The sequence below is a fragment of the Melopsittacus undulatus genome, chromosome 1, assembly GCF_012275295.1.
Source record: "Melopsittacus undulatus isolate bMelUnd1 chromosome 1, bMelUnd1.mat.Z, whole genome shotgun sequence".
NCBI lineage: Eukaryota > Metazoa > Chordata > Aves > Psittaciformes > Psittaculidae > Melopsittacus > Melopsittacus undulatus.
In genome coordinates, this window is record NC_047527.1 from 44,743,313 (window position 1) to 44,873,865 (window position 130,553).

The window sequence follows — 130,553 nt, forward strand, 5'->3', positions numbered from 1 at the left end:
GTTACATGCTTGAATTTTTAAAATGGCTCTTCACCCCTGCCCTCCGTTTGGACATTTTGGACATAATTTTCTTTAGTGCCTTTGCACCATTTGAAAAAAATAATGGTTTATATCTGTCTCTGGGACTTTTTCTAGAGCAAACATATTGAAAAACACTTACTAATATTCTTGAGAAACTCTTAACAGCACGTTAATGCTTGTGCTGCATTTTCTATTTTACAGCCCACTCAGACAGCAAACAGCTGCAGCACTTTCAGAAGTCCAACTGTGTCATCCGAGGTTCTTGTAGAAAAAAAAAAAACAAACGTATTGTTGAAGCAACTTTCTTTTAAAGTACATAGAATTGGCTGGATGGCTGCATGCAAAGAGTTGTGATCAATGGCTCAGTGTCCAGTAACAAGTGGTGTCCCCCAGGGGTCGGTGTTGGGACCGGACTTGTTCAACATCTTTGTCGGTGACATGGACAGTGGGATTGAGTGCACCCTCAGCAAGTTTGCTGATGACAGCAAGCTGTGTGGTTTGGTTGATACGCTGGGGGGAAGGAATTCCATCCAGAGGGACCTTGACACGCTTGTGAGGTGGGCTGATGCCAACCTCATGAAGTTTAACCATGACAAGTGCAAGGTCCTACACCTGGGTCAGAGCAATCCCAAGCACAGCTGCAGGTTGGGCAGAGTAGAAATTCAGAGCAACCCTGCAGAGAAGGACTTGGGGGTGTTGATCAATGAGAAAATGAACATGAGCCAGCTTCAGTGTGAGCTCACAGCCCAGAAAGCCAACCGTATCCTGGGCTGCATCAAAAGGAACGTGACCAGCAGGTCGAAGGAGGTGATCCTGCCCCTCTACTCTGCTCTTGTGAGACCTCACTTGGACTACTGTGTGCAGTTCTGGTGTCCTCAACATATAAAGGACATGGAACTGTTGGAACAAGTCCAGAGGAGGGCCACGAGGATGATCAGGGGACTGGAGCACCTCCTGTAAGAAGATAGGCTGAGAAAGTTGGTGCTGTTCAGCCTGGAGAAGAGAAGGCTGTGTGGAGACCTCATAGCAGCCTTCCAGTATCTGAAGGGGGCCTATAAGGATGCTGGTGAGGGACTATTCATTAGGGACTGTATTGATAGGACAAGGGGTAACGGGTTGAAACTTAAACAGGGGAAGTTTAGACTGGATATAAGGAAGAAATTCTTTACTGTTAGGGTGGTGAGGCTCCAAGTTAGTGGTGAAAACTAACCTGCAATGTAAAAGGGAAGAGAGCAGGTTTCCTCCATCCCACCCACTGCAGGCAATGGGGGCATTAGTTGATCTGTCTACAAGTCCTTCAGTCTGTAACCTCTCTAAAACACCTCTTCTGCAAGATGCTAGACTTAATGATAATGATAAGGGAAGTAAACTTCATTTGTCAAGATGTGAGTCTACATTCTGCGGACCTCAGTCCTGCAAACAGTGTCACAGTAAGACCTCATAGCCTCCGTGTACCTTCAGAATGAAACTGTTTAATGTTAAGTGATCTTAACTTAAAAAAGAAAGAAAACCAAAACCAAAACAACAAAAAAGAGACCAAAACATAGAAATTAAAAACCCCACTATGACTGACTGCTATATAAGGTCACATAAACAGTTCCTAAATTATAACCTCAAAATCCAGGTGACAATACACAGCAAATGCTGCACACATATATGAGTTATGGCGATAGAAATAGCACATTCAGGACTTAGAAGCAGGCAAGCCACTGAACCTAATAATGCTTGTTTTCTTGGCTTAACGTAGCTTTGTTGTATCCATCATCAGATTTCTACATCGTTTTCAGTACTCCTACCAGCACTCACAGTGATAGAAGTGCTAGTATTTTAAATATCACATGCATATGCCCGTGTTTATGAGAGATGGGGAGAGGGAATGAATATAGGTAAGTTTCTCCTCCACTGTCAAAACCAGTTAAACAATTAATATGCTTTCTCTTTGTCTATTATCTCATAGGAGTAATGCTTGCTAGAATTAATCAGTTTAACATGTGAATTCACTAAAATATGTACTTACTTACACTACCACTGCTCTCCCTTCCCATCTGTGGTAATTGAGACAGTGGACGATCAGCTCATCCTCATCTACTTCACACTGGCAATAAGGATAGGACTATCTGGGGAAAAGAGGTCCTATATTGTTAGTGGATGAATATATAGCTGATACATTTTTAGTAGTACAAGCAATAATAAATTCTGGCCAGATATCGTTAGGATCTTCTTTTGCCATAGATTAAATGTGGCATGGGTGTATGGCCATGTGGCTGGGTGTGATGTGTGCTATGCTGGTGAAAGGTCAGCTCTGCTAATGGACACTGTGAACACTGTATAGAACTGTGCCGGCATGTCAGAATATTGATCCAGAAAAGCATCTTAACAAAACCATGACCTTGGAGAAGAACAGATGAAAATTCTGGACACTACAACTATAAACATTTGATAAAAGCATCATTTAATTGTTATGAATGCATGACCAAACTAGCAATCTCAGGAGCTCTTATTGAAACCCTCTCATCAAGAATTCCTAGTATTCAGTACAGGGTATGGGCATGTTGCATGGTGGAGACACTGTTTTCAGGTTAGTGCAGTTTTCAAATGTGTGTGGATAAATGTTCAAATTTTTCTGAGCATCAGAAGAACAATAACTGTTAAGGAGATATGTCTCCTGAGCATGCAACCTGAATAATGTGTCATTTAGAAGTTCAAGTAGCAAAGGGTATAGGGACTTTAAATTGCATAAATAAAAAAGCATTTAAATAATGATATCAAAATTGCTTCTTATCATTACTGGACAAAACTAAAGGTCATTGAACTTCAAGTCCTCAGTCATTCTATAATTGCTATGTATCTCATCAGTTGCTCTAACAGGTCCTGTCCTGAAAGAGAGTGAAAGGGACAAAGAATACTCTCCATATACTGTAAGTATATAAATAAGAAAAGCTGTCAGTGTTCTTAATTCAAAACTATTTCTGAAAAACAAATTAGTAGAAAAGAGACAGTTACAGTTAGTTTATTATTTGTCTTATTTGTTCTGGAAATAACCAACATTTTCCAAGGAGTTTTATTAGAAAGTAAACATAATTCTGCCCCAAGAAAAACAGCAAAAGCTGCTGGCTTGTCAAAATACATTTTTTTTTCTACAAAACGCATCACATGGAGCTAAATTCTATCCAAATCATACTAACCGCATGTAAAATACTACTAGCAGTATAGTCAGACACACGCACAAAACAGTGTTCTTTTTAAGTTCTATTTGAGTATTATTATTTTAAAATATTAGGAAGGATTCATGTTGAATTCTGTGAAGCAGAAACAAGTTCAGATAACCCCTCCGTCCTCAAAAAAAAAACCAAAAAAACCCACCCCTGAACCAGACAATTCTTCTGCCAGTTTGACTTTACTATGTTGGGATAACAAACTCAAAAGTGCTTTTATAATGTCATTAGCCTTAAGGTCTACCTTGTTACAGCATCTCCAAGCTCCTGTACAAGTCCATATTTTTCTATATATTTTTCACAAGTTTTTAAATGAGCTCTCATTTCACTCAGACATACTTAAGCAAAGAGAAGCAGCAGCTTGTTATGTTTTATACCATGACACACTCACTCTAATACATTGCTCTGAATATTTTCTAGTTCAAAGCCTTATTACAACATCTTCTGTTTTGCCAGTTCTGCCTGGAGATTTAAATGCAGTAGCTTCTAGAAGAGAGGTACCTGAAACCTTAAATCACTGTGGTCAAACCAGCTAGTACTGGTGGTCATGCTGTGCAATTTAGGATGTTGCCACTCACCCTCCTGTGCTACCCCTGTTGAAGGTTACCCATCTTTCCTTCTGACCCCTTTCCAGCCCAGCAGAAAGTATCATGTCCTTATTGCTCAGATATTTCTACTCAGTTTGGCAGTTTAGTGAAAATCCACCTGCTTTCCCTGTTGCTAAAGTGCTAACCTTTATACCAGAGCTGCTAAGTCATGTATCCACATTGTCCCTGCCAGGTCTGCTACAGAGATAGCAGCTACAGCAGACGAGTGGGGTCAGAAGCCAAGGCAAAACCTTCTTAAGCCACTGTAAAATAACTTGCTAAGCTTGCCAGTGCACTCTATGATGGCATTTCTAGCATACTTAACAGCCTGTGATCTATAGCAGGATTTCAGATGTAATCTCTTCTTTGGAAGCCTTCTTCATATATAGCTTCACAGAGCCATGTAAAATATAATCAAAGCCTAAATCAGACAGAAGGTGGTATTTTGCTGTTACTTCACAGAAGTATAAATGATTACACAAAGTGCAAAGAGAGTACAGTCAAGACCCAACATGCTCCCTGTCCAAGGATAAACTCTGAATTGTTACACACTGTTTGCCCTCAGGCAGGTTTTAACTTAGATTATTCCTGTACTTTGGACAGGGTTGAAAATGTTTCTTTTTCCCCTGAGGAACTGGTGAGTCTTCTATAAATAACCCTGTCCAAGGTTCATGCATGGTGTCTGAGAGCTTTCCCCTCTCAGTGTCACAAAATATAAAACCAGATTACCCTTGGCCAGTGTGTTTACCCTCCCCCTTAAACTGTCAGTAGCCAGAAAAGGAGTTAATAGAAAGGATACAAGGATTGATGGAGAACAATTATACTCATGCATTACACACAAATAGTCTTTTGCTATTAGTCAAAGATTTGTTCAGTTGAATATAAAAACAATTTGCAAGAATTTCAGGTTCGACAACAATAAACCCTCCACCCTTACCCCAGTGTATCACTCTGCTTTATTTTATCACTCTGCACCTAAACAGGTAAAACAAATTAACAAATACAACTCAAAACTCTGCAGGTAAATGAAATAAAACCTAAGCATCTCAGGATATTGACCCTGAATGTTGCTAAAGTCCATTTTTTTCCCCTTCCACTTACTCTCCTATTTCCATCAGCACTGGAGATGGCATTTTCTCAGATGTGGACAGCAATGGCCCACACTGATTGTGCCAGCATGACGGACTGTCAACTACAATGGTCCAAGAAAATAGGGAAGGATGTGATGGCTAAGAATTATAAGCCACATACTCTGATGATAACTGGGATGGGGGTGTCTGAGGCAGATGACAGTACAGGGCAGTAGAAGGCAGGAGGCATGTCTTTTTGTTGGCAATGGGCACACATGGAGGCTGATGTTAGTGGAAGTTGAGGTGCCAAGGACTGCTGAGTTACGGAAACAAAGCTGTGTTTTTTCTCTATGTGTTCTCTCATGTCATGCATCCCCATGTATAGAGCTTCTCTGCCAGCAGTAGAAATGACTACTGAGTCCAAGGGAGAATCCTGGAAGGAGTGGAACATATACAGACATCACACACTGGCCTCAATGCAGCTGTCACAGCAACCTAACAAAACAGCTGTTGCATTATTTTTGCCTGTGATTTAATAAAAGGAGATTCCTTCTGGGTGTCCCCAAGTATGTGAGCACCCAAAGAACAAGAGTAGAATTCACACTTATTTCTACGAATACTGGAAAATTTATGATACATTTAGGAATGCACATAATTAATTGGGATCTGCCTAGGCTTTTCTCACTTAGCTGAAAGTTGTATATGCTCTGTTAGGTACAGTTGGAATAGGTTTCAATATCTTTTGGGCACTCTATTTTTTATTATGATAGATTATTGCTTTTTTCTTTAATATTGAGGAAATTTTAATAGAGAATCAGAATATCTAATATCTGAGCATGTCTGAATATATGTCTGTATTTTCCAGTATCCAGTGTATTTTCTGTAACTTAGTATTTTTAGAAAAGTGAAGTCAAGTATGACCCACTTTTGAGGAAGAAATAAAAAAGGAAATGAAATAGATTTGGTAGCTCCAAGATGAAAGCACCAGCAAGTTCAGTATCCTTCAGTTTGCATCTGGCCTGCAGTAAAACTAGTAATCTGCTGTCAAAGTGATTTTCTTGGAAATTTCTATATGGATTTGGTTTAGGAAAATATATGACCATTTTCTGGGCCCAAACTCAGCAATGACGATTATCTCAGATAAATAGAATACAGTCATGTTATTAACTTGCCAAATCAAATATGTAATGATAACAGGACAGCAATATTTCCTGTGCTCGCTATTTATTCATGTCATACCCCACTGATAAAAGCAGATCTAAGAAGAATTGGATCTCATCTTAAGTATAACCCACAAAAATTGGGACAGCAGCATGCATTGTTATGGAAACTATAACCAAGTATGTTCCAGCACATGTGAAATCTTGTCAGTCAAAATCAAGTCAACAGATTTCCTCTGTCAGTTACTGGTATTCTTTAGTATCAAATAAATCACAAAGCAAGCAGCAAAGTAGCAATACCATGCCACTGGCTGAGCAATAATTTTATCTATTAATGTGTTATGTTTGGTGTCACTTGGTTTAAGAATTAGGTTTCAGTTATACCCAAATTTAATTTCTTTGTATATCATTGCATTAATAATCTAATGTGATACAAGGACATTACCCACTGTAAGATAATTAAATGCAAAGGTTATAAAAGAAAAACAATCAGATGTCTACATCTGCCTAATCAGTTTCCTAGAAAAAAACATTAGTTAAGAAATAAGAAAATGTGAGACTGTATTAGGGGAAAAACTTACTGATATGAATGAAAATCAGGGTGTGAATCAGAAGAGTTTGTTACAGGTAAGTGTTCCACAATATTACAAATATTATAATGAACAATTTTATTAAAACCCCTTTCTGGAAAAGGATGGCAAGACAATAGTTAGAAGTAGATAGCAATCATAAATATGTCAATAAAAATTACCAAATGAAGCCTAAGAAAATTCAAGCCTAGTAAATCTAGGGGCAATACAAGCATAGAAAGATGGGGATAATTGAAGAGGATGAGACACAAGGGATCTGGGGTACATTTCCCTGTGTGTAACCTGAGTGTGCATATAATGAACACTGCTGCTGACCAACAGAGCATTTCCCCACCCAAGCATAAGCCATGGTTTTACAATTGAAATGTTCAAGCACAACAGCAGATGTTTGTTGTTGACTGGAAGAAAAAGAGCACACCGAGCTGCCTTTCCTCCTTGTTTCCTTGTCCTAATTAAAAATGCTAAGACCATAGAGCATTTCCTCATATGAGTTTCCTGTCATTCGTAAGAGTTGAAAAGAGGCAAGTATTTCCCGCTCCCAAAGGGAGACGCTAGAGCATATATGTAACAGCAAATGCTGTTGCCTTGAACTGTGAATTTCAGTTTCAGTAACCTTCCTTACATGATGACCCTTCATCTATTTACCTGATTTTAATGAAACTATTATATGAGAAAGTCATATCTGACAATGACATTATTCGGTATAGCTTTCTAAAATCTGAATGTTTTACTCTTTGTTAGAGTAAGTCATACAATTAAGTAACTGGGTAAGGTCAGTTGAAATAGGCACACTCTGCCTGGTGACAGCATGTGTTGCCACGAAGCTGGTTTTGTAAGATCATGGTCTGATCTCCAACTTCTGCTTGTACCTTGAGGAACTATTAAGTTCCCCCAGGGAAAACCCTTCTGAATTCAGCTGAAATGATAAGCCATGTAAGCACAGATATCTTTACTAGTTAGCATTTTAAGAGAAGGTTTAAATCCTTTGGTTAACTTATGATATTACTTAGTTTCCATGTTTCTTTCATGGAAGAGCAGCAAAGAGAAAAAACAGTGTCTGAAATTTATTTTTTTGTTACCAACATTAATGAAAATAATCTATTTAAAGACAAATAAGTTTAAAAACTTCCTATTTTGACTTCCCAAATCCTCATATTTGCCTCCAGCTCTGATCCCATCTATAGCTGTGTCTTCCACACAGATTCATTAGCCATCCCGTCATAGCCACAAGGGCCTTTCCTCCTGCCAGTTCTTCACTTGCCCTTAGACCATTGCTCTGTTCTCTTCTAATCTAATGGAGATTTGGGTCCAATGCTTTTTCCTCACAGTATTGCCCTTCTAGGTCCAGCTTTGAACACAGGTGTGGTTTTTTCCCCCCCAGTGTTTCTTTGCAAGCTAGTAGCTTCCTAGATTTTCCCATTGCTTTTTCACGTAGTATTGCCTGACCAGTAGCACTCACTGCTTTTCTGATCAATTTTAAGTTGAAATTACTTGTAACGAGTAAAATGCTTTCCTTTTTTTGTACCTACAGTGTACTTTCCCCTGAAGGAACTAACCCTCCTGGAGACTAGCAGGCCTGAGTTGGTGGCTAGCTGAGGGATCTAGGCAGCTTGCTCCACCAGAATGGGCTTTTGGAAAGTGAACCAGAGCAAAACAAGGCCCCAGGGCTAGCATGAGCAGGAGGGAAAGTGGCAGTGAGCTATTGCAAAACCTTTAAATTGCTCAAAAAGGGGATAGCTACACAGACCATACTCAGTGTAGAGGCACTACACCTCTTTGCCAGTCTCAGCTGAGGCGTATATGATGACTTTGATGATGTATGAAGATACTTTGATGTTTGGTGAAGATACTTTTGCACATTAAATTCAGTGACTCTTGGTATTACCAATATCAGAATTAATTCTTTTATGCTTCAAATGATAATGGCAGCAGTTGAGAAGGTGAATAATATTGCAGAATAAAAGTAGTATTTCTTACATGCAGCAGGAGGACTTAATGCAGAATAATATATCTCAATAAACAAAATTACATGCTTTTTGTTTCCCTGTTGTCAGCCCTTTGCCTTGCCATTACTGAGGAAGTAGCTCTGCTGCTTTCAGTGCAGATAGTAGCAGATGATTGAAGTTACCCGCAAAATGGAGCTGAGAGAATGCAATACATGACTATGTTTCCATTAACAAGTAGTGCATCCTAACAGGAGTAGATTTTGTAGACTGGAACAGCTGATGCTTTTTGACTTGTGGACTGGATTCCCATTACCAGTTGGACTGCAGTAGCTGTGTCCAAGGAAAAGCATTTTCTAGTTAAGTTACATCTAAAAACGTTCCTTCATATGATTCCGAAGTACAGTGTGCAAGTACGTTTCTCATGCAAACTAAAGCTGCCAGTTATATCCTGTGTATTGCCTCTGCAGGTCCAGTTCATGCTGTCTAAGGAACATTTCATATCCTCTAGGGTGGTTTTGCAGATGGCCAATATGACTTACAGCTCAGGCTTCCTGTGACAGGGCCAGTCCCATCTTCTGCCCAAAGCCACAGGTCCTTTCTCCTTTTTGTGCAGCTTTGGTCAAGTGGTAAGCTGCAACACTTCTTAAAAATATGGTTAATTTTCAGATGTATTAGTTCATTGCTCCAGATGACTATGTGTCCACTGGCTGAGAAAGACTTAATGGAGGTACAAAGTGGTTGCATGCAGTGGAGAGCAACTGAGAAGGGTGGAACTGCTTTTCTTTCTGTCAGTAATTGAGGCTTAAGTTCATTTCCATTACTTGTGAAACTATTCCCTTAAGTAGACATCCACATGATGTCTCCTAAGATAAATAGAAACGCCCAGCTCAATAGTTATTTTTGTTGCTGATTTTATTCAGCAAACACTGGAGTTGAAAGAATTATTAAACTGAGTAAACCCCATAGATTTTATGTGCTATTTGGGCTGTTTCATCTTTCCCTAAACTCTGCAGACACAGAGAATGAACGTATTTCTCTTTTGCTTTATTCCTGCTCTTCATCTTTATTTACTTTTTTTGCCATCCCTGACAATTTATGGTCACAGAGAATTTGAACAGGAGAGTTTCTAGCAATACTGTAAATTCTATTAATTGGAACCCAAATAACATAATTGGTTTGGAAAAATCCTTTCTCATGCCTTTTTGCATGGAATAAATGTCTTTCTATTCAATCAGCCTGTGGTGTGGTAGATGAATTGCATTTACTTGATTACTGCGACTGTTAAATTCTAGAAAGTTTGAGATGGCCCTTCTATTTGTTTATAGTGCATTGGAATACGCTTTGCAAAGAAAATCTGCACTGTTGATTCAAGGACTGAATTTCTTTAAAAGATCAGGAAAAATTTATTTAGTCTTTTTGCTTCACTCTCCTAAATGCGGTAAAAGAAATCTGTTTGTGGAAAGACAGAGGTGATTCTAATCATAGTAAGACAGGAAATCTCAAATTAATTGTATCCCCTGGAGTAATATCTGGTGAACAATGGAAAACCATGATGTTATCATCCCAAGGCATTTTATTATTATTATTGCATGACTTTGCACTATGTAGTACTTTATTTATATGACTAAAAACCTAGGAAAAACACTTCTTGTGAGCCAGGAAAATGTTGATTGCTAAGTGAGAATATTCTGTTTGGCTCATTTTCATCTTATCCTTCTGTTTCCAAGAGTAATTACTTAAATATGTGGAAAAGCAGAAGAGAAAATCCAATTGAATATAACAATATATTATGTGCCACGATTCTCTTTTAAGAAAAAAATGGGAAAAATGTGCTATAAAGATCTCCTTGCAAGTTCCTCTGCCGTAAGCATCACATTTCCATTTGACTCAAAATACTTAAATGTAACTGAATAGCAACAATTTGTAAATTCAGTATCTCAGATCTTTTAACAAAACAGTTTTCACAGGTAACATGAAAATTTGTAGCTTCTTTGTGGACATGAGTAACGAAAATCCATATGGATGAAATGTTTCATCTGGTCTTAAACCACAATCAAAACAGACTAAATTAAAAATAACACAAGGACGTAATAGCTTCTCAATCCCACCCATGTCCATGCCAGTGGTAGCTTGGAGTGGTGTGGGGGATCTGTCCTCTCTGTAACTGTCCACTGCTTTCATGGGCAACAGGCCCACCTTGGCATGAAGCCCACCTCCCACCCCAGCATTGTGCTGCTGGTGCAGTGTGCTCATAAATAGCCTTGCATTGATTTATCAGGTCAGTTCTCATACACAGCATGGTATAGTCTAACTTACTGTCAACTTTTTGCAAATAAAACTAAAAAGGTAGTTTCAGGTCAGGATTTATTTAGTGTTTTGCTATACAGCATGGTATGAAAAAAAGAGCTTTATATTACACAGAGCTTTATGTTACTGTTTATTTTAATGGCGTAGCAGAGAAAAGCTTTCCTCCCTCTTTCCCCTCCCCACCTTTAATTTAGAGGCTTTTCATGTGAATTCACCTCATGTGAACAGATGTAGTACGTTCATCATTACATAATGAAAAGTTCTGAAATCACAAATCCACTTGACAATAGAATTTCACATCCCCAGCTTTCTCTACATTTAAATTCTTCAATTACTGCCCCAGTGATTTTTTTTTTCTTTAGATTGCCTAAATTTAACATTACTGTGACAGCTAAGCTCAGTGAAATCACAGTGGAATCTAAGGAGCTGTTCTAAATTAGCTGGTTTAAATTCATACTTCCAGTTATTCATCTACACTTCTGTGTATGAATACAATAACTAGGACTTGCCTTGTATCCATGTGATATGTACCCACTTGCTTTTGATAACCTGTAAATTGAAGCTGTATACTACCCATATACTAATCCACATGCTCCAGTACGCATGCTGATATGCACAGGGCTTTTGCACGTGACTAAGACTGCAAGAATGCAACTGGTTTGAGGAAATGGTTTCAAATGGTGCCTACATATTAAGAATCAGTCAGTCCTTTGTTAATTTAGTGACTTAGTTTCATTAAGTGGGGGCAACATTCCCAGGAATTCCTTTGACAAAGGCCCCCCCAGAATCTGGAAGATTATCCAACTACAGTTTAAAGAAATATACAACAACAGTGACTGATTTAAGGTAAAAGTCCCTTGAGGTCATGAGGAAAAGAGAAGGAAAGCATGAGAGAGGGTGTGTGTGAAGAGAGAGTGAGCTTTTCTTACAAGGCAAGTGAGAATTATACCAGACCCTAAGTTTTGTAATGAGTGGAACCAAGGCCTCTGGTAGGGAGTTTGGACCTGCTTGCTTTCCTTCCTTTCTTTTTCTACTTCCTTCTCTATTTTGTTACCTGGAGGCCCTATATTTATAAAAAAAAACTTATACTGACTCTTATGGAATCTCTTTAGATTTACATCTGTTAATAAAAAGGGGCTCCTAAGTGCCTTGAGGCAATACCAGTAAAGAATAAAAGGTTGCTGTTAATCCTGGTCTGAGCCAGGGGAGTAGCAGATGGCTGCTTTTATGGGGAGCAAAAGAGGTGTTATAGAGAACTATTGCTTAGAATTCCCACCCAGAGCAGAATCAAGAACTACCAGGTCTTCCTAGGTTTTTCTAGGTACCAGGAGCTGTTCTCACAAGGAGCTGTATTATCATGCCTGGAAGGAGACCTGCATGACCAAGCATTCCCATGTCTATCAAAGACATTGGGATCCTGAGTTTGCAGGGAGAGTGTCCCATTGATTCAGAAGAGCTGGATATTGCTTATCTGCTGCCATCTACTCCTCTTTATGACCCACCTGCAGGCATGGTTGGGTAAACCTTGCCATTTAGCCCTTGCATTTTCAGATCTGTCCTTCTGCTCTAGCCAGTGATATGGTGGCTGAAGAGATTCATGGGATCACCTGGCTGTGTTCCAGCCACCATGGCCTTGGTATATATGGACTTGGTACATATTTGAGGCTGCTGGCACAGTTCTTCTTACACAGTTCTTACTACCTTGCTGTGTAAAATCTTCCTTCAGAATTGTTATTTCCCTTTTCTTGGGGGGGAAATGTGTGTTGATTCAGCACTGGATGTTCTTTCTTCTGTCTCTGTGTGCTGTTTTTTGTTCCTTCTACAAGCTGAAGAAGGGCATTTCATGAACTTTTTCTGATCTATGGAAGGCAGTGAAACCCAGGGCTACCCATGCATTCCAGAATGCAGGGACCACAGCCTTGCTCTGGCAGCAATTCATCTGCCATACCAGTGATGCTTGTGCAGAAAAGCTAACAGAAGATCACATTGTAAGGAGGCTTATGAGAGCCATTAGCAAATCCCACAGCTGAGACATCAGTGTCATGGATTAACCTGGAGAAGTTACCACATGACAGCTAATTAATTGCCTGTCAATTTATACTGGTGCCTAACTTGAAATGATTTGTTCGTGTATCACTGTTGTTTATTAAAAAACTCTCAAACAAACAGCTTTGCCTCCCCTCCACATGTAGCTTCTTGCATGTTTGTAGCTAAATCTTAAAATCTCACTTCAAGTTATACTGGAGTGAGCTGCTGTACAAAACATTGCTTCTGTAACTCTGCAGAAGCTTGAACTGAGCAAAACTTCGTATGTGCCCTTGAAGTTTGCAGGGAGGTGGGAGTCCACGATGTAAACTTTCAAGGATTAATTTAACCTGTATCTATACGGAGAAACAGACATGTTCCATATTTGAATAATTGCAAGTGAAAGCATGCATTTCAGATTGCAGCATATGCAATTCTATATTCTTTTTAATCTTACGGCTACACAATAATACAACTATTATTTTATTAATAGGTGGGAGAAAAAAAAAGGCAAAATGAAAAAAACTTTCAGATAAACTTCTTCAGCAGTAGCTCAGTTCAGCAGAAAGCTCCTTCTCTCTGGCTCAGTGATCTGCAGAAAGGAATCACAGAACTTGTAAGATCAGGAAGCTTCCAGCCTGAGGGAGTGAAAAGGCATGCTTGGCAGCAGCAAAGGGCTAATGGCTAAGCACTTTTACATCCAAATTTTGCAGCCATGGTTTTAATTGGAACGGTAGATATATTTTTCTGTCTCAGTGAGTTTGTGTACTTGTCTACTGAAGACACTTTCTCACTATTTGCTCTCTTTTTCTATGCACTCTGACTAGGCCTCCCCTGTCTCACCCACACTACAATTTCAGTTCTGTTCACCTGCTGTTTCCTTTGATCGATCTCTTTCTCTGTAAAACACAGTATTTTCAGTTAAATAATTCACATGGTTAAAGTATGGATTCATGACTCCTGTACACTCTCTGTCCTATCTATTTGTACACTGTCAGACTTTGAAAGCAAAACTTTGTGCACACATTGACAGGCTTGGGAATGATACAAGTAATTCCCAATGATATATTCCTTCTAATGTGACTTCTGCCTTGTAAATGACGATACTTGAATCCTCTTTGACTACACCATTTTTAGCAACAGACCTGGGATACAATACCCTGAGCTACAGTGTTGTTTATCCCTCCTTAGTAGGGCAGGCAAGTCAGAGGCTGCATCAAAGATTCCCAGCCATGGGAAACACTGCCTTGTCACGGGACAGCACAGCCCACGAGCCAGCAGAGCTACAGGAAAGCAGTGTGACAGAACCAGGCCTTTGAACAGTGTCATACTGGGAGAGAACATATGAGAGACGAAAATTCCTAGTACTGGGTAAAAAGAAAATGTGTACAACATGTTTTCATACACAGAAAATAAAGTTTAAGCAAAGTGATGTAAGTTTAGAATGCAAAGCGGCTCTAATTTAAGAACCCAATGTACTTACAATACAAATGAACAATTTCTCACTCTGTAGTGGCTACCAAAGATTGCTAATAGCCACATGAAATTTTAATCTCTGCCAGAAATTTGAATTAAAAAATTGAATCTCTGCCAGAAATGCATAATGATGGTCAGAATTTTAAAGTAATTTTTAATGTCAAGTCATGAATGAACAGGATCCAGACTTCTGGTCCACTTCAACCTACCAGATGTAGGGTACTGTTCAGAAATAAGAGATTAAGAGGAATGGGGCAGAAGCACTATTGCTCCAAAGTGCCCATGTGGAGATCATACTTTACAGAATTTGAGAGAACATTTTGGAATAGCTCTGGGGAACTTCCAAATGTGGATAAACCATAAATGCAGAATGTTGGCCTTCACCTTGTTCTAAAAATCTATCAAAGCCAACATATTTTTTTCCTGCAATATTTACCAGCTTTTGGATTACATCCACAGAACTCAGTCCTGAAAAACTGCAACTTATATGGCCTATTGGGTTTTTCTTCTTACATGGAAGTAATAACTAATCATTTTCATTCAGAGACGAAGCTGCTGGCCCAATTAATATAGATGAATAAGTTACCACTAATCTCCAAATTACAGAATTTGTTAGGGAAGACAACTAGATATTATTTTTCCAAGTTTTATTTAGTTTTCAATTAGGATTAATTAATGTTAATTCTGTAATATCAACTATAAAAAAACTTTTTTTTTTTAAGGTTCTTACACATGAAGATTTACCATGGAAATTAGTTGCACTAATTGAACTGTACTTCTGATAATGGAAGAAATAATGAGGCTTAGCTCCTTATGCCTTTGTAAATCATGCCTCTGAAAAATAATGTGTGATCTCCCATTGAATGTAGAGCAATAATAACATCTCTGCTCCTGACATTTGCATTTAGGAAGGAGTGATCTCAACTTGTTTATTAGAATAAGCTCTCTCCTGTACCCACCTGCCTCACTTCACTAATTTGTAAAAACTTCCTGCTGCTGATAGTCCTGTCTAATACTCAGAAATTGGGTAATGATTTTCAAACTCTACTGCTGAAATCATGCTCTATTACAGACTTCTGAAGCCCTGATTTCCAAAGACATAAGGGCTTTTTTGTGATGTTTTCAAGTCCTGCCCTAAGGACTTGACACAGTGTTAAAACCCAGCCCTACTACAGCACTCTGTATTTGTAAAGAAATTACTCATTCTTAATTATCATTGATCATCATTGTAGTCTCCCTTCCATGTCAGTTCCTTACTCAGGTTACAAATACTTTAGTAGGGGAATCTTCAAAATGAAGCTGTTTTGCATTAATTTCCTGCATACAGTAAGACTCAGACTGATTTTGGATTGGAAGGGACCTTAAAACTCACCCAGTTCCAACCCCTTGCCATGGGCAGGGACACCTTCCACTAGACCAGGTTGCTCCAAGCCCCATCCAACCTGCCCTTGAATGGTGCCAGGGATGGGGCAGCCACAGCATCTCTGGGCACCTTGTGCCAGTGCCTCAATAACCTTATAATTAAGAACTTCTTTGTAATATCTAATTTAAATCTACACTCTGTCAGCTTAAAGCCATTCCCCCTTGGCCTGTCACTCTATGCCCTTGTGAAACGTCCCTCTCCACATTTCCTATAGGCTCTCTCTAGGTACTGGAAGTCTGATTTACCCCAAGTGAGCAGTGACAGGTCTGCTCGATGAACCCCCAAACAACTCTTTCCTTTTGCCGACCCCGGCGCCCAGCCCCAAGGGGGTTTGCTGGGCAGCGCAGCGGCCGGTAGCGGAGGCTAAATACCAGCCCTCGGCCTGCCGCAAAACCACTCCCCGGCCTCAGCAGCATCCGCCGGCGCAGCAGCCACCGCCCACCTCAGGCCGGTGGCGGACACTGGAGGCGGCTCCCTGCATCCAACCCCTCGGAACGCACCAACAGCCTCCGAGGGGGGGGGGGGAGGGCAGAGGAGAACACACACCCACAACCACACACCCACAACCGCACCCCCACCCGGCCACCGTCGCCTCCCCCTTCTCGGCCGCTTCCGCCCCTGCGCGCCCCGGCGCGGCTCCGCCTCTTCGGCCAATCACATGAGTGAGCGCGGGGACCGCCGGGAGTGGGCGCTACCCGAGGGGCTTGGTTAAGGCGCAACATGGCGACGTTGCCCGGCTGCTGAGCGGTCGGTGGTCGGAGCAGGCGGCGGGCGCCGCGGACAGGCACCGGTGGGCGGACAGGCAGGGGCAGAGAGGGTGAGCCGGGTGGAGAAGAGCGGAGGAAGGTGGCGGGGCTCGCTCGGCGCCCCGGCTGGCGGCGGCGGAGATGGCCCAGTGCGTGCAGTCGGTGCAGGAGTTCATCCAGGACTCGTTCGTGCCCTTGGTGGCCGCGCTGTGCAGCGAGGAGGCGGAGAAGCTCACCCGCAAGAACAACCTGAGCTTCGCCGAGCTGGTGAAGCCGTTCTGCCGCCTCACCTCGGAAGGTCGGTGCCGGGAGCGAAGCGGGGCTTGTTTACACGGGGAGGGGAAGGCGGAGCCGTGCCGCTCCCTTCCGCCCGGCGGACTGCCGAGGGGTCCCAGCCCGCCCGCTGGCGCGGTCAAGCCTCCTGCCCTGCGGCGCTGGGAGCCTGAGCCTAGCGGAGGCGGAAGGCGAGACCCCTTCCCTGGGCCACTCGGTCGGGTGTTAGGCGGAGCTGTGGCAGGCTTTGCGGAGACGCGTTTGCTAAAGACCCCTGCTAGCTGTTAAGTCCTTTTAATTTTATTCGACTTGTACTTCTCTGTGAAGCCTTGGAAGTTAGGCTTCTCCTGGAGACATCAAGGAGCATATGGCTGAAGAGAAGGGGTCTGTACATCTGGCTTTTCCAAACGGATATTTTCTTGCTTTAAAATCACTTTACTGTTATCTGGGTAATACTTCTACCTGGCTCTTGTCGTAGATCCTTGGTTTGACACTTGTAGTAAGGCTGTTAGTGAAGTGCCCAGGCATCAAAAGTGTGGTCTGTCTTCCAGAAACGTTAATTGTAATTTTAGTTACGTCTGTGCTTTCTCTCACTTGTACTTTCACTGTATATACTTTTGTTGATGTTTCTATGAGTAACACCTGTGCAAAGCGAAGATAGGAGCAGAGCTGGTTATGTGGCACAGGTGAAATGACTATGTAAAGCAGCAGCAACACTGGAAATTAAACACTTGAGAGGAGCAATAGGCTTCATTCACTGTGATGCTTTACATTATTATCTGGATATATATTTTTTGTTTAGTATAAAACATGCTTTTTAAGTCACTGCTCATCAGAGTAGTATGCAGGACAGCGCTGGAATAGAGCTACTTGTCAGAATGGTGGTGCAGTGACACTTGTCAGACTTGGTTCCTGATAGAGACTTAGCTCAGACTTGAGTCTCTTCATGTCATGTGTTGAGGAGACAGTGCAAGCAGATGGAGCTTGTACTGTCACTTGAGTGAGATCTTTGAATTGCTGTTTAAAAAAATGGCATTGACTTAAAAACTAGTATGCATTAAAATCAGCCTTAATGCTCTGTCAGGTCTTAATAACTTACTAACCATAACTTGTTTATAAATGTTTGTCTTTAGCAACACTCATGAGCAATGTGAGAATGCAGCAGAGATATAAATGCTAAGTGCAGAAGCTCACATCCTTGGAGTTTCTTAGATATCTCTTTAGGTTCTTTGGTGAAAGGGTTTCAAAATTTATCTAGCAAACAAAACCAGACAGACTGTTCAAAATGCAGCATTTACTTTGAAGAATGTTTTATTCTGTTGTTGCCTATTTTTGTTCCAACTATTGTGTCAGTTAAGGAACTTGTGAACCTGAATCATCCCTAGTGTTCCTTGTGAAAATGCAGACCTTGGTAGTATGATTATAAACCAAAGTAGTCATCATCCTCTTTTAGTAGAGGAGTTAGTTGTGGCTAAAGATTAAACTCCCTCCATTGATAAAACACAGGAATTTCAGCTTATTACTTGAGAGACTGACAGGACTTGATTTCTGTGTTATTCCGAAAACTCACGGAGTGGAGGAAAGCTTCACACTTTGATTTTCATCATTTTGTAGTAGTTTTTCATGTTTCTGTAATTGGTCGTTTGCAAGCTCTGTCATGGAGTAGTGTAAGTGAACATCATCATGAAGTGCATCTAAGTCCCCAAGATACAGTTTTAATTTCTTAATTTTGCAGCTGTGACTATTGTAATGAATTTTTGAGAAGGAGCATCCTTGCTGCTGTGTGTAGGCTGCCTGACTTTGACAGTCTGAACCATCCTGTTCAAAACCTGACCTGAGGGTCAGAGAACCAAGAAGCTGAAGCTGGTTCAGTGGCGTTTTTCACTGCTCTTTCTTTAGTTTGATTCAACAGGCTGCAATCCTGACTGCAGTTCTTCATTCAAAGTGTGACTCCCTCTTCCAGCTTCATGGAGAAAATGTTACTTTGTGCTAGATGTAACTTCTTGTGGTGAAAGCCAGCATATGTGAGTGTAGGGAAAGCATTACTAGGCATTTGCTTTGGGCAGAAGAGCAGTTCAGTGCAGTGCAAGTTTCTCATGAGCTTGTGTAATGGTAAGCAGTTCCTCTGCCTCCAGAATTTGTGGAGCTCTATGGCAGGGGAGCTACTTGTTGGAGTCTTCACATACTATTGCATAGTGACACTGCTAACTGTATTCTCTGCACAAGATGTGGAAATGTAGGATAAATTTTCAAATGACTCCACGTTAATAGGTTTGGCCAGACTTTGAAGTAAAATTTTTCTGTGGTGTTTTTCATATCCAGTTAAGAGGAGGAGGGGCATGATTAATGATCAGCATGGTACAGCAGAATGTGTACATGCATGTCTCCACAACTGTGTGTTTCAGTGCTTATGATTGTTTTGATGGTTTCAATTGGAACAGTTCTGTGTGAACTAGTTAACACTAATCTCCAAATTACGGAATTTGTTAGGGAAGACAACTAGATATTATTTTTCTGAGTTTTATTTAGTTTTCAATTACAATTAATTAGTGTTAATTCTGTAATATCAACTATAAAAATAACTTTTTTTTTAAGGGTCTTATACATGAAGATTTACCATGGAAATTAATTGCACTAATTGAACTGTACTTCTGATGATGGAAGAAATAATGAGGCTTAGCTCCTTATGCCTTTGTAAATCATGCCTCTGAAAAATAATGTGTGAAACAGTTCTGATACACAGAAACTAGGTTTTATACTGTGCATGTGTTGATCGTCCATCACAGGTTAACAAAGATGTGAAGGCCCATTCTACTGCATGATTCTTCAGGTAGTGTTAAACCAGATTGCTTCTTGTGGTTCCTCAGTCCAAGGAGACCAGATTATATTCAATTTCAAGATTTCAAGTCAAACCCCATAAATACACATAATGTAGATAAGAGGTGAGGCGGGCCCTGCACTAATCATTGTTAACCTACTCATCAACTTTTGCCTATCAGCAACTTGTTAATATTGGTGTAGCCAAAGATACCCTTACAATATAGCAGAATGTGATGGTAGGAAATCCTGAACGCAGTGTCTAAGTGCTCCATACTGTGATTTTTAGCTTCTTCACTTTCATAAGAAAGTTACTTTTTGTTATTGAAGGAGAAAAAGTTAAAAAATTGAGAGAACAACCTTAATGTCCTCCTGAGTCTTGACTTTAGAGGAAAACAAACCCCTTTCCAAAACTCAATCCTTCTTTAATAAAGGAAACCAAAAGTATATTGTGGATTTTATACCTTAACATTTATTTTCAAGGTGGAAGTCCTTCTTAAGTATTGCATTTGTTAGTAACAATTGATGCCTAATTTAACCTGCCTTTACAATATATACATTTATTTTCTTTAAAATAACATCCAGGGATTTAAGAATCTTTAAAAATACTATATGAACTAATACTGATTATTTTCAGCTTCTGATGAGAAAGGTCTTCTAAGGTATGTTACTACTTCTGCTTTTGTGAAAACTCTGTCTAAACACTTGGTGGAGATGTATAACAGTTGAAATTTTGTATTAGGGTTCCAGGTAAGAATTTTGTGGGTTCCAGGTGAAAGCTTTGTGTGGGGTTTCAGGTATGTCCTTTATGTCCTTAGCATTGCACATATGCCGGAAATACCATCTGTGTCCTGTACAGAAATGTTTGCTCTTCATTCTTATGGCTATTATATTTTTAGGAGAGACACCTAGGATGAGTTTTACTATTAGAGCTGCACTGGTAAAGGCAAATTGGCTTCTTAGTTTTTTTGTCTGTCCCTCTTCCTCTACATTTGATCTTTTCAGTAATCATGTGATAGTAGGTTGGTAATGTACCTATATGATGGGATGGAAAAACAGTTCCTCCCTTTCAGCTTTCCGATAGAAAGGTTGAAGTGGATGAATTAAGTTTAGCGAGCACAATTGCCTTTGACTGCATTGATGAACTATTTGAATCTGAAACTTACAGCTGATAAAAACACGTGTTTTCGGGTCATTTTGGGCAGGATCATTTCTCTAAACTGCTTCACTATGTTTTTCCATGGGCTTCAGTGCTGGCTAAAGGTCGGGAGTGAATGTATGAGTGGTGAGGGCAGAAATACATCAGTCCAGACTTGAACTGTGACAGGCACCTGATTTAACAGCTAAGGTAGACTGTAAACACATATAGTGTTATCTGTCTGGCTTGCATAGTTTTTACTTCTGAAAAGGCTTGTGTAAAAGTTGTGGAGTGCTCTCCAGGCTACTCAGTCCAAGACCTGTACAGTATAAATTTTGTGGTTAGTTACAAGGTAAGGAGAAAAAGAATTTTCCTTTGTGCTGCTCTTTATATGCTAAACAGGGATGTATGAAAATAAAATGCAAAAGAGTCAAGGGCTGTACACCTGATATCGCCAGGTGTCTTAGGTAGCTATACTCTGTGTGTCCTGCCTGCATTTGCAGTCTGGATGGCTTGGTGATGCTTGTGGTTTGAAATAGGGAAAACGTTACTTTTTGCTCTCTACAATTGCCTGAAAGGAGGACAGAGAAAAGAGGTGGCTGGTCTCTTCTCTGGCCCGAAGTACCAAGTTGATAGGACAAGAAGTAACAGCCTCAAGCTGTGCCATGGGATGTTTAGATTGGATATTGGGAAACATTTCTTCACCAAAAAGGTCATCAGGCATTGGAACAGGCTTCCCAGTGAAGTGGTGGAATCACTGTCCCTGAAAGTATTCAAATAATATGTAGATGAGGGCCTTAGTGTTACAGCTTAGTGATGGACTTGGCAGACCCGGAGTAAAGGTTGGACTTGATGGTCTTAAAGGTCTTTTCCAACCTAGTTGATTCTATGACGTGAAAAGTCAGAGCAGACCCAAAGTTATAATATCTGCTGAAAATGTCATGCATGCTTTTTTTTTTGTTTTAAAACGTGTTTTGAGGCAGCAAGTTTCACAATGATTCTGCAAAGGAAGCTCTGCATTTACAAGTCATGTGAAGCTCCAATTATTGCTTATGGTAAAGTGTAACTTTGTTGTAAGATAACTTTGACTGGGCTTCCATCTCTTCTTATAGTGAAAAGATTGCAGAGCTAGGTGGGCCAGTACACAAAAGTGTAAAAAAAAAAAAAAGGCAAAACAAAAACCCAGGGCCTTAGTTTTCTTCTGATTAATACTATCTTGCTCTTCAGGAGACAGAGACTATATTTATGGAAAACAACAAAAGCACCAAAACAAAAGTGGGGACTTGAGGAACAAAAGCAATCTCATATTATTAAAGAAAGAAGTGAACTTTGCTAGTGGTATTTTCCAAACATAGAAAATGAAGCCCCCCTTCTCGTATCTGTCTCAGTTATGTGGAAATTCAGCTTTACCTTTCAGTTAAATGCTGTTGTTCATTAATCATCTTCCCAGATTTGCTGCTGCTTTATCCTTTAGGCTTGGTATTGACCCCTTTGCATGGGCTTGAGACTCTTTTTGGTAATGTTTTCTGTCTGATGGCTTTCTTCAGGAAGCTGGTCTTAATGGAAGAAAAGTATTTTAATTTTTTTTTTTTTGTTATAAGTAACACAAAGCCAAAGCAGTGTAAATTACTGTATTCTAATAACATAAGGTTGGTATCATCCTTTTCAAGGCTCAATTTAATCAGGACTGTTTTCTTTTTTTGAGTAGTATCTTGATGGGTAACAGTCCACTTCTAAAAAAGCAGCATCTTCAGAGCAGCAACTTAAATGCTTGCCAACTGTTTGTAGTTCTGTTATAAACACTAAGTCCATGGACACTTTCATTGCATTGTCAGGGTTGTTTTTGAGGCTGCTTGCAACAGTCCAGTATTCTTAAGCAGAACTCTCATGCCTAATTCTGAAATAGGTATTTAATACTCGTAAGGCTTTTTCTGATTTTTTAACAAGTATTTAGGAGTGAATAAATTTAGGAGTGTTCCCAACCTTGACTTTCATAAATTTTAAATCAAAAGTTTGTCACTCAAGAAATGTAACTTCAACTACATTGTTTGAAGATAAAACAGTTTTGTGATGCTGTTTGGAGAAGAGTGGTGATCTAAAATCATTTCTTATAACAAAAAAAAAAAATTGAAACAAACATCAGATAATCACATAGTAGTATTAAAACTGGTCATGTTCATTTTGGATTAACTAATCCTATGTTATCCCTGTCAAATTTCTTGAATGCTGTTGGGTACTGAGGTTTTTCTTGGAAACTGGTGACTCCTTGGAAGATGAGATGTTATGTGATATCCATATGTGGTTACTATAGGCTTTCTGCGTATGTTCCACAGTGAAGGGGGTGCAGCAGTATAGGGCATGCATTTTTGAGTACATTGTTATTCTGAGTGAATATTCTTACAAGCTAAGATCCTATACTGTGTCTTCATCAGTCAGCCTAGATGAGCTTGATGTTGAACATGAGGAATTTTTTTGTTCTTGCCTTCTCCCCCTCTCGGTTTATAATCAAGTATTATAGACTATGATCTAAAATTGATGATAGAAGGGTTTAGTAAAGAAAGTAACCTTTAAAGAAGAAATCTTGTTGGAAAAATCCTAATGTATGGTAACTATTTTAACTCTTATATTCCTCAACAAATGCTTCTTTTTTTTTTCCAGCTCACATGAGAGATCCTAATAATCAGCTTCACATAATTAAAAATTTGAAGATTGCTGTCAACAACATTATTACTCACCCACCTCAGCCTGGTGCCATTCGAAAGCTTTTGAATGATGTTGTGTCTGTCAGTCAGCCTGCTGAAGGACTGGTAGCTAATGTGATCACAGCTGGAGATTATGATCTCAACATAAGTGGTAAGTAATAATACTGTATTTTTCATAACATAATCTGGAATTTACTGAAAGGTTTCTAACCTTGATTTCGACTTCATGGCATGTATTAAAATTTCTCTGAGAGTTGATCAGTTTTGAGTTATTGTTTTTACTGAAACTTCAGGGTTACCAAATAGTTTTGGTTTTGTACCATGCCAGAAGAGTGGTTAAACTTAATAATTCTTAATTTAATGTGTCATAATGTAATTTTCCAAACTTGTGTTAAGTCATAGTACTTTAATGTAGAAAATACTCATGCTGTGGTTGTGTTAATAGCACATCAGATGAGAAGTTTTCTTGTTACAAAACTGATAATACAGACTTGTTACACTTGGTTGAATAAATATCAGAGCTTATTTATAATGTTGGTACCAAAGTACAGATTTATGTTGAAGCCAGTCCTGCTGACTTCTCCTGATTTTATTTTTACTTTGTGCTTAATGCGTAGAGTTCATGAAGTTGTTAACAAGTGTAAGGAAAAAAACCCACCATTTTAGAGGAAAGGTGTGTGATTGTCTTGTTTTTTGGTTTGTTTTTTTTTTTTTCCACGAAACTCAGTGCTTCATATTTCACTGTTAAAATGGCTAGAATATACTAAACATGTTGGTTTTATATCTCCAAAGGATGACGCATTGTGAATAATACTAAATGAGGACCTGATCTTGAGAGCTGAGAAGATTAAACTCCTCCCAACTAAGACCCTAATCCATTAAAGCCTTTGAGTACATACTTAATTCAAAGCATGTATGCATTGCCCTGTTTAAACATGAGTAATTTATTGTACTGAAAGTTCAGCATGGAGTAAGGAATTTGGCTCTGCTATAGCAAAAGACTGATGAAACTTCATGAGAATTAATAAATGATGATGTTAGTTTGTATTTTATGTTGATGAAAAACTGCACAGTTCTGCATATTTGATACCTAATTCATAAGGCACATCCTCATCTTGGTGTGAAATATTGATAGGAACGGAAAAGGCTTGAGCCTGGAAATCCTGACTTTTAAGGGCTATTTGAAACTGCACCTTTTTCCAGTTTCCATGCCCTTGTTTATCTGTGACATTGGTGAATTGCCTTTTTTCTTTTTTTTTCTTTGTGAATTTTTTTTGAGGGGAAGTCTTCTTCAGTTCTAGAGGTTGGAAGACCCTAACAAAGCAGAATGGTTTCAGTGAAGAGTCTTTTGCATAATATTTCTAATGATTTCAATTTAAAAGTGCGGTATTTGAAGAAGGGAAGGAAAAGAGTGGCTATATCAATCTGTGCCTTGTAGCTGTAGAAGCAAATAACTCCTTTTGTTTTCCTTGTTAGCTGCTGGAACTTCAGATGTGCAAATTGTCATACTTGACTATGTTGTGTCTCTCAATAATTAGGTTTTTATTTCTATATGGACTGGCTATATGCTTATTTAATAAAAGCTGAGATGTGGAAGATCATGGAGAATGACAAAATTGTGTAACAACTTTCTAGTTTTGTGGTACCTGTTTTAGGACTTCAGCACAAAACACTGGTACAGTGTTATTGATGATGAAACTTAATTCCATTACATTGTAGGAGGGCATGAGGGAAGTCCCTAGGTTTTTGGGTAGAAATTTTTTTTTCTGTTTAAAAAACTGAGTGTTTACTAAGGAACTTGTTTTTCTCAACTTTGTTAGAGCATTTTGTTGAAAAGCAATGGAAGCATTCATTCCTGGCAGAAAAACATAATCTTTTGACATAGAAATGTGCAATACTCTAATCAATTTTTTTAATTTGCTCTTTTGGTGAATTAGTTTGCTAGGGTAGCAGTATTAAAACATATTTCCTTAATCTTTAATGATGATCAAGTGCAGTCTAATTTGAAGGTTTTGAAGGAGGACATAGTCTTTAAGAAGCTCACATCTGTTTCTAGCACTGGGAACATGAGCCTGCTCTCTTTTAGAAAAGTTTTAGAACTACTGTAATGAATTGGTTTAATTGTTAGTAATCCTTCTTTATTACTTGTTTAATAATCTCATAATTCCATATCCTTGTACTGAGAGACCTGGCTGGTTGCTGAAGGGGTGCTGATGTTCAGCTGTGCCTGCTTTTCCCATCTGCTAGTGGATGCAGAGAGTGAGGAAAAGTGATTCCACTAAAGACTGAAGTTTATTCTCTTGAATAGAATTTCAGCTAGATCACTTCCCTAACTATGTTCAGGGCTGCATGATGCTAATGCTGGCATGTAGGAATATGATGTAGATAAGGGAGAATGTTGGGACAACCACTTTTGGCAGCTAACATCTTCAGTTATTACCCTTCAGCCTGTGGCACTACAGGCTGAGAAATCTTAGGAACAAGTGTTTTATTTATGGTATCATCCAACTAGAGAAATAAAATAGCATCTAAGTATAAACTTAATTATTTACTATTTTATAGATTTCCATTTTTATTCAAGCCCAGGGTTCTGGCTGAACCAGAAATTAATATTGAATTCTGTTAAAGTACACTGTCACATGTTGAGGATCCTGAAATGTTCACGATTAAGGTTAGCTGGAATCAAATATCTTCAGTCCCTGGTAGGCCTGCATGGTATAGATTTTCTGCTTCATGCTGCCAGAGCGTAAAAGCCAACAGTGTGTTTTTAGTTTAATAATACCATGTTTTTTCTGTCAGATCGCTCAGTAAAAGCTAGTCTTCCTTGGTACAATAATTGGAAAGAGACACTGATGGAACTGAACACATCCACGTTTTATTCAGGTATTTTTTGTGGTTGGTGCCAACTTGCCAAATTGCCCTTTATGCCTTTTCCATGTGCCCCATCTACCTTTCCTTACCATCTGCTACAACTGCTTAGCACTCTTCTTGGCGTAGATGTGTGTTCCTTCATTTTTTCCCCCTAAATGAAAAATTGTTGGTGATGGTCATTTAATTTTTCTTTTAGTCACATTTCTACTCCTGTTAATCTAAATCATTTGATCTTTCCATACAATCAGTAAATCCAGAGTGGTGGTGGGAAATGGCCTGATGCTGTAAAAGCACTGTTTTGTTTGGTCTTATGAAACTGTAATTGTCACTGTTACATATTTAAAATGTAAATACTTCCCGCTTCTCTATAGAACTTCCCTCCCAGGGTATAGTAGTGCTTTTCAAATTGGAATTTAAGTGCTGACTGCACTTAGAGCACCTGTGCCTCTATTATATTGACATTCTTTCTGGAGAATGGCTCTTCCTAACAAACAAAAAAAATCTTTCTAATACATTTTCACTTGGTTTATAAGACTTACTGCTACCAAAATGCATTGTTTTTTGAGCTCTCAGAGTGAAGCTCTGTTATGGTCTATAAGCCAGATTTTTATGATTTTCAGTTTTAGATATTAAAGTTTATGCCTTTGGTTAGTAATAACTATCCTTTCAATAATATCTGTTCAGATGCTGCTAAATGCCTTCCTTTTTGAATGTGCTAGAGTACTGTTAATCTGTGAAATTCATCTTGGTCAGTCAGATAGCTGAAAAGTACGCAACTTCATGAAGTAGACTTTGCATTCTAAAGCTGTTATAAAGGAAGAAATTCTTTCCTGTTAGGGTGGTGAGGTACTGGAATGGGTTGCCCAGGGAGGTTGTGAATGCTCCATCCCTGGCAGTGTTCAAGACCAGGTTGGATGGAGTCTTGGGTGATATGGTTTAGTGTGAGGTGTCCCTGCCCATGGCAGGGGGGTTGGAACTACATGATCTTCAGGTCCTTTCCAATCCTAACTGTTCTATGATTCTATGAATGTTACTTAGGAGATTTTTTTTCTTAACAATTTCTGACCATACTAACAAGTTTCTTATTATACTTCAGGTATGCTTGTTTAGTATAATGGAAATATACTACTGGAAAAAAGCAAAACATAAGGTCTCTGTGCCTAAATGACACAGTGTTGCTGTGCACTGCAATAATATGTTATGAAATGTGAATTTTTAAAATAGTATTTTGAATATGGTACATGTTTATTATTTTAAGTATCTATGATAAATGATTACAACCCTATAAATGCTCTTGAGTGAATACTGTTATGTGTGTTGTGGTTGTGTAGAAGGGATTCAGTTGCCTTTGTAGCCACTTCCAAGCTTCTTAATAGGCTGAAAGAGAATTGAGAGGGGGGTAACTCCATCCCACAAAAAAAAAAGTAATGGTTCTCTGTTTATAACTGTGTTAGATTTTTAAAAGCTTTTTTTGTGTGGTTCATCTGTAAAACAAACAGAAAACTGAAAACAGATTGAGACTAAAATGTGGCTGGAATTTTGGCCTTAAGCAGTTTATCATTGTTTGGTTTGAATCTGAGTTACTACAAGGCTTGGTTATACTTGTGAAAAATGTGTATCAGAGTCACTTTCTCATGGCTTGTTTTTAATAATGAGCTGTTTTCCTTGATTTAAATAGCTGTCATATTTACATGTAGGACTTGGTAAAGCCAAGGGCTTTTTATACCCTAGATGAATGCTGAGAGCAGTTGCAAGAGAGGCTATAATCAAAAGCTAGAAGTTTGCCATGTATAGATATCTTTTTTTAATGTGAGATGTCCTAACTTGCCAGGCTGAGTTCAGTTATGAAGTGTGACTCTATCTGACTTCTGTGTGGATGAAGCTGATGTAAGAAGTCCTGAACGTGTAGGATTAAACAAAATGTGTTAGCTTAATGCATTGTAAAATTCAATGTAAAAATGGAACTCAATTTACTGAAGTCAGTTAAGAAATTGAGATAGTATATTGGGGGGGGCATTGGAGTGGGGGCTTACAAGGCATTAGAAATTCTGACATAAATTAAATCAAGAAATGTGTTTTCTTGGGGCCATATAAAGAAAATGTCTTCATGATTTCTCAATGCAGTTTTTTTTCTGTTAAAAAATTGTTGTTTTCTAGTTTGCAGGTGAGTTTGCACTGGATTCTGGTTAACTCAGTGTCAAATCAGGTTGATTTTGCTCTGGGGTCTTTTTTTCCACTCATGGGAAGGAATTGCAGTATTGAGATGTCATAAAACAGGCTTGAAAGAAAAAGTAATACTTCATTACTTGAATGAAAGTTGGAGTGCAGAGAAACAGACAAGATTTTTAAGTTCATAGTACTTTGAATGTCCCAGGCATACTTGGTTCCTCTTGATTGTTACACTTAGAAAGACAAAATCCATATTGGAGAAAGGCATTTGAACATGGCAGGTTAACATTATAAGGCATTGCATGGTACAGCTTAGATGGGAGCTTTCAGCTTTTTTGATCACTGCTTTGCCAGCTGCACGGTTTATTTTAGCAGGGCAAAGGAACTATTGTCAAGTCACAACACTTGTAGAAAGCTTTAGATAGACTGGCAGGTTAGGGTTTTAATAATCCTTAATTCCTCTGTATACTCTAAAATTAAGTTTGCTTTTCAGTCAATTTTTATATCCCTAGTGAGGCAAATTCAATGAATGTTTGAAGAAGTTTTAGTTTTTTTTCTCTTTCCCAAGTGTGTGTGTGTTTAAAGAGGTGGTAAAGTTAGTTACTCTAGCAAGGACAGAATACACGTGGGCTTATATTGTGGAAGTTGGTACTTAAGATACAATTCAGTTTCACAGGATTTGATTCAAGTGTTACTGTTTCTCTCACTTGTGTATATTTGAGGTGCTTTCTCCTTAGACTGTTTCCCCTTCTTTGCCCTGCCATGCAAACCTTGTCAGAGTTTACAAGCTTCACTTTTAGCTGTAGTCTTTCATATTTCCTTTTCATAAAAGAGTCCATAGAAGTGTTGCCAAATATTCTAATTTGCCCTATCTTATTGTGTATTCCAGCTACTACTCCTTGGTTTGAGAACTACAGAGAGTGTTTTCTTCAGTCCATGCCTGCATCAGATCATGAATTCTTAAACCACTATGTTGCATGTATCCTTTGGGTGTTAGGGCTCTGTAGTGAAGGCTGAAACAGTTGGCTGTAGAAATGGAGGCTTTGAAATTTTGCAATAACTCTTTTTGACAATAAGATATGAAATATATCTCCCCCCATTATGTCTGTACAGGCTAATTTAATAAGGGGAGTCAGGGTTTTCCTTTTTGGTAATTTTCTTCTTTAAAACCAAAACGTTTTTGGTTGTGGGCTGTGGTTTTTGTTTGTTTGTTTATTTGTTTCTGGGGGGGATTTGTTTGGTTGGGTGTTTTGTGTATTTTTGTTGTTTTTGGTTTTGTTTTTTTTTTTTGTCCCAAAGTTAACTAACCTAAGACCTGTAAACTAAACTTCCTCATCCTAAAATGCTTTCTGTTGTAGATCTTAAGGTATCTGTTGACTTTACCTTATGTACAACAGAAGCTTATCTGTTTGGGGTGCACCTGCTGCTTTTTATAGCTTTTCCTAGCAGATGGAGAGGAGGGAAGATTGGGGAGGGTGTTTTGGAAAGTCAGTGGACTTTGAGCTATTCTGGACGAAAAGGAGCCTGGAAGGATGCCTAAATGCTGTAACTTCCTCTTCCTACCCCTCCGCCCCCCATGAAAACTTGTGCCTTATTTACTTGTCTACAGGGAAAATAAAAATATGTACTGTTTCATGATGTTTAGCTTTAGAAAAATTATAACACTGCAGGATTCATAATGCCTGCTCTGTTCTTAACCCTTTACTGTGCTTTATCATTTCAGTATGGTGGAACAGGTGTATTAGTAGCCATGAGAGAGAACCATTTGCACAGAATTAACTTGGTAAAATATTGATTCTGGTCTTTGTCTAAATTTTCATGACATTTAAAGTACAACTTGCTTTCTGTGTTCTCTGAATTAATGTCTTTGATTTGATGAGCAGAATGTTCCTTATTAGTAATTGTGTAGTTGCAGGGAGGTAAAAATCTGAACACTTGTTTTTTTTACTCAGATGATGTTACCGTGTTTATAAAAACCAGCTGTTATTGTTGCTCAAGTGATACCTTAAAGTCCAAACTCTCCTTGAAAGTTGAAAACTGGAAATGAATTTCAGTTACTGTTTCATATGTGAACAGTTGGTCTGTATCTAAAATCTTAGATGGACTATTAGCTATTATGTATCAGTTGAAGCTTATAATTCAGTGCAGACTCCTGTTTCATCTCATGTTCAAATGCTAGTTAAAGGAGTGCTTTAGTGCTTTATAGTGACTAACACCAAATTCTAGGTACACAGACTTTCATGAAAGCGTGTTTCACAGGCTTAAACTTTGTACTCATCAATCTCATTTTATGCCCTTCCTATTTTATTATATGATCAGAGGTTGTTCCCGGATTCTTTTGGTAAATGTCCTTAACGATGAATTTAGGTATGCTTGTAGTTTCTTCTAGTGAGCCAGAGCCAGTGGAGCAATTTCTGAAGCTGTCTCAAGAACAACATCAAATTCAACATAGTAGTGAATACTTATATCCCAAGTGGTTTATACCAAACACGCTCAAATACTATGTGTTATTGCATGATGTAAGCACAGGAGAAGAGCAAAGGTGGGTCTTCTACCTTTACTAAACTTATAGATGAAAGTTTTCACTGAAATGTTTGTGTTATAAATTCTGTTGAGATTAGACATACGATAGGATCCAGTAACTAGTATACTGGCTATTACCAAGACAGGTGTCATTATTTTTGGATCTACTGTTTGTGTTCATATAAAATGCAAAGAGTTAGTCCTAGCTTCTTGAGGTAGATGCTTTCTTTGCTAGCTCATTCATTCTCGAAGATTCTCAATTTCACTCTTGCCTAAAGGACTGCTTCAGAGATAGGATTGTTTTCCTTTTAATCCCTGTGGATAATAGTCTAAAATAGCTTGTTGCAATATGTAGTTAGAATAGAATTGTTTTGATATCAAGGTAGGGTAAATGTTTTATTTTTTCAGAGCTGTATCCATTTATGAAGTGATGAAGCAAAACTGATTCTCCAAGATTATCAGTTTTACCCTTTCATAAAGGAGTGTTTTAAAAACAGGAGAGTTTTCCTTTTAATCTCCCTGGATGATAGTCTGAAATAGCTTGTTGCAGTACACACTTAGAATAGAATTGTTTGATATCAAGACAGGATAAATATTGTGGGGTTTTTTTTGTTGTTTTTTTTTTCAGGGCTGACTCCATTTATGAAGAGATGAAGCAGAGGTATGGAACTCAGGGTTGCTATTTGCTGAAAATAAATTCTCGGGTGTCTAATAGAGGAACAGATGAACAGATACCAGATCCTTGGAGTCAGTACCTTCAGAAAAACACTATCCAGAACCAGGTATTACAGTATTCTAAAAGCAATTTGTAAGGTGCCTGTGAAAGCCTTAATTGTGTTAAACTTTGCAATAGTATTATGTGTGTGTTTCTACAGAATGGGCTAATAGGCAGTCACAATACTTCTAACATAGCTGTTAATTTTTCTGAGGGCATGAGTCCTCTCTAAGAACTGTCTTCCATGCTACTTAAATTGACAGTAAGGAGTGCTGACCTGCTAGTCAGTCTGAAATAGACTGACAGGAGCCCTGAAATAAAAGACTTGTATTTTATGCCCTGACAAAAGTGAGTAACTTCAGAAGTGTACTATTCATAGTAACTTTTTACCTTCTTTTTGATTAATTTTCTTCATTCTTAAATCTCTCCCTCCTTCCCCCAAATCTTCTGTACTTCACTAAACAGTGAAGTTTGAGGGTGTGGTTTTTTTATGGAGGTATATATGTGTTTTCTGGTAACTTGCTGCAGTCCAGTCTGTTCTGTCATCTGCTAAGATGGCAAATGTGTGTGTGTGTGTTAGACCAAACTCTTGAGTTCAGTTTTGCATAAATGTCTGTCTTTGGCTTCAGGACCAGTAATATTCCTCCTTGAGTTTACTTTTGACTGACCTGCAGTTTTAACTGCCTCTGATTAAAAGGTTGGTTTGTGGAATTATAGTTCTTTACCAAATCTTGCTGGCACTGGGAAGTCAAAACATCTCATCTTCTGTAAGCTAAGAGGATCACTAAGTAATTTTCCACCATAAACTGTTTTTCTTGTCTCATGTCAACTGTCCAATATAGGTGTTTTTTATTTTTATTGGGTTTTTTGTATGTGCTTTTTCAGGTATTGCTTTAGGGAGCATATTTTCACTGCTGTAGGCATTGCTATGTAAGAGCTGCTTGCTTTAGTTGGTAATAAAGCTATTTGAGCAAGCCAGAAGGTACTTGTTTCATTTGGTGAATATAACTTTGATCTTCACAGTAGTACAGCTTTTTAAAGCCTTAAAAACCACTTATGAACAAACCTGCTTTTGTAATAATTCAGTTAACTGTTCTGAAAGTTAACAATGACTGTTGACCAACTCTTGTGTGTGCGCTAGTGTTCTTAAAACTGTAACTTTTTTTCTTTTCCCCCTGGCAGGATTGTTATGAAGATTGTCCTTATACTGTCATTTCAAACAAGAGTAGTGATCACTTAATATCGGATGGCTTAGACAGTGAAATTGAAGGTATACTTACAGCTTCTGTAAAAATATTGGTATGATAGCATTTACACAGTGGTCTTATGGCTTGGACAGTAATCAAGTGATTTTTATAGGAACTTTGAAGTAAATTTTCTACATGCTCAAAAGACAGTGTAACCTGGTGTTCAAAGAAAAGTGCTGTGGTGCTGATCTACTGGATTGGTGGTAATTGGTTAACACATCTTTAATGAGATGGCTCTTGATGTATTGGGCTTATCTTTTGTACAGTGAAGCATATTATCTGCAGACTCTGACAATAAAATAACACAGGTTTAAATGTTCAGTGTTCATCATAATAGAAGTTGTGGTTAGTGTGAATGATGAGAAGCCTTGCTGAATAAGGAAGAAGTGAGGTATCACACACTGGCCTGACTCAGCTGAAATTCTTCATACCTGATTTGAAAGGCATGGTGAGACCTAGCATATGTAGGAGACTCTTCAATTGCCTAAAAAAGCATTTATTTTTAGGGCATTACATCCTGGATGTAGTCTGCAAGCTGCTGTTTGAACTTTACATACTGAGCTTTATATTTCATGAGTAAAATCCATCAAGGATTTCTTTGAAGACTTAACTTTGCTCAGTGCTAGCTAGGGCCAGGTAAAGCAAGCTGATTTTCTGATATAGAAGCAGCTACTACAGTTACAGCTGCAGCTAGGTGAACAAAAGAAATAATAAGAGAACTACTTAAGTCTTAAACTGTAGTTTGGATAGCTAGATGCAGTAGTGATTGACAGCCCTTGTCACTGAACTAACTGAACTTTGGTGAAGGTTGTTTTACATTGTGATTGCTTGGAAGGGCATGGAAAATGAGGTGTTTGCTTGGTTTTTTTCTTGTTAAATCTTTAAACATAAGCACAAAAGAGTGAATGGATCCAATGGAGCTATTGTAATTGCTGCGTTTCTAACTTCTATGAATGCTTGACTTTGAGTTTAATGTTTAGATAGTTTCCTTCAATGTTGTTGATACTAGTCAGCATATTTGGGGATTCTTTGCACTATAGTTGAGAACCAGTGTATATATTTAGTTATGTTGTTTCTGAGGTTCACTGAGCTTTCTGAAGAATTTCAGGAATGATGTAATAGTGGGGTAGTGTTTTGGTGCTGTCTGCTGAGCATTGATCTGTATTGCAGAATAACTGGTGAATAGCTTTGTTTGTCCTGAGTACTGAGTAAACTACTCTGAGGTAGGGTAATAAAAATTACATTTAAACCAAGAAATGTTTGAATAACGTTATATTTACTGGAGGTTTTGTTTCAATCTTTCAACAGATGGCCTGCCAAATAACTTTAAGACTCACCCACTTCAGCTGGATCATCCCAGCGGCAGTTTGGATAGCACTGATTACACAAAGGCTGCCACATCATTGCAAGACTCAAAAAAATCAAACTCTGGAACACCTCATGGTGCTTGTTTAACACTCACAGATCACGATCGAATTAGGCAATTCATACAGGAATTCACATTTAGGGGACTTTTGCCACATATAGAGAAGACAATTAGGCAACTTAATGATCAGGTCAGTTTACTCTTAAAAATGCTTTGTGCCATAATAAGAGCAGTTGGAGTATAAATCCAGTTATCTAAAAATCTGTTCTGAAATTAACACTCCCTTCTGCACCTAATGCTCTTAGTGAAAACTATAAGTAAACTTAAGAGAAATAACACAAGTTATCATTTTTGCTTAATTTATCTTAAAAAAAAAAACCCTACCCTAAAAGCAGTTTGAATCAACAAAGCTTCAGTGCAAGGTGGCTTCTTTGTGAAAGGCTGTCTGAATTATTATCAGGGATATTTATCCTTGCTTCTAAAAATGTTAATATTTTATGCTTCTGGGTTGTTCTAGTCCAGGAAACAAAATGTACTTTTTGTGTTTCAACATAAGAATGCACAGCTAAAGTTGTGTACTTCATTTGTTACTTCTTCACAGGGGAGAAATGCATGGACACCCAAAATCACGCAGTTCTGTTGTGAACTCAGCAGGTTTTGCAACTGAATATTCTGCTATCGAACTATTATTTTTTTTTTGGAAATATGATAATATCATGCCCATGTTAAGTTAGGGACATGCATTAACGTTATTTCCATCACAGTAAGGTCCTAAGTGTTCATCTCTTTGATATTAACGGTGGAAAGATGAATTTGCTTACATTAGTACAATGAAATTAGTGTATTTAGCATTAGACTTGGACCCAAATACCGGTTTGTTACCTAAACTCTGTATTTCCATTTAATTCTCCATTCAGGTTATAGCTTTAAGTAGGAGGAGTTTTGATGCATCATATGCTGTAAGGAACACCTCCCAGAATTGACTTTTGGGAGTTAGTGTTTGCTGACCATGTTTACACTTGGAAAATTTTATGAAGAAACTGAGAAGTGAATATAAAGTGTAGCAAACAGCATTACCATTAGGACTTATGTTTTTATATTAGTTTAAGTTAATATATTTGTTGCAGTGTAGTGATCTAATTTAGTATCCCTTTGCAGTTAATATCCAGGAAGGGCTTGAGTCGATCACTGTTTTTTGCTACTAAGAAATGGTTTAGCGGCAGCAAGGTTCCAGAGAAGAGTATAAATGAACTGAAGAATACTTCTGGTTTGCTGTAAGTAATGTCAGTTACCTTACCTTTAGATCTGAACTGAAAATGTGCCTATTTTTTGTGGGGGAGAGGGGGCCTGTGTTGTTTTGATGGTGGACTGCAAAGAACTAAATCAGCAATATTGTAAAAGACTTTAACTGAAGAAATCATGAAAAGTACTATGCCTAAGTATGTGCAAGAAAGAATTAGCAGAACTTAAAGGGGTTAAAAGGAACTGTTTACAGAGCCATCTTCCTCTTATATTTGTAGTGAAGCTTTCTAAGTTAAGAATGTACTTTTTAAGGAGTAATAGTAATAAAAAGAAGCTATGGTCTGTTGTAAGGGATTTTTTTTTTAAATTAGTACAAGCTTTTTCTTTTCTTATTTAAGCCAAATTAAATACACCTATATAAAGTTGTGTATATTTGGGGTTGTGGGGTTTTTTTTTGTTTAGGTAACTATGTAATTTGATGTAGTTAATTGTTAAGTATATTGCTTTTGTAGGTGCATTTCAGAGCTCAATTAAGGGGAATTTTGTACTTTTTGTACCTGTAGTTTCCACTAAAACCAGGTTTTAAATTTCACCAGAATATTCATTTTGTATGCTTTGTAATTTCCCCCTGTTAATGAGGATGTATCATCATGTAAATCACTCTTCTGCTGTCTTAACCACAAAAGTTGAAATAGTTCCTGGGCATTGTTAATGTCCCTGACACTTACAGCTGCAAATTTGCATGTTGCACGTCTTTGGATTCATAATAAATATGTTGTTAATTTCTGCTTTCTGTGTTGAACTTGTAAGCATGGTTTACCTCCTAAGTTTGACAAGTGTTTACGGAATTGTATCTGATGAAGTGATGCATATATATTTGGCTAAGTGAAAGTCAGACTGATGCCTGCAGAGGAGACGTACTTGTCCAGTATTTTTGCATAAGGCATAGTATTTTAGTGGATTTTTTTTTTCTTTGAAGAGAAATGGGCAGAAATAACTACAGCTAGGTGAACAGTCCAGGTCTTACTTTTCATTCACATATAGCTCTTTTGCTCTAACTCTTAATCTTACTGAGCAATTTCAATGATAGCTGCATACTTTTTTCAGTATTTCATGGCTTAGAAGAATGTCTGCTTCAAATGTTAGTGGCACAGTGAATCTCATTAATCAGAAAAGGTGTGAAACTAAGTTATGTAAGGCAGAAAGGATGCAGCTTCACTTGGCAGTTTTTTTTTGGGTGAGGCTGAAGCAGTGCAGTTTCTGCTTTGTGAATAGAAATTAAGACAACTTTTAGAGCATGTGTTGCTATAGTTATTTAAATTCAAAGTAATAATTTTAATATTTGTATTTATAGGTATCCACCCGAAGCACCAGAGCTTCAAATCCGGAAAATGGCAGACTTGTGCTTTTTGGTACAGCACTATGAACTTGCATATAGCTGTTACCATACAGCAAAGAAAGACTTCTTAAACGATCAGGCAATGCTGTATGCAGCTGGAGCGCTGGTTGGTACTATACGTAACATAACCATTCTGTGAACTCTTCCTAATAATTTCTAGTATTTGTCTGAAGGTAACAAAATGCAGTCTCTTCTCTCCTCCTCCATATTTATGAGGGTCTTGCCAAATTTGCTGAGTATCTTTAGCAAATCCTAAAGTGTTCTCAAATCTCTTTACTGCTGTTTTGTGAAGGGAATGAAGGTGTGAACAGAAAATTGAAGAGGTAATTCTTAAAATGTGAAATATGAAAAGGAGAATACCTGGAATGCAACCTACAGCAAAATGAGTCTTTAAACTTCTAGTCTGATAACTCAAAACCAGGTGTGAAATAGTTTTATAGTATTTAAGATTTTGGCAGAATACTTGTTTGCCAGGAAGTCAAGACTATGTCACTACAAATGTGGTATTGTATCTTTTTTTTTGAGACTCTTTGATGTATATATTTTGAGTATGTCACTGTTGAACATCACTGTAAGCGCATAACTCATTAATTAATTAATCTTGAGATTGAAGGAATGAGTGACAAATAATTTTCAGCAAGATAGATGGGAGCACTGGGAAAAATAAGAAGCTTGGTTTAATACTGTATAGAAGCTGTGTTTTGTGGGGTGTAGTCTGGTTAACTTGATGAAATTTAAAACTGTTTTATAGAGCTATGGAAACATTCTTATACACTGCCATCTTGATGTAAAACCTTTGTAAAAATACACATTTATCTAGTACAGACAGTTGCTCAGCATTTACGTTATCTGAAAACTTACCAAGTTCTTAATGAATGGTTTGTAGAGGAGTTAATTACAAATTCTTAGAACCTGCAAGTCTTAGCCTTACTGCAGAAAAACTTTGCTATCCTAGTGTCACCCTATAAGGAAAAGAGTAAAGTGTCAGAGTGCATGTTTACTAAAGTTCCCTTGGAAGCTGTGAATGTAAATAGCTAGTAGTCCTACTATATCACAAAGATTATTCCTGCAATAGGGAATTATATCCTTGACTTGTAAAGCTGTACTGAATCAATGCTTCTGCATAGTGTTCAGGTTATGCTGCGAGTGTGTATAACTCTTACTGCTGTCTGGTTAATTACAGACAGAGCTGTAAACAAGCCATTGTATTAAATCTTTTATCAGTTAGTGTATTGTACAGTTTTATATGTTGGTAACTGATTAGATGAAGATCTTGAACTAGTAGCTGTTGAAATATGTTCTTCAGCATTTTGAGGCTTGCAATTTGTTGAGAAAGCTACAGTGACAGTACTGACTTTCCATTGTAGGAAATGGCAGCAGTATCAGCTTTTCTTCAGCCTGGAGCTCCTAGACCATATCCTGCTCATTATATGGAAACAGCAATTCAGACCTATAGAGATATCTGCAAGTATGTTGTTTACTTTTATATTGATCCAATGAAAGGTGAAAGACCTGGTGGCTTAACTTTCTTCCCCTGTACAGTGGTAGTGCTAGATGACTACAAGAACACAGAATGATGGTAACTTTTTAGAGCAAGATATGTTAGTTTATCTAGGATAAGATGGAAGGGGATCTATGTTGTTTGTAGCAAAGTGCTTACTAATCTTGTAGATTGAATTTATGTGGTAGGATTTTGTAAAGGGGTGAAGACAGCAAGAGCAGCCCCTGTGTTTTCACCCAGCTCCAAAGCACACCTGCTGCTGCCCAAAGCTCAGCTTGTCAGCAATGCTTTTGGTGCTTCTGTGGTAACATACATAAGGGTAAAAGCATCTGTGAGAGAGGAGTGAGAAACTGGCCTGCACACACCAAGGTCAATGAGGAAGGAGGGGGTGGGCGTGTATCCTTGCAGCCTGTGGAGAAGACCATGGTGAAGCAGCCCATGGAGGACCACAGTGGAGCAGGGATCCACACTGTAACTGTTGGAGGACCCAGTGTCAGAGCAGGTGGATATGCCCAGAAGGTAGTGGCAGCCTGTGGAGAGCCTTTGCCAGAGCAGGCTCCTGGCAGGAGCTGTGCTGCCTGGGGAAACCACACTGGAGCAGTCTATTCCAGAAGGACTGTATCCTGTGGAAGGGGCCCCATGCTGGCCCAGGGGCATAGACGAAATGTTATAAACTGACCAGAGCTCCTTTTTACTGCCTCACTCCCCTTCTTGAGGGGAGTAAGAGATGGAAAAGTTAAGAGTGAAGTTGAGCCTGGAAAAGAGTCAGGGGAAGAAGTTTTATTTATAATATCCTATTCTGCTATTAATTTGCAATAAATTAATTGTCCCCAAAGTAAGTTTGTTTTGCATGTAACTGTAATTGGTGAGTGATCTCCCTGTCGTAATTTTTAATCTAGTTTTCTCTCCTGTTGTGCTGTGGAGGAGCTGTGATAGAGCAGCTTGGTGGACACCTGATGCCCACCATGGTCAACCCAGCATGTCTTGTTTCTGGCTGTCATTTATCAGATTATTTTAGTTGACATTTTATAAATACGATACTGTCCACAAAAATGCTCTCTAGCTTTGACTTTTGAAAAGCTCCTTTTATAGTAGGATAGCACCTGAGGAGTCAATCTGTATGGGGTTGTTTTGCAGAGGATGAACTTCCATGTATTTTACTTTAGGAAGGATAAATAACAGAACTTCAGTCTGCGGTGATGTGGAGAAAATTAGTCAGATTTGTGGTGAAAAGTTTTCCATGGCTTGCTTTGATAAACGTTTAGTAATACATCTATATTTTTCCTTTAGGAACATGGTTCTGGCTGAGCGCTGTGTGCTGCTTAGTGCTGAAATCTTAAAAAGTCAAAGCAAATACTCAGAGGCAGCTGCTCTTCTGATTCGTTTAACGAGTGAGGTAAAGCAGTCGCTTTTTCCACTCTTGTCCTCCCCTTGTTTGTATACTTACCCAAGCACTTCTAGGTTACATTCTAATTCTTGTCCTATGATACTTTCTAGTCAAAGGTAGCAAATTAGCAGGTATAAAGCATGAAGTGAGGAAAAGTGCTTATGCTACAAGTGAAGAAACTAGTACTGTTAGTCTTTTTCTTTCTAGTCAAGCAACTTGCTTGACTATTTTAAACATGCCAAATGTACATTTGTTGTCTTTGGCTTTATAACAGTTTTTTTTTTTTGACATGTGTTGACTCTTGTATGGAATACTTTCAGATTAAGAATTCTGGGGTTAAGAAAATTAGCATGGCTTGCCAGAGCTATAATGAATACTAGTTTGCATCTGACCAGTAGCACCCAATAGTTTAAGTAAGGTGTTTACTGTAGGTTAGGTGTTATGAATCCCTAGTATCTGTAAGTGAAAGCTAGAGCACTTCTGTAATATTGATGGAAATTAAGCATTAAGTTAAGTTCTAACAGCCCAGAGAAAGTGTTTTGTTTGAAAAGGAGAGAAATAAATATATACCAGTAATAGCATACTATGTAGCTTAGAGGAAAGCCTAACTGGTAATTAGTTCTGGCTTTGTGGCCAGCTGCACCAGTGTGATGCTTAGGACAGATGAAGCATGGAATAAACTTGTTTAGCTTAGTAAGTTTCTCTCTCAAGTGTCTTCGTAGCTTTATTCTTGCCCTTTCAACTTAGCTTGCTACTAACTTTTGTGAGCAGTATGTTATTTAAGCCAACTAAATACTGTTGGCTCTGCATCATATTTATATATAGTATGCTTGTTTGTATGTAAAAGAATCTTCAACTTTACAGTGCTTACAGCTTACTGCCCTTGTTAGCATTAAACAAGGCCACTGATGTCTTTGTATTCAACTTTGAGGCTAATTCTCTTTTTTGCTTTTAAATAGGATTCAGATCTTCGAAGTGCACTTCTGTTGGAGCAGGCAGCCCATTGCTTTATAAACATGAAAAGTCCCATGGTTAGAAAGTTTGCATTTTATATGATATTGGCTGGCCATAGGTTTAGTAAAGCAGGCCAGGTAAGCATTATCTTTCCACATGGAAAATATGCTTGGAATTTGATACTTAGTCTGGAAAACATGTTAAATGTGTTGTTAGTCTGGAAAAAAATGCTTGGCTTCTAATATTTTGTGTTAGTCAGCAGTATATACAGCTCTGTGATCTTCTGAAAATTACTTCTGCATTGATCAGCTTAGTTTTTTACTTCTGAATTAGAAGTAATGCTGAAGATCACTGACTTAGGCTTCAAATATTATATTTTTCATTTCTCAGTCTTGATTTTATACACTGAAATACAAGGCTTTTTGTGTGGGTAAAGGAATATTTTTACTCTTGACTGAGATTGCAGAAGTTAGGGATTTCTTAAACTCCTAATTTATTAAAATAATAGCAAAATTTAGATAACCCGTTTTTCCTGGTGCCTTAACCACATGCTTTTTAGTGGATGTGCATGTGTGTGAACAGTTACTACAGTTGCTAAAGTTCAGCTGCTTGCTCTAATACCTTATTTCAAGTGTCAGTGATATCTGCTGATTTGAATGATTTACTACTTGTACTCTGCTGTGATCACCATACCAATTTGAACACATCTTAGTTTTTTATCCCCCCTTTACCTCTATAAATGAGGGTATATGCTGTTCCCTTTTTTTAGAACATGCAACTTGCCTGTGGATTACTATGCAAATGTTCAGTAACTAGACTTGGGATTGAATGCTCAAGTCCTGATATATGTGTAGTAAAGGAGGTGTGGAGCTGACTGGAAGCAGAGCAGCTATCTCCAGTGGCTGATGCAGTTGGTAATTTTGTCTTGTATGTACTGTAGGGGTGTGTTTTTGTTGGTTTGCTTGGCATGGATTTTGTGCCAGGTGTGTCTACTAAACAGCGATTGCCTGGAAGTGTCAGAAAGTTCAGTGAAATGAAATGTGTTAAATCTATCTCATCTCCTGAGGCCTTTCAGAAGAGCTCTGTAGACTTCAGCAGACAGTACTAAAGCAACAAAGAACGCAGTTTTAAAAGTAGTCTTCTCTTGCTATTTACTCTTTTAATTTCACTGCCTGAAAGCATGAACTTAACTTGCAGGCTAGGCTTTGTACTGTAGGAACCAACACTTATGTGTTTAGGTAATATTGACCAGATGCTATGAGGTACAGCTCTGCAGACATGACAGTTAGCATTGTGGGGGTGGTGGTAGAAACTTCAGTGAGTTTTTGGACTTACTGTTCAATCTTACTGTTATTACAACTACAATGGCATTATTTGAGAAATCAACTTACTTGTTTTTTTCTTGCAGAAAAAACATGCCTTGCGTTGCTACTGTCAAGCCATGCAGGTTTACAAAGGGAAAGGCTGGTCTCTTGCAGAAGACCATATTAACTTCACTATTGGTCGCCAGTCCTTTACGCTTCATCAGCTTGACAATGCTGTGTCTGCCTTCAGGCATATTTTGATCAATGATAGTAAACAACCTCCATCTCAGCAAGGAGCCTTTTTAAGAGAATATCTTTATGTATATAAGGTAAGTGACTTCCATTTGGATTTATTCCTTAGTAGTCGGTGATTTTTGTTACCAGTAATTTTCTGTTAAGTCATTGAATTAATTTTATTGAACCTGCTTTGTTCCAGGATTGTGTTTATCTAGTTCATGTGTTAAGTTTTTAGATTAGGCTTGAAAAAAAAACCAAATATGCTGCATTTTGTTTGTGTATTAAGTGTAGTTTCACTCACAGGTATTAGTGTGACTCCTTGTATTTTTATTACAGTAAAATTAACTCTTCCTTTTGAGGGTCATGGCTGAATTGCAGCCTATAATATTTCAGTTTCTTCTAGAGTTAGTGGATCTGTCTTGATCAACTTACAATGATTTTTTTGAGGCTTTTGATGATTAATGTTTAATAAAGACTTGGTAGCTCTGTCACCTTTCCTGGTTTTATAAAGTACTCCCCATCTATGTTATAGTGAATATCCTTTAATAAGGATTTCTATAAATCAAGTGACTCATCAAGGTGGCTGTAAGTTCATGAGTGATTCTGGATTGTAGTATACCATATATATTGTGGGGTATTTAGTACTGATACCACTACACAACGTGTAGCTGTGTAGTTAGTTACTGTCTTAAAGTTTTCAGGTGGAATTTCTGTGGTGTTTGCTATGCTATAGTAGACCTTACTTGAGATTGGTGTTCAAATCCACAGCTCAGCTGTGGTGAGTCTTGTGTAACAGTTATGGTATGGTGAATGTAGTTTATCAAATTCTGAGTTAGAGAGTAAAGCTTTGCATCAAATAAAGCTTGTAATAGCCATGCAGCCACAACAGTGATTAGAGTGTTGGATTAAAATCATCATTCTCTCTTTTTCCATAAAGATTACACAAACTTTAAACTCTTACTGAAGAAAAGATACTACTTCAGAATGTCAAAGCAGAAGAAACTGTCAAAAAATTGAAATTATTCATTCCATCTTAAAAATACTACTTATTCAAGCACTGAGTGCTTATAACATGGCTTCCTCATCATTCAGGTGTTGGTGATATATAGGATGGACTTCATGTATTTGCATAATGGCATGACACTTTTCTTCTTTGCTTCAGAACTTAACCCAGCTATCACCTGATGGTCCCTTACCACAACTTCCTTTACCATATATTAACAGCTCAGCAACCCGTGTTTTCTTTGGGCATGATCGAAGACCAGCAGAAGGTTAGAAAATTTTGTGTAAACAGACTGAAGTCTCTTTTTTGTGAAAACAAAATATTTGCAAGAGCTGGTGTAATTTAAAAAAAAATCTATCATTATGTAAAACTAATGTGACCAGGTAACTTCTTAAATAAGATTTGAAAAGAAAAGCTGAAGCTTAGTATCTACTCATTAGATGCTTTCAGACTTCCCTGTATATATGAAATCTGCATATGCAATAGGCTGACTTCCACTGTTTTTCACAGCTGGAAAGCTTCAATGCAAGTCTGTAATGAACTTCATGAAAGGGATTATTAATGCTAGACTCCAGTGCTTGAAATTAGCTTTACGGTTAACTTTCTCTTGGTGTTTGAGATGCTGTGATTCTAGAATATAAAGTAAGCTGAGTGGAAATTCTTAGATAAACCAGGGCTGTAGTCTGTCATAAAGTAAAAATAGTATGTAAAATGGGAATACCATGTACCATTTTATAATCTTGGAATTCCACAGTTTGAAAGTAGATTCCGTGTTTGTAATTTGAAATGTCTTGCAATTCACTAGTTTACATAAATTATAACATTGAAATTACAGTAACTGAGAATTTGAAGTATTTTAACAATACTTACCAAACTTCCAGTCCTGCCCTGTGTGGCAACTGTTGTATGCCACTGTTCTCATCTTCTATGACTGTCTTACTCATACTAGGTGAAAAGCAGGCAGCTACGCATGTAAGTCTGGATCAAGAGTATGACTCCGAATCATCGCAACAATGGAAGGAACTTGAGGAGAGAGTTGTTTCTGTGGTAAATAAAGGAATGGTACCTTCAAACTTTCAACCAACACAGTTCTGTTTAAATCGCTACTCGGATAACTCCAAATTTCCACTTGCTGTGGTAGAAGGTAAAGTTATAGTTTATAAATTTCAGAAATAAGATGAGTTAGATTTGTACAATAATTCCTGTGTTATTGTAGATTTAAACCAGTGTTCTAGTGGAGGTTGTTCGCACAAGAATCCTTTGAGTTAGGTGAACCTTCAGATTGTGGTGGGGACAGCCTGTTATTTTCTTGCACTTTTTAATAGAACCAATAACTGTAGAAGTGTCCTTCCGAAACCCTCTGAAAGTCCCACTTCTTTTGACTGACCTTTCGTTGCTGTGGAAGTTTCAACCTAAAGACTTCAATACAAAGCATGAAGGAGAAACAAAAGAGCTGGTAAGCAAAGCGTCATTCTTCTTCAACCAAAACCACACAGTTCCAGTTGTGGAGCATGTGTTAAGTCTTAAATGCTGTAGTATGAAAACAACTGGTTTAAGTGTAAATCTGAAAAAAGGGAGGGGTGGGGGAAAGAGGAAATGACCACTGAATTTTCTTATGCATTGTTTAGATTTTCCTAGATCCATAGGGCATGAAGCAGCCAAGTTAACAAATATATTGTACTGAGTATTGTAAAGCTTAATGCAAAACAAAATGCTTCCAACATCTCACTGTATGTGTATTACATCTATTTTGAGTCACACTAGCCCTGACCAGCAGAAATGACTTGCAGTGTCAGTAGGAGTATTGTCAAATACCTATAGCTACTTGTATATAGTGAAATGTGTGTTCTGAAAAACTGTGCTGGTATGGTATAGAAACATCGTGGCATCTTAATTAGAAGGAAAATGAAAAATTATCATATTAAGATAAATGTTTTGGATACTTTAGATGAACTACTTAGTACTGTTTAATCTAACACTTCAACTGATGCTGCCAAAACTTCCCTCTGAAGGACTCTTCTCACATTTGTATTTTTAAGGTTTTAATGTATACTGATACTGAATATTACAGTAAATTCCTTAAGAGTTTGGTTTCCTAGCCAAAAGCATTTGGAACATAGTGATCTCTAAAGGTGCTGTGTTTGCCAGAGTTATAAACATAGTTTCATATAACTAAGTCCCAAGGATTACCACATGCTTTCCCTTCTGGTCTGGTCTGAACTGCTATTTTAATGATGTGATAAATACTTCTGTGGGTATCAATGAAACTGATTGGGAATGGTTCCAATATATAGTGGTAAATCTTAGATTTCTCTCAAGTAAATGTTTACTGAGCTCTCTGGCTGCTTCTTTAACTTGGAAAGCCTGAGAAACTGGGCATATAGCATCTGCTGGTCCTAACTGCCTGCAGTTTGAAATTTGTATGCTTTTAACCGCAAACACTGTAGGAAAGGTGTGGGAAGTAATATTTATGGCACTTTTTCTGCCTGAGAGTAATAGTATCTGAAAAACTGTTTCTTCATTTCAGGGAACGTGTGATGGTGCCATGATAGGAACTGAAGCAATAGCAGAATTTTTAATTAATAGTGAGGAGACAAAAGTGGTAAGTAATGTACTTTGTTTAAAAAATTACTTTCTTAGTGTTGAACTTCAGGGTGGAGTTCAGACTTGTTGTTATCTGAACTTAAACTTACAGAAGATGTTATTTATATGAAGTACTTGAATTTCTGAATCTCATCAGTGTGTATAAATACCGAAGGGAGCATATGACAGAGCAAGAGGCAGTGGGCATGAACCGAAACACAGCTGCCCAGAGATTGTGGAGTCCCCATCCATGGAGTTTTTAAAAGCCATCTGGACATGGTTCTGGGCAGCTGGCTGTAGGTGGCCCGCTTGAGCAGGCAGGTTGGACAAGATGACCTCCAGAGGTCCTTTCCAACTTCAACCATTCTGTGATTCTGTCTCTGTTAAACTTAATTTTTGTTATAATTTAGGATTTTTTCCTAATGTAATGAGCACCTCTCAGCTGTGGATTGGTTTGGTAAATTCTGTGTATATGAAATTTTGAATCCTGTAAATAACTTGTAGTTATTGAACACAGTTACATCAGACGTGACTGTAAAGTAAATGTAGCTCTGAGTGTTTTTAACAGTTGGACATAAAAATGTAATAATACTTTCTTCTTCTAGTAGCAACAACAACAAAAATTTAACATATCTCCACAGGCAAGACTAAAGCTCTTTCCCCATCAAACAGGGGAGCTACATATTCTGGGAGTCGTTTATGATCTTGGCACTGTTCAGGGTGCTGTGACATTAGATGGGATAGATCCTTCTGTTGAATTGCAAACAGGTAAGTGTATTATTCCCTTAAGTTGTGTGTCACTGGAAGGGGGAGACATGGCTTCTGCAGATTAGAATAAAATTCTAATGTTTAATGTTTAACTATTGTGATGCAAGGCTTTCTTTCATGTAAGAATGTAGAAAGAAGGGAGACAATTGGAACAGGAAAAGAATGAATTGGCATCTGTATGAATCCCATAAGAAAGGAAATAATCACTACCAAACCCATACTTACTGTTCCTTTTAAAATCTATAAATTGGGAAACTATTTAAAAAAATCAAAATTTTTCTGTCTACTGCTGTGTTGAATCTATAACAGCTTTCGCTGATTTTTGCCATTCACTTTTCTTCTGGGTCCTGTTGCTTTGTTAGCTTTCAATTTTTGTCTAAATGTTGCACTTCAGTTCTTTGCATAGATTTCCAAATTTAAACTTGACTGAAACAACTTCTTTTAGCATCTTGACTTTATTTTGGTTCTCTTTCCTTCATATTAACATATAAATGGCTTATTAATTCCACGTTACTTGATCTGTTTTGTTGAGTCATTAATCTAAAACTGTCTCTCACAGGGAAAACTTAGTTGTTGGAGGAAGTGGGGATTAAAGCCTGTTTAACAGTGTCTAAAAGAAATAATGAAGCTTGTTTAACTATCTTATGAACTGTAAACATTTTGAATAAAAAAAAAAAACCCAAAAATAAAGTTTGGAGAGTAGTGGCTTGTCTTTTGAAGGAAATAAAAATCTTTTGACTTTTCCAGTTTAACAGAAATTGGGAAAGGAAGTAAATATTTCACCCTTCATGCTCCATGTCCTTCCCTAACCCCCCACTCACCCTGCTGCAATTGTAGGGATCTAAAGGGCAGTAAGTCCACATCATCAGAACGATTTTTGGGATTGAGTAAGGAGCTTTGGCTCACTTAGGAAAAAATAATTATTAAAAAAATACAAACCAAAATTTTTATAAATTGTTTTAGGAAAGTTTGTCTCCAATGGATTATCTGTACGAGGACGACAAGATTTAGAAATCCAAGGGCCTCGACTTAATAACACAAAAGAGGAAGAAACATCTATTAAATATGGACCTGATCGACGTTTAGATCCCATTATTACAGAGGAAATGCCTTTGTTAGAGGTATGTAGCTACTTTCTATTGGCAGTTTTAAGCAAATAGCTGAATTCAGTTTATAAATGAATTTCTAACAGTGAAGTCATAAGCTTTGTGAATGTCTAAATCTTTTGAGTTAATTTCTGATTCACCAGTGCCAGACATGCATATGTTGGGGGGTTGTGGTGGGTTTTTTGGGTTGGTTGGTTTGTTTATTTTTTTGGGGGGGGTGGTAGTGTTTTTTTTTTATTTTTTTGTTTTGTTTGTTTGTTGTTTTTGTTGGTTTTTTTTAAGTGGAAATTGAAGCCTTCAAATTAATACCATTTGGAGGTTGTTCATTCCCTTTAAAACTTTAGTTGGCAACAGCTTTTTTTTTTTTTTAGCCAGATTTCAAGGTGAGGGGGAAAGGGCAAATATTTTTTTTTCTGTTGGTTGCCATTTATCTAGAATCTTCAAGGTGGCTTATTAAAACACAGTGATTTTCCTTACTAGGCTTATTGGTCTGCTTAATGACAACACTTCATAGAACAGAATGTTTCATTTGGGAGGGACCTATATCAATCATCTAGTCCAACTGCCTGACCACTCCAATGCAGATAAAGCTAAAAAGTTAAAAGCGTGTTAAGGGCAGTGTCCAAATGCCTCTTAAGCACTGACTGTCTTGGGGCATTGCCCACCTTTCTAGGAAGCCTGTTCTTGTGTTTAACCACCCTCTTAGTAAACACATGCCTTCTAATGTCCAGTCTAAATCTCCCCTGGCACAGCTGCAAACCATTCATATCTGTCCTATTGCTGGATACCAGGGAGAAGAGATCAGCACCTCACTCCCCACTTGCCCTCCTCAGGAGGCTGAAGAGTGCAATGTAGTTTAAATAAGTTGATGTTTTCATGCACATTTGTAAATTAGCTCAGTGTTCAGGTTTTTCTTTTCTCCTGTTCTCTTCCATACAGGTGTTCTTTATAAATTTTCCTACAGGGCTTCTCTGTGGAGAAATCAGAAAAGCATATGTAGAATTTGTGAATGTAAGCAAGTGTCCTCTTACTGCACTGAAGGTTGTGTCCAAGCATCCAGAATTTTTTACGTTTGGTGGAAATACTGCTGTTCTAACACCACTAAGTCCTTCAGCTTCTGAAAACTGTAGTGCTTACAAGACTGTTGTGACAGATCCTACCTCTGTGCGTACAGCACTGCTATCTTCAGCTTCTTCTGTAGACTTTGGGGTTGGCCCAGGAGGTCAGCCTGAAGTGATAAACGTCCCACTTCCTGATGCTGTTCTTCTTCCTGGGGCTTCAGTGCAGCTGCCAATGTGGTTGCGGGGACCAGATGAAGAAGGTGTTCATGAAATTAACTTTTTGTTTTACTATGAAAGTATTAAAAGACACTCAAAAATGTGGTAAGTTTTATCTACTTTTGTCATACCTGTAAGACACTATAAACATTGTAACCATAAATGTGAATTTCTTTCAGTTTCTGTGGTGATGTAGAAATGGCTTCTTACCTATTATTCTAAGCAATAGTTTTTTCTGCTATGCGATCTAATCTCTATATGAAATTACATAGTGTACACTGCTTCTATCAAAGTGTCACTTGCTGTTAATGCAAAGCACATCTTTGAGGCATACGGGGGAAAAACATGACTTGATTTGTTTCTGCATGTTAGAAAAGAAAGCCTTGTCTACATTGAACAAAAGATTTCATCATGGTAACATGGACTTTTTTCCAGTATTTCAAACTGGTTAAGAGACTGAATGCTTAAACAGCACCTACCCATGCAGCATGATTGTTAAATACAATATTTTTTTGATAGGAAGCTGGAAAGACAAGTATCTCTTCGATGGCTGAAAACAATAAATTGTCTAATAGCTTTAATATTGTTGAAAGCTAAACTTCTTAATGACTTAAAGATTCTGGACAGCAGTCCTGATTGTTCAGAATGTTTTGTTGGTTTTTTTTTTCTTTCTTTTTTCCTTCTCCCTCCTTCCTAGTCATAGAGTATTAAGGCACACTGCAGTTATTTGTACCAGCCGGTCTCTGCATATTCGAGCTACTGTCTGCAGAAGTAATGCACTTGAAGATGAAGAAGGCAGAGGGGGCAATATGTTGGTGTTTGTGGATGTAGAAAATATCAACACTGTAAGTTCTTATTTTTTAATAATACTGTTATAAAGCTCTCAATAGATGTCGAAGTGTTACCAGTAGAACCAAGACTTAAGCATAAGTGTTTCAGCAACTATTTTGGGAACACCAAGTAAACCTTGTGTATATGATCAGTACAGATACTGCTGGAAAGAGAATACTAATATTATGTTTTATCTCAACTCACTGGAAGTCTGCTATACCTATCTCTTCCAGTACTGTAGCTTAGATTTTATTTTTTTTCCTTTAGGAAGATTTATTCCAAATTCATGAATGTTCTCGATGACTAGAACTTGTAAGGTAGTTCTAAGTAAGACAACCAAGTTCCCCAGTCCAGCCTTTCAATGAAAACACTGGTAGAATTGGTGGTAATGTGAAGTCAATATTTAAGCTCTAACTTAAAGAAGGCTTCTGTGTTTATATTTATTGCCAAAGTCTAAAAGACAATTGTTTGCTGATGTACTCCAAATACAGGTATATCTGTTGTGGTCTGTTGGCTTAGCAAGGCAGATGAAAATATTTTAGATCTTTTTACCATGCTAATCTAAGCTTACTCATTTTCTTGGTAAAGCTGCTCCCATTTTTTCAACCACAAAGCAAGGTAATTGAATCCTCTGTTTATAAAATTTCTAACCACTTAGCTGGTAGTGGAAACACTGAGCTGATTTGTCATTTTGTTTTAAAGGTATATACACTCTATTTTTCTTGAGTGAACAGTGTCTACTAAAGTGAATATTGTCCACCCCTTCTTTGATGGGGAAGGACTATTTTTATGAAGTACTTACCAAGGTAACAGATAACCTTGTATGAGACTTAATTTTCCACTACCACCTTACTCTTTCCAAGAAATGAAACCACCCCCAAAAGCTACTTTTCATTGTGTGTATATATATAAAACAAAAAAGTTTCTAAAATTACTTTAGGAACATTGCTAGGTCATAAAACCCAGAAGGGAAGAATTTTTACTAAGTGACTTTGCACACAGTATTCTGCATTGGAGTTAAAAGCCTAGCTTTTGTTGTAGTCATCTTTATCCAAAATACTAGTTTCCAGGTATTTTTTGGGGGGATCTTTGTTTATTTTTTGTGTGGCTTTGTTTGCTGGAATTGGAAGTTGCTGTGAACTGGGGCTGTTGTTTTACATTACAGTGGGTCTTAATTCTCTTGTCTCTCCTTAGTACTGTGTTATGGAAGGTGTGAATAATGAGTTAAGATTCTAACAATGCTGCTTGCAGTGAACACTTACAATGTGATGTAGGAGGTTATGACTGTGATTGGTCTTGACATAATTTTTGTCTCTTCCTTAGAGTGAGACTGGCGTTAAAGAATTCCATATAGTGCAAGTTTCAAGTAACAGCAAGCACTGGAAGCTTCAAAAATCTCTTAATATCTCTGAAGACAAAGGTGTGTATCACCAAAACCATGGCAAGTCTAGCTTCTGCTTGACAAAAACAGTTAAAAAGAATCTTACAAGGAGTTTAATTTGGCTCTTGGAATAATTAATTTCTAAAAGCTGTCACTTTCAAACATGCTGCAACCTTTCTTTTGCTAGTGTTTCAAGAAACATATTGAAAGGTAACTTCCAGACTTCATCAGTTTTAAAAATGGCCTTAATTTACAGGTACAGTTAATTTCTGTGACACAGAGAAATCTGTGTCATGGATTTGTTTTAACAAACAAATTTTGTGTTCTTTTAGTTATACATCAGTGTTGAATTTAACTGATCAACAGTATTTGACAAGTACTTCTTATTATTAGAAAACAGAAATACACCAGAATTGCTAGTGCAGTATCCTGCCTTCACTAATAGAAGCTGCTAATTTTTGAAAAGGCCAAATATATCAGGCCAAAAAAAAGTGTTAGGTACAATAACAAACGTAATCTTTACTTATATGTTGACATTTAAGTACTTAGAAATTAGTCTAGTCTTAGTATTTCTCTTTTGTAGTATTTAGGTAAACCAGTCAGAAACTAAATCTTGTATTCTGTTCTTTCCTTCTTTCTCTGTATCTCCTCATTGTATAATGTCTTGCTTGCTACTCTAGTAATAGATGGAAGGGCTCAACAGATGGGTCTTCCTGACTAGCATAGAGTTGCACTGCTTGATTAGTTATGCTTTTTGAGTATTATCAGTGTGGTTCTTACTTGTGAAGTTTAAAGGCTGAATTTTGGCTAATGAGTGACATATAACGTTGGGGGTGGGGGGAAAATCTTGCCAAAAGAAAAATATCATGCAATTTTTTTTTTTTTCCAGATACTAAACTTGCTAGCAGAGAGAGAGCAAAGTTGTGTTTTAAAGCAGTAAGATGCAAAAACTCAGAAGGTAGGTTCTCTTCTGAATGTTGTGACCTTTGGAAGAAAATACTTTTTGGATACTGTATGCTGGAATTGTGACTTCTCATAATGCTGAAACAATTCCTTTTCTTTCTATCCTTTAGAAAACTACACATTTGCAGACATTGTCTTTGGAAATGAACAGGTAGGTGAACTGGTATGACTGCATTCTGTCTTGTACAAGATATCCCTGTCATGTGCAGGGAGGGGACCCTCCCTTCTAGACAGTATGAGTATTCTGCTAATGCAGCAGCAGCTCTGTAGTAGTGCATTGTGGAAAGGCTAACCTTTTTGAAAAGGAGAGGTTAAGAAGCTCAAGTTTGTTACTCACCCTGGTGTCTCCAAGTATCACTGTTGTTGGTCTTGAAACCACTACTTCCTTATCAAGATTTGGTGTTGCAAAAGCCCAGCACAGTGACAAATTTGACAAACAGCACAGGATTTCTGTCTATGTGAGTTATATACAAGGAATAGCCTGTGCAATCTGTTATCTGTGCTATTGCTAGCAAAATGTATGCTCCTAACTTGATAAGTAACTCTAGCAAACCTGAGGAAAGTATTCATAAGAATGATCTGCACATTAATTTTGAGTTAGTTGGGACACATCAGCTGTCACTGCTACAGCTAATGTATCACAGTAGGCTGTCTTGTAATAATCAAAGCTCTTACTTCCAAGTTTGCTATTCATAGTTTTAGGCCAATATTCTGTAGCTCTGTTTCCCTGTGTTACCGTAGCTTATTAGGTAGGGCTGATCTCTAATAAGGCAAGCATGGAAACTAAGATGTGTGGCATCCTTCAGGTTTGCGAAGGGAAACAAAGCAAGATAATACTACAATGATGAGTTCTGTTAAGAGTAACTTGTGTCAGCTTGAATCCTTTTCTGAAAATACATTCTGGCTTTTGTTTTTCTTGCAGATAATAAGTTCAGCCAGTCCTTGTGCAGACTTTTTTTTTCAGAGCTTGTCCTCTGAATTTAAAAGAACACATGTGCAGTCTCATACTCATGCATCTCAAAGGGCTGGGAAACAATCGTTTGATGAGACTGTCAGATTGATACAAAGATGCAGCGAAGTTGATTTGAACGTTGTCGTACTGTGGAAGGTATGTATGGTTATGGCCTTTGTGGTAATTTAGCCATGAAGTTACTGTTACAAAAATAATTTAATACGGCATCCTAAACTTCTAAGTGTACTCATACAAAATTTGAATGATTTTTTTTTTTTTTCTGAAAACAGGCAAATGCACTAAAATGGTGTTAAGAAGCAAAGACAGTCTTAACAGCTGTTACTGTAACAAGTATGCTTAAGTGGTTTTACATTACTCTGGATGTACCCAGTTCTTTTAAGCTCTTTCCTTAAAAGAGAAAATTCTGAAATCTTAGAGATTTGTGCTTTCTTTTATTGTAGACTTGTAACAGTGATCCCCTCTGCCTTTGAAGAAGAGGATCTCGTTTACCAGAACACAAATATTAAATAGTGGAAATTGGCAGTCTAAACTTCAGCAGTTGTCTGTGCTTGCAAAATTAAAGGCATACACATAAAGTTAATATGTCATGCTAGCCTTTAAATTTTGAACAGTACAAATATCTTCCACTTAAGTTAGAGGGAAAGACAGTAATTCTGTATTATGCTAGTTTCTGGTCTGCTAATGTCTTTGTATTATGTTCTGTAGGCATATGTTGTGGAAGACAACAAGCAGCTTATTTTGGAGGGCCAGCATCATGTTGCCCTTAATACAGTTGGGAAGGAGGCTTTTTCGTTTCCTCAGAAGCAGGTAATCTAGTGTGAAATTTTCCTTTACAGTTGCTTCTTTCTGAAAATAGACTTGATCTGTTTTCTTGTGAATGGAATAGCTTTGGGTGCTTTTGTAGAATCTAACGTCAGATGTGTTATTACTGAATAATCCAGGCTGTCTTCAACTTTGCTTACTCATCTATATCAGAATAGCTAGGCTCAGTTTAAACATGAGAAAAGCAATATATAAGTAAGTATGCTGCTATGCAGTTGGACTAAATTGTTCTGTAGCATTTCATGGTAGAATTAGGAGCTTATTAATAGCATTAAGACAAAGTTAACAATTATTTCATAACAAAGTCAATAGTAAAGTGGTGAAATTGGTTTTGTGTTGTACAAAATCACTTCTATAAATTCTGCTACTCTTCAACTTTTAAATGACGAGCTTTAGTGTAAGACAGAAAAGCAGGAACAGTGGATCAGTTAAAGACATTGAAAGCTTCACTGGAACTGATCAATTAATATATTTTCTCACATTGAAGTTTTTTTGGTTATTCAAAGAAAACAGCATGTATAAGAAACTGCTGGATGTTTCCTGTTATATGAATCAGAAACATCTATGAAAGCTATAGATAAGTTTCTATAAAAACACCTATGTTAGGTGCAGTGCAAGTGTTTAAAGAAGAATGCGCAAAATGAAGTACAAGTCTTGTACTTGTTTAGTCTTCTGCTGAGCAGTGCATTGCTGTTCTTGCTTTGGTGCTGATCCTGTTGTTTTTACCAATGTTGCAAACATATATAGCTTCTAGTGAGCTCTTACTCCAAGTTGCAGCAAAAAGTACTACTATAATATTGTATTTGTGAAGAAAGCAATATAGGACAAATGTGTCTTTTTATAAATACTATAGCATTTTGTGAATTACTCTGAAGCTGTGCTCTTGACTTTGGTTCATAAGCCTTTAAGTATTTACGCATCATTAAGATGAGTTTTTCATTTAGTTCTTTGTGCTGTGAAATAGACGAGGATAGGTCAAAAGGGGAGTGTAGTTTGAGCTGAACTGGTTGGTGTTCATTACTACTGAAAAATAGGAAAATTTAAGTACTAATGTTTGAAGACTGTTTTCACTTAACATTCCCACACCCCCAAAAAAGCCTATGCAGAGTATTGCTAGGTGTTATTAGTCTAGTGACAGCTGCCCACTCTGGTGCATACACCTTAAGACAGAAAAAATAATACAACAGTAGATAATTCTGTAGACATCTGAAGTCAGGTGAGAAAACACTGTGGACTTCTTATCTTTTGGAGGTCTAGTTCTAGTAAATGGGTGGGAGGAGAAGCAGGATTGAATCATAACTGCATCCTAAAGTAAACAACCACGTGAACATGCTAGAGGTAGAAAATTACATTTCTTGTTGACTGCACTGGAACTCTAGTTGTCTGTCTCAAATTCAGTTTCAGACTAAAAACTGAATCCTTGCCACCAGCAACAAGGATGATCCAGATGTACTCTCAATTTATTTTGAGGTTTACATGCCATATTAGTATTCTGTCTATAATCTTTCTAATCTGTTATTACAGCTGTAATCAAATAGATGCTGTACTGATTATGGTATTCACTTGAGCATAAAGCACATGCTTCCTTTGAAATATTCTGTACCTTGGTTAGAAGCCAGAAAACCTCTGTGTTGTGATGCACTTGAAATCTGGAGCAAGAGTAATATGGTTGTTTTTAATCTGTGGATTCTATATCCTCACAATAAGCAAAGCCCAGATTTAACTTGGATTTTCAGGGCTTGCAATCTTGGGATTGTTAAGGATTGAGAAACTGCATGTGCTCATGTACTACTTTCTTTTAATTGGCACTTCATACTGTGAGGAGAGTAGATAAACCCCTCTGACATGGGAGATGAGGAATAACTAATTGATTTAAGACTTTGCATCAGTTTACTTTCTTCACATTTAAGAATTAGAGGAATCCTCAAAATAGGATTAAATGAAGCTAGGTAGAGAAAAATAATGAAAAATTAAGGACTCTGTATTGTCTTTGAATTATCTTGCTCTTGAGTTAAATTTTCACAAGTAGTGAAAAGCTGGGAGTGGAGGGGGGAGGGGAATCCTGAACCCAAACTTTACTTCTAACAATGTTTTGAGTGTATTGTTTTGAAGTTTGTAACTTAACATTCAAACTATTTTTCATGAAAATCTGTATTTATTCTCTGAATCATAAATGGGACCGGGAACTAGAGTGTTCCTGACTGTCTTGTGCTGACAGTACAGAAGTTAGTTGTTTTCTGTGGTCTAGACAGCAGAGGGAGATGGAGATGCGTGCTTTTTACCCAATGCATCTTGGTTACAAGTGCTTACATGGCAAAGGGCTGCTCAGATCTGGGGAAAAAAAAAAAAATTTGCAGATTCTGGACAGGGTGTCACCTAGGATGCAAGAGTCTGCTCTCTGTATTGCTTGATGTGTTCTATTTGTTGCTGCACTTCAGTGACTTTCTTCTTGACTTGTGCTGCTTCTGCTTCATGCTGTTGTAGCCAGCTAAGGAGTTTTTGTCTGCCTGGCAATATAGCCATCATCAACCAAGAACGAGGGGTCTCGTATACTTGGGAAAAACATGAACAAGATTTCTGTCTGCATCTTTATTTCTTCTAGCCCACTGAGAAATTACTCAAATCTTAGCTGAATTCATCAAATAACTACATTGAACAAATCAAGGTAGCTTGCTTTGTATTTTGTTTAAATTCTGTGTGTTAGTTGATTTCTACTGCTTTGGCAGTTCACTAATTCTTTGACAGCTTTTAAGGATTTAGTTTGGATTTATAGTAACTTCCAGAACTGGAACAGTTCCAGAACTTCCAGAACTGAAACAAAGCTGCAGTAAAGCACTGAGGAGAAAATCAGTAGATCAGTATTCATTGTCAGGGTAATTTTTAAGTTCTTTCAGTCTACCAGCAACTGCTGGTAGTTGAGTGCACTGATATAAAGTCATCTTTATCGTATGTCTAAGCCAGGATGTGAGACTACTGACTGAGATGCAAGGACAGGTTAATTCTGCTTGATTCATTGTAGAACATGCAATACTTACAACAGGGATGAGGAGCAGATAGCAGGTCAACTAATACAGTGACATGGAAGTCGTAGTGTGGAGCTGAGGCATTTGCCGTACTTCTGACTGGCAAAGACTTCATTATGGAAGTTGAGATATGGTCTAGTAGAGGCTTTTCACTTGGTCATGCCAGCATGTTTGGGAATAGTGCATCTGTACTTCTGAAACACATTAGAGAGTGGAAACTTAGTTTTCATTGAAGTCTAGATGAGACAAAAGTGCCTACAACTGTGTTTTAGATCAGGTGTGCCTTTTTCAACATGCTGCCACCGTTAAAGCCCTCTGTTTTCATTGTGAAGTGGTTGTGTATTGCATAAAGTGAGTACCTTCCAGGTAGAATTAATCCAGGTGTGCTCCAGGACTGCACGTGATGTGCTTCTGGGCTGTTTGTTCAGTTCTTTGGATTAGATTTTGGAAGCCCGAAGTAAAAACCCATAAAATGTATACTATGTGGATGCAGGTGTTTTGGCAGTGTATCACTTCAGAGATAACAATTTTTTGTAACACTGCTTCATAATAGAGTTGGAATTAAGATCTGAGAAGTAGGAGAGGGTAGGGTTTAAATAACTGTGTATTTCCAAACAGTGAATAACTGGAAGTAGCAACCTGTGCTAGTTCAGGAATTTAGGGTTTTTTTTACAGAATAAAAAAAAAAAGGGTAGGAGTACTTGAATCAAATACAGATTGTTGGAATGGATTGAAGACTTTGCTTACCCTTCACTAATCTGACTTAAAGAAAATTCTTAAGGGTAAATAAACATAAAGAGCTGAAGTAGACTTTTTCCACGCTGTATTAATTTAATGTACTTATTACTGTACCAGTTTTGGAGGACTGGCCTATGTTATTGCCATGAATGAAACATTCCAAATAGCAAAAAAGAAACCTGCAGCTTTACCCATTGATAGACTGATGATATTTTGTGTTTTCAAATGCATTATTGCTGGTGTCTTAGCAAAATACTGTTCTTGGAGTCATAATTTCTATGGTTAGAAATGAATATAGATGAATCACATGGTGAAGGAAACCAACTTAAAGTTGATGTTTTAAAATGGAAATTGTCTGATCTAAAATGGGAAAAGGAGGAAGGTACATCAGTTTATCTTCCTCTTACTCTGCTGCTTTCATGTACTCTGCTTTTACTTATGCTTTAGTGGTGTTCCAAAGTTTCCTGTTTGGGTTTTCTTTCTTGCTGTGCATATTTGTCCCTCATACTTGACTGGACATGTTAATAATCTGGATATGAGTAACTTGAGCTTTATGGGACAGATATGTTGAATTTCCATCCAACTTGGAAATCAAATTGTGTTGTTCAGCTTTGTGTGTTTAAGAGCACATTGACCCAGTTATTGGCAAGATTGTTTTTTGATATTGAAAACTTAAGTTATCTAACATCACATAGAAAAGTCCTTTAAAATGACTGCATGTGAGGATATTGTTATTTCCATCTATCTGACAGAAAGGAAGAACTTTACAATTTGGAAGTGTGTTCTCAGAAATTAAGGAGTGTATTATGAGCAGACCTGTCCATTAAATCTATCAGATAAGGGAAAAGATGCTTTAAATGGTGAAAATTCTGACTTTTCCAACTTCTAGCTTAGTACAGTTGCAGGAGATATCTAAACAAGTATGAACAAGTAATACACAATTTCAGAAGTATAAGTAGGGATGATATATACCTTTGTTTTGAAATAGCAAAATGCCGAAGGTCCTGGCTCTTTTGTACCTACTGAATAAGAGATAATGATGAGATTATTCTACATGGAACAGCAAGTTTATGTCTAGTTTCAAGTGTATCTATTTGAAGCTGGCCTTTTTAGATGTCTTTGGGCAGTAAAAAGCTTTATGAAAATGGAAACAACTTTCCTAGCATCAGTTGCACAGTTCATAGCTCTTTGAAGCTAACTGTGGGAGCGCTGTGGTTCTGGTGCTTCTGCATATGGTGTGTGATTCTAGTTACAAATCAGAAGCTTAAAAATACAACTGTGTAATTAAAATGACAGCAAAAGGCACTTCCCTCTCCTCCCCCCCACCAAGCTCTTCCAGACTCTTCTTATGATGAAGGTTCTTAGAGTTAAGCTTTTTTGGATCTCTACCAATATGTTTGGATGAGGCCTTCAAATTACACCTTAACCATTTTTTTAAAGGGAACACCTTGACTGTTGTTTTCTGCTTGTATGCAGTATATGGTATTTGCTGTCTAGTGGAGCCCATGGTATTGCTAGAAGCTTTGCAAGGGATCATAATGGGTCAACAAGCAGACTTCAGGTGTCAGAACTTCAGTGTTTGCCCATTTGGGTTGCTATTCTGGGAGTTCAGCAACAGAACACCACCTGTTTGATTCTTGATTTTGCTTTACTTTGTTTTGAAGTGTAAATAATCACAAGTCTTGAGGCTGTTACCTGCTTGATCCATGTTCTTGAAGAGAGGGTACAGGTGCCCAAGTAGGCATGGGCACCTTTTTTTTTTATATAGGCTAGATCCAGTTTCCCTGTTTCCAGAGTAGAGCAGAAATTTAATGCATCCTAAAACTTAGTATTTATTAGGTGTTTCTAGGTAACATCCTGATCTGTATGTGTATCTTCTTGGTTACAATTTGCAAGTGCTTCATTTTGTCCAGAACCACTAGGTAGGAGAAACATGTACTAAATGTCACCTCTTAGGGTTAGGGTAGGGTTTAAAAAAATACTCGGGAATTCTGGTTGGGAGGACTTGGAACAGGTAATTGACTCTAGGGCAAACTACAGTGTGTAGGATATTGATATGTGGTTGAAGAGGCCATTGAATAATTGGTTGACTGTAACTTAAAGGGAAAGACCAATTTAAATGAAAGCCTGTAATCTCATCTCTTGTACATTTCTTGCTGTCATAAGATAGGGTGGAAATGCCGGATTCATTCAATGCTTAAAATACATTTCACTGTTACTGTGAAATATCTTTTTTTCTTCTTAAATTACTGTTTTTAAGAGAACTACTCTTCCTTTCAAAGAAAAAGAATCACAAGCCTTATAAAACATTTGATGTCTTCCTGGTATTACCAGCACAAGTGAACAGTGATTGAGATGTTCATACATACTGCAGAACAGTATCTGTTACTGAGTCAGGTTTTGTTGCCTGTAGTATTTCTTTTCAACTTACAAGGTACAATCCATCACTGTTAAAGTATTTGTTACATTTTACTGACTTTATGTGGCTTTTTAAAATCTTCTTTCACATCCTTTTAGTAGTCAGTCACGCTTATTGCTGCAAATTGTTTTCTTCTAAAGGTAGACTTTTTGCAGAATAGATTTGTAAAGGAATACTAAAAGGCAGCCCCTTCCTGAGTAAATCCGGCTCATGAAAGAGACTTGTGTTTTGTCCAACAAACCTGTCCAGATGATGTTGGACAGTGACAGTAGTGCTGTAGTGCTGGGCCAAATGAAGCCTGATTGCTTCATTTGGTGTTGCATCTTCCTATATCATATAATTTCTTCTGCTTCAGAGATTGATTCTGCCTGCAGGGTTAGAATGAATCCCAAGTAGTGTGTCAGTGCTTGACTTGGGTTTTCAGCTGGGGACAGTTAGCTGTTATCTCTGCAAGAGCTTGCTATACAATTTTTAAGATACTCTGCTTTATAAATTCTTCTGTCACTGTTAGCATGTTCCTGTACACTTCTGTTTGCTTTACTTTGGATCTGATTTGGGAAACTTTAGTGTTTTCTTTCCTGTTGTAAACTTGTTTGTTTGGGGTTTTTTTTTTAAGTACAGCTGCTGTATGTGGAGCTGTGTAAAGGCTGTCCCTTTTTCTTAGAAACAAAACCAAATGCTAATAAACTCCTGAAGCAATGGCATGCTTTTCTTAAACTTTTACACATAGTGTTTTCACAAGCGGGTGTGAAATCTATCTCGAAGGTAGCAGATAAATCATATTGGTTCTTCATCTAGCACGCTTAAGGACAAAACACATAGGAAAAAATTGAGCTTCATGGTGCTGTAGACTTACTTCCCTGCAGTTATAGTTCATAATGGTGAATTGTAGCTTCTATGGTTGGATTTCTTGTGTTGCATTGCACAGTACCTTATGTCAATATTTTAAATGTAATTCTGAATTTGTGTTTCAGGAATTACCAGAAGTGGTTCTCCTAAAGTTTTTTCGACCTGAAAACACACCAGCACCTGCAAGACCAACACCAGAGCAGCTTTCTAATCTTATCAAGACAAGTCTTCATTATCCAGAGTCTTTCAGTCATTCTTTTCATCAAAAAAGGTTAGTGCAACATTTATTAGGAACTTCTGAAATGTTGTTAATTTGACATAAATCCTGTGATACTATGTGGGTTATGGTGCCTGAGATGCAGTGTGGGTTGTGATATGAAAGATAAAAAGTCTGATGTGCAAGGGTGTAATCTTACTCAATTCTTAAATTCACTGCTGCAGAATTTTGAAGGTAAAATAAAAGTTTCATGTGGGGCAAAATACTGCAATACCACAGTTTACAGTTTTGATATTAAATAGTAATGTGATCAAACTTACTGAAAGGAAAATAAATACTTTCCTGCTTTTGTGTGTGTTTTTGGTGCCACAGTAAACGATGTGACTACTTTGAGAAGCTAGACAGAAAGTAAAAGGTACTTTTAAGTGAAAAGAGCTATTATATCTACAGCGTCTGACTTGCCAAGATTAGCTGTACATGGCTCAGATTTATGTCAGGAGGGAAGGTGGTAACAGTTTAGATCACTGGGGCTTGTCTCATGGAAGTATACCAGAATTAACCTGTCAAAAAGCAGGCTGCTAGAGTGAATTAATTTGAGCCTGTAAAAATCTGAGTCTTTCAAAGTTAGCATGATATGAACAAAGCCCTCTGGGTTCATTTCCAGATATGAAAGGGTTTGTATTTGAAACAAAGATACCTATTTAGGTTTGAGGTATTTTATTTGAGAACTCTACTGTTACAATTTTTCTAAAATTTCAGTTGATGTAAGTAAGTTGTTGAAAGAAGTGGATTTCTTTTTTTAAAAAAACCTCTAACATTTAAACACTTCGTAAGGTGGCATATTTTAATTGACAGTTACAAAGCATGCATCGTTCCAGTAACAAGTTCATATCTTACTTGTTACAGTTGCTAATTGTTGTTAGTCTAGCTTAGGATATTTAAGGTGATAAGCAATGGCAAGGAATTTGAGTGACACGAATCACTTATTGTGAACATATGTGAAACATAGATCTGTTTCAACTCTGGTAGTTTGGTTACCTGCCTGTGAATATCTTGGGGTCTTTCTTGCTGCATCTTTATTCATAAAAACTATCATACTAATTGTGAGCAAGCAACTAACTGTATTCTTATTCAGGGTAAAGTCTTGTTCAGGGTAAAGTCTTAAATTAACACAAATGTGTATGTGCTGTCTGGTTTGGGCACTGCTCTGGCAAAAACTTTAGGCCAGATGCCAGCAATTCCTCTATAGGAGGCAGTGCAGAAGAGAAGTACCTAGGCAAAATGTGCTGAACACCATACTGAATCATGTTATCCCATTCTGAAATGTCTGTTGTCATAACAGACAACTTTATGCTTTTGCTAGTCTATTTCTGCCAGATGAGGGGAAGTGGGAACTTCATTTGGTTCAGTTGAGCCAATGCTGTTTGCCTCAATCAATAGCTTTTATTAAAAGTAACTGTAGTCAGTGTGATTATATTGCTCTGTATGCTGACATGTTGCATAATAGCTACATATTATGTGAAATTCATTTTAACTCCTTCAGAGTATAATTAAAACTGTCCAGGGTAAGACATTTTGTTTATTATGGAACTATTTCCTTTTGCAGCCTCTGTCTGGTTCCTGTCACTCTCCTACTTTCCAATTGTTCCCAGGCAGTTGTAGATGTGATGATTGATTTGCGGCATAGAACAACAAGGTAATGTGTGAATGTTAATGGAACAGTATTTTCTGAGAGGGCTTTCTAGTTTGGGGAGTCTTGTAACATCTTAACTGCATTGAATATCTAGAGTAAGATTGTGTTTTCAACAGTGGCTTCTTTGAGGGTATAAAGGCTTCATGAAGTCAAATGGTAGTCTTCAGTTAGTGCTCAGTTTTACTTCTGGCTATTGCTAAGACAAGACCTTGAATTGTGACTTAACTGCTTTTTTTTTCTGGAAAAGGAGAAATGCTTTTGAACAAGTGAAATACGGGCTTCAGCAACCTTACTTTACTAAAATTATGTTGGGTTTTCATTTTTATATGTAAAGTAACTTGTCAAACTACTTTTGAAGTTTAAGTACTTCCTCCTGCAATTTGGCTTAGTATAAAATGTCATATAACATTAGGTATTTTTAAGAATTCCTGTAGGTTTATCAGCTGATTCTTATGCCTGGCTGTTTGCTTAGCATTGTAGTATTATGTGCAGAAATATTAGCACTGAGGAAATATTTTGTGAATTGCTTTCAAGAGTTTTACTAAGGATTTCTGTAGGAGAGAATTGAGAACCATGAGATATCATTGCTATTTCTTCCAATTGTATTAAAACCAGACAATTTAACTCATGTAATTCAAGTGACAGTTCTGTCATGCTAGTCTGTATGCTTACCACCAAATAGACTCTAGGATTCTTGACTGAATATTCTAGGGGGATTGTGAAGACAGATTGTGAGGATTTGAGGTACACTTGGTCATGGGAAACACTTTTTGCCAACAGTCCATTCATGCAAGTGAGAAATTAAAAGCCTGGGCCTAATACACACATTGAGAAATAGTGGATAGAAAGCTTAAGTATGTTTTATTTCTCAGTTAACATTAGGAATCTATTCACTGGACTGGTGTTTTTTAAGAGATGATCATGTCTTATAATAGCACTGTAAGACATGACTTTGGAAGGATAGTGTAGTTGTGTCTTGAAATGTGTTAAAAACAAGTACACCTCCCAGCTTATTAATGCAACATGTCTAAAGCAGTGTCTGTCTATGCTGACTATTTCTGTGTGACATGCATGCTGATTTAACTAGTTCAAGGGAGAGGCCTAAGAATACCTTATGTAGGAATTCATAAAACTGTGACAGTTTGGGGTTTTGTTACTATGTCTGTTAGTGTATCTGCTGGTTCTTTAGAAAGCTGGGAGTACACTGGAATTTATCAATAAATATATATATATAATTGTTCTGTATATAGTATACACTGTATTAGGAACCAAAGAAATTTCAGTATCTGTACTGATTCATCTGAGCCAAGGGGAGAACTGCTGTAAAGAGTGTTAAGTGTGAGAACATTAAGATGTATTTGGTAAGAAGTAAGGACCCATAGTTAAATTGGGTGGACATAGGATCCATAAAGGTACACAAGGATAACTTAGGTACTCTGTCTCAGAGTGTGTATATCCTTGTACAGATGGGCATGTGTGGATATAATAGGAAAGGGAAATAGGGACTTACAGACTTTTTTTTTTTTTTTGAAGCTGCATTTAGAATCTTGATAAAATGTCAAGCACAGTTCTGTCTATACCTATGATTGCAACTGTTATCCTTTCAAAGTCTGGCTTTGTTGTGCTATAGAAAACCTTAATCCCTTAAAGAGTAGGGAGGATGTGTGAAGCACAGCACCATCTATTTAGGGAAGGCATTGACTTAAGGGAAGTTACCATAGGCAAGCAGTCAAAAAGATGGGGCAGTTCCTAAGACAAATGACAGTGGTCACTCTCACATTCGGAGACTGCCAGAGTAGTAGCTTCATTTCCCAGTTCCTGACTTCTGAAGTTTTCAGAAACAAGCCTGTCTCTGTGAGGGGGTGGTGGTGGACACACAGTGGTTTCTGAAATCTTGGGCAAACTTGAATTTGGAGGGAATCATGTAAAGTGGCAATACATGCTTCAAATGCAAAGAAATAATTTTGTAACCTTCTTTTTCAGCCCAGAAGCACTAGAAATCCATGGATCTTTTACTTGGCTTGGGCAAACACAGTACAAGCTTCAACTTAAAAGCCAGGAGGTCTATAGCTTGCAGCTGAAAGCTTGCTTTGTTCATACAGGTGTCTATAATCTTGGAACTCCCAGAGTATTTGCCAAGCTAGTGGACCAAGTTACTTTGTTTGAAACGAGTCAGCAGAACTCTATGCCTGCACTGATTATTATCAATAATATCTGACCACTTCCTGAAAAAAAATCACAGTAAAAGACAAAATAAATGGGATTCTTTTCTTATATTGCTGGTTGACATTTTGCTGCAGTTTTTGGAAATAGCACCTCAAACATCTAACTTGTTACTAAAGATTGCGTAGGAAAGGAAATAGCAAAATATTTGGACAACTTGTCAGTTTGTTTCTCAATGCAATGCACGTTGGACTGAAAATAAGTTTATCCTTTTATAATGTATTTCTTCTCTGGTAATTAAGGTATTCATAACACAAAATACTCTAACTCGAGATCTGAACATATTTGTATGTCATATGCCCTGTCAAAAATGCAGCTTAACTGCTGTTACAACTTCCAGCATGGTGTGTTTAATATTTGTGGCTGTATTAGGATATGGTTCAGGAAGAAACCCTCATTGGCTTTTTCCTGTCTGAAGCCATTAGTCATGATAAATCCCAACCTTACTGTGAAGCTCAAGAAGGTCTCTCAAATCCACTTAAGTTTCTCAGTTCTTTAGTTCCAAATTTTGTTTTGAGTTTTCATGTTTATGGAAACTGGTGACATTTCAAGGTTTACATACACATCCCACCTAAGGTGTTTAAAAAAAATATGATTTCTCCAACCAGTTTGAGTATTTTCCCACTCATCTCAACACAGAATGCACTATTTCACAACCATGAGATCGTCATTTAAGTTGTCACATACTTTATTATGTAACTATAACAATTGATCTGTTTTAAAAAAATCTACTCAAGATTTTCAAGAAATGTATTATATTTATAACAAATGTACTGTAAATAGAATAAAACATACACCATATTCACTGTATGGACATGTGGCCTTTTTTCTTTTCTATACAGCTGTAGCTACCTACAGGTGTTGTTACTGTGTATATATACCCTGCATTGTCTTCATTGTGGTCTCTGCTCCTGTGAAGTTCCTGTTGTGCTGCCATATGTTGTGTTGGTGTACACTGAAACATGAAGTGGCTGCTGTATTTGCCTTGGGAATCCCATTCCCAGGTACAATGCAGAATTCAGCTGTCTGGGAGCTCTTGGTTACTTGCTGTGTGCTGGGAATTCTTGAGTAGTAGCAGCTGAATGTAGGGAAGGCTGTGTGAAGCAACTGAGCACAGCAAAGCCAGGTAAGTTAGGACTTACGGTTTAGGATGGTTTAGCTGAGTACAAGGGAAATTGAGCACCTAGAACAGACTGACAGAAGTCTCAGGTTTCTTTATCTTGTGGCTGAAGGAAATCTTTTCGTAGGACAACACTGGCTTATGAAACAGTACGTCTACCTTTTTAGGTAAGTTTTCCAGTTTTACTTGTGTTCAGCACTACTGTGTGACTGCCTCCAGGACTTAAGACTTCTTGAAGAGTCTTAAAACTGCTTCACAGCACATGACCTTTCATAGTTGTATTCAGTGTGACTTTGGATCAGGTTGATAAAATAATGGAATACTTGAGTATTATCTAACAATGATTATGTTGCTTCAGGGGTTGAGTTTTCTGCTTTTTGAGCATATTGGATGGCAGATCTTTCTAAATGATTTATGGCATTATGACATTACGCTATGTCATCAGTCCTCTTTCTGTCTTGATACTCTTAGAGAAAGAAAAGTCATTATTAATGCTGTTCAGCTGTCCCGGTATAGGCCACTGTTCTAAGTAATTAGTGTATTTTTAAGACTTCCTCAAATACTCAAGTGGCACAAGTCACATTATTCTCATAGATGTTTCCACAAGAATTCTGTGAGATATGGGTTAGAAAGTTAACTGCTTTTCAGTCTGTCAGAAGAAACTGATAAGAAATGGTATCTCCTGTGATTTTGAAGTTGTGCTGCTGTAAAGAGCAGGCTTGCTGAAGGCTTGACTAACTGCAGAAACTACCAGGCTGCTATCCTGTTGATGGGTGTATGTCTTGTCAGTGATCCTAACTTTCATATTAAATAAACTAATGCTTTCCGTTTCCATTATTGCTAATGTATGTAAAAACCTGTGATAACACACATTATATAGCTTGGCTTCAAGGAAGTGCTGTGTCTAGATGAACCCTTTTTCATGTTTCTGAGAATGTTTATAAGATTATGGTGAGCTAATGATGTGGCTGGAGGCTAAAAGATTTGAAGTAATGTTTTATTCAGCATGGCTAAAAATAGCAGCCTCTTCAGCATGCAGTTTTGAGATGTGTTTCTGTGTCTGTGTATCTAGACATGAGGTTATTTTGTGCAGATACCAAGTGTTCCCAGAGAGTTCTGCGTTCAGCAGTGTAGGCTGTCAACCCTACGGATAAGCTAACTGGTTATGCTACAGACAGAGTATTACATACCAAAAAACACCCCTAAACCAACACACTCGAGCAAACCAAACTTGCTTTCTCTTCAGTGAAATTCTGTGCATGGTGGGGGGTTTGGGAATAATTTAATCTTTTATTTCATAAACCACAGAAAAAAATCCATACATTAGTAGACTAAGAAAATAAAAGTAAGCTTTTTATCTGAGCTCAGTTCACCCATAAACTTGCTCCTGAAATGAGGTAAATTCAGTCATCACTTTGATACTTCAGGGCATGCACTGCTCCATCCTGTGCTATGGGAATTCAGATGGTTCTAGGCTGCTTTCCTGAAAATTGGTGAAATGCTTCACTAAGAGAGTATTGTGCAACACAAATCTGGAGTAATAGAGTTTATAGTGTCTTCAGTAGGCTGTAGATGTGATACAAAAGCATGCAAAGTTTCTAAAGATGTAGTCTGAGAATGAAGAGACAATCTATCTGCAGCTGACTTCTACATTTAATATCATTTAAGTTTCTAATATTTTAGTCCATTCTATAAAATGTAATTCAAAATGTTTATTTCCATGCTTTTTTAGTACTTCAGCCAGCCTGAATTCTAACTCTCTCCTACAAATCAGCAAAATAATCTTCCTTGTTGAGTTTTCATATTTTTAAAGTAGGATGCCTAATACTCAATGTACTTGTAGTTTGGTTATAGAACTTGTATACATTTATTTGTGTGGGGGACTTCAGTATCTAGTGGTGTGCTGCTTGCATGAATGGTCATCTCCAAAGTACTTAAAAAGCTCCTTAAGACTATTAGAGAAGAATGCCACCTGGAGTAAAAGAAAAGTGCCTGGTACAAAAATTCAGCTGAAGTTGCTCTGAGTTTTGTGTTAGTGACACTGTGGCAAGGTCCTGAGAAAGCTGTGTGCCATAGAGTGGAAGAGGGAATGCAGGAAGTGCACAGAGGGAACTGATGTGGAGTAGTCTCATGAAAGAGCAACAGAAACTTAGCCACTGGGAGGGAGGAAGAGAGCAGTGAGCACAGTTGGACAGAGCTTTCCAAGTGAAAACTGAGTCTTTCACTGTAATGGAAAGCAAGGTCATGTCCGTATGGTGCCTGTGGGCAGAATGATTACCAATGGAATGATGACACCAAGCTGTGTGGTTCAGTTGATATGCTGGAGGGAAGGAATGCCATCCAGAGGGACCTTGACATGCTTGTGAGGTGGGCTGATGCCAACCTCATGAAGTTTAACCATGACAAGTGCAAGGTCCTACACCTGGGTCGGAGCAATCCCAAACACAGCAGCTACAGGCTGGGCAGATAAGAGATTCAGAGCAGCCCTGTGGAGAAGGACTTGGGGGTGTTGGTCAATGAGAAAATGAACATGAGCCAGCAGTGTGCTCTTACAGCTCAGAAAGCCAACTGTATCCTGGGCTGCATCAAAAAGAGCGTGACCAGCAGGTCAAAGGAGGTGATCCTGCCCCTCTACTCTGCTCTTGTGAGACCTCACTTGGAGTATTGTGTGCAGTTCTGGTGTCCTCAACATAAAAAGGACATCGAACTGTTAGAACAACTCCAGAGGAGGGCCACAGGGATGATGAGGGGACTGGAGCACCTCCCGTATGAAGACAGGCTGAGAAAGTTGGGTCTGTTCAGCTTGGAGAAGAGAAGGCTGTGTGGAGACCTCCTAGCAGCCTTCCAGTATCTGAAGGGGGCCTACAGGGATGCTGGGGATGGACTATTCATTAGGGACTGCAGTGATAGGACAAGGGGTAACGGGTTAAAACTTAAAGAGCAGAGGTTTAGATTTGATCTAAGAAAGAAATTCTTTACTGTAAGGGTGATGAGGCACTGTAATGGTTTGCCCAGGGAAGTTGTGAATGCTCCATCCCTGGCAGTGTTCAAGGCGAGGTTGGACGGAGTCTTGGGTGATATGGCTTAGTGTGAGGGGGTTGGAACTAGATGATCTTAAGGCCCTTTCCAACCCTAACTATTCTATGATTCTATATTTACCTAAAGGGAGATTTCTTTGATTCCCTCTTACTATTATAGGAGATGACTGTGATGTTACAGCAAGATGTTGTACCATTTGTAGTCTCAAGTGTCAATCCTATCTGCCTTCTCAGAAATAGTATAAATCATACTAAATGCTGTACTGCCTTTGAATTGTGTACTTTATTCTTCAGTTTTTTCAGAAGGACTGGTTATTCTGATATACCTGTGGAGTTTTCAGAACTTGTCTCTTTATCTTGTAAACTGAACTCTTCTATGCATCAAAACAGGAACAGTAATCTTTGCTTTGAAGTTTTAATCACAACAGAATCGCCTATAATGTTTATTTAAATCCTGTTTAAAGACACTGTTTACTTCTTACAGTAGTGAGGAGTTGGAAGATTGCTTGATTCCGCTATCTACTGTGTTCACTGAGCACTTTTTCAACAGCTTTGTGGTATTTATGTTGTCTTCAGTATTGAATTCCTGTCTGAAGTGCCGTGGGAAAGACATGGAAATCTCATTGCAGAGTATAGGGGACTGCTTTTTTCTTCAAATTAAACGGGTGGAACACTGCTGCCATCTAGTGCTGTCTGCTTCTCCATGACTGTTCTTCTGTCTCATCAGTAGGTGGACATCCTTTTTTTTTATCCTTCAGAGCTGGATACTGGAGGTGCCAAGAGGTCCAAGCCAGCTACAGGAGAGACCATAGAATCTATGGGTATCTCAGTCAACCTCTGTGTGACAGCTGAAGGAGTTGGCTAGTTGGAGGAACCAGGAGTTGTAGGCCTACTGCTGTGAGACTGTGGGGTCTGTTGGTCAACCAATTCACCTTGAGTTTTGACAACAACTAGTTATTGCTGAGATACAAATTCTCAAGTGAACTGTGTCTAAAAACATTAGCTTTCCTGTAATTGTGAGCATTATGTGTTGCTTGCTTGGTTAAATGCACTTTTAAGACTTTAGTCCTGGCTTTATTTACTAAGTAGCTTGGGACTTCTGGAATTACATGTCTTCCTTCTGGGCAGAGAAGGTCCCCAAATTCAAAGTACAATTTCTTGATATTTGGGAAAAGATCTTAGTATATCACTTCCTAATGCTTTCTTGAAACATGAAATCAAAGTCAGTAGTAGAATATGGTTTCAAAGTAACTGTTCTTTAGCAGTTACTTACATGGTGTGCTGCTCCAGAAGAAATGCCCAGGGTGCCAGCAGAAGGATAGAAGTATTTAGTGTTTAAATCTGTTGACAAGAGTTCCAGTTCAGTAGAAACAATACTCAATATCCACAGCCTGTGTGGGTCCCACTGCATAGCTGTTTTCGGAGCTGTTATCAAAGATGTTCTTTCCATGTGTTATATAGAGCCATTTATGTATAGCATGAACTGTGTCTAGACAAAAATAAATATAGTAAGTTATTTTAGGTTGTGAGAAGCATTGTCAAAGTGCTAAAAAGGGAGAGGAAAATACCTATGCCTTGAGGAGGGCAATAGTGTCTAAATAATATGGTGAGAAGGAAAACAAGAAATTGTTTTCATTATTTAAATCTGAGGTCACGATAGCTACATAATGCAAGGAACCTCAGTAATACACCAGTGCTTTCGTATTGATCTAAAGTAAATTTTCCTTCCCTTGACTATACAACAAAATTAACATTTATGTTATTCTTCAGTTATAAAAACCAAGTACAAATGCCTTACTGAAAACAGTCACCCTGCTAGTGAGAGTGCTTGGAGGAGAATGGAATTATGTGGTACAATCACAGCTATGCTCAGATTAATATGGACAGATTTCTCTTCAACTCTCTTCCCAAAGATAATCATAAAATATAAAGCCAGGATTTCAAATTTATTCAAAAGATTTAACTTTAAATCTCATCTTCTTATTCATCTTTTATCTACTGTGATGTAGAGCTGTCTACACTAAAGTGTCATGTGGCACATGTATCAAAAGTCAGCTCTGAATTGCGGTGGGTATAGTGGGCATTCCAGGATGTTTTTCACTTACTCCAGTGAGATAAGGGATTATTTCTGAGTATATTAAAATATAAAAATGCCTACAGTAATGGAAATCCATGGAGGGAACTTCAGCTTTCTTTCTATGTACATTGTTGCTATTTCAGCCACTTGAAATCTTAATGTTTGCTGTCTTTTCAGAATTACCCTTTAATAATTTCATGGACAGAATTAATTCTGTAGAGCAAAATCTAGGCTGGAACATAATCTTTTCAACACTTCTGTTTTTAAACCCATGAATGCTGATTACGCATATTCCAGGAGTGAGTGATTTCCTGATCCCCATTTAAGTCAGGATTGATTTGCTATGCATTTCTATCAGTTCACAGGAGTAAATCATTAATTTGTAAAATGTCACATGGCTAATGAGTCCTGCTAATTGCTTTGGGGGCAGCTGGAGAACAAATGAAAAATTAACATGGCTTAAAAATGTTGCTTATAGACTATAGCAGCATCCAAATCAATTCAGCTGATGCCTGCAAGTGTTATTCTTTTGGGTATTCCTCTTTTAGAACAGCTGTGGTGTTTTCCTCCTGATAATTGTGGCATAGTTCCTTACCCTGTTTCCTCCAGGACACTGAAGTAACTCAGTGATAGTCTTTAAACAGGTGCCTCATGATCCCCAGGTATCTTGAAGCCGTAGGATGGAGGAGGTATTTCTGTATGTTTAGGAGGTTGTAGGGAAAGTAACAGACACTTCTGACCAAGGATATAAATACTTCTTGACATTCATAGGCAAAATGTTTCGTTCTTCCTTCCTATTGTGAAGAGGCCATTGGGTGATGTGCCAGCTTTCCCCACCTCTCCCTGCAGGTGCTATTGTCAGAGCGTGCCAGAGGGGAGACACAAATGTGCGTGGGACTCCACTTACTGTAGTTGCTGACACTGAGTTGTATTGGTGACATTTGCTGTTGCAGCTAAAGCTTGAGCTCTTGGGACCAGATGACAATTTGAGACTCTCAGCTTTTTGTGATGTACACTGCTAGCTCTCATGGTGTCAGGGAAATGCTTGAGTGTGCCAAAAGCTCTGCTGCCGTAAGACAAGTTTTTCAACAAAATAAATGAATAGTATCCTCTGTATTGCAATGCCATAGGGAGCTGCTGAGGAAAGAAAGGACAGTGGCAGCTCAGAGCTCTGCTTATGAGGAATGGTGGGAGACTGATTAAGGAAGACTACCCTGGAAAAGCTTTCCTACTGTGACAGAACTGATTGAATGTACCAGTCAAGGGGACAAAGGCTCAGGAATCACAGCCAATACCATTCTCCATCTTAACATCTGTCCTTAAAGATCAGTTTCTATTATCCAGACCACAAAGGGGAGATGTCACTGCTTTTGAGGTTCATGTTCTGTTTCTGGCTGCTTTTCAAAGTCACTCTCTTCATCTGTAGGTCAAACAAGCTCTAAGCCTTCTGGATGAGTTGTGGCCTCAGCTACACTAAAAACACTAACAAATTTGACTATTTTTATAAATGCAAATTAGAGCAGAAACAACCTAACTGAACAGCATTGCTAACTTACTGAAATGCCAGTTAAAAATATATATTTTTGGATTAATATTTAGAAATATTTCAATAACAGAGCCATAAAAGAATATAGTGAGATCAGCAATATTTTATTGTTGCTTGTCCTACATCTTTCCTATCAAGTAAGATTTTTATTTCCCTCTGCAAGCCAGAGTTCAGAGAACATGGGAGGGTGCTGAGCATACTGCTCAGAACAGTTTCCTTCTGTCCAATGCAATACTATAGTTTTGCTCAATACGTTATGAACATAGTCACTACTGGCTAGGATTTTTCTGAAGACTCTGTAGGCATTTTTAGCGTTTTACAATATCCTTTCTAGGGTGTGAAACTTGCACATTGATGAAGATTGCCATGAAAATATGTTCATCTTAGCATTGAGAAATTCCTATTAAAAATGGGGTGTTCTAACACCTTTTGTTGAAGGTCTTTGCACAGGGTATCTTCTGTTACACAAAACAAATGAGAATGTATGCATTAGGATGACAGTGGAAAGGTGTGTATGTAACACAAACCTTCTTCACTGTGCTGCCATCCTCTTCCTTGCTTTGGTTGCTAGGTGTGTGTTGATGGAAATGAGGGGCACTTGTGAAGGAGCAACATTGTTGCCTGCCTTTTCTGCTCTTGAAAAGAATCTTTACAATAAAAATCTATAAATATAAGCATGTATGTTTGAACAAACAGCCTTTATATGAGCTGATGCTTTGCCTGAGCTGTCAGTCCCCTGTGTTGTCTCAATGTGAGTGAGGACACTGCCTTACAGCGAAGTCCTGCAGTGCCCTGTAGCTCTGGAAGAAGGGTACCGGAACAAGAGCTCAAGATGCTACTCCTTCATTGATCACATGAAACAATCTCAGGAGCACTGTGGGACCAACATATCAGATTTAGCATCCTAAGGAGCAGATGGGACAGCAGGCCAGAACCCCCTGCTTGCTAAAAGAGCTATGTTCCCATGCTGTCTGGTAGCAAATAAAAAGCAGGCTGTGCTCTCCATATTCTTAATTAGAGCAGTTTTGTAAATAGAATTGTCTCCTGCAAAAGGGTATTTGGTCCTGCTCATTATGAATGCCCTGCATCAACTACCTTAGTAAAAATCTTATATGCTGCTGCAGACAGTTAAGTTTGTTAAATAGGTAATTACTCTTGTCAGGGGTGTTTAGTCACGTATGGCTACTTAAGAATGACAATACAATTTCAGTGCAGTGTTACTTATGCAGTAGCTATATGTGGATGCATTGACTAATGTAGCATTTCCAAAGAGACTGAAATAAGAAATAGATCCAACATTGAAAGCACCACAGTGGGTACTGGCTCCTGCCTGAGGGGGAAAAAATTCAGTATCTTCATTTCAAGATGCTGTTTTTATGCATAAAGAATACAAACCCAACTGCTTGGCACACTACTATAGTTTGACACTGGATACTACAGATTAATAAACATAAACTCTGTGTTTATGAAATTAGGTTTGTCATATTTCTTTAAGTAGCAAGGGCAAAAATACCCAGGTTCTTTTGGGTTCAAATGTTGTCAAAGTCCAGGTGAGAGATGTCCGTATAAAACCAGAATAAAAGTCTTTTGGTTTTGGACTAATAAGCAGACATCATCATTCCCTTCCCTCCAGCAATTTTCTTTCATTTCCCCAGTATCTTTAGGGGACTTTTTTCTGCTCATAATTCCTCATTTTTGGTGTATTTTTTTAGCATGGTTCCAATTCATGCTTTAAGTGGTAAAACAATCCTAACAACACCTGTTTTACTCAATGTACAAGACAGTGCCTGAGATTAAAAGCAACCATAGTCAAGTACTTTTAATCGTTCACTAGCTTAGGCTGCTTTTCTTCACGTTGTTTGGGGATGCAATTTCGTAAATGGATGAGCCTCTCTGAAAAGATCAGCCACAGTATTTATAAGTTTCTTTGAGGAAAAGTGGTTTGCTGCTTCTTTCATAGGAAAATTGTGCAAGAATATAACAAAGCATGAAAAATAACATATTCTGAGCACAAATTATAAAATAGGCAAATCTTTTGTTTAATCAAACTGTATTTTTTATTCTAAATTGATAACTTTCATTTTGTGAGTGTGGTTGGGGCATGGGAGGGAAGTCTAGAAGTGATAATTCAGATCCCTGACTTTAGGATCAATGAGATGCCTCAAAGAGAGTAAGTACAGTATTATTTTCTTAATCATTATCTTAAGTAATGAATTGACATTTACTTTTGTCTACTTAATTTACATCTGAAAATCATCACTTCAGATATCAAATGTCTCTTCATTCGCTGCATTTCGCAGAGACACATAGAATCATAGAACAGTTAGGGTTGGAAAGGACCTCAAGATCATCTAGTTCCAACCCCCCTGCCATGGGCAGGGACACCTCACACTAAACCTTATCACCCAAGGCTTCATCCAACCTGGCCTTGAACACTGCCAGGGATGGAGCATTCACCACCTCCCTGGGCAACCCTTTCCAGTACCTCACCACCCTCACAGTAAAGAATTTCTTCCTTATATCCAGTCTAAACCTCTGCTGTTTTAAGTTTCAACCCATTACCCCTTGTCCTATCACTATAGTCCCTAATGAAGAATCCCTCACCACCATCATACTCTGCTAGCAAAAGTACGATAATTCAGGTAAAAGACTGTTCCAATAATGTCCTCATGAATGTACATAGACTAAAAATTAATTGGATTTCACTGTAAAATATCTTACCTGTTTTGTGTTGTCTTGATCTAGAAAGGAAGCTACAACCCCAGTGAATAAAAATGGTCTTCACTCTCATGGATTTCAAAAGCTAGAAGTGAAGCACTGATAACCAATGGCTTTGAGTGTGGATATATTCCCATATGAAAAAGCTAATAAATATTAATTACAAAGGGGAAAGACAAATTCATAAATATACCTGGGCTGATAAGCTTGAGGTCAAAGTTATGCTCATTTTAATGAAACTGACAGATATACAACAATGTTGGGTCTGTGATGAATTCATGGTCTGCAAAGTAGAAAACCAATGGCACCCTCCATTGCCATGGCCTCAGGGCCATGCATTGCTGTTTTGAGGGCAACTTTTATTTTCAGAGACACCTTGGGTTTGGCTTGTGCTGATTGTGTGACAAATCCAGCTGTGCTTGGGGCCAGATGTGGATGCATGTGCCCTACTTCTATAGCTTTCTTGTTGTACATGATGACATCCTATGGAGCCTGGGAAGGTGAGAAGAGTTTGACTCTAGCATAGCCTGGGGTACTTCTGCTCAAATATTTGTGGAGACCTGGGTCCCTCCAGAAGCTGTGGAGCAGCTCCAGTTCTACTGCAATGAGCTTGAGGTGTGGGGAGTACCAGAGGTCTCTGTGGCAATCGAAAGAGTCAAAATCTGCAGTAAGTGTGCTTTAGATGTGCCTTGGTTATTTTAAACAGATAGGCTGCCTATTCACCTCTCTGTATACAGGAGATTTTCAGAGATGGGCTTTTAAAAAGTACTGAGAATGCATCAGTTTTTATGGTGAAGATAAAGGCGGTTGCTTTGGTTTGTTTTGTTGGTTTTACCCCAGTGCTGTGGAGTCCAGGGCTGAGATTTTTTCCCAGTGAGACACAAACAGCTTCAGCTCTATGTTGCGTGTGTGTCACATTGTGTGGATATAGAAGCAAAGCATCCCATCAGCCTGGGAGAAGCTGGGAGCTGAGGCAGCTATAATTGGCCAGCTCTTGCTCAGCCTGCTGAATGTTGTTTTCTTCCTCTCTCACAGCAACTCGGAGGACTCTGTGTGCTGCCTTGCTTGGCAGTAGTGCTGCAGCTGAGATCCACCTCACCAAGGTCAGGGGATGCATGGGGAGTGAAAGGGGGGGCAGGGGATGAAAAGAGGGCATGGGGTGAGAGGCACGAAGACAGTAGGTGCTGAGGTGGGGGCTGCCCAGGTCTCCAGCCTGGACGGTGGCAGCCAGGAGGGAAACTTGTTCTGGGAGCCAACATTTGTAGGGTTTATGTGCTTGCTAGGGAATCTGAGCGCTGGAACTAGATCTGAGTGAGTATCTCTTCCCCTTCTCTCCCTCTTCTCTTCTTCTTCTCTCCTCCCTGAGTGCCTCAAACCCTGCGAGTTCCAGTTACCCAGCCTCAGCCAGGTTCAGGACACAACAAGGATGTTCTGTGAGCAGTTTCTTTTCTTTAGGTTAGGGAATGTAAAAGTACTCATTCTGGGAGAAAACCCAGCTTGTAAAACAGAGTGAGGAAAGAAATTGTTATATAAAGGAGAATTAGCTGAGGTGCCTAAAGTCATCTGTTGAGGAGATAAAATCCAATGTTAAGTTACTCCCTTTGCTTCATCATCCTCCTTTCCCCCAAAAACTGAGGAAGAAATCCTACAAGGAATAGGCATGGAAATACCTGGGAGGAAATATAATTTAGATGGCATTAACTTTGCTGAAAATGTATTTATGTGGTTCAGTATAGGTCTGTGGCAGATTCCCTTTAGCACCCTGTAGTTTCCCTATGGTATTGTACTTAGAATCACTGAAGTCTCAAGAGCCTCTTAGAGCTCCAGAAACCGCCATTAGTGAGAAAAACCTTGAAGCAGCTTTTCAAGCATCCTACAAGACCTCAGAGCTAACAGAAATACCATATGAAACATAAGAAATGCTATTTTTAGTCACAATTAGAATCCATGTAATAAGGATTTACTTTAGGCAGCAAATGCCTCTAAGCCTGATGCCATGAAGATGATCTGGGAGCTCTTAGAGCTGCCTTGGAGGAAAGTCATGGAAAAGAGTTCTTGCTAGTTTTCTCCTGTGACTTGATGCAAGTCCTATAATGTCACAGCCACTAAAAAGCTGTAACGAAGGAATGTTATCATCATTTTCTGTGGGGAAAAAAGCCAGAACAATGAAACTTCTAGAGAGCCATTATTTGTGAACTGATTTGCTGGTTTGAGGTTGTGGACCACTGAGCTGGGCCTGCTTCATAATTAATTTGTGCTTTCTGCAAGTGTCTTCAAATGATACCTTTTGCAACTGTAGAGGGACTGTACCAGATCCCTGTTGAGAGTGGTTAGGTGTTTGTGTGGTGCTTCCTATCTCTCACACTTCAGGAGCTTTCCCAGCCCTGGCAGAAAAGTATGTGGAGGCAGGTAGGCTGTAGTGTGTGCATAGCTGGTAAACGGGTGATTTGGATGTTGTCATGCCCTTTATATTTCATTTGGGTAAAGAACAGAAGATTGTTGATTGCAGAGTTGAGTTTTGTCATGCTGGTAGTGGTGGCATAGAGTAACTTGTGAGATGTGATGGGTATAGAAGGGAAAAGCAGCCCAACTGTGAGTGTGAGTTAACTTCTCATTTAAACAAAAACATCCCAAAAGGCTTGTTGTTCAGAGAAAATGGCCTTGTTTGGTGGGGCCATTGGCACCTGTTTTGCCTGTTCTCTGAGCTCTGCACAGTGTTTACCTGTCAGCAGTGTTACTGCTGGGAGGGATGGCAAATAGATTGGTGCATGAGGTATTAACATTTATAACCCACTGTGTCTTTTAATGATCTTTGTTACAGATAAGGGAAAAAAATCTGATGAAAAAGTCGAAAATCTATAAACCTACCAATTTCCAAAGCCACCGATGGCTGCAGAGAGATTCCAGTTTTTACAAACAAAATGAAAGAAGCAAGCAGACCTTTTTCTGAATTTGTGCCTGGCTAAGGAGCAGTGCCAGTATAACAAGGATTTTATAGTGCATAAAGAGACTGTACGGATATAGTGTGAAAACTGTACAATGAAAAGAGAATTTGGCTAAAGGTAACTAACTCCCAGACTAAAATTTTGTGTATGTAGAGTTGGCAGTTCCTACTCCCTGGCATTCTCAAAAGCGTTGTTGTCCTGGGTTTAGCAGTAGCAGTCCTTTTTTCTCCTTCTTAGTAGCTAGTACAGCGCTGTGTTTTTTGACTTTCGGCCTGGGAACAGCACTGATAACACCGATGTTTTTAGTTACTGCTCAAATGTTTAGATTGGCCATAGGACTTTCTGAGTCTCATGCTCTGCCAGGGAGGAGGGGAAGCCAGGAGGAAGCAGAGACAAGACACCTGACCCAAACTAACCAAAGAGGTATTCCATACCACAGCATGTCATGCCAAGGAGATAACTGGGAGTTACCCGGAAGGGCACCCTCTTCTCAGTCAGGCTTGTTTTGGTGGGTGGTATCATGTTCTCTTCCCTTGTTATTTCTCTTATCCTTATTACTATTGGTTGTAGCAGTAGTGGTTTATGTTATATCTTAGTTACTGGACTGTTCTTATCTCAACCCGTGGGAGTTGTGTTCTTTCAGTTCTCCCCCCCATCCCTCTGGGAGCTGGGACAGGGGGGAGTAGAAACTGTGTGGCTGACTGGGTTTAAACCACAACTGTTGTGTATTCCTGATCATCTTTTTAAAAGGATGACAACACAAAGGCACAGCATGTCCTACATTTTGATTTTGCTTTTGTTAGTGATTCAGATCAGGAAGAGCGGTCTGACATTGCTGCAGTTGCAAGGGAATGCACTTACTGACAGACACTGCTACCAAGCTTAGTGCATTCACTCTCATAGAATGAATGCAGCATGTTTTAAGGTACAATCACAAGCTCACACGAAAGCAGAAACACACTTGGCTGCCTAAGTGTTCTCATAACACTGTATAAATACCAAAAGCAAAATTTGGGGAACTTGGGATGTTAGATCAGATGATACTGGAAGGAAGTTGTTTTACTGTCCAGTTTTAGTGGGATATTTTTCCCAAGTATAGGCATTCTGATTCTCATTTCAAGAAGAGAGTGCCTAATGCTTATCTGCAACTAATGAGCTAGAAACATTTTTATGGGCCTAATTTTGTAAGTTGTAGATATCTTCAAACAAAACAAGTTTGAGCTAAACATTCTGCTTAGTGAGGTAAATGTATCAAAGAAGTAAAGAAAAAACATAGGGACTGATTCAACACAGGTTTTCCCATTTATTATCTAGAGTTATTAGTATAAAATGTTCTTTGAAATTTGTGATTTTTTTATTCATAGAATAAGACAAGGGTGTGGTTTTTCTGTTTTTAATTCATAGCAGTAACAGCCAGAGGGAAAGAAACACAAAATCTTTGCCAATCCAGGCTAATGCAGTCTAATGATATGAGTTTGAAATTGTCCTTCCAAACATCGTGTCTCTGTTGTTGCTGCAGTGCCTGAAGTGTGGCAAGAGTAAGACTTCCAGATAAACACTTCTGCACTCTTTTTCTCTGTGTATTGTTTCAAAGGGTAAACAGTAAAACCTCACTGGAATCAGTACTTACTGGCTGGGTTGATCTGAAATCTGTTTAACTGTCATTGATAATTCAGCAATATTTTCTTTAACAAATCGTTCCTTTTACAGGCTTTGAACACAAATTATTTGAATCTGAGTCTGGAGTAGATTTGCCAAACTTACTTAGTGTTTTATTCATATGCTGGGAAAAATGGATGAGTGTTAGAAGTCTGAAGAAGTCTTTGCTGCCCTCACCTGTCAAAATTGAATTGCACTGAAACAGAATGAGATTGCATTATACCTCATCCAGAGTTGAAAATTAATAAAGTTGAAATTAAGCATAAATTTAATAAGCTGTAACTGGGTGTCAGGTTTCAGTGATCAAGACTGTTACAAAACAGGGGGTATAGCCCTGAAAGAATACTTCAGAAACTCCAGTGTGAAGTATAAACTTGTCACTCCCATAAGAAATGCAAGCCTGGCTTGATTCACAAGGCAGGTGGGTGAAAGTACTGGTCTAAACTAGCCCTGTTTAGGATGTTAATATGATTCATGACATAAAAGGGTTAGGGTAAAAAAATAAAAGTAAAGATGTAAATGAAATCTTGGATGTTTTGTAAATCTAGGGCATACCTTGTGTCAGACCAGACAGAGCAGCAATGAGGTAGGAAAATGGCTACACTAGGTGAATTATCCAGCTACCATCTTGTAAATGAAAAGATACTAGTTTATTGTTGCCTTGACATGACTTTCTGCCTAAGCCATAGTGACAACAGCGAAAGAGGTCTTAGGCTTGTGTCCTGGTTTCGACTGATTGGCACTTTGTTGAGAGCTGGGGTTAAATCATGACAACTTGCTAGTTCAGCTGTAGTGGGACAGATATCCCGAGGTTTTGAAAGAGTAGTGCTGTTAAGCAAAGATACACATACAATGGGAAGGAATTGATAGTGGAGCAAAAGGTGCGGTTACATAAAGTCTTATGAAGAATATAAGTGTACACTATTCTAAGTGTAAATGTGAGGAAAAAAAGTAATGAGAAGAAAATGGCTAAATATATGTAACAGACCATAATAGCAAGACCTGAAGTACAGCTTGAATTACTCTTTCAGGGTGGTAAAGAGGCACGATATTTGTACTATCTGGAGCAGGCAACTTTGTCAGCCACCTTTTTCAGTGCCTTGATCACCTCAGCCCTACGCATGTAGCTGTTGCATTTTACCTTTCTTCAGTTTGATTTGATCTCTCCTGGAGAAACAGTGCTGACAGAATAAAATTCTGCAGCAACTCACAGTATTTTGTTATTCTGAGCTGTTGCACATTCAGCTTACTTTGCCTGTTGTTCACAAATAATAAAGTTACAATCAGACCTGGTTATTTACTTCATTTATTCAACAATATAGTAATATACTTCTTTATAGTGTGTCTAGATTAACTGACTCTGTAAATCAAATTTTTCTTTGGTTATAGAGAAAGTTAAAGGCTGAAAACACTTTAATTTTGGAAAGCAAGGCTAGGCTATTCCAACATAGATTTATAGAACCACAGCATGGTTTGGGTTGGAAGGGACCTTAAAGATCATCTAGTTCTACCACCCCTGCTATGGGGTGGGACACCTTCCACTAGACGAGATTGCTCAAAGCCCCATCCAGTCTGGCCTGGAACATAGTGGGATCAGTTCCTAAACAGTCTGCAGATAACACTGCATTTCTAGAAGAATGCTTCTTGAAATGTACTTGACATCCATCAATGTTCCTGGCAGAGGTAAGGGCTCAGATTCTGTACTTTTCTGAATTTGCAAGAATTTGATCAAACTTCTCAAGAAAATTTAGAGTGTAGAGTTTAATAATAAGACAGCACTATCAGGCATACTGAAAACAAAGGCTGGTGGACCCAAAACTCCTAAGAGATGGTGCTAATCTCAAGAAGCTCTAGATATTGGATCAGACTTTTGTAGGTGAAAGGCAACAGCCTCTGTCCTAAACCTCTGGAGTTCATTCTGTTTAACTTGTCAAGGAAAGGTTAAGAGTGACTTATTTTTTGTACTTTTGTGCTGATGTGCGAGTTGTGTTTGGAAATTTGGGCTAGACAAACGACAGAACTAAAGCTACCTCTCCTCTTTCCCCAGCTAGCACTCTGAGTGGCTTTCTAAGGGTTGTACTGGACTTTGTGTTTTAGGTCAAGCTTACATGACTGCTTCAATGTTGTGAAGTACAATAGCTTATGTCTGATGGTGATCCTGTTGTGACCTCCATTAGTCTATTATGAGAGGTCATTTAGGAGAGGTCTCTTACGCAGTCACTTGTATCTCTGAATCTGGGAAAAATGCTTAGTACAGAGAAGCTTGGTGGAAGATTTCTGTTTTGATTTTTGAGGGTGGAAATGTAGAAAAGAATTTCTCTTACTCTGGGCATAGCAATGTACTCAGCAAATTAATTTTGGTTTTTTGGTTTTTTTTTTTGGTTTTGTGTTTTTGTTTTCTTCTCTATTTTGTTTTGTTGTTATTTATTAAATTCAACAGATCTACTTAAAACTGTCCTTTTCTTTCAAGTTGTTCTCCCTTTCTGTAGTGTGGTGTATATGTAGCAGTACTGCTGCACTGGGGCTTAGGGATTTCTCCTGATACACCTCATTGCGAGCACATAGGTTGTCATTCTCTTTGTACAACTTTTCGCATCATAATGTATTTGATTCATGTGGATGCCTTTAATGTGGTTGGAAGGACAAAGAGAAGCTTATTATCTGACATTCAGCATTAAAAAAAAGTAATTCAATGTAATTTATTGATATTAGAACTTTTGAAATGTATCCTTGTTTTTTCTTGCAGAACAAGCCTTTGTGCATTCGTGGATAAGATTCTGCACACAAGGCACAATGCTCTTTGACTTCTAATTAGTCCTTCCAGCAATTGTTATTTATAGAATGTGGAGTGATATGATGTTGGAGATGAGCATGATTGCAGTCCTGTGCTCAAAAAATATGGCTTTCTATAACCACTGTGAAACCTAAATTAATTTCCAAAAGAACTTGCCGTAAAGCTGAGCAATGGTAGGACCTTGCTGTGTTAATGCATGCATGCAGAGTCAGCCCGCTTGCATGCTGGAACGGCAATGGGAGTGAGCAAAAAGACAGAGTAGAAATCTGTATACAGAAATATTTATTAATCCATGTGAATGGGTGATTGTGGTCTAGTACAGTGCTACAGCAGTCATAGAATCATAGAATAGTTGGTGTTGGAAAGGACCTTTAGATCATATATTTCTAACCCCCCTGCCATGGGCAGGGACACCTCACACTAAACCATGTCACCCAAGGCTTCATCCAACCAGTCAGTATTATGACTTCCAAAGTCTTCACAAACATGGCCATAGCAGAATAAGAAAACAGTCCCATGTTTGTTGATAACGGCCTTTTTTGTGCTGCTTATTTCAGAAATCTTTCATGCACTATGAAATAATCAAAGTTGTTGTGTATATCTTCTGTTAGCTTATTTTTTGGGGTCAGAGATACTGTGAAGTAAGCCTTTTTTTAAAAAAAATGAGATTTCTGACAGTTTTTAAACTGGAGCATAATAGTTTGGCTTTATGTCTTGTGTTTAATGGATAGAGGTGGTGAGTTCAGAACCTATTTTGAAATGGGTTTTTTGAAAAAGCTTCATATAAACCTAGATATAATACTTCTTTAGTATAAAAATAAAATTATTACTGAAAGTGCATTTGGAAATTTTTCTACTTCTAGTTCCTCTGTAGTCATATGTTGATGGCAGCAGCCTGATTTGAAATAAAATATAACTACCAGTTATCACAAACACTTTGTGCATAAAGCTGAATTATTGACTGTATTAATTTCTTAGAGTGAAATAGGCTACAACAACTTTGAAGTGTTTTTCATTTAAGAGATTTTCAGTGTCAGGTGAAAAAATGTGATGTTACCAGATCAGGGGAAAAGTAAATGAGAAAAGCAAGAGCCATATTATCAGTGACACAAAAAAAAAAAAAAAAACATCTTGGCATTTCTGAGTGACAGCTTTCTTGTCTACTCAGGGAAGTAGGGGCTACTGTCATCAAAGCTAAGTTAGGAGTAGAGTTGGATGCTTTCTTGATGAGGGACACTGCATATACGGGGGATATCAGTCCAGTTTTGTCATGTCTGAATGAATCTCTTGAAATATGGAAGTTGTGGCTTAAATGCTCCTCTGCCTACATCCAGCCAGCACTGAGTACTTGGAATAAAACTCACTTTTTCTCAGCATGGGATTTGATTCTTCAAAATTCATTTGAAGAACAACACAGGTAAACCCCAAGAAAGTCAACCTCTGACAAGGCAGCAGACTGCTTTGGAAAATCAGGATCTAAAGTAGCTTTCCAGAACTCATGATGAGCTGAAGAACTGTGTTCTCTGCAGTAGAATGTCTTTCCTTTTAGCAAATATGAAATCTGCCTTTGGTAGGAGAGAGCATTGAAACCCCAACACTAACATCTGATATGAGCTCAGCGTTTGCTTGGGACTAGATTGCCTCATGAAAAAAGTAGATGGATGTCCTGTCACTATTTTTGTTACCGTCTCTTGAGGGCAGTCACATGTTGGCAGCACTGGCCACTGGGAAAATGCTAGATCTGAGTCTTTTGATGTGAAATCTTGCTGTTACTGATTTTCTTAATGAATGCAACAGATATTGGCATAAAGGTTAAAATAAAATTCTTTGTAATGTTCTGCATGAGTCTTAAACTTCTTCCTGTGTGAACACTTGGTGAACAAACATTTAGCCCCTTTAGTTTTGTTGGGGGTGTCTTGTATTATAGAGAGTGAGCAAAGAGGGTTTTATGTAGAAACAAGTGATGGACCACTGGGAGAATAAGCAGCTTATGGGAAAGTGTAAGGAAGATGAACAAGCAGAATTTAGATACCGTGCCTTATTACACTCCAGGAAAGAAATGCAGCTATGAGATCATTATTTAATGTGGATGCACAGCAGTCAGCTAAAACACAGTTGATTTAAATGCTCTGTGAACGAGGTGCTCTAGCTGTTTGCAAAGATTACTTAATTTCTCTAGGTTCTTTTAGTTTGACGTTTCCCATGTTGTCTTCAAGCCAAACATGTAAAGCTGTGCTGTGTCCTGTTTTGTTTTTCAGATGGGCCCATCTTTTGGTAATGCAACATTCCAGTCTAAAATAACGGAGACAGCTGATATTTTTGTCGGAGTATGTTATATGGTATTTGGTAAGTGGGATATCATGGTATAGAGGTATGGTCGTATCTCAAGTAGTAAGGATACTTGACTGTGAAAGTAATGCTTGTTTCTTTCTGAAAGAAAAATTACACACTTAAAATGAAAAAAAAAACTGTTTCAGATAAAACCTCTTCCCTGCTCTCCCTTCAGGAATTTCACAATGGAAACATGTGAAAAGGGATGGCTTTGACCATATAGAGAATCAGATCCCAGAGGGACTATAATGTCAGTTGATGAATGCTAAAAAACTGTATATGGACTTGAGCTAGTAATCCAGGCAAGAACAGACATCATGGGAAATAAACCCCCAAAATAAAATAGAAGTTTTGCTAGGAAAAGTTGATTGATTCTTCTGTAATATAGACAATGATGATATTTAGTATAACTGATACATCTGATATGGCTATAAGTTTTATGTTCTACTTAAAATTAATCTTACTAGGAGCACTGAGAGAGCATATCCTGACAGACTGACGATCTGTGCGCTTGACATCAGCTAACCTGATTCTACTTAGGTAATGTTCATTTTAGAGACACCAAGTGATAATCAGACTGAAACATAATTGAAAGGTTAAAAAAAATACACAATATGGAAAAACAAAAAGGAAATAATTTTAAACAAAATTTTTGTCTTTTACTGTCTTTTTATTGTTGTATTTTTTTAAGTCTTGGAAAAAAAATCTTTGGAATGAAATTATTGCACATTTGCATAAGTAGAATTCAAGAATATCTTTTCTCTCTCCAGAAGGTTTTAAATTGTAAATATCTTAAATGGGTTTAAGGAGATCAGTGATGGAAAGAAATGTAGTATCACTGTCTAACATTATTTCCTAATCTGCCATTTCCTTATGAAGAACTATAATCTGTAGAATATTTGGGAAATTATGTCTTTTTTCCCCCCTACATGAGGATGATTAAATGAGGCATATTCTCTTATGGGCATAATCCAAAGCCAATGTTGGTTTGCAAGCTCTGTGCAATTTGTTTACCTCAGTCAAAGTGTTGCTTTTTCCAAAGATATGTAAGAACAGGCAGTAAGGTTCACAAAAGCACTTGGTCTTTCTTCAACAGCTTGATTTCACATGGCATTGCTTATGGGACCCTCCCAGTCAGTCAGCATTCTCTTGTCCTCTGAAGCTTTTATGTTTGAAAGTATTGCTCTTGTCCGTCTATAAAAGGCTGCCTAAAATTCTGGGGTTTGATTGTTGTCTGACCTTCTAAACTGATGGTCACCTAACTCTTGACTAACTTTGTTTATCCATTGTCGGTTTTGATACTAGTAGTTTAAAGGAAATCTGCAAATATAAGAGAGAAACAAGTTTATCTGATGAGTGCGACCTATGATGACAGCACATTATTTTCTGCAGGGAAAAAAACCCACGGATGGCTGACAGTAACTTTTTCTCTGTATTCTGTGTTTCTCTGAAGGAATATGCTCCGTATGTGGTAACAGTATTCTCCTTTATGTCTCCTACAAGAAGAAGAGTTTATTGAAACCAGCAGAATATTTAATTATTAATCTTGCCATCAGCGACCTTGGCATGACTCTGACATTGTACCCTCTAGCTGTAACCTCCAGCCTTTCACACAGGTTTGTTCACTATGCACGTGATATTTAACATCCTCTGCAGGCTGTGGGGGTCTGTGTCAGCAATGAAAACTGAATTACTCTGCCACTTTGCTTGTCATAAAAGTGGGAATTAATTATAGGGATTGAAAGCAGCATGCTCTATAACAGGAGATTTATGGGCTGCTGGTGTTAATCAGTGCTCATGTCTATTTGAGGTTACTATCTTTCTGATTTCTGCAGGGCTGAAAAGACTTTGCTTCAAACCTCCACTTCCTACTGCATTTATCCTTTGTGGGTAGTATTACTCAAGTGATGGTCAAATGATTCATTTTCTTTTTTTTTTTTTTATAACTAGACAGTGAAATTTAGTACTATAAAAAGACAGCCCTGAATTTACTCATTATGTCCAAAAGTAGTGGTAGTGATGGTGTATAGAAATGTAGTTCTTGATTAATTTTTGGGACAGCACCTTTTGTGGTGGATGTGGGTTCAAATGTGGAACTTTGTCTTTCCTTCCACGCACTCACCCCTTTGTCCACATGAATGCAGCTTTATATCATTATGCAAGATCTATTTGTTGTGATCTTCTTTTAAAATCAGGGAGGCTTAGGAGCTCATTACTAGACCTCAGACAGTATTTGTGCTATGCAGGCAGTATGAAAACCTTTGAGAGAAGAGAAATAGATAGGAAAGGTGAAGGAAGATCAGAACTGGCTTTTACTAGTTGTTCAGCAGGGTTTGGGATAAGATGGTGTTGGTAATATTTTGGTATCAATTCATGACCTAGGCCTACTAATGACAAGCTTTTTTATTTTCCTTTCAGAATGATTCTTGTTAAGATAGAATTTGTTTTATAAAAACAGCTTAAATGTGAATCATAAAAATAAAGCAGATCATGATTACTTTAGTGGCTGTTTTTCAGAGGAGAATATCTTTTGTAGTTGATCATTGATGAAAATATAAATTTATCATGCAGTTTTATTGAATTTTTAAGGCTACAACTCTATTTCTACCTTTTAGTATTACATTTAAGAAAGAAGCATTGCATACAATAGTTAACTTTCTTGGTTGTTTGCTAGGTGGCTGTATGGGAAACAGATTTGCTTGTTCTATGCATTTTGTGGGGTGCTGTTTGGGATCTGTAGTCTCTCAACACTGACATTACTGAGCACTGTTTGCTGCCTCAAAATTTGTTTTCCAGCTTATGGTAAGCTAATATTTATGTCTTATGTTACTCGATTTTTTCACACATATATAGACTGGTATTTTTGTGTTGCATATCCTAGAGAGCATTTTTATAGAAGAGATTTTTTACATCCAGTCAAACAATTCTTATTTCTGTGATCACTGAAAATTAACTGTAGGGCTAGGTGTCTGCAACTAGTTACTTACGAGCTCTTTTAAGTCAGGTTGATAATTTGGAAACATGGAATAAGAGTTCTGATCTGAAACTAAAGCTAGCCTGAATAAAATAAGTTTTTCAGAATTTATTGGTACATTTGGATATTTATTTATAATGATTTATGTTGTGCCAAGTGTTCTAGATGTATCAGCAAATTCAGCTACTTGATGTTTTTGCAAATTGTTGCAAACCATGCCCTTTTCTTACAAACCTTCCATATGATATAACATTGTGAACATCTAGTAAAGTTAACCTACTTACACTGCTCAGTTGCCTGCATATGGGAAACTTCATTCAGACATGTCAGCAATGCTGATCTTCACTGACTGTTTTGTGTCTTCTAGGGAACAGGTTCAAGAGAGAACATGGACAAATCTTGATAGCCTGTGCTTGGACTTATGCAGCAGTTTTTGCCTCTTCTCCCTTAGCTCACTGGGGAGAATATGGAGCAGAGCCATATGGCACTGCCTGCTGCATTGACTGGCATTCCGCCAATGTAAATGCCATGGCCATGTCTTACACATTAGTCCTCTTTGTTTTCTGTTTTGTTCTCCCTTGTGGAGTAATTGTGACTTCCTACTCTCTTATTCTGGTAACTGTGAAAGAATCCAGGAAAGCAGTGGAACAGCATGTCTCCGTCCCTGCCAGGATGAGCAGCGTGCAAACCATTACTATCAAGGTATTTGGAAGTCTTTGGCAAGCTGTTTTTGGCACAGCTGGGCAGCACCATTTAAGGACCATGAAAGTTCCTGAGAAGGGAATAAGAATGGAAAAGAAACTTAGTCTTTAATGCTTTTTCATTTTGGACAACAGCATTGTCTTGTGCAGATTTGCTGCATGGCAAAGAGTTGCTAAACATAAAAATAATAGCTGTGTTGTTTCTGGAGGGTTATAGATAAGCTCACAGAGCTTCATTTCCTATGAAAATTAAGAGGTTTTTTTGGTCAAAAGGAAGGGTAAATATTGGAGCACTGAGTACAAATGAGTATGAATCTCATGATGTTGAACCCTTGCTTATGAAAGCCAGTCTGGTTTTGAGTGAGTGAATTCTCTTTCTTCAGCTACAGATATCTGAGGAGATCCAGGTTTAAGCTTTATATCATTAAAGATTTTTTTATGGTATTGTAAAGATCAAGTTCTCTTGTTTATCACTGAACAAAGGACAAAAGTAATGGAAAAACGTATTTCTGGAAATAGTTTTTGAAACAAAACCTCCACAGGTGTGCATTTCACTAGCTTATGCATTAAAATTAAACCTGTGGTCACAGTATTTGTTGTGGAAAATATTTCCTGCTGCCAAACTATATCCCTGTCCTTTCCAAAACATCAGAATCTATTTTTTGTTCAATATATAAAAATATAAGAGGAACTTTGTAGCTAGCATTAGGTGTTCTTCACTCCTTAGATAATGTAACTTGCTAATTACCTCCAGTAATAACATATTTGTTTTTTTTTCTTTATTTCAATGAATCCTTCTCTCATTTCCCTAGTTATTTGTCTGGCATGTCCTCCTAAGTACCTTCCTCAACTGCCTCCAATTATCTGCTTGGAGTCATCTTTGGTCCTTCTCTATCTTTGAGTTTCTCTGAGGCTGCTTATCATCTCAGAGGATCTCAATACAAACAACAAAGAGTTATGCAAGAGAAGAATCATAGAATAGTTAGAGTTAGAAAGGACCTTGATATCATCTAGTTCCAATCCCCCTGCCATGGGCAGGGACACCTCACACTAAACCATGTCACACAAGGCTCTGCCCAACCTGGCCTTGAACACTGCCAGGGATGGAGCATTCACATCTTCCCTGGGCAACCCATTCCAGTGCCTCACCACCCTTACAGTAAAGAATTTCTTTCTTAGATCAAATCTAAACCTCTGCTCTTTAAGTTTCAACCCGTTACCCCTTGTCCTATCACTACAGTCCCTAATGAAGAGTCCCTCCCCAGTATCCCTATAGGCCCCCTTCAGATACTGGAAGGCTGCTAACAGGTCTCCACACAGCCTTCTCTTCTCCAGGCTGAACAGCCCCAACTTTCTCAGCCTGTCTTCATATGGGAGGTGTTCCAGTCCCCTGATCATCCTCATGGCCCTCCTCTGGACTTGTTCCAACAGTTCCATGTCCTTTCTATGTTAAGGACACCAGAATTGCACACAATACTCCAAGTGAGGTCTCATGAGAGCAGAGTAGAGGGGCAAGATCACCTCCTTCGACCTGCTGGTCACGCTCCTCTTGATGCAGCCCAGGATACGGTTGGCTTTCTGGGCTATGAGCACACACTGCTGGCTCATGTTCATTTTCTCATTGACCAACACCCCCAAGTCCTTCTCCACAGGGCTGCTCTGAATCTCTTCTCTGCCCAACCTGTAGCTGTGCCTGGGATTGCTCCGACCCAGGTGTGTCCTTGCACTTGGCATGGTTAAACTTCATGAGGTTGGCATCAGCCCCCCTCCCAAGTGTGTCAAGGTCCCTCTGGATGGCATTCCTTCCCTCCAGTGTATCAACCGAACCACACAGCTTGGTGTCATCGGCAAACTTGTTGAGGGCGCACTCAGTCCCACTGTCCATGTCAGCGACAAAGATGTGGAACAAGACCGGTCCCAACACCGATCCCTGAGGGACACCACTCGTTACTGGTCTCCAGCTGCCCATTGAGCCATTGACCACAACTCTTTGTGTGCAGCCATCCAGCCAGTTCTTTATCCACCGAGTGGTCCACCTATCAAATTGATGACTCTCCAATTTAGAGACAAGGATGTCATGTGGGACAGTGCCCAACACTTTGCACAAGTCCAGGTAGATGACATCAACTGCTCTACCTCTGTCCATCAGTTCTGTAGCCCCATCATAGAAGGCCACCAAATCGATCAGGCAGGATTTTCCCCCAGTGCAGCCATGCTGGCTGTCACCAAGCACCTTGTTGTTTTTCATGTGTCCTAGCATGCCTTCCAGGAGAATCTACTCCAAGATTTTGCCAGGCACAGAGGTGGGACTGACTGGTCTGTAATTCCCCGGGTCATCCATTTTCCCCTTCTTGAAAATGGGGGTTATATTTCCCTTTTTCCAGTCGTCAGGAACTTCACCTGTCTGCCATGATTTTCCAAATATGATGGCCAGTGGCTTAGCAACTTCATTTGCCAACTCCTTCAGGACCCACGGATGGATTTCATCATGTCCTATGGATTTGTGACATTCAGGTTCTTAAGGTGGTCTTGAGCCAGATCCTCTTCTACAGTGGGCCCAAGGTCTTAGAGACATCTGCTAAGGGGATGATATAAGTCAAACTCCTAAAAGCAGAGAGAAGAGACATTTCTGTTTTCCTTTTTCTCTTAAGAAACTCTCCTAAAACAACCCACCCCAAATATGTCAATTTTGTGGTGTACTATGTTTGCTGAATTGTAGTTCTTCCTGCTGGATTCAGGCTGCAATATAGCCTACATTGTAGTACCTGTAGTACCTGTCAAATTAGAAACAATTTATAGCCCATTCTTCCTCTGGCATTTTCCATCCTCCATCCTGTCTGTGACATGAGGTCACTGTAACTTAAGATTCCTTGGTCAGGTTGGACCTTCTCCTCTGAGGTCTGATCCAGCTTCAGATGAAGTGCTTGAATGTTGCTTCAGTCTTGAAAAGCTAAATCCAGAAAATGACTTGGGCACTTAAATGCAACTTAGACACTTGTAAGTCTGGCTAAGCCCTGAAATGCTATCATGGAAGCTCTTAATGGTGGCTGCCTATGTCTCAAGGCTCCAAGAAAATGCCACAGGTTCCTCTGTAAGTATAAGGTTTTTACAAGTCCCTGCAGTTTGCTTTAATCTGTACTGCCCTACACACTAATTGGCTACCTACTAAAATCAACTAATCAGGCCATAGCATTTAATTTAGGCTCACTTTAGTCCCTTTGTTTATTTGCAATTGAATATCTTTTATTAAAAATTAATAATAAGATATTGATAATATTAATTATCATTAATATACTTCCCTTGTTAAGATATGTCCGTAGTGGGGTTTTTTTTTTGTGCTATTTTAGAATGACAATAGCAAGAGATTTAGAAAACGTGTGATGTGAGCTGTATGGTTCTACTAGTGCTTTTGTGCTTATGAATTTGCAAGGTTGGCTAACTGCTGATATTTCTTTTATTATTATCAGTGCCATAAAAATAAATTATAGTGCATACAGAGGACACTATTGTTCTTGTGATCTCTTCACAGGTACATGGGTTTGTCAGCTTCTGGAAAACACATGCTCTGAGCATAGAGATAAGAGATAAATATTATGAATGCAAGTAGAGATGTAGAAAATTGCTTCTTCTCCAGGAGTTTCTTGAGATTAAGCCACTTTAGAAACATAATTTAGTTCCCCCTAGACATTGCAGGAGCAAAAGCACAATGAGCGTAGCCTAACGTCTCATCAAATATCTGTCCAAATACCATCTCTGAATCATATACAGTGCCTTCAGTTTAAATCATGAGGGTTAAGCCTTTGGCCTGAGAAACTGTGTTCAGTTTTTGTTCTGATTCAGTGTTCATGTATGACCTTGGATAAAACTCCTGGTACTCAATTTGTTTTTGGCTTTTTTTTTTTTTTTTGTGGCTGTAATCTGTGGTACCTCTAAAGTACTTGATTTAAAACACTGAAGTATCATGTGGCTGAAAAGGAGAAGGTTTAATAATTTACATCTCTCTTTTAATATTGTTTATTGAAGAAAGAGATGTTCATTTTTGGAAAGAAATGGTTTCCAGAGAAACAACACAAATCTACACACCATGGAAGTTAATTCATCTTAAAATGTGTTTCAGCAGTGTATGGACATAATGCTTGGGTGTTTTCTGGTCCTCGAGATATAATTTTTTGTTAAATTAATAGGGGTTTTACCACCAATATTAACTGACGATGTTGCACTCTTGAGACTGCATATCCACTGGTACAAGCTGGTTGAAAGCTGTGGCTAATTACAGCTTAGGATACAAGATGTTAAATCTCAGTAATTCATTGTAATGGATGAATCTACTCCTGAAGTGAAAAAGGAATTACAGCTGTTTAGTGCCTCTCTTGATTTTGTCCATCTGAAAAAGATGTTTTAGCTGTAAGGCAAAATAGCATTGCAACTTGCTGCAACAGCTTTCAAAGTTGTTTGGGCATTAGCAGTCGTGTCTTTTTCTAAACACGTGCAAAGGGTGAGAATCTGCATGAAGACACAAACTGGATGCCAAACTTACACTATTGACTTTATAATATTTGTTGATTTGAGGTGGAGGCAATTAGCTTTTTGGCAAGTGCAGGAGAATCTGGTTGACCATGCTGAATGTGTCTTACTGTCAAGGTTTGTTATGGAAGATATTTAATGGGTTTGTGTCTGGTAGGCTGACAGCAAGGTGCTGCTGCCTCTGTGCCTGGGTGACTGGCTGAGTGTCATTGTGTCAGGGATATTCTCACCAGTAGTTCAGTCCTGTAAAGCATCATTTGCTTAAATGTGTTCACAAGCTGAATTCACCCAGTCTTATTCAGTAGGTACTGAAATAAACATCTAGTTTGGAATAGTTGAATCAGATCCTCAGCCTCTGCCAAAAGCCAGAGCTTGTTCCCATCTGCGTGAGTGAACTGACATACACAGCTGGAGATATAAGTACAAAAATGACTTAATGCTGCACTTGTAGAACACCTATTTTATATTTCTATTTACCAGTAATGTAAAAATATCCTCTGTAGCTTGTGTACTTTGTTGCTCTTCTTATAGACCATAATATTTTCTCCACCCTCCAGCTCAATTGTAATTCCCCAAGAGAAACTTTTTTCTGTAAATTTCCAAGCAATGCCACCTGCAGTTTTGGGGACACCTTTGGTGTGTGAGCATTATCCTTGTGCTTGATTGACAGACACAGGGAAATTTTTTTTGTTATTTTTAATTGTTTTTATTTGTCTCTTCAGGAGATAGTTTGAAGAAGTTTTTTGTATAGAGAATCTGCCTATATAAAAGGGCAAAGTTTAAAAAGATTTTTGAAAGCTCCTTCATGCCAAATCATATTGTTCACCAGCTACAGTAAAGTCCTGTCTAGGCTAAGAGGCAGAGCAAGTGTGAATCCCACTTCTGGCCTCAACTTGGGAAGTTATTATATTGTTATATCCCTACACTTACAGAAATTTTTACATGTTATAAAATTATTTATACTTTGCAAAGTACATAATTTATGTTAAAATTCTCAGTCATAATGTGTGCTGGGTGTATAGAAGACACTATGTGTCCTGTGATCAGATTTTTCTCACATCCCTGTAGAATGAGTAAGGCTATAGGGATTCTTCTGGTCAGTGAAACCTCTCAGTGGAAATACAAATGATAAAAATCTGGCTTGCAAGATGTGAGAAGTCATTGCCTTTCCTTCATACTGCTGCAGAGCACAGGACACTAGATGGTCATTTTGATAAGAAACAGTGTAGGAAATTTCCATGCATATGTGCAGTTATGAAAAGATATCTCTCAGAGATGAAGCTCTTTTTCTTTCTACTTCCATGGTAAAATAAATAATTACTGAGAGTCCATTACAGTTCATTAAAATAATCTTCTTATTAACTCTAAGGGATTTTGAATTGTAAACCTTTGGCTGTACTTGCTATAAACTGTAATGAGTTACTTTAGTGCCTTTTGGAATAGTGTCCATAGCAACCTTTGTTTTGTTGTTGGGTTGGTTTTTTTTGCTTTTATATGAGTCCTGAACATATTTTTTCAAGTCACATCATCACATTGTTCCTAAATCAGACACAAAACTTTATGCTTGATTTCCTTGGGTTCCATGCAGCTTGCTGTTAGTGCAATTTTAACAGCTGTGTACTTACGGGTTGATGCTGGGCTCAAGCTTAGAGTGAAATTAGAGAAAGGCTTGGCTATAATCCAGCATGCCTGTTGTTCTCCCCAGGTCTCATTGTGTAGTGATGCACAGGTGACTGCTGCCTTAGGTGGTATCACCTTCATAGGCGGAAATCCAAGGCCAGAACTGACATCTGTCCATCATGTATAGCATAGAGATAATTGAGTCAATCACAAAGAGATGTAATGAAATTGGATAGTTAAACCGTCTCACAGTGTGAAAGTCATATTCACTTACGAAACATTTCTCCTTGCTGTTGATGTGTGGCTTTTGCTCTCTGAAAGTTGAAGGTAGAAGAAGGTTTCGGACAGAATTAAGTTGCTACAAAACATGCATTTGGAGAGCAGCTGAGCTGTAGCGAAGACTTGGGGGAGACTTTTAAAAAGGGGTTCAATCAGATGGTATTTTTATTAATATATTTTTTTGGTGGCTATTTTCCTTATGCGTGCAAATTTTAACTTGCTGTTTTGTCTTTTTGTTCTCTGCAAGCTGAGCGTTGCCGTGTGCATTGGTTTTTTTGCTGCCTGGAGCCCTTATGCCATCATTGCCATGTGGGCAGTTTTTGGATCAATAGATAAGATTCCTCCATTAGCCTTTGCTGTGCCAGCTGTCTTTGCAAAGTCGTCCACACTCTACAATCCAGTTATCTATCTTCTCCTGAAGCCCAATTTCCGAAAGACCATTGCCAAAGATTTCACAGTTCTTCAACAGTTGCTCACCAGGAGCTGGTTTTCTGTCAAGGCATCACAGAACTACAGATCAACTATGAGCACCACTCAGAGAACTTTTAAGGGCAAAACGGAATCCAGTTGTAATTCTCTGCCAATTGTGGAAGAATGTTCTTATTTCTCCCATGAAAAGTGCAGTGATAGTTTTGAATGCTTTCAAAGCTATCCAAAATGTTGCCAGGGAAGCCTAAGTGATATGGAATGCCCTCCTCAAGAAACTGTGTCCTTAGAGAGCAACCTCCATGCAAAAGTGAGACAGACCAATAAGAAGTCAGTAAAGGTGGTTGTGTCGGGAGGAAAAAGCACTGAAATCGATTCCTTGGAGATTGCTTTGGAAGCAGTACCTGTGTGTCGTACATCTACAGATCTCTAGAGCTCCTTGCATGAAGCCCTCTGGCAGTACTGTTCTTACATTTTACTCATACTTTTTCATGGGACACGTGCTAGAGCACTGACATGATATAAATGCTGTATGACTCTTTCTATGCCAAACATTGTGCTGTGCTCACATGATGAACTATGTCAGACAAGTACTCTCTGCATTTCATAGCATCCTTTTACTGTGTTTTCAAGAGAATACACTAACCATTGAGAAGTTCTTCACAAAGTGTTATTACCCCTACTAGACTGTGTACATCTTGTATTCTGTCTGGTTAAAAGAAATAATTCAATATAGAGTTTTAAAAGGGCAAGCTCCTGTTGGTTCGATTGTTACAGGAACTGAAAAGAAAAACCCTGAATAAAAGACCTGTTTTCCAGCAAGCGATGCTGAATGGCAGCATATGTTGCATTTGCTGGGAGGTATAGGTCACTTTGTTCCTTACTTTGAGATGAACAGGCAGGTTCTGACCTTGTTCCACATGAATAAAATCAAAATATTTCTAGTGAGTCAAGGCAATATGTAAGATTTATGTTTTCATGTAATTTCAGAACTTGCCCTGGGACATCATTTATTATTCTGAGTTTCCTGAATAGGAACTTGAAATTAAGAGGATGAAAGCCTGGCCCAGAAATACCTTATAAGGGGCAAAAATCTCTACAGGTGCAAACCACTTAAACCTGTGAAAACTACCCTATATGAAGATCCCAGTCTTCCAGGTATCCTTGAATTTGGCTTACAAGGACAATGCTGCAGGGTAAGAATAGGCACGTCTCTTATTTCTCTTGCTCTTGGGCTCCTTTTTCCTCCATTGTAAAAAGAAGGAGAAGAAAATGAAGTGGTGTTGGAGAAAGAGCTTTTGAAACGGTTTCTTTTACTTGTTAGGGAGGACTTGTTTGAACTGCTGCTCTGTTTTGTGGCTTGCCAGAAGCACCATATCTTCTGCTGCTGCCGTGAGAGCAAGGACATGCTGGAAGTGCTAGGCTCTCATCTGAGCCAGGCTACAGCAAAAATTACCATATCTTGGTTATTAAAAGTGATTATAGCTTTGTTTTCCGTCTGGGGTTATTTTGGGAAATATGGCAGTCTTCCCCGCAAGGACTTTGCCATCTGCATGGTCAGTGCATCCTATGCTCCCTGAGAGAGAGTACCAATGCCTCAGGGGAATACCTGTATCTTTGTAGTGACAATGATTCATCAGCAACGTGTTTTGCTGCTGTTTCTGTGGTGATTTGAAGAAAATGTACCTGATTGATTGCAAAAGGGATAGCTGTGTTAAACTCTATAAGAATCCCCAATTAACCACTTTAATGGAATTTTGGTTGCTATTTGACATATTTACTTGGAATATAGTTTTTTTTTTGTCCTGCGTTTATACTGCTCTTACCCTCCCACCGCCAAACTCCTTTAATCCTCAATGATTTTTTATATGAGCAATAATTGGTATATTTAATCATATTTCCACAGATGTATAGATGTTCAAAATACATGATCTGATGAAGAGCACAAAATGTTTACAGAGCATTACAGAAAAGACATACACCCTAAGACAAAAAATACTGTGTTTGTTCAGGAACTCTGAAAAAAAACTTAACATAAAAGACAGGTGGACCGAAGAAAGTCCTCTAGTGTGTGCTTTCTCTAAGACTTCCCAAGACATAAGGGTCAGCAGTGCAGCGGAAACAGGAACTTAGTTCTGTGGAGCTGCAAGGGTTGTGACTGCTGTCTCTGACTTCAGATGAGGAGAGATCAGGCTTTGAGGGCCTTTAGGCAATACTGACCTTTTCAGGTGGTGAATCAGTGAAAAATAAGATTAGAAGCTACATTAAGAGGTCATCTGGTCCTTCCTCCTTCAAATCCCATTGGCATCAGTACACAAAGCTGAATAAATCTCTGGAGGACTCATTAAGGTGCATGTTTGGGGGTTTTAACTGGCATATCCTTGCAAAACTTAAAAATGCCACACCATCAAAAAACTAGAAGTTATAATCTGCATTGTGTGGGGGGACTGCATGCCCAGCTACCATACAGATGCTTGAAATCCCAGCTGTAACATGCATCTGTGGTGGGTGCCCACCAAAGCCACTCTGTCACTCCCCTCCTCAGCTGGACAAGGGAGAGAAAATACAATGAAAGGCTCATGGGTTGAGATAACAGGGAGATATCACCCAGCAACTGCTGTCACAGGCAAAACAGAGTCAAAATGGGAGAAAAAGAACTCAGTTTATTACCAATCAGAGTGGGATAATGAGAAAAAAACCCCAACTCTTAAAACACCTTCAACCTATCCCTCCCTTCTTCCTTGGTTTAGCATTACTCCTGTTTTTTTCTACCTCCTTCCCTCACTGTGGGATGAGGAATAGGGGTTGTGGTCATTTCATTATGAGCTTATAGTCTAAACAACAGATATGATACATAGGGAAATCAGGAAGTTTGGAGTCTCTATGCCTGGATTTATGGTGACTTTCAACTTATTGTTCCCTATAGTGGGAGCCAAGGCTGACTTATACTTGACATAAGCTAATTTCTGTTAATGTGAGGAAGAAAACCGGTATCGTCTTAGATTCCTTCAAGTTGGCATTAGACTGTGAACCTGGCTGTCAGCTCCAAGTACAGGGTAAAACATTTGCACAGAAGGTCACATTCAACTTTGACTAGAACATGTAATGTTTTAAGGATGACTGTCGAATCCATGCCAGATCCTTTTGTAAGCTAATGGGAAGAACACTGTGCTTCTGCAGAGAATTCCTTACATGTTGGACAATTCAAATGACAGGCACTCAGACCATGTTCCCACTATGCGGAAGGGAAAGGTTTCCCTCTTGTACAGATAGGTTGTTTTTTTTTGTAGCAACCAAAATCTCCAGAAAGCTTTTCAAAACTGCCAGTTTTTTGGATTTTCCCATCTGTTGTTTGTCAGAATTAGTAATAAATTACTTCCAGTAAGTGCATGCATCAAATACCACCGATTGTGGGGACTCTATTATTATACATTAGGGTCTGATGAAAGAATTAAAGGGTTGTTGGAATTACAAAAGATATATAAACATAATATTTGTTTTTAAAGATAAAACAATAAAACTTACTCTCACCTGGATAATGAATTTGGTTTTGTTCCTAACAATGTGTTTATGTACACTGAATACAACACTTAAAGTGGGAGGGTTGGCGATGCTTGCTTGCTGACATGTCACTTGACTTCGTTGCATGCACTCTACTTACCAAAGACCTAGTACTAATAGTATGCAAAAGAATCCCTCTATTCCCAGACATGGAATTAGGGGGCTCCAATGGCTGAACTGAGGAGAGCAGGGCAGAACTGATAGCTCTGGGGTGGGGACAGTTATTCCTTGGAGTAGAACACCAGAACTGGAAGTGCGTATACCTGTGCTCCATGATCACAGCTCCTTTGCTCCCCTCTGTAGATACCTGTCTTGTATTAATTTATGGCTTTGTCTTAAAGGAGATTGTATGTTCTGGGGTGGAAAACGTTTTCTCTTGTTCATGTGAAGGATTTCAAACCAGGTCGGAGACACCAAGTCTTTTGTCACTGCTACAGGAAGGCTGAGGAACTTGCCTGCAGTCAGTGTGGAGAGGCTTGTGCTGCTCTTGGCTTTGCTCTGTATTCACTGTGCACAGACAATGTGTGCTGCAGGCTGTTGATATGACATGTCTGAGGAGCATTATGCTTGCTGTTTAAGCCATGTGCTGGACAGTGATGGAAGGAGAGTTCTGCCAGAGGCTGTAGAAAGCAAGTGAGTTCCTGGCCTACCTCAGCCAAAAAGCTCTTCATAATCTCTCTGCCACCTTCTTGCTCCTCCTGTGGCACTTTTACTCCCTTCCACTGTGTCCTTCCCCGCTGTGCTCTCTCCTTCCTCTCTGCTCCTCTCTCTGCCTTCCCCCAGCTTTCTGTTTCTTTTTCCAGTCTTTCTTCCCCTTCTCCCCCCTTCCTGGCACTCAGAGCACCCCTGGGGAGCTCTGCAGCAGGCAGCTGGCACTCTTATTGCACCCAACAGAGTAGTGAAAAGCTGTGAACAGCCCAGTTTCTGTGTGCAGTGTCAAACCTCTGTGACTGATGGCTCTTGTTTTTCTGATCATTATCAGAACTGAGCTGGTCTGTGGAAGCCAGAAGCACATGCTACAAGGTGTGTTGTGTTGTTTTTCTTGTTGACTGGCTCTATTTTAGCAAGGCACTGTGAAAGCTTTCCTCTAGCACACCTGCCAAGATGGCATGTTCTTGCAATGGGATTGGAAGGGAGGCTGCTATTTCCCCATTATTTTTTCCCTTTAGACAAAAGTACCATCTGTAGAGAGAAGCAGTAAAGGCATTACTGCAGTATAAGCTTTTCCTGCTGTTGTCCCTGTGTAAGAGAAATATGACTTTTCCTAGAAATGAGTTTTTAACGAGGACCTCAGTAATGTTTCTCATGTCATATCATGGGTAAAGGACATCTAGAAAGAAAAGCCAAGAGAAGCTCTTTGGACAGGAAATTATGATTGGCATGATGGGGCACTACATAGGGCATCATGTACAACTTTAGTGCCTCTGGGAAGGCTAGAAATAGATTTCTGCATACAGTTTCTGTATAAGCAAGTGGGAGCTGTAATTTGGATCAGTTCTGTGTACTCAGACAGTGCAAGTAATGTGACAATGAGACAGCAGGGTACTTCGTTGGCAAAAAGGAGACCAAAATGTGTGAGATTTATTTTTCAGTGAATTACAAAAGCCAACTGTGAGATAGGTGAAAGCAATGAATGTTTTGGGTGATGGTGGGGAAACACTGTTGTAAATGTCAAAACTGTTTAATACAGCAATTTTGCAGGGAAAGCCTTTGACTTTCCCCATCTGGAATCATAAGGGTGTTTTGGTACCATCCAAAAGATGTCAAGCCAGATGAACCCTTTGTCCTTGGGTGATATCTAATCTGAGGGTGCCTGGGAGGGTGGTGGTGGCAGCTGCACAATGGCCCTGACATCCAGTAACCCACAGAGTTCACCACACTGGGGGGGGGGTTCTGGCAGGGGAAGGGTTAAAACTTCACTACCTGTTGCATGCACCCTCCTCCACAGGACACCTCACAGGTCCCAGGAGCAGAGCTAGCCATAACCCTCCCCAGCTAGCTGAAGGATGCCCCAGTGCTCTTTGGTAAGACTCACTGAGACTACTGGACTCCTGGAGATTTAGAGATGATGCCGCTCTGCTGGTGCACCAGCACTGGGGAGAAGCAGACAGCTGCTCAGGCCAGCAGAGTTGAAGGGCCACCTGGTGATCTGGCCTTCTTCTTGGTCCATGATCTTAGTGCAATCAATATATTTTTTCCAGATGTAAAATATCTGGGACTAATCCTGTCCTTCTTGTGCTGTGGTGATTGCATCGTTATTGCCAATTATACTTTGCAGTTACTCATGGATTTTAATCTTATTGTTTTATGAACTGCAACTAATTAATCCTCTCGTTCCTCTCAGCTCAACACACGCTATTGAGAATCGTCTGCATTTTTGTTTCAGATGAAGAACCACAGCAGAGATTTCAGGAGACTTGTTGGTGTAATTAAAGGAGTCAAGGTGCTGGAAATTGGTCTCCCGTCACTTGGCATTTGGGCATAGCTCTGGCTATGCATCTGTTATTTGGAGGAGTCACACCGTAAAATTAATAGTGGTGAGCTGAAATGAGGATGAGTCTTGTTGCCTTTTGTTTGATGTGTCTCAATTTCTGAAAAGGGTCAGGGCCAACCTATTCCATTGACAGAGAGACACTGGCAGACACTGTCTGCCGGTCAATTGTTGAGATTTAGTTCAGAAAGACTGGAAGAAGTCATCCTGAGTGCAGAAACATTTTCTTTTTCAATTATCTTACTTCTCTGCTACGACACTCAGCTTCCTACCAAGCTTCATACCGAGACAAGGCTGCTGCTGAATGCTGAATATCTGCTCTTCGGGGAAAAGAACTCTTTTCCTTCAGGTAATTTTTCCAATTCCACATGCATGAACACAGCTCCTCTATGGATGGTGGTCACAGTCAGAGTAGTCTCCGGTGCACAGAAGTGTACAACAGAAATGACTAGCCTGTTTAAAAAACTAGTTAAGTGTAGCTTAAAAACACTTCATTTTTCATTCACTGTCCAGTCCATGGTTCCCCCACTACAACTCATCACAGCTGGGTTTTAAACATCTTTCTACATCTGGCCAACCCCAAATAGCCTAATCCCCTGGAGAGGGGGTTCCTGCAGACCTGGCTCCATCTCCAGCAGACAGGCAGATCCAGAAAGCTGTAAGATAAAAAGCCTGTATAAATTCTTTTGCAGGAAACATTTGGTCCAGGCCCAGGGTATCAGGAAGCATTCTGCATAGATTGATATAGGTGATTTCTCCTCTCAAACTGTTCTATTCTTTCCAGTTCTTACTTGCATTGGTTCCATTCCCAATTGCAAGTGGATTTTCTCCATTTTCCCCTACAAAATCCACAGTCCTGAGTCAGGATATCTGTGGTAATAAAACTGCGTAACAGTTTCGTCATGTTACTCTTTTCAGTTTTCTTGAAGCAGTGACTTTGTGAAGTCTGCTCTGAATGTGGATTTTCCAGGTGAATTTTGCCCACCTTGCCAGCTGGCTGCTTTGTGAGACAGAGAGAATCCTACAGCAGATTTAAGGTCCCACAATGCCCACACCAGAGCATTGCCTGCTCAGCAGAACGAAATGAACAGCACTCCCAGATAAATCCAGTTTGACCAGGCCAGTGAAACCAAGTTGTTAACCAAATCATAAGGCAGAGTGATTTCCCAGAGAGTACACTATTAGATCCTATTTTCTTTTCAGTCTGGTCCATACCCAGCCCAGCTGAATGGGATCTGTTTTTGTTCTGCTTCTTTCGGTTATCATCTCCCCACCTACAGCATGTTCAAAGGTCAGCAAAGCCGGTGCAAGGTCTAAAGCACAAGACTGATGGGGAGAGACTGAGGGAACTGGGATGTTTTTAGCCTGGAGAAAAGAAGACTCAAAGGAGACATTATCACTCTCTACAACTACCTGAAAGGAGGTTGTACCAAGGTAGTGTCGGCCTCTTTTCCCAGGTACCAAGTGATAGGACAAGGGGAAATGGCCTCAAGTTGCACCAAGGGAGGTTTAGATTGGATATTAGGAAAAATCTATTAACTGAAAGAATCTTCAAGCACTAGAAGAGGCTGCAGTGTGCAGTGGTTGAGTCACCATCCCAGGAGGTATTTAAAAGATGTGCAGATGTGGCACTTAGAGACTTGGGTGGATTTGGCAGTGCTGGGTTAATGGTTGGATTTTATGATCCTAAAGGTCTTTTCCAACCTAAACAATTCTATGATTCTATTTGTGGTCTTGCTCTTGCAACTCACTCAGCACTGACAGAATGTCAAATGCACTCATTGGTGCCAGCTTTCGTGTATCAAGTATTCAACTGATTTAGCTAAGAAAAAGAGAATTGAAGGGAAGGAAGGATGTTGTCACTGTACAGCCCGTACTATCTGATATGACAGACTCATTATGATTTATGTTACAAAACTCTTATTTCTGATATATGAGTTGTCACAGCTGGTTAGAAAGGTGAAGGAAACTATTAAGCTGCTGAGTGACCTCTGTAATACACTAAAAACTGCAACAAGACTGGAAAAAAGAAAACCATTTTAGTTATGTATTCCTTATTTATCTAGTTTCAATAACAAAAAGCAGAAGAACATGGTTTTCCTCTGTGAATTCCTTTGGAAATATGACTCAGTAGTCAGTGTTCGAATACTGAGTTAGAGAAATTAAGACAATGTCTTTCAGTATGAGTGGAGGATTTAAATCTCCATCCTGTTGGGTGGGCTGTTATGTATAAAAAAGGAATATGTGAGATCTGAAAGGAGATCGACAGGATTTTTTTCTTGGCAAGAACTGTAGACTGCCTAAGCTGAGGACAAAACCCCTCTGCTTTTATGGTCTGCCACAAAAGCCTGATTCATCTCTTGTCTTTGTTAAATCTTAAGCAATGTATTTCTGATTTGAAAGCCAGGGGATTTTATGTGCCTAGAAAATCCCAACACTTGCATGCTGGGAAGGGGGCCTACAGGGATGCTGAAGAGGGACTATTCATTAGGGACTGTAGTGATAGGACAGGGGGTAGCGGGTTGAAACAGCAGAGGTTTAGATTGGATATAAGGAAGAAATTCTTTACTGTTAGGGTGGTGAGGTACTGGAATGGGTTGCCCAGGGAGGTGGTGAATGCTCTATCACTGGCAGTGTTCAAGGCCAGGTTGGATGAAGGCCTTGGGTGATATGGTTTAGTGTGGGGTGTCCCTGCCCATGGCAGGGGGGTTGGAAGTAGGTGATCTTAAGGTCCTTTCCAACCCTAACTATTCTATGATTCTATGGTTCTATGAGTTGGCTAGTCTATTTCAGTGGTAAAGAGGAGGAACATATCCTCACTGACTTCCAAAGTCTTACAGAGTGCAAACCAGGGCTGTAGAACTGTTATCTGCGTCTTGAATGACTGTACGTTTACCCCGCCTCTGAGACACGTTCCTGAACTGGTTACCTCTGCATAGAGTGACTATTTCAAGCTGCTGTGTTAAATAAGCATGGATTTGGTATGCAGTTCTTAGGCATGTGAATAGATGTTATGTATTGGGGTGGCTTCATTTACTCTGGAGATTTCGAAGGTTATCACAGGCTCATTGGAGATTAAATCACTCATATAGTTCAGACCTCTGCAGAACCATATTTTCCACATCATTCTACCTATCACAGAATTTAAATCAGGGTCATACTGCAGGGAATCCAAAGAGGCTGAACTATAAGTTATTAACAGTGTTAATTATTTTTGTTTCCTCTATACTTCAAAGGATATGTTGACATTTTAGAAGTGGAAAAAGAGGAAGAACCTTTTCCACTATAATGTTTTTGTGGCTTTTGGCTGTTGTAATTCCTCTGGCAGTAAAATAGGGTGGAAGAAAGGGCTCAGAATTTGTGCATTTTCACCGATCCATCACAATCCTTTAGTCTGGTACACAGGAATTGTCCAAGGCTCTGGTATCAGTATCTGTTTAGCACAGGATGGGAGGGCTGCTTTTTCAGCCCTTTGGCTATACTGATCCTCCTTAATTTAGAAAGAGCCTGGAGCATCTTGGAAGCTTGTCTGAATTACGTTGGCTGGCTCTGACCCTTGCAGGGCTCTTGACCACTGGCTTGAGTTAACCAACATTTAAAGTAATCATGATACAGGTCTAAAAATTCTCCAGTAACTTCTGCAGCATAGAAATGTATTTGCACCAGGTGGGCTGTTACTCTAAATGGGACAGCTGAAGCCCAGCTGCTCTGAAAAGCCATATTTACATAAATGTCTCCTTGTGAAATCTGGTGGTCTCCCTCTACCACTGCAGTGTGCCCTGAAGTGTAAGCTTTTAATTGTCCTTAGAGGAAAACAATGACAATTATCTGCAACAAACACCTTGTCAAAATGTAACTAAGCCAAATTCTACCAACAGGTACTAAATTAGCATAATAATAAAAGTACAATTTGAAGTTCTTTTTGAAGGATTCACTTCTGTGTGAGAAAGTATTTACATCTTCTGAGAAAACAGGGGAAGATGGAATAGAAATGTACGCAACCTGAGGTGATGTGGTAGGGTGATGCATGCACTGTAAAGGATGGAGTACCCAAGTCTGCTGAAACTGCAGATGCTGAACCAATTCTGTGGCACGGACAATATGTAACTCCACTCTCTTACTTCTTTGTAAGCTTAATTTAGAAACCACTTATGCTAAGTGACTTTGATCTCTCTTAAACCTTGTACTGAATATTATTTCTTGGAAATTATATGATGGTTTTACTAGTACAAAATTCAACTTTGTTGGTATAACAATGTCTGTCTCAGCAACACTTGGTGTACTGATATTACTACAGAAGTAAATTGTCCTGGGCACAAATATCAGCCTCTGGCTTGAGGTTTTGAGGTTTACTGAGAGTACCTGTCCTGAGTTCAGCAGTAGCAGTCATTTTTTCTCTTTCTTGGTAGCTGGTGCAGTGCTGTGTTTTGACTTTTGGGCTAAGAAGGGTTGCTGATAGCAAGTATGTTTTGAGTTACTGCTCAAATGTTTGGTTTGTCCAAGGCCTCTTCTGAGCCTCATGCTCTGCCAGGGAGGAGGGGAGGCCGGGAGGAAGGAGGGACAGGACACCTGACCCAGGCTAGCCAAAGAGGTATTCCATACCATAGCATGCCATACCCAGGATATAACTGGGAGAGACCCGGAAGGGCAAGAGCTCTGGGGGGATGGAGGAGGTATCAGTCGGTGCTCGGTCGGGCAGGGTGGGGTGAATTATGGGTCGGTGGCTGATGAGGTGTTGTATTCTCTTCACTTGTTATTTGCTTTATCATTATTATTTGTAGTAATGGTGGCAGTAGTGATTTGTGTTATACCTTAGCTATTAAACTGTTCTTATCTCAACCCATGAGGGCTACATTCTTTGGATTCTCCTTCCTAACTCTCCGGGAGTTGGGGGAGCAAGGGGGGGAGTGAGTTGACGAGCTGTGCAGTTTGGTTTTAAACCACGACAGTACCTCTCTGCTGCTCTTCAGTGTCAGCCTTGGAAGTGCAAAGAATCACAACATTCTCTCACATCCATCTGTCATCAGCCTATATTTCTTTGATGGCTCCTCACAGAAACACCTGTGCAGAGCTTGCAGGCAGACAGGCTGAGTGGTGCTGGGAGCATTCAGGCTGTTTAGTACCCCACTACTAGTGCTCCCCAATGCAAGAGCAAATGCTCCAACATGCAGCATTTTGCGTGCTTTGTGAGATGCCACGCATCCAGGTTTGCCTTATGTCTTATTTAAAAAGCAACATGGGTGTTCCTAGAGCATTATGCACTTTTCAAAGCAGACTTTTTCCAATACCCTGTTAAATGTGGACATGAGAAGCTAGTGGATGTTCAAACTACTTTGTATATTTAATATACTGAACACTGGATGTTTTCATGTAGTGAAAAAAACTCAGCAGACACTGTTTTTTCACTGTTAGCTAAATGTAAATCTAGGCTTAAATAGTGGGGGAAAACTGGAGAGGGGAATTGCAGGCAGCTCCCCTGGTTCCCTCATGGGATAAACTCCGCATTCCTGTAGGTGTTATTCCCCAGTGTGTGTAGATGCCTCTACACACTCTGGGGAATTAGAAGAATCCAGAATGAAAGGTATGACACAACTGGATCACAGAGAATTGGCACAATCAGTCTGCAGGACTAGATTATCAGCATAAAAATGTAATGCTTTTGGGGGAAGGAGTGACAGAAGAATAAGAGAGATTTGTGCTCTGTGTCAAGATTAACAATATCTACTTTGTATCTCATTGAAAAAAAGCTTGTTGATAGCACTGAATGAAGATAGATAGCAATGAACATGTATAAGGCTGTGGTAAGAAACTGGCTACAAGTTTGGGAAGAAGTGGAAGGTGTTTGATTTAGCTTGAATCCACAGACCTACAGTGCTAAGTGAATTAAAGGCTTTGAACCAGTTGGGAAATAAAAAAATTAAGAGGACACATTTTTCAAAACAAGTTGGGCATAAAGTCTTTTTCAAACTATGGAGGATATTGTGTGAGGTTAAGCTATTTTCTGTGTGATCTTGAGTAATAACCAGGAATTAATTAAAGTACCACAGGGGAAGAAAGTGTAGGTTAAATATAGTGGGTTTCTAGTCAATATTTTTGGGCTTTTAAACAGAATTTTACATACGAATAGCAATAGAATAAGGGAATGGGTTTAAAAAAAGAAGCACATCTATGAGATTGCCATGGAGGGAATTTTTTGGCATAAATCTGAACCTGACAGACCTAAAAATAAAAAAAAGATATATCAGAAGTGAAAATAAGCTGTGTTTATGAAAGAATAATCCAAGAATGTAAAGAAAGCAGAGATGTGTAGCAGACCTCAGATAGTAAGACAAGAACAAATGGAAAAGATCCTGTGAGAAGTGAAAAAGAAGCAAAAGAAGTACTGGTCCTTAGCAAAAAGAAAAGCATAGACAAGAGGGGAAGCAAAGATTGTTGAAGAATTCAATTATTTCTTCGCTTCAGTCTTCACAAAAATTAAATCCAGTCAGATACTTTTAACTAAATGGTTATGGAAGCAGATAAGTTCACAAGAAGCTGAAGAGCAGAATCAAGTACATTTAGCTAATGGACATGTGTTACAGTTTATTGGAAAAGCAATATTAAAAAGCATCTTATAAAGGAATTAAAAGAAGAAGTCAATGTAGTCTGTGAACCACTAGCACTTATCTGGAGAATTAACAGAGGACAGGGAAGGTCTTGGAAGACTGGAAAAGGATCAACATAATGCATTTTTAAAAGGCAGAAGGTCCATAACTTTCTGGGTTTTTTAGGCAGCTGGACTTTGATAACTGGAAAGATTTTGCTCAAGTTACTAATCTTGATTTGCAAGGTGATAAAATTGGTTTATTGAGAACAGAGCATAATAAAACAGTCTAATTTCCTGACAAGGTGGCTGGCCTGGTGAATTAGAGAAATGTGGCTGACAGACTCTGACTTGAATTTTTGGCAGTGTCTTCCATGATATTCTTGAAAGGAGGCAACGTACAAAAAAAGGTAGTAATCAAAACTTACGATTGCTATATGGGAGAATATAGTTTTCAAAGAGAAACAGTGATTTTATGTCAAACTGGGAAAGTATTTAAAGTATGTAAAGACCTGTCAAAATATTTGGACATTTTGAGTATTTTCATTCCCAGGTTGTACACCAGTTACAGATGACATAGTGTTTTGGAAAGCTATGAATCAACCCTGCTGAGATGTTGACTGAGTTTGTGACTCCTCTGAAGTATGAAAAAAGAGTAAATTGGTATCATGCCATTGCATGAGATGTTCTTCCCACTTAAATTATCTCATTACCTTTATAAAGTATGTGCATTACAGTTATAAAACATGGCAGTTAAATCTAGAGGCTGCCGATTAATTTCTACAGTCAAACTTGTAATTTTTTTTCCCCCCAGAGAATGAAACACATGTTCTTTGATATCCACCAAAACTTACTTTATCCAAAAGGCCAGTAGCCATGAATAAAGTCTCCATTCCAGGACATTTATGTATCAATCACTCTAGACTGAGTTTTTTTCTGAATTGCCTTTGGCTAATTGTCCTGCTTTGTCTTCTCCATGGGCTGCAGAGGCACAGCTTGTCCCACCACTGTCTGCACCTTGGGGAACTTCTGCTCTAGTGCCTGGAGCACCTCCTCCCCTCCTTCTGCACTAACCTGGGTGTCTGCAGGACTGTTGCTCTCAAATATTCTCATTCCTCTGTGAAGTTGCATAGGCTTTTTCCCCCTTTTTATGAAAGTGAAAAATGGAGTGAATAGGATGCTAATTTCACTTAATGGCTGTTTTCCAGAAGGCATTCCCAATAACTCTGCAATTCTCAGTGAAATGACATTTCTCATTTTTCCTGGAGTTGGGGACTAGAGAATTTGAAGCGCTTTAGATCCAAAGCAGTTCAGATGGTTGTTTTATCTGGATGCAAAACATCAGAATTCTTCCAGTCTCTCAGCAGTTCTTTAGCCTGCCAAGTATGTTGGCAGAAAACAAGGTGGAGTATGAAAGATGCCTGTAAAGTACATTTCCATAGGTAAACTGCCTGACTTTTAGCCTTGAAGTAATTGAAGTTGACAGTCTTCTGTAAGGTATTTTGATTTAAAAATATGTGTCTGTAGAATATCTAATTGGAATTTTTCAAGAGTGGCAGCTGGGAAGGAACATAGGAAGTCTTCTCATTTCCATTCCGTTTGTTGCACTATGCCTTTGTCTGAGACTTCTGATGTACAAGCCTGAGGTGAAGAGAGAACCAGTTCATCTTAAATTGTCATTGCCCTTTTCCAGGGGTGAGAAGATCTAGGACCCGGGCTCTTCTAGGAGCATAATAAGCAGATACAGTACACAGATACCAGTTCAAAAAATCACAGAGTCATAGAATGGTTTGGATTGGAAGGGACCTCAAAGATCATCTAACCCACCTACCATGGGCAGGGATACCTTCCACTCTCATATTATTTCAAGTATCAGAGCTTTATGCAATGTAAAGTACAGTCCCTATACACGTTTTTGTCCAATTCACACAGCTGTTAAATGAATTAAACTCAGAATTTTGATACTTCACCCAGTCATCTAGTATAGTTAAAGAAGATGCAACAGAAAAATAAACAATATATGAACAACAGGACATCAGGACTTCTTAAGATAGAACTTCTTGTCATAAATTTTGGTGTCACCCATGAAGTAGCTAAATGCTTTTTTAATACATGTTGAGGAGAAAGTAATCAATGGATGGGCAGTCTTAAAGAAGATTTTTCTATCCAAGCACAGCTCTTTTCTACAGACCTTGCCTACTTTCACAAGAACATTCTCTACAATGGCAAACATCTTGCTTTGTCACTGACTTACTGTCTATGTTCAGGCAATATACCTACCTCTTTTTTCCTTCAGGGTCATGGGTAAGAGTGAGCCTTTCACAGACAAGGGAATTATCAAACTAAACAGAAGTGCGTAATTTTTTCCCCATGTCCCATATTGAATTTTAGGGAATTTGCTAGAAATGGGTAGTTAGGTACTGCCTAGCTCTTCTTCTATAGCAAAACTTTTAGTGTGAGAAGAATAGTATAATCTACCATAGTGCCACAGTGGCTGGTATAAGGAAATAGGAGAAAGTAAATTCTCTGGGGCAAGGCAGACTTTATTTTATATATACTGCCCATGGATTAATAAAGTCAAAACATCTGAGTGCTGAAGAGGAAAGGAATTGTTCAGGTTGATTCAAGGCAGTGCATTTTACAAGAAAAGAGGCTTAACTGAAACACTCCTAACAGTGAGGCTCAATGACTTGGAGTAAATATATTAGAGGGAATGAGTCAGTTCTTTGCATGAATCTTTCTTAACTAATCAGAATACTTGGAAGTGACCTAGAGGATTACACATGGAGAGCTTGGCTATGTAGGGTTTTATTCAACAATAGCAAGTTAAAAAAAGGCAAGAAAAGTGTAACCAACTCCTTTCCATTCCCTCTCACCTCAGATTTTTTATGAGGCTGAGGTGTCAAAGCAGGGCCAAATTGATGAACTAAACCTTACCAAACTCAAATTTCCCTGAACTAACAAACAGATTGTAAAGGATGGTGGTGTTTTGTGTGAAAACTTATTTTCTTTCTGATTTTTCTTTCTTTTTTTTCATCAGACAGAACCATAGAAACATAGAATAGTTAGGGCTGGAAAGGACCTTAAGATCATCTAGTTCCAACCCCCTTGCCATGGGCAGGCACATCTTGCACTAAACCATGCCACCCAAGGCTCTGTCCAAGCTGGCCTTGAACACTGCCAGGGATGGAGCATTCACAACTTCCTTGGGCAACCCATTCCAGAATCTCTTAAGATTCTTGAAGAGATTACAAAAAACCACAACAAAGCCCTCCTCAAGATCCATTCTGTGTAACAGATTCTGTATGTTAGCTCAAATATAAAAGAAAACTTCTATTATACATGCAAAAGGATTTGTCAAGCTTGCACAAACTGCTTAAATGTACAGAAATTCCCAATTCTAACATGTGACCTTTCCATATATAACTAAACTGGGCATGATCAGGGACACCCAAAAATCTCACAGTGTTTATCATTTCCTCACAAACCCTGTCTTCACTTTTCTGATTAGATTTAAGGTAGCAGTTTCCAAGGCTGTCTTTCCCATCATTCTTTGATGACTGGGCTGCTAGTTTTTGTCACAGAATAAACACATACCTGGCTTGAAATAATAGATCTATTTCCTTTATGTCAATAAGTGACAGCTGTATTTGTAAATCAGGACAAATGACTTCTGTCAGCACTCAAACGCTGCTGTATTTGTATGGCTTTGTCACTTCTCAGGATTTTGCCATATATACTCTTTACAAAAATTGCCCCATTTAAATCTATTAGTGGATACTGCTAGAGTAATATTTGGACAACAGTCTCATGGTTGAGAAGATATCAAAAGCTAATCTTTCAATGGATAACCTTAAAATCTACTTGGCCACAGGGACAAACATACAGGAAGTTATACATTCACAGGGAAGTGTCATGATGGAATGCACGTGCCTGGGAGCAAGGGATGTACTCTTTGATTTTACTGCCTTAGCATTTATCACGCGATATATCATCTTAAGTGGCAGGGAGTTCTTAGAGTTATAGTAAAACACTGGCATCCATTTCTCACTTGTCACTGTTGCCTGTCATTCACACTGAATATAAACAAGGTCTTTTTTGTTTCTTTATAACTTGAAATCATTCAAAAATGTTCAAAAGAATTTGTAAGGCAGAGCCTACTGAGGAATCACTCAGGAGACATCAGTCTCTAATCAAGTACAAGGCTTCACAGAGCCTCTGGAATATGACTTCATAGTAATATAAAAGAGCATGTTTGTATCTGCAAAATGGAGTAATTATGACTGATTTCCCCAGTGCCCTGTAGCCTATAAACACAGTAACACATTTTGAATAGTCATATTCAGTAAAGTTCAAGCTTGACAGTCACTTCTGGAGGTAAGGACATTGACTATCATAACAACAATCCCCCCCCACCAAGGTCCTTGGAAGCTTCTCTAGGCCAAGGGAAATGAACAGGGAGAGTAAGGGTTGCTGGCACCAAGTGAGGTGTTGGTGTCTGAGATAGGATGGAGGGTGTCTTTTCACAAAATAGGAACCCAGCATTTCAGTCAGTTTTTTGGATGTTTAATGCATCACAAGAAGTGTCTTTAAGTCACTAAGTCAGTGGTGGAGAATTAATTGACCAGTTGCTCCATCCCTGGCAGTGTTCAAGGCCAGGTAGGATGAAGCCTTGAGTGATGTGGTTTAGTGTGAGGTGTCCCTGCCCATGGCAAGGGGTTTGGAACTAGATGATCTTAAGGTCCTTTCCAACCCTAACTATTCTGTGATTCTGTGATTCTGTGATTCTGTGTGGCAATAAGGTATTTTTCTTAGTACTAGCAGCAGATTAAGGGCCCTGGTGCAATGAGCACTGTCAGGTTTCACTCTGCTGCTCTGAGACATTATTCTCCCTACCTGGTGGGAACTTTTGACAAAGGTGTGGGGAAGATGCACTGAAAGGTTCCAGCAGGAGCTCTCAGACAAACCTGCTGAAGTCAGTCATTATGGTAAACACTCTTTCAACCTTGGCAGAAGGAATATCTACAGTCTTTTTTGTCTTAAAAAATTGGCCACATCTTTTTAGTCGTGACTAACAACTTGGCCCAGTCTGGTGACTTACCCTGGGGAGTATTTGGGCAACACAACTGTAGTTGTATTAAATTCTTTCCTGCTAGTTTTGCATTCAAATTGTGCTATTTTGTAGATAACACTGGCAGGAAGGGAAGAACACTGCTTGAGAATGCACTTCTGATTGCTCCTTTGGGATAGGGAACATGGGAAACCTGCATCTCTGCAGGTTCATCTGCTTGAAGTCTGAGTGGGGTCAGCAACAGCCTCCAGCTGCCTGATGCACACAACTGATCTGCTGAGAATGGAAATCTTCATGCCAGCTTTACAAAGGGATGTTTTCTCAAAGAACTGAACAGTGAAGCCTTGAGCCCAGTCTTTCTTTATGAGGATTTTATTTGCCTGAACAGACAAGTGCAATAATGTAGTAATAATATAATAAATAGGAAAATAAGGTAGGAATCCTGACTGGGACAGACATAAGCTTTTGTTTATGTAAGTAAATACATATTTCTGAGAATGAAGAGGCATATGGGTGTTCAGATACCTGAAAGCATGCTGGAAATGCTTTCCTGGCTCTTGGACTCATATTCACTATTGGCTCTGTGCATTTACATTTGAAATATCAAGTTAGAAGATTTTAATTCTGGTATTTTAAAATCGAAATTAATTTATTGATTTAGAACAGCAGTGAGGAGAAGAAGTAAAAAGATGTGGTAAGGAAATAGGAACCATGTTGTTTGCACCACATCTTCATGTACCGGTGTGAAGCACCTCTCATCTGAATCTGAGTTTGATGTTTGGAAGCTGAAGAGTGGATGAAGTATTTGAGGTCTGTGTGTATCCTCTATGTGTGACATAGCTGTTTCATGATTTTGTCACTGTATCATACAAGCAAGCCAATTTTTATGATGTGTTAACATTAATAGCCATGCCTGCCAGAACTGACATACTGTAACTAAGCCTCCAACGAAACTCCTAGAGCAAGCACCCATGCATATAATGACTTCCTACCAGTCATCCTGAAACAAAGAGTCTATCCAATAGCCATTCAAGGGGAAGCTGGCAGAGATGATAGGCTGAGATATCCTCTTCAAACTTGTAGAGACAAAACTGCAGTCTTAGTTTCAGTTAAAGGTGACAGAATGATCTGTAATGCTTCGCTGCTAACCGTTACTCTGTGCAAAAGTGCAGTTTAAACAGGCCAAGTTAGTCCAGCCAGAATGTCCCAATGTCACTGCTGTACAGTGTCTGTAATTACACAGAGCTCCTGATGATCTATGCTTGATCCAGGGAAAATCCTGGGAGACATTTCTGTGTGAGATACTGTGTTATCTTCAGCATCTTATCATTCCTCAGAGTCTGGTTCTACCTTGAATGCTACATAAGTTTTAGGAAACTAGCAAGTCTTGATATATAAAATTATGGAGTGCCAGAAACTCCATCAAGAATGACAGAGAATATTAGGGAAGTATTTCCACTGAAGAAAATTAATGGGAAATAAAACTTATTGTTAGAGTCATACCTAACACTCTCTGACAACCTCAAGAAAAGCCTATAACTGTGATATAATTAAAGAGGTGATGGAAAAATTAAGCCACAAAATTTGTTGCTACTGCAGTTTTAAAATTAGATGGAATCTAATTAGTCCTTCATTGAATGAAATGTAATGAATTACATATTCTGCTTAATTGTTAGTATTAGAAACAATTACATGTCAGGAGGGATTATATAGAATATAAGGTACTTGCAAGGTGTTTGACTGGGGACTAGGTTTTTGTTCTGTGCTTGTTTGGTCTTTACCTAAGATGGGGGGTTTCAACTGCTACAGGAATACAGATTCGTAGTAATAATGGATTCTTTATTTTCTTCAGTGTTATGAAGATTCATGGTAGATCCTTTTAAACTGAAGCAGTGTTACCAGAGCTAAGTATAAGGGTTCAGTTCCAGCAGCTTAGACTAACTCCCTGTTAATGCTGCTCAGCTGATAAAGCTAGTTATTACTGTGCTCTGTTCTAGTGAGTGCCACCAGATTAAATATTCATTAGAAGCTCAGCAGTATCCTTACTGCTTTGCTGACCTGAGAGACTGCAGGCTTCTATAAACCTGCACTACCTGCAGACTGCACCACAAGGATGCAAGCCTGCGCTAATCTATAATGTAAGAGGTTGTGATACCCTGATATTGAGTCTGAGCTGCTAACTCTATGCAAGGTTTATAATTTTAAAATGGGTGCTGTACTATTACCATGGGTTTGCTTATCTTAGAGAAAAGCAGACTAAGAAGAGGTGAGCTTAAATGCAGTCTTCAGTGACCTAAAGAGGTGTTAGAGTGAAGACAGACTCTTCTTGGAAGTATAAACGACAGGACAAGGGTCAATGAGCACACAAAGCAGCAAGGAGCAAACGAAATCCCAGCTGGGTGTAAGGAAAAAAGTTATTCACTGTGAAAGGGGGTCAGCTCTGAAAAGGATTGATCAGAAAGTCCTTGGCATCTCCACCCTTGGGGACGTTCAAAGCTAGACTGGACAAGATGTGAGCAACCTGCTCTAACTTTGAAGTTGGTCCTGTTTGAAATAGGAGGTTGAACTAGGGGACCTCATAGGTCCGTTAGAATCTCAACAGCTCAGTGGGAAGAGGCCACATCCTACCAATCCTGGCGTTATACACATTCCTTTTTCCTCCGTGTCCCTCTGACATACTGATTTTTTTTGCAAAAATATATTTTTCAGCATTGCAGGATTTACTTTAGAAATTGTTCTGCAAAAGAAATTTCTTTCTTATGGGTTGTTAAGTGCAAAATACCACTCTAATCCTCAGGTTACTGCATTTGGGAGGAAAAAGTGTTCTTGACCCTCCTGTCACACTGCAGAATTTTGAGCTTGACAGCAAAATAATAAAATAATACAATAATTCTTTGCTGCATATAGTGCATAGAAGCAGGAGGGCTGAAGGTGGTCAAGAATGCTTTTTCTCTCAGCTCAAACAAGGAGAGAGGCTGTTTTGTAGCAAACTTTCTTCTTCTCATAATGCTAATAGTTGTTCTGCATCAGGCTCCCTGTGCAAAAATGTAACTGTTTTTCCTAACTACAGTCCACATGTGGGGTTAGGCCCCACAGCTGGGAGGCTTTTCTCTCTCCTTGATAACACTTGATGGTTTATTCCCCTTATTTTCTGTGGTACATAGAACTAGTTTGCAGAGCTGGATTACTATACGCATGTGTGTGTTTGTATGTATATATATATATACAAATATATGTACAAAAATGCACACACACATGCATATGTATTTGGATAATGACCATCTAATCAGATCAGGTTTTCTTTCACCATCCCCTTTATGACCCTTTTGGCTTACATCTTCTGAAAACTGCCACCAGCAGAAGTTTTCTGTTCATATCTAGAATGCTAATTGTTGTATCCTATTGTGCCAGGCCAAAAGGCCAACCTGGAGGCCCTTCTCCTTGCAAGCAGATTCTGTGATTGTTGATGGGGTCTGGCCTCCTGGAAAGCCCGTTGACTAGCAGCCACAATATTTTTAGACTTAGACTTAAATTACTGTTACACTACCTGACTTAAGACCTAGCTAGATTCACAGGTTTGAATTTGCTGACCATTTTTTTCCCCAAGCTTCATTTACTAGATGCCAATATCTATTGCATAATGTTCATTCTACTCCTTAACCTCCTTTCACCCATACTAATTTTCTGCATTACTTGTTTCTGCTTCCACGTCTCCTTTTAGCCAGGATGACTGCTTCTACTCTGCAATCCCACTGAGGCTTTTTAAAGACAATTGGTAGTGTATCTAGGGATAAGTCTTGTGTTTCACTAACACTTCTTAACAAATGTGTATTCCTAGTCACTTTTGCCAGAATGGGGTTTCGGAGAATGGTTCTTCTGGAGTTCCGAGCATGTATATTACAATGGGGGCATGTTTAAGGAATGTTATCATCACCAGGAGTGATGATCAATGTAATGGCTGATTTTAAGTTTTGTATTAATAGTCTTTTGACTGTCAGCATGGATTCAATAAGGAGTTACTTCAAAATGTAGGACTTCCTATGTTTACAATTAATCATCTACTACTTTTCGAAACTGTAAAAAAGCCACATGAGATCTCTGTGAATGCCTCCAGGCTGATGTCGTTTCTAAGTACACAGCTTTTTTCCTGTTCTCATACCGGAAAGTACATCTAGTGAATGTCCAGTAGCAGATCAATTTTTAGTTAATGAAGTGAGGTGGACAGTAAGGATGTTTTCTAATTTCCCATGTAATTATTTAGAAATTTTATCCATGGTCATTAAAATTCCTGAGATCTGGAACTGTCGATGTCTCTGTAGGAGGGAATAGTATTTTTGATTTTAAAACTTCTTTTTGTGCTCCATTTATACATATGCATGCTGAAACAGATGTAGATACATAATGCTCCATCCCATTTTTCTGGTCTAGTGGAAAAACTTCTAACCACCAATGAACTTCAGGAAACCAGTTTTCTTTTCAGATTTGTTTCTGCTGTCTTCCTTGTCTTCCTCATACATTAATTATATAGACTAATAAATTATAGAATCCTAGAATAGTTAGGGTTGGAAAGGACCTTAAGATCATCTAGTTCCAATCCCCCTGCCATGGGCAGGGACACCTCACACTAAACCATACCACCCAAGGCTTCATCCAACCTGGCCTTGAACACTGCCAGGGATGGAGCATTCACAACTTCCATGGGAAACCCATTCCAGTACCTCACCACCATAACAGTAAAGAATTTCTTCCTTATATCCAATCTAAACCTCCCCTGTTTAAGTTTTAACCTGTTACCACTTGTCCTATCACTACAGTCCCTAATGAAGAGTCCCTCCCCAGCATCCCTATAGGCTCCCTTCAGATACTGGAAGGCTGCTATGAGGTCTCCACGCAGCCTTCTCTTCTCCAGGCTGAACAGCCCCAACTTTCTCAGCCTGTCTTCATATGGGAGGTGCTCCAGTCCCCTGATCATCCTCGTGGCCCTCCTCTGGACTTGTTCTAACAGTTCCATGTCCTTTTTATGTTGAGGACACCAGAACTGCACACAATACTCCAGGTGAGGTCTCACGAGAGCAGAGTAGAGTGGCAGGATCACCTCCTTTGACCTGCTGGTCACGCTTCTTTTGATGCAGCCCAGGATACGGTTGGCTTTCTGGGCTGTGAGTGCACACTGAAGCTGGCTCATGTTCATTTTCTCATTGACCAACACCCCCAAGTCCTTCTCCACAGGGCTGCACTGAATCCCTTCTCTGCCCAACCTGTAGCTGTGCCTGGAATTGTACTTGTCATGGTTAAACTTCACGAAGTTGGCATCAGCCCACCTCACAAGCGTGTCAACGTCCCTCTGGATGGCATTCCTTTACTCCAGCTTGGTGTCACTGGCAAATTGTTCTTTCTGTGCATTTTTTTTACTTACCATTGTTACATGCAAATGTGTCAGTATTTTAGTGCAGAAGCTGTGTCTTACATCAACACAAATATGGAAAAGACCTAGAGATCCTGGTGAAAGTTGATTGGAGGGCAAAGAAATGGAATTGCAAAATTCTGCCCTTTATATTTAATCTTCCAGTAAATCTTTTAATCTTAATTCATTTCAATGAAGAAAAGTTTTGGTTTTGCTTGGAGGCAACACTGATGTGCTTTGCATAGTGCAAATTTGTACTGCTATCCCCAAGAGCTTGAGTCTGCTGGAATGACCACACTGTGCAATGCCATATGGAGATAATATCACAGGTCCTAAGAGAGGTACATTTAGGCTAATTAGCTCATGATTTTACTGCTTGTGCTGCAAAATGTGCTTCTAGCTTTAGCCATAGCTCATCTGGTGACCTTTGTCTTATGACTACATCATGCATATATTCTGCACACATAGTCAGTTGTAAAGCAGACTTCTTCAAGAATTTGCATCTTATCCAAAGGATCACCAGTGAAAGTTGTTCAGCTGTGCTTGACTTTGGTCAATAGCAAAATATATAATGAGAACAGGGCTCAAACCACAAATCAGTATGTCTTTTAGTTTCATCCAAAGCCAAATTTGATTCTGCTGTTTAATTATCAACAAGATATAGAGGTCTTTAATTCAGAACTCTGTTATATTAAAATGAAGCAACTCATTAAGATTTCAAATGGACCTTATTCAAAGGTCAGTATGAATATTTATATTCATTTCAGTGGACTATACACAAAGTCAGCCAAGAAACATTTATCTACTAATTTTATGTGTCTTTCTCACATGAAATAACCTTTTTCCTGCCAGCTTAACTGATCATTATCAGGAAAATGTCAGATATTGGCCACAATTAGCAAACTGGAGCACAGCTACATTAATTTCTAGCTAAGTAATATCTTTCCTATGTATTTTCATGCAAAGTGCTTTCATTTTAAGGTAGTTACAATTTGTAATGCATATTTTATAAACTGCATTTAATGCTGTTGGCCTGTCTGGCAAGAAATGACATTTGTTTACATAAAAGGGGGTGGAGGCAAGTAGTTATGAAAGGGAAATGGAGAGGTAGCTGGAGACCTCAGCGACAATAAATTTGAATAGGAGTGAATGCATTCCCATTCCTCCATAAACCATCAACCACAATCTGCAGTGGTAAATCAAAATTCCCAAAGAAGTATCAAACACCTATATTGAATTTATTAAAAGTTCTGTGAAAGACTTCACTGTGACAGCACTCCGGGCTGGGATCTTGGAGTCTCCTTGAATCTGTTCCATGCAAACACCTTGACTCTACCATCTTGTTTCTGAGTGCGTTACGTCTCTACCCAGTGGTTGTGCTATGCTACTGCACGATATACTACATTAAGCAAGAGATGAATTTTAAAAGCTGCACCTTTCTGTGGGCTTTTCTGATTTTTGCATGTACTTTTTAACACAACAGTTTTATAATTGAACACCCTAGGTCTGTGTGGATGTAAAATAGATTAAGCCAAAGTAATCTCACCAGAATAATGTTTTACTTCTCCTTATGTTGGTACAATTTACCTGTAGGTAACTTGAATAGCATTGTACCTTGACTGGAGATGCAACCAAAGTAGAGGTACTGCCACATTTTGCACATGTTCTCTCTAAAGTTGGGCTGGACATGCAGGTGGATGCAAACAGAGAAGATGGGCAGAACTTTTTCTAAATTGAAGGTAGCAGATAGCTGCCTGAAATGGAAAACCATTTAATTAACTACAGAAAAATAGAAATACTAGTAAAATTATTGAGGTAAACAGCACCTTGACTTCAGGGAGACGCTCTGCTCCCTTGCTAAAGGATTAGCTCTGTAATGCAACTCAGGGGAATGGGTTTTTTTACCTTAGTACCATGTTTTTGACAGTGCTCAAGAGCAGATACTTTGAGAAAAACATGGCAAGGCAAATATACACTTCTTTTCCACTTCTGTTTCATGTGGTCTGCCTCTGAAGCAGTTTCTATACCAGAGTTTGGATTTCTGTCATAGAGTTTCACAGCTCTTGATGGACTCTTCTTCCATGAATTTGTCCAGTCTTTCTGGAACACTGTATCAGCAGGTAAAAACAATTTCCTCTGCTTTCTTTTAAATCCATTACTCAATAAAATGAGCTGCTGTGCCAAACTCATGTTTCAAAAAATTAGCTTGGCTGCAAAAAGAGGTTCTGTGTAGGGAATATTTCATAACTGTCTCCTATGCAGGGAGAGATTTTGGTTTTCGTAAATGAGTCACTGGACTTATCTGGGAAGGCAAAAATTTCTTTTTTAAACAACAAAACCAGACAGTTCCAGTGCTCTTTTGTATCAGCAGTTCCATGGCAGAATTTTATGTAACTTAATGCATTTTCTTAACACATGTTGAGCTTTTCACTGTTTCTCATTAGTCCACAGTGGTTTCTGGGACAAGTGGAACAATTATACCAGTCCCAGATCACTTATACACAAATAGTACAGTATTTGGCTGAGTAGCTGTTAGTCTTAATTGAGTTTCTGTTGATGGAAGGTGGTATCAATTCTTTACACTTTTCATCCTTTTAGCAAAGTAGGAACCAACCTGAGGATTCCTTCTGTTCTTGTCATTTTGTCTCTCTCTAGCTCAAGCATGACCATCTGCAAAGGAAAATGCCAGAGAAATAAGATCAGGGGTTTTCTCCACTTTCATGTCATGATAGAAAAATAAATGCATGGGGAGAAGATCCTTCTACATATCTTCTTATGCAAGAAATACAGTTCTTCGTTGCCCTAAGCATTGAGTTGAGTGCCTACTCTAACAGACTGAAATTACTACTATGACTGTTTAAAAATTCCAGTACACCTTTGAGTACTTGATATCATTAAACTAATATTTGTTTATTTGACTCTGTCCCCTTGTTCGGCTGCAACCTATTCACGAATCAAGAATGAATGTGGAGACATGGCTGGTTAATACAGGCCAATGTTTGTACACACTGCTTTTCTTCCAACATTCAAGCTTAATAAGAATGTTTGCATTATAACTCATCTCTGTGAAGTAATTATGTGTAATTGCATAATTACCCGTTACAGCTGTTTGACTTACTGGCACTTACACTAATTAAACTAATGTGGTGCACAACCACAAGTTAATTTAAAACAATGAAATCATAGAATGATCCCTCTTGAGGATGTCTACACAGACATAGGTACTGTGGTTGAACAAAGAGTGAAATGTTGAGCTTACATCTTTATCTTCAACCTATTACACAGTGTATGTTTAACAGGTGACAAAATAGAGAATTAAGTAATAAACTGGGTTATAATTAAAAAAACCCCTAAACTACAAGGCTTTTGAATGGAAATAAACTCTCCTGCTCAAGAGCAGTTGCCACACTGACTAGTATGAAGTAAAATTACTTGCAGACAATTAAACTTACCTTGGTTAATCATAAAGATTTCTCAGTGGCTGTCAAAGCTAAACTTGGATTTACCTCAGTACCTGCTGGTATGTTTTGTTTCTCTCCAAATTAAAATCCAGTATCTGAGTCTTGTGCTCAGTCAACTATTCTGATATGCAAATTATCTTAATCGACTGACTTTTTGTTTATACAGTGAACAACCAAATCATACAGACAGGAATAATATTCAGTATATGAAGTTAAATGAAGGAAAATTCTCCAAAATTATCACTCTCTTGCCGCGTGGTTATTGTAAACAAGTTAGTGCAGCCCAGAGAACAGTAAATGTTCTCCTAAGAAAATACTGACACCCAAACCCACAGTATCACGTCCAAACTTTGCAAGCAAGAGCAACAAAATTTATGTGGCTTTTTTTTCAAATCTCTCACAGGTTTTGCACAAAAAAAAATCCAGACCTGGGACAGTTGTTTCCTATATCTCCTCTTTTAAAATGCCCTTGATAAGCAACCCCTTTTCTGGGACATGACAGAGACTTGACTGGCTGTTACGTCACTCCAGTGGTGCTCCAGAAGCTGAAATGAATCATAGAATCATAGAATCATAGAATAATTAGGGTTGGAAAGGACCTTAAGGTCATCTAGGTCCAACCCCCCTGCCATGGGCAGGGACACCTCACACTAAACCATATCACCCAAGGCTTCATCCAACTTGGTCTTGAACACTGCCAGGGATGGAGCATTCACAACCTCCCTGGGAAACCCATTCCAGCACCTCACCACCATAACAGTAAAGAATTTCTTCCTTATATCCAGTCTAAACCTCTGCTGTTTAAGTTTTAACCTGTTACCCCTTGTCCTGTCACTACAGTCCCTAATGAATAGTCCCTCACCAGCATCCCTGTAGGCTCCCTTCAGATACTGGAAGGCTGCTAGGAGGTCTCCACACAGCCTTCTATTCTCCAGGCTGAACAGCCCCAACTTTCTCAGCCTGTCTTCATATGGGAGGTGCTCCAGCCCCCTGATCATCCTCATGGCTCTCCTCTGGACTTGGTAAAAAGAGGGCAAGTCCTTTGAAATTGAATTTACCAACATCTTAAGCCAAGAAAAAAATGTTTCAGCATCATTCACAATATTTGATTGCATAAATGCTCTCGGCAGAATGTCTGCAAATCTAATGCAGTCTTCTCCGTAAGTGTTCAGGACTGGATTTTTAAAATTCAGGCTTATTAGAAATGTTGTGAGTTGTAGGGATTGCACCACCAAAGCAAATGCAAAAATGTTACAGAGTCCTGCTACTTACATTGGTTTTAATAGCAATCAAACAGCCCATTCCATAGTACAATACTGAAATGTTTTACACAGGTGACTCATGATTTTGACTACACAGTGCTTTTTCCAGACTGTTGGGCAAGGGCCAGTACATTTGAAATTGTAGTTGCTCCTCTACATGCAGTTAAGTTTAACAATACATATTGGAATTAATTAGCATTAAAGCATCAATTTATTTGCATTAAAGCCCTTATTAGCAATTCATTCCCATATAAACTAAGACTTCCTTCTTGTCATTAAAGTTCCTGTTACTGGTATCCTTTCATATTTTATGTTAAATGATGTGGAACATCATATAGTTTTAATGGGACTGTAATTAGCCATTCTCACATGGCTTGAATTTAGTCATACATACTGAGAATGAATCTTTTCTACCAATGTATGACTCTATAGTCTGACCAACAGAGAAATCTTTTTTGCTTTGAGAAACTGCTAACCACTGGCTTTTTAAAATCACCTCATACTTCTTTCTTTGAGTCACAGATATACTTCACAAAGCATTTCATTGCGCATATGGTGTTTAAGCATGAGAATCATTCTACTAAAGTTATTACCTAAAGTAGCATTTGCTCAAGTTTTGAATGTCATTTTAATTAGGAGAGAAGTACATACAGGAGCTATGTGACAGATGTAGATATCTTTGCTGCTAGCATTCTATTTCTTCTTCATCACCACACCAAACATAGGGCTTTGCTTTGGCCTACAGATGTTAAGAATCTGACATGGCCTGGGTGTAATAAATGCCAACAGTCATGTACTGAGGTTGCTGTCCTGGTTGGCATGATATCTATCAGACACAGAGAGGATATGAATGAACCTGCTTTTCCCTTTTCAGATCTGAAACTCCTGAAATTCCAAATTTATTGTGTGTTTTGTCTTTAGGTGTTCCAGAGGAAATTCTTCTTTACACCTACCAGCTTTAGGTTTTACACAGATCTAAATATGCAAGATAACATTGTGGTCTCCTTACAAATAGTAGGGGACAGGCCAATGATTTCAAAAGGGCCATGATCTTACCTGTACTACACACAATCCTTTTCAAACTGAAAGACTTCTATGCTTCAATATTTAATCTATTGACAATAGATTTCCGTAGTAGCACATTAAAATAAAAATCAGTCCATCCTTTTTGTTCTCTCTATAGACGAAATGCACTCATAGAATATGAAAAGCATGAGTTTTCACTTTTTTATACATGATTTTATAACGTAAATCATAAAAATAGCTTTTCTCATATTTGCAGATCTGCTGTGAGCATGTACTTTTCATGAGGATCTCTAACAGATAAGGATTTTTTGTGGATACACTCTTCTGTGTAAAAAACCCACTCCTGAAGTTTGAATATATTACCAAACATACTCTTCCTCCCGAAAATGTCTTCAAGCTTCAGATGTCATGTGTGCCTATTGGCAAGCATTTCTTTTGTTATGCCCACCAACTGTAACAGGCTTATTTGTGGATTAGCTGTGTCTCAGCTGTAAAATTAATTCAGGAGCACAGCCTGCAGTTCCAAATGAAATTGCAACAGAAGGAAATGTTGTTTCCAGGAGTTTGTCTTTTAAAGATTTGTATAATTGGTTAATGCTGTTTTGTCTTTTTGGTTTTTTGGAGACAATTAATCAATACTTTGCCATGTGTAACTTTTATTTTGTATTTTCAGTACATTGCAGTATACAAACAGCAAAGTCAAATGATCGTGTCCTCTAGTGCTCAAGGAACCAGAGAGCCCTAATTAACTGATCTTATTGTGGTAGCAGTTTTAGCAATTAATTTTGAGCTACAGACCCATGAACCAAAGCCTTCAGTTTTCAGCCTTCTGGATTCTTAAAAGTTTAAATCCATTTTTTTTTCAGAAAAAATGTATATTCATTTTCGCTGTTTTCCCACTCTCAGTTAAATAGAAGACAAATGGCGCAATGCCTAAAGTCCTGCCTTTGCACTCAGCAGGCTTGGCTCTTTGGTCAGCCTTTATGGCTGACTGTAAGGAGATTCACAAGATGTGGGGAGACAGTTCAGACTTCTTTTATGGATGGCTTCTTAATGAACCTGATATAACTTTTGGACACACTGACTCTGTCCCAGTTTGTCAAATACTGCTTTTAGCTGGAAAACAGTAGTTTTCTGACAAAGGCAGCAAGAGGCCTTTCAGCTGTAACTGAGTGTGAGTACCCTAAGCCAATTTCAGTGCAAAATCCAAGAGGTCAGTTTAAAGCACTTTCATTTTACATAGTTGAACAGTTTTGTGCTCTGGGGACATCACCAGGCTGAAGCAGTGTGTTGTAGCTGCAGTGCTGATAGCCTACTCTGTCTGGAAGGAGATGCTGTGAGTTAGCCTGTATGCACATGGTTTGCCCTCAGCTGGGTGAGATCAGGCTGCTCAGCTACATAACACAACATGGTGACTGTCAGCAAATGCTTTCCTCAGCTGAAGCAGTAGAAAGTTATGTGTTTAAAATAAACACGACTGATTTTTGTCTCTGTTGGCAGAGCTAATTTAGTGCAGAATGATAGCAGTTGAAGTCTTTAGATGGCTAAAGAATTACCACTGGGCAAACAGCTTTCTTTTCCTTCTGCCAGTGGTCAAACCAGTTTTTCACGCAAGTTTCTAGCACAATAGAAGACAAATGTATTGCAAAATAAAGTAGCTGCACTATGAAGGCTCTTTCTTTGTTATGATAAGAATCATTTTCACATACACAGAAACCAAATACATGATACTTGGGTTCAGACATACTTCCCCAGCTATCAAGTTTTCATTCACACAGCTGACAAGTTTTTCCCATAATTCTTCCTTCATTTGTCATACAGCCTGCACCAGGACAGGGGCTCTGCAGCAGCACGCTCCCAGAGTGAGCCTCACCATTCAACCACTTCCCTGTTGTGAAGTGGCAAGGTCCTTCCTAGCACAGTGGGTATTTGTCTTAAGCCAAAAGATTGCCATTTCTGAAAATGCTGCTCTCTCTTTTAACTGATCCAGCCTGCTGCATAACCTTGAACACTAATTGTAGCTCCGTTAGAAATAACCTACGTTACCTTTTCTTGCTATTCTATGAAAAGAAAAAATACATTGCACAGATTCTCTACGCCTTCCTTCACCTGCTTCACTCAAAGTGAACAGGTGAACTTCTAGATTGCCTTCCAGAACCAGTTCAAACAAAATACAGAATTGTAGAAGGAAAGGCAGGAGAGAGTGTGCATGGACTGTCTAATGTATGTGTAAAAGGGTATATCCATCTGGTGGAACTGGAAAGGTGGAGAATAATTATACAGAGAGACAGGGACACTCAAAGCTCTTTGCATGAAGTGTAAGTTGAAGAGAACACAAGGGAAGGGGGAGAGAAAAGGGACTTAAGATAGGATGCAAACCAGTAGAATAAGCTGCTGTGTTTATTTTCTTATAAAAGAAAAACAAATTGCGTGTCTGTCCAGGTGGTACTTTAACAGAATCTAGCAACCTAATGAAAAATATCTTAATGGTGAAGCCAAAGTATGAGCTCAACTTCCTCTCTGTCCTTGCTATTTTTTGCCATCTTGCAATTTCCTCTGAGATGGCATTTTTTTTCAATCTCTTCATGTTCAACCAGGGCACATTTACCACTCTGAGTCAACAAAATGAAGACATACTCTTAGTCTAGCTCAGGTTCTTGTGACACAAGTGAGCCCCAATCCCTTGGGCTGCATCAGTTGCGTAATGATCATTGGCAATAGGACTCAAGGTAATTTAACAACAGAACAGGGTACTCCAAGGTAAGCTGCTAGAACCAACCATCTTTTCATATGATCATTAATTACAAGTAATAGTAATTTTAGCAATTATACATGTAGCCCAAGAGACTTGACTAGGTCTCACTTGCACAGGAGGAAGATCACAAGTCCTAAAGCTTTCATATGTATGCACTCATATACACTTTACATAAAATAAACCAGTGAAAACTGGTTTATATGCTGAAGTCTCCTTCAAGTGCTTGTCCAAGTCTTTAAAACACCTTGTACAAAACTACCTTCAATTTGACTAGCATTGACAACATGGGAATTTTTTTCTATGATAAAGTCCTGAATTTCTCTTCTCAGTACGAGAATTCTGGTGACATGACTGTGTCTGCAGGAGCAGACAGAAATATCACTTCTGTCTACAGCACTCAGATTGGGTGGTATTGGCCTAAACTCTGGATTTATATCACCTTACCAGCTAAATAATGCCATTGCACACCATGCTTATAGCAAGGCTTAGCTGCCTGTAGATTTTGGAGAGGCAGAAGAGCAAATATTCCATCTCCCCAAAATAACTGTGTTGGTACAGCTATACCAGGAGCATTTCTGTAATAGGGAAGTAAAAATGGTCTGCACCAGAGAAAGGTGAACATGTTAAAAAATCCCATGTGTATCTGAGAATTTCATGTAAGCCCTCAGCCTTAACTGTGTGCAGGTGGAAAGAAAAAAATCATGGTGCAGACTTTTACAACTGTTAGCTAAAGCCTTGAATTACACTAATACAGTTTCTCTTCCATAAAAGGATGAAGCTTTTGTCCATCAGTTGGTCATGAGTACTGCTTGAAATAATGGTTGTCTTCTTAAATAGCTCCGCACTGATGGATTTTGTAAATTCAACAGGTAGTATTTCTGAGACACTCTCAATAAATTGCTGAGATTGCGGTGTCTGGGGTATAATCATTTCGCTGCCAACATTAAATTGACAAAGGGAGACAAACAACAATGTAAAACTATGCAATTCTACTGTGTTTCATTGGAAAATGTACTTAATCTCTTCAATTCCTGTAAGCAATATAATTCTCATAGGAAATGAGTGGTTGCACAAATTAAGAAATGGATGGAAATGCAAAGCTTTTAGGCTGCTGCCATGTCTTCCATTATAACAGTTAAAAGTAGTTTTCAGTGTAGAAATTGTTCTACAGCAAACTAATTTCATGGACTTTCTAGGTGTCTGTAAATCACCAGGTTTCACACTGTGGATTTACAATGTTTATAAAAATGCATTTTTGTGTGTGTAGACATATATATCTACCAAAAAAAAAAAGGTAGCAAGAAGCAAATCCAGTGAGTTACAACTCCAGAATTCCCTGTTATTATGTGCCTGCAGTGCCCAGTCTTTCTCCACCGCAGAATGGTGACACCACATAATGACATTTACTTTCTCTGACCTGCATAATGTGAAGAGAGATTGAATTATCAATTCTACCAGAAAAGAAATAAAAATAAGTTTATGAGAGGGTTGTTCCTGTGACTTTTCATTCAAGTAGCATAAGGGTCACTGAAGTTGTGCTGCTCTTGTCCTTTCCTGGGGTAGCTGGTACAGTGAAATAATAATGAATAATACATTTTCAGTATGAATTTTCAGACAATGTTCAAACATGCTAGAATTTTTTAAGTCTTTGAAATTTTGTGAGCTCACAATGGCTGATTATTTAATGAGACTCAGCAGACACCGAGTGTAATGCATGAATTGCTTTTGCTAGTAATCACTCAGCTCCAACGATTTTATAGATTTTTTTTTTCCAGAACATTGGAACACTGAATTAACTGCAAGCTGCAATGAATAGAGATTGCAGTAGAGTAAGAATTTAGCTTTAAATGGAAACTCTAGAGGCAGGTAGGTAGCATTTATGGTAGAAAACTGCTTAATTTTAAAGGAATTATTTGGTGTGTTAGAATGACATCTAGTGACTAGTTCAGGTTCTGATGCTGAGTTATAAAAATAGAAACAAAAAATACTTTAATCTTCTGATTCTTTCTTTGCTGCCCCCTAATGAAAGACCTATATTTATAAAGACAGATATTTATAAGAACTGCACATCATAGCCAGATACAATAAAACTTGAAAGAAAACTAAGTTTATTTAAGGTTAAAATCAAACAGTGCATTAGTGTAAGGATAAAAGCAATAACATACTTCAAGTTTCTGATACTCTGGGAATTCAAAATTAGGATTGCATCCCACTCTTTAATATGAATTTATTGTTCAGGAAGTAGCCTATCATTTCTCTTTTATATGGAATCTACCCAGGGAATAAAATGTTGAAAGTCACTTAAAATAGGTTCCTGATCAAGAATGGAAATTCACTCACACAGTGAAAACACAGTTTGACAGAGGCCCAAAGCCTCTTTCATAACCAGCAGTCTTCTTTCATTCAACACAATCACACCACTGACTCACAGAACAGGGTGCAATAGGGAAAGATTTCATAAGGTATCCCATGCCAGCAAAAAGTCTGTATTTGGATAATTCTAAGAAGATGCAAGCTGTTTTCTTCCATGTCTAATACTGGAGACAGACAAGCTCTTGAGAATGGAAGCGTGAGAGAGAAATGGGATGTTAGAGAGATAGAAAGTAATTTCTATTGCTAAAAGTACAGACAAAAAGTAATTTTTAATCTGACTGATGATTCAAGTAATTTTCATCAAGTATATGATTTCATATGTGGTTGAAAAAGATTGAACTGAGATTTTCTCACTGAAAACTGCAAGTACATTCATTACATTACAGATTTTTTCCAGTCACTTTTCTTCTTCTGAACACACACCAGACCAGTGTTCCTAAGAAAGGAGAACATGTCCTTCATAGGATAGGACACCTACACAGAGCCAAAGATTATTTTCCTCATGCTCAGCTTCATTTCAAAAGAAAAGCTGAC

General features: G+C 38.7%; 2 protein-coding genes across 3 annotated transcripts; both read left to right on the forward strand.

Annotated features, from left to right (window-relative positions):
• The first annotated feature begins 16,505 nt into the window (after nt 1-16,505).
• TRAPPC8 (trafficking protein particle complex subunit 8) lies at nt 16,506-66,090 on the forward strand. 2 transcript variants are annotated; one of them, XM_031052854.2, is made up of 30 exons: nt 16,506-16,864; nt 23,453-23,647; nt 26,296-26,379; nt 29,426-29,515; nt 30,904-31,078; nt 31,688-31,841; nt 32,957-33,044; nt 34,330-34,577; nt 35,546-35,661; nt 36,984-37,134; nt 38,396-38,496; nt 39,820-39,925; nt 40,876-41,007; nt 42,279-42,503; nt 43,574-43,682; nt 44,364-44,558; nt 44,740-44,870; nt 45,942-46,016; nt 46,639-46,765; nt 47,729-47,886; nt 48,811-49,253; nt 49,846-49,993; nt 51,303-51,399; nt 52,250-52,318; nt 52,434-52,474; nt 53,246-53,431; nt 54,002-54,103; nt 61,273-61,418; nt 62,971-63,060; nt 65,041-66,090. In XM_031052854.2, exons 1-30 carry the CDS (start codon nt 16,708-16,710, stop codon nt 65,273-65,275), a joined length of 4,374 nt encoding a protein of 1,457 aa, XP_030908714.2. In that variant the 5' UTR covers nt 16,506-16,707; the 3' UTR covers nt 65,276-66,090. The 2 variants fall into 2 exon arrangements, with proteins under 2 accessions (XP_030908714.2, XP_030908715.2); XM_031052855.2 differs by lacking the exon at nt 26,296-26,379.
• Nucleotides 66,091-85,435: 19,345 nt separating this feature from the next.
• LOC101881601 (opsin-5-like) lies at nt 85,436-96,465 on the forward strand. The gene is made up of 5 exons (XM_005153537.2): nt 85,436-85,523; nt 86,962-87,124; nt 88,183-88,310; nt 88,850-89,184; nt 95,854-96,465. Exons 1-5 carry the CDS (start codon nt 85,436-85,438, stop codon nt 96,463-96,465), a joined length of 1,326 nt encoding a protein of 441 aa, XP_005153594.2.
• The last annotated feature ends 34,088 nt before the right edge of the window (nt 96,466-130,553 follow it).

Coding starts and splice junctions, on each gene's coding strand:
- LOC101881601 (XM_005153537.2), top strand. CDS start 85,436: ATGGGCCCATCTTTTGGTAATGCAACATTCCAGTCTAAAATAACGGAG. Junction 87,125..88,182: donor ACCTCCAGCCTTTCACACAG/GTTTGTTCACTA, acceptor GTTGTTTGCTAG/GTGGCTGTATGGGAAACAGA. Junction 88,311..88,849: donor AATTTGTTTTCCAGCTTATG/GTAAGCTAATAT, acceptor TGTGTCTTCTAG/GGAACAGGTTCAAGAGAGAA.
- TRAPPC8 (XM_031052854.2), top strand. CDS start 16,708: ATGGCCCAGTGCGTGCAGTCGGTGCAGGAGTTCATCCAGGACTCGTTC. Junction 16,865..23,452: donor CTGCCGCCTCACCTCGGAAG/GTCGGTGCCGGG, acceptor TTTTTTTTCCAG/CTCACATGAGAGATCCTAAT. Junction 47,887..48,810: donor AGGAAATGCCTTTGTTAGAG/GTATGTAGCTAC, acceptor TCTTCCATACAG/GTGTTCTTTATAAATTTTCC.